We start from the raw sequence: 144179 nt of genomic DNA, 5'->3' as shown, positions 1-144179 counted from the left end.
TGATGCATAGTCCACTACCCACTCCTGACCACCAAAATGATGAAAGAATTAAGAGCTATCCATCTAGAAATTTTAGTTTTACATTACCTGTATTACTTTACGGGGTCAAACTATCATTCCACAAATCTACAGGTCCACAGTATTTTCTACCATGGTCTGGTCCAGCCTATTTTCCTCTACAATGGTTCCTTGCAAAAAAACAATCTGGGGGCTGCCCGGTGGCTCAGGCCGTTGGGAGCTCCGTGCTCCTAACGCCGAAGGCTGCCAGTTCGATTCCCATACGGGCCAGTGCCAGATGGCTCAGTAGGTTGGGGCGTGGGCTCTCATCCACAAGTTTGCCGGTTCGACTACTCAACTCCCACAAAGGATGGTGGGCTGCAACCCCTGCAACTAAGATTGAACACGGCATCTTGAGCTGAGCCTCCACTGAGCTTCCAGATGGCTCAGTTGGTTGGAGTGCGACCTCTTAACCACAAGTTTGCCGGTTCGACTCCTGCAAGGGACGGTGTGCTGTATGCCCTGCAACTAACAATGGTAACTGGACCTGGAGCTGAACTGCGCCCTCCACAACTAAGACTGAAAGGACAACAACTTGAAGCTGAACGGCACCCTCCACAACTAAGACTGAAAGGACAACAACTTGACTTGGAAAAAAATCCTGGAAGTACACACTGTTCCCCAATAGTTCCTGTAACCCTTCCCTAATTAAAAAAAAAAAAAAAAATCTTAAAAAAAATATATATCCCATGATTCTTTTATACAAGTAGGAGTCTAGGCGAAAATTTAATGTGCAGCAATTTTTAAAAAATGAGACCTTCCCTTGTGGCCAGGCATGATCAGAAATTTAATAAATTTAACGACCTATATAGAAAAAGCGTACAATGATGGAAAGTGTGATGTAGAGAAGAATGTCTCAAGGATTGGTGACACTTAGGAGATTGCATCAGATAAGCTCTGGTAACAAGGTAGGCAACATAAATACATCTGATGATGCAACAGGGGTTCAGAATGGCTAGTCACTAATATAACAGTAAAATAAATTTCATATATTAAGTTATGTATAAAACCCTACACTTATAAGCCATGTGTTATTTTGTGAATTGAGAGCAAGGTGAATTTGATGCATTATTGAAAAATGAACTCTAATTAGGAATAACAATAACCAAGGCATTAAAGAGCAAGACTCTAGTTTTGGGGAATGTTATGAAGACAGTGAAAATATGAAAAGACGGAGTAAACAGAAAAACTAAAATGTCAGAAAGTGTGGAAATATCACTATGAGGATGACCGTGATGAGCAATCAGCACTTTCAAGTGATTTCATGGTTGTGTTATGAGAGTAGGTCATAGAACAAAATAACTATGCCAGAAGTGAAAAACTAAGGATTTCTGAATTGTGAGAGAAAAATTTTGTCTTCATTTGGTCATTTTGACAATAAAGACACCATAACACTGAGGTGCACCTGCCCTAAAGGAGGGATGAGGTCATCGGGATGAAGCAAAAAGGCTTAAATGATGGGGATGTATGACATAAGCATGGAGGGTGTTACTGTACAGGAAGAAGAGCTCAGAGACAGACAAATTCGGAGGAGAAAGAAACTGGGAATCAAACTTTATTCGCTCATAAAAATCCACTGTATGCCTATTCCTGTTCCTTATTGTGATTGAGGTACTAGGGACACAACGTTATAACAGGCCAATGAGATGTGACTAAGCACACAGGGAAGCACAGACAAAAATAAGATCAAATCCAAGGAGGCACTGAGCTCGGGAATCATGATTAGTACCACCACAGGAAGTGGAGAATATATGGGAGGGAGGAGTAGGCCTCTGAAATTTTCAAATAGGACACAGAAGTGGAGATTTTGAAATGTGATTTCAGAAGTAAGAAGAGCTGATGAGTGCTTAGGGGAAAAATACAAGATGGGTATAGATGGACTGACTGCTGGACAGAAGAGAGCTGCTATAAACAGTGCATCGTAGAAGGACATAGTTAGAAAGTGATGACAAGATAGATCTGAATTCTTCATAGAAACAACACATTTATGAGGAATGTATGTTGCAAGTACCTCTAACTCATTTATCTGCCCCTTCCTAGCTGTTAGAACATGGAAACCAAAACAAATACACATAAATCCCTTTCGTATAAATCCACACCAAATAGAGTTCTGTCGTAGGGTGGAGAGATGGGGCACGATGCCAGTTTTCATATAAATTACTTTTGCAGCTTTCTATGCTATCACCCTTTTCATAAATCAGTTGTCATTAGAGCACGCAGCTGTTTCTGGGCTCTGTACTGTGTTTCAAAGGTCTATAATTAACCCCATGCCAGTAGTATCCCATACCAGTTACAGCAGATTCACAATATAGTATTAGCATCTGTTAGAAAAGATCCTACGTCATCCTGTTCTTCAAGTATGTTTATCCACATGGGCGAACACTCAGAATTTTAAAGTCGTATTCCATTCTATGAAGATGTTATTAGTATATTCTTTTATTTCTGTTTTATTTCGTGCTGTGCAAAGATTTTCAAAATTTCCACATTTGTGCAGCTGTATTTCTACAGCTGTGCGTTGTGCTCTATGACTTCTTATAAAATCTTTCTCTCTTTTTTCCAACATAGGACAGCTACTCTATGCATTTTATTTAATTCTTTTTATTCCACGAAGCATGTTTTGGCTTTTACTTAATTTATACCATTATAGCTTTCCAATTTTTCAAGTGATATTTTAAAAAAAACAAAAAACTTCTGTTCTGCTTAAGTCTTCTCAAAATTCCTTGTTGTTGAAACTTTCCATTAAGCAATGCTATACCCATCCCCCAAAAGTTGTATGCATGAAAGATTTAATTCACCAGGTTTGGGGTTTTCTCATCCTGCATATTTCAAAATGATTGTTCTCTCACCACCTCTTGGGGGATAACTGGTAAGCCCAGGGAATGTCCTGCCTGATAAGAGTGTGTTTACACACCTGGGGGCTGGGGCCACACCAGATAGTTCAGGCTAACCCTGGGATTTATGGTTGGGGCCTTGGGCCTCACTGGAGTAAATAGGTCAATCACCTAGGTGCTCAGGCCCTACATGACCAACCCCCAGTAAAAACCCTGTACACCAAAGCTCGGGTAAATTTCTCTTCTTGCCATATTTCACTTGTGCTGCCATACATCGCTGCTGGCAGAATTAAGCACTTTCCATAGAACTCTATCGGGAGAAGAAAACAAGAAGTCTGTTTTGGATACCGCCCTCCGTGACTTTTACTTTTGCTGATATTATCTGTATCTTTTTGCTATAATAAACTGTAAGGTTTAATACAGCAATTTGTTGAGTTCCTACAGACCTCTTGACAGGTTCATACATACATTTCATACTTTTATAATAATAATTTTGAGGTACTCCTTCATGTAACAGATTTTTCAAAAATATATACGCATATTTCATTTACACATGGGGTATTTTTCTCTCATACTGTCTATAATTGCTAGTGTTATTAAATTATGTTAAATTAACGTTGCAAAGTTAATAGTTTGCTTCTAACCCAAAATTTATGTTTTGTTACTCCATTAACACTTCAGAGAAGGTTTACACTATATATTCAGAGTAGAGCTTAAAAAACCCTTATCAATATATATTAGACTCATGTCAAAAAATATGTTTAATATCTAGAGCAGGGGTCAACAAACTTTGTATGTGCAGCATCTGATGGTGAATATTTCAGTAACTGCATGCCACATAACCTCAGGCACAACTATTCAACCATTTTGTTGTACCAAAAAAGCAGCCATAACAAATACGCAAACAATTAACTATGTTCCATAAAAAACTATTATTTACAAAAACAGGCAGCTAGCTGGATTTAGGTCAAGGAACATAATTTACCAACTCCTGTTCTAGAATCTTAGTTATTGTCCACCATATCTTGTATGAAATCAGAGTGGTATATATAGGTCTATTATATCTAATGTTTGCTGTTTCTCTTCATGTGTCTTGCAGTTTTTATGGATTTTAATGATAAATTAATTGGCACACAGGTATCTACAGCCTCTACATCTCCTTTTCAAATTATCTTCATAGCTTTATCAAAGTGTCCTTTTGATTACTGTATGAATCTTAATCTGAATCGAAACTATATGCAATACTTATATAAATTAAGCCTGAATGGTTTTATGTGTATTCTCTGCATATTACGCATTTCATATTTTAAACATTCAAAATTATTTTCAAGTATGTCTCTTTCTTATAATCTCATACCATTTTCTCTTAATAAGTGACTTTAACACATTGACACTGATATGACACTTACATCTATCTTACTTTATGATGTGCTATTTACATGTTAATAGTCATATGTTTTTTAAACAAAAACTCTTCAGTGATAGGTCTGTTTTCTTTGTATTATCATGGTGTTTCCCTTCTAATAATGACAAAGGTTGTATTTTTGCATTTATAGTAGCACATTTAGAGGAGTTACATTTCTAATTTATAAATCTTCCATAATTCGTATTTATTAATTATGTAGTACGTAGTTTTTCCAACTACAAAACCACTGATCAAATTAATGTATCACTTCTACCCGTTTTCCCTTACTTTAAACTTCAATTTTAGTTGATATTATAATCTACCCCTATACCTGACTTTATACTAGTTAAATATAAATTGATTGATTTGTCAGGTAGAAATGACATATACTGTGTTACCTATTTGAAAAAATGAAAACAATTACTTCGTACCACTTATGTTACACCTTCCATACCCACATTTTTTGGATCTACTCATTTCTAAACTTCCAAAGGTGCCCTTTGTTTAACTGACTCGATTTTGGATTTAATTTTCAAGAGGTACTCTCTACCTGTATTCCAAAACTCACCTGGATAACTCCCATTTAGAAATTTGTCCTCTAATAAAAATGGGTCTTCTTGTTCCAACTTCAAGATTACTTCTGGTTTTATAAAGCAATACCCTGTAATGGAAAATAATTTAGGAAATGGGTTTACTGCAAGGGCTTGGATGATTCTAAATATGAAAGAAGGTGCAGTTTTAAGAGTGGAACACTAATGATACTCACTTGACTCCTTCTTTGGAAGGTGAAAAACAAAAATATTTTCAGATGCACAAAAAGATCTCCTTAAAACCTGAAATCCCAAGCTCAAATAACATTAAATTCTAATAAACCTCCATGTTTACAGCTACAGTGAGAAAGAGCGATGGAGATCTACAAAAGGTCCCTTCAATCTTTGTATGGTTAGAAATTAGTGGACACAAGTGGTGATACTACCCAGGGGTGGGGAATTACGAGAAAAACGTAGAATGAAAAATCGCCAAAGCACACACAGAAGTAGGAAGTTTTTGTTTCCAGATTGGAAGGGAAATGGGTCCTCAAAGATTACTCATGAGAAACCACAAAGGAGAAAATCAACGGAGACCTGGAACACACAGGGACTGCTTATATTTTCCAAACATCAGAGCTTGGCCATTTTGATTTATTGAGCTTCATAAATGTCATGCCAGGATGGCAAACACGTCCAGCTGCTGCTAAAGAGAAGGCCCACGCGCATCCGTGACCTGGATTCAGGCACAAAATGTACCGTTGGTGTCCTGTCAGTTTTCAGAAGGGAGGCGCTGTCTCCTCTGCCATTGCAAGTGATTGCCATTGCCTCTACTGACACTACCTCCCCGTCTACCATTTTTTTTCCTTTTTTTATTTGGAGACATCTGTTTCAATCTTTTGTTTCTGTTTCCTCTCTGTTTATCTGTCCCGGTTTTGGGTGTTTTCTTAGTGATTCAGAGGATACGAAAAACTTCATTATTCACATATTGGGGCTTTCAGGAGAGAGCCGGGTAGGCACGCAACACAGTCTGAATATAATTTCAAGGAAGGAGCAAGTGGTCCTGGATTTTATTGTGGCATCAGAGAATGGAGCCAGAGTGAGAGTTGCTATGTATAACTAACACGTTATAAGAAGCCAGGATTTGTGTGGTTTAAACAGCCTCATTCATGCCAAGCACAGAACGGGCTGACTTTATGATTATCTTGTCCAGATGTGGAGCAGAGAGAGTGGAGGACATGAAGTTTGTCAGCTGTCAGAGCTAGACATAAAAAATGCAGACAGACTATTTACTATGGAAACCTCAAACGGAATAAGCCCAAATAAATTCCCACCAGGACACAAAATAGTCAGACATCTAAAAACTAAGGAAGAAATTGTGAAAGCAGCAAAACAATAGCAATCTTAACTACAGTGGAATAATAACTGGGACAACTGTCACATCTCACGAGAAACCACGGAGCGTATATGAAAGTGGCACAATATTCAAGTGCTAAAAACTGTTCACCCCTAATTGGATTTGCAGTGAAAATATCCTCAGGATATTTTGTATATCAAGACATTCTCAGATGAAGCAAAATTTAGGCAATTTCTCACCAGTGGGACTACCCTAAAAGAATGGCTACAAAAATTATTTTATAGATTGTAAATGTTAAGGGATCTTAAACTATCTAGAAAAAGAAAAAACAAGAGACGAGATAAATAAAAATATAGACATAGCAGTCCTCTCTTATCTGCGGGAGATACATTCCAGGAACCCCCAGTGGGTGCCTGAACTGCAGACAGTACCGAACTCTATATATACTATGTTTCTTCACATACATACATAAGCATGATAAAGTTTAATTTGTAAATTAGGCACAGTAATAGATTAACAACAATAACTAACAATGAAATAGAACGATTACAACAATATACTGTAATTAAAGTTATGTGAATGTGGTCTCCTGCTCCAGGTAAACTAGCACAAATTACTTTTTCCTCCTCCACAATCAGACAGAAGATTTTCTTATTGCAGATCACAGCAACTTCAGCATATGACTTTTTTTTCTTTAAGTCAAAATGTTTACCTTTGATTTAAAGGAAGTAATTTACAGCTTCTCTTGACATATCTGAATTGCGAGGATTGGGCTTTGGGGCTATTACGAAGTGAAATAATGGTTACTTGCACATAAGCACTTCAATACCCTGACAGTTGATCTCATAACCGAGATGGCTACTCAGTGACTAACGGTAGCATATACAGCATGGAGACACTGCACAAAGGATGGCTTATGTCCCACGTGGAACAGGCCAAGATTTCATCATGCTACTCAGAATAATACACAAGTTAAAACTTATTGTTGTAATTGTTTATTTCTGCAATTTTTGTATGCATGATTTTAGAACCTCGGTTGACCCCGGGTAACTGAAACCATGGAAAGCAAAACCATGGATGAGGGATGACTGTTGCCACGCAGCAGCTTACCCGTCTGTCTCCTCGTACCTGCCTCTAAAGAAAGGAGAGTCTGACACGGATCCTTTCAGGGACTTTGCTTCACCTTTGGGCTTACACCTTATGTCTCCCTGTTTCGCCCCAGAAAGATGGCTGGCTAGTCAATTACAGGTAACATTCCCCATGGGGGGGCCACCCAAGCCAGACACAGCCACGTGGGGACCATCTGGGGAACTCTTGGGGTTGACAGAGGTGGGCACAGCCCCCCACCTTCCCCCAGCTAAGGAGAGCCTCTGTCTCTGTGGCTGCATTCCTTCCCAAAACCTGCAGGGGAAGTGATTCAATGATGTGCTTTCCATATGCGTAAAGGTTTTGTCCCTTCAGGAAGTACACACATCCTGAGACTTACACTTCCGCTGCCTCCAGGCAAGGGTGATTGGTTTGAATCAGTTTCCTATTATAATGTATGGATTCACAGATCTTGAGATTGACAAGCTTTATATCCTTTACTTCACCTAACTAACAAAAGCTATGTGGTGGCCTGATTCGGTGCTCAGCCCTTGAGGCTGGAGTCCCTTGGCCCGGCTTGCACACTATTCTTGGCTGCTGTATTTCTTAACCCTGCGCTGCCCTCCTCACTCCCCACAATTCTTGTTGCGCTGGACACGACAGAGGACTACTATCAATGCAATAGGTATTCCTTCTGTGTTCTAAACTCCTTCATGGTGGAAGCAGCATTATAACTGTCTGATATAGTTATGAGTATGTGGAGAGAAAATGTTTGACAAAGTTACATTATAAATTAGGGAAGGTAAAAGGAGGCACACTTCACTCAAACTAATAAAATGTGAACACTAGCAGCCTGTGATAATTTATATAAAATGGAATTCCTAGGGAAACCACCACAAAGAACTATACATACAAGAAACACCTCAAAAACACTACAGGCAGATCAAAATGGAACTCTAAAATACTTTCAAGGGGCCCACAGGAACGAAAAAAAAAAAAGAAACAGAAGAAAATAATAAACAGCAGACTTAAGCCCTAACATATCTATAATTACGTCAAATGCAAAAGATCTAAAGACAACTTGTAAAACACAATCAGATGGATGTAAAAACAATTCTGACTATATACTGTCTCAAGAAACTCATTTAAAAGTAACAATGTAGGAATGTTTAAAAGTAATAGATCAAAAAAAGATATACCATGTAAACATTAAAAAAAAAAAAGGTGAGGGTCTTATATTACTACTGTGTTTCCCCAAAAATAAAACCTACCCGGACAATCAGTTCTAATGCATCTTTTGGAGTAAAAATTAATATAAGACCCGGTATTATATTATATTATATTGTATATATTACATTACGTTGTATTATATGAGACCCAGTCTTATATTAAATTAAGACCAGGTCTTATTTTAATTTTTGCTCCAAAAGACGCATTAGAGCTGAATGTCTGGCTGGTCTTACTTTCAGGGAAACACGGTATCAGATAAAGGAGACTGCACAGAAAAGAATATTAAGAGAGACAGAGAAAGACAGTACAAAATGATTAAACGAATACTCCACGAAAATCACATAACAGTAAGAAATATGTACATCACAACAACAGAGCTTCTAAACATATGAAGCAAAAACTGAGAACTAAAAAGAGAAATAGATAAATTCATAATTATAATCAGACCCTTCAACATCCCCTTCCAACTACTGATAGAACTAGACAGAAAATAAGCAGATACACAACTTAACAAAACCATCAACCAACATGCTGTCATAGACATGTATAGAAAACTCCACACAGTAACAGCAGAATACACATACTTTTCAAAACTCTATAGAATATGTACCCTAATAGGCAATATCCTAGGCCATTAAAAAAAAAAAAAAAAAGTGTAATAGAAATGAAATAGAGTGTGTTCTCTGGCCAGAATAAAATCAAACTGACAATCATCTACAGAAAGTTACAGAAAAATCTCCAAATACTTGGAAATTAAACAACACATTTCTAAATAACCTTTCAAAGAGGAAGTCTCACGAAAAAAAAATACACTGAATAAAATGAAATGAAAATATGTAGGAGGCTTCTAAAACAATGCTGAAATAAAAATTTATACCACTAAATCCTTATATTAGAAAACAGGGGGCCGGCTCGGTGGCTCAGGTGGTTGGAGCTCCGTGCTCCTAACTCCGAAGGCTGCCAGTTCGATTCCCACATGGGCCACTGGGCTCTCAACCACAAGGTTGCCTGTTCAACTCCTCGAGTCCTGCAAGGGATGGTGGGCTCCGCCCCCTGCAACTAAGATTGAACACGGCACCTTGAGCTGAGCTGCCGCTGAGCTCCTGGAAGGCTAAGTTGGTTGGAATGCGTCCTCTCAAGCACAAGGTTGCCAGTTCAATTCCTTGACTCACACAAGGGATGGTGGGCTCCACCCCCTGCAACAACTAAGATTGAACACGGCACCTTGAGCTGAGCTGCTGCTGAGCTTCCAGATGGCTCAGTTGGTTGGAACACGTCCTCTCAACCACAAGGTTTCTGGATTGACTCCCACAAGGGATGGTGGGCTGTGCCCCCTGCAACTAAGACTGAAAGGACAACAACTTGAAATTGAATGATACTCTCCACAATTAAGATTGAAATGACAACAATTTGACTTGGGGAAAAAAAAAATTCCTGGAAGTACACACTGTTCCACAATAAAGTCCTGTTCCCCTTCCCCAATAAAATCTTTAAAAAAAAAAAAAGGAAACAAAAACAGGAAAACTCTCAAGTCAATCACAGAGATTCCATCTCAGGAAATTAAAAAAGAGCAAAATGAAATCCAAATAAGCAGAAAGAAAGACGATAAACTCCATTCACGATAAAATTATCTAAAAACACTAGGACCACTGAAATTCCTCACCATGATAAAGAACATTTACAAAAAACATATAGGTTCTGGTCAAGATGGAGTAATAGGCATAGGCGGGCTTGCCTTCCCTCGTGACCACATCAAAATTACAACTAAACTATGAAAAAAGCATCACTGAGAATCACCTAAAATCTTGCTGAACTGAAGCTCTACAACTAAGGACATGCAGAAAAAGTCACCTTGAGGCTGGTAGGAGGGGCAGAGATGCACAACAGGCTGGTCCCACACCCGCATGTGACCATTAAAAATTGGGAGGGGTATCTCGGCTCCTGGAGGTCCCAGTCCCATCCCATCCCAGGGGTCCAGTGTCGGGGAGAAAAGTCCCCATAATTTCTGGTTGTGAAAACCAGAAGACTGTGACTGGGTGAGGTAGAGGGCAACTAGAGTCCCAGCGGCCCGTCTTCAAGAGCCCTCTAGGAATCACTTACAGACAGAATCACTGGCCCTGAGCTCCCGTGCTGGGGCAGCAGCTGGAAAGGCGGCAGGGACAGTTATATGCCCTGGGACGGGGGCTGGAGAGGCAGCTTTTTCCTGGACGGAGGAACTGGCAGAAGCCACTGTTTCGTTGCTGAGTCCACCCCTTCCCATATCTGAGTCTCTATACAGCTGGCTAGTACCCTTTGTTCGCCATGCTCTGGTAACTCGAGAACCAGCCCCACCCAACTTTCAGACACATCCAAGTCATTTCCAGTGGCTTTTTCATAGAAACCGTCTGCCTTAGCTCATGGCGCAGACTTTCCTAGGGTCTCTCAAAGGTTTGGGGAACCTACACAAGCAGCGTAAGACTTGAGCGTATCCTGTACGTTTAGGTGATGAGGCTGAAGGCCGCCGGCACAAGATGCAGCCGTCCTTGGTTCGCAGCTTGGCCTCTTGAGCATTCCCAAGCACAGTATGGGCAGCAGCCATCTGCGGATAACTTCATCACTCCTTCCAGGTGTGGCCTCAGGTGTGGCATGTGCTGTGGCTGAACTTGACCACAGTGGGTCTCCTCCAAGGTGGTCCTGTGTTGCGACCAGCACAACACAAGCCGTGGGAAGGCGAGGGAGGTGGCGAGGGTTAAACTATCATAAAGAGACAGAGACTCAAATACAGTTAAATCACAGAGGACCGAGGGACTCGCAGCCTCAAAGGACTGGAGCCCCGAATTGGGTCGTCGTGGGTATTTATTGATTTCTTACAATAAGCATCACAAGATTAAAGGCAGGGTCCGCGAAATTCTCACACACCATAAAAATTCTTCCAATTCCCAGATATTTGTCCCAAAGCAACCGATGCTCATTGTCCCCAGGCGACTAAGGCGGGTGTGTTCAACCCCCTGAGGGAGCAAGTCTCACAAGGTAAAACCTATCCCATGAGCTAAGCAGGAAGAGTGATATCTTATCACTCTAAGAAGTCCTTTGCATAGCAGAGTGCAGGACAATTGGGGCATGCATTAGCAGCTTCCCATAATGGTGAGGAGGAAGGGTATGGCTACCTCCTGACTTTTATTATGTTAACTCATGGGGGTCCCAATGGAGTCCCGTCTGGCTTAAGTCATTCCTTCCATGAGGAATCATTACTCGTCTTTGACTGCAGACCCAGCTTACAAGGACCAAATAGAGAGACTTAGGATAAATGAACTCAACCACAAAGAGGGACAGTCGCGTAAAGTTTTCTTTCCCTAAGGAAAGATTGGAGGGGACAAACGGCTAGGCTGCTGTGTGACCACAGTCCTGGGGTGGCACGCCCAGTGGCCAGCTTTGAAACGAGCTGAAGCATCACCAAGAAGCCACGAAGAACAACACACCCAATGGGTGGATTAGGCAGATACCAAACCCCTGCTGAGGCAGATCCTATTCTGTAGGGACAACCCCTGCACCACAACTGCTCCACTGTAATTCTCAAACCAAAGAGCTCGAGGGTCAGTCCCTCTTACCAAGGTGCAAATAGCAACCTAGTCTCAACTATAAGAGGAGGGTACACACAACCCACACAAGGGACACACCCAGAGTGCATGGCTCAAGTGACCAGAAAACTGTGCACTGAGCCCCAATGCACACCTACTACATAAGGCTACTCTACTAAGACCCAGAGATATAGCAGCCCTACCTAGTACATAGAAACAAACAGACAGGCAGTCAAAATGTGGAGACAAACAACTAAGTCCCACATAGAAGAACAGAACAAAGTTCCAGAAAAAGAACAAAATAAAGACTACCAATCTACCAGACGCAGAGTTCCAAACAATGCTTATAAGAATACTCAATTACCTCAGGGAGAACTTCCACAATGAGATAAGAAACATAAAACTGGAAACACAAAACATGAAAAAGAACCAGTCAAAAATAAAGAATACAATAAGAGAAATGAAGAATACATTAAAGGGAATCACCAGATTAGATAAAGCAGAGGATTGAGGCAGTGAAGTAGAACATAAGTTTCTGTTCTCAATCAGAAGAGCAAAAAGAAAAAAGAATCCAAAAAATTGAGGCGAGTTTAAGGGTCGTCATGGACAACATCAGGCAGAGCAACATTTACATTATAGAGGTACCAGAAGGAGAAGAGAGAAAGGAATTGAAAACCTACTTGAAAAAATAATTATGAAAACTACTCTAACCTGCTAAAGGAAATAGATATGCAAATCAGGAAGCACAGAGAGTCCCAAACAAGATGAACCCAAAGAGGCTAACTACAAGACACATCATAATTAACATGCCAAAAGTTAAAGACAGAGAGAGAATCTTAAAAGCAACAAGAGAATAGCAGTGAGTTATATCAAGGGAATCCCCATAAGACTGTCAGCTGATTTCTCCACAGAAACATTGCAGGCAAGAACAGATTGGAAGAAAATATTCAAAGTGATGAAAATCAAGGAACCACAACCAAGATTATTTACCCAGGGAAGACATCATTTAGAATCAAAGGACAGATAAAGAGCTTCCCAGACAAAAATAAGCTAAAGGATTTCATCACCACCAAACCAGTATTACAAAGAAGCTTAGCGGGACTTTAAGACAAAAAATAAAATCAAAAGCATGCATAGTAAAATGGCAATAACTACATACATACCAAGAATTACTTTCAATGTAAATGGACTAAATGCTCCAATCAAAAAATTGGGGGGGGGGGGGTTGAATAGATAAGAGGAAAAAAAACCCTACATACGCTGCCTACAAGAGACGCACTTCAGATCGAAAGACACACATAGACTGAAAGAAATGGAAAAAGATATTTCATGGAAATGGAAACAAACAAACAAAAAGTGGGGTATCAATACTCACACAAAATAGATTTTAAAACAAAGACTATAACAGGAGACAAAGAAGGACCTAGTAATCCCACTTCTGCATTTATGCAAATAAACCCAAATGCTATTTCGAGGGGACATGCTCATCCATATGTTCACTGTTGTATTATTTACATAAGCCAAGCTAAGAAGGCCACCTGGGTGTCTCTGAATGCATGAATGCATAAAGAAAAACGGGTATACCGTGTTTCCCCGAAAATAAGACCTAACCGGAAAAGTGGCCGTAATGCGTCTTTCTGAGCAAAAATAAATATAAAATCCGGTCTTAGTTTGAGGGAAATATGGTAAAAACAGGAGACACAGCAGCCCTACCTAATACCGTATTTCCCTGAAAATAAGACAGGATATTATATTAATTTTTGCTCCAAAGACCACATTAGGGCTTCTTTTACAATTAGGTCTTATTTTTGGGGAAACACAGCCTAAGCAATGGAATAATATTTAGCTATAAAAAAGAAGAAAATCTTCTCACCTGCGAAAACATGGATGGATCTAGATGGTACTGTGCTGAGTGTTATATGTCAGAGAGCGAAAGACAAGTGTGACATGATTTCACTTACGAGTGGAATCTAAAGATCAAAATAAACAAAGGTAAGAGAAACAAACTCATAGATACAGAGGATATGTCAATGGTTCCCAGAAGGAAGGGCTTGGGAGTGGGTGAAAAGGGGAAGGGATTAACAAGTACAAATTGGTTGTTACACAGTAGTCATCGGGATGTAGGATACAGGATAAAGAGTACAGACAATAATATTGTAATAACTAAGTATGGTTGTCAGATGGGTACTAGATCTATGTGGGTGAGAGATGGGAGGGGGATTAAGGCCAGGGTAAAAAAGGGGAAGGGATAAAGAAATACAAACCGGTAGTTACAAACTAGGCATGGGGATGTAAAGTATAGCATTTATATTAAACAATACAGTAAGAACTATGTATAGTACCAGGTGGTACTAGGCAGGGGGATTACTTCCTAAATTACATAAATGTCTAACCACTATGTGGTATACTAGAAACTAATATAAAACAATATTGAATGTCAACCCTAATGGAAAAATTTTAAAATAAGAATGGTGACTTCATCTTTCCCTCTAAGAGTGACAAGGCAGAGACAACAGTGTCTATTCTCACCACTCTTATTCGATATAGAAATCTTAAAGACGTTACGATAAGTAAAATAAGGCACTTGAAATAAATACTGAATGAATCCACTTATATGTACCTAGAGTAGTCAAATTCACAGACAGAAAGAAGAACAGTAGTTCATAGAGGGGGAGGAAAAAAATGGGGAGTTAGTGTGCAATGGGTAGCTTTAGTTGGGAAGACGAAAAAGTTCTAACGATTAACGGTGGGGAGGCCCACCATTAATCAGAAGTGGACCTCCAACACACATGGAGTATACTGGGGCCATGATGCTGGACTTCCAGCCTCCACAACTGTGAGAAATCAACGTTTGTTTATTAGAAACAAAACCAAAAATCCATAGTGACCTCCAATCCCACATGTTGGTGAGGATGTAGAGCAACCATAACTATTAGACACCGCTAACGGGCATGCACACTGGCACAGGCACTTGGAAACATTGGGCAGGTTCCTATAAAGTGACCATAAGAACAACAATACCATACTTCGGAATATTTACACAAGAGAAATGAAAACAAATGTCCAAACTTGTACTTAAATGGACACTGCAGCTCTATTCCTAGCAGCATAAATAAGGATAACCCTACGTGTCTATCAACTGGTATTAGGATGACAAATTATGGTATACGCATTCAAAGAAACACTACCTGGGAATAAAAAGAATGGTGAGATACACAAAAGCATGCATGAATCTCAAAAGCTAAGTGAAGCAAAGAAATGGGAAGAAATTCTGTGTTCATGAATTGGAAAAATCAACAGAAGTAAAATGGCCGTATTACCCGAAGCAATATACGAATTTAATGTAATCTCCACCAAAATCCCAAAGGCATTTTTTTAAAAAATACAATGAAAAAATCATCAGATTTGTATGAAATCAACAAAGACACTGATTAGCCAATGCAATCCTGAGAAAAAAGAAAAAAGCCACACAGATCACACCCCGACTTCAAATTATATTACAAAGAGACAATAATCAAAACAGCATGTATTGGTAGAAAAACAGACACACATACCAATGGAACAGAAATGGCAGTCCAGAAATAAACTAACATATATATGGGCAAATAATTTTCAACAAAGGAGCCAAAAATACACAAAGGAATAAAGAAAGCCATTTCAATAAATGGTACTGGGAGAACTGGAAAGCCACATGCAAAAGAATTAAAATAGATTGCTATTTGTTGCCATATACCAAGATTCACTCAAAATGGATCAAAGACCTAAATGTAACACCAGAAACAAAAAAGAACATAGACAAATACACGGGTACTATACTTACGGATCTTGGGCTTACAGAGGGTTTTATGAATTTCACTCAAAGGCAAGGGAAGTAAAAGAAAAAATAAATGAATGGAACTATAGCAAACTAAAAAGCTTCTGCAGAGCAAAGGAAAACCATCAACAAAACAAACAGGCAATCAACCAAATGGGAGAAGATATATACAAATAACACCTCTAATAAGGGGCCAATACCCAAAATATATAAAGAACTCAAAGAACTCAATGACAAACAAATAAAACAAATAATTGAAAGAAATATAGGCAAAGGACCCGAACAGACACTCCTGTCAAGAAGACATACAAACAACCAACAGATACATGAATAGAGCTCAACTTCACTAGCTAATAGGGAAATGCAAATGAAAACCACAATGAGCTAACAATTCACACCTCTGAGAATGGCTATTATCAACAAGTCAAATGATAAAAAGTGTTGGAGACCTTGTGTGTGTGTTGGCGGTGGGGAGAACCATCATACAGTGCTGGTGGAAATAAATTGGTACAGCCACTATGGAAAACAGTACGGAGGTACCTCAAAAAATTAAGAGTACAATTACAATGTGACCCAGGAATCTCTCCTCTGAGTATCTACCCAAAAAAATCTGAAAACACTCATCTGTAAAGATATATGTACCCTTAAGTTCATTGCAGCATTATTCATAGTGGCCAAGACACAGAAACAACCAAAGTGTTCGTCAGTAGAAGACTGGATAAAGAAGAGGTAGTACCTATATACAATGGATTACTCGGCCATGACAAAAGACGAAATACTGCCATATGTGAACATGGATGAATATTGAGATTATCATGCTAAGCGAAGTAAGCTGTATGAAAAAAGTCGAGAACCATGTGATTTCAGTCATATGCGGGATATAAAAGTGACAGCAAAAATGAACAGGACAAACAAACAAAAACTGACAGATAGACAACACTATGGTTACCAGAGGGAAAGGTGGGTTAGAAAAGGGAAAAGGGGGGGTCAAATATGTGGTGACAGGAGATTTAACTTTGGGTGGTAAACACACAGTGCAATATACCAATGATGCATTATACACTTGTACACTTGAAACGCGTATCATTTTATTAAGCAATGTAACCACAGTAAATTTAATAAAATTAAAAGAGCTAGGAAAAAGAAGCAAGAAAAAAGAGTAAACACTCTATGATGTACATAAAATTCTAGAAGGGAAAACTACTGCAACAGAAAGTACATCAGTGGTTGACAGGAACCAGGGAGAGGGATGGGAGGGGAAATATAACTGCAAAGAGCTACAAGGAAAGTTTTTGGGGTGACAAAAGTATTTTATATCATTATTTTGGTGGTAGTAATCACCTATAAACATTTCCAAACTCAGCAGATTATACACTGAACATTCCTGACATTTAATTTCTGTTAATTACACCCCAATAAAAGTAATTTCAATATGAAGGAGAGAAGGAAAACAGAATTGCATTCAGAGGGAGTCAGGTGGTCAGGTCTGCTCACCCACGGAGACGAGGTGGCTGTAGATCTCCAGCATCACATCTCTGTAGAGGGCCCTCTGAGCAGGGTCCAGGTGCTGCCACTCCTTCTGGGTGAACTCCACAGTCACGTCCTTGAAGGACACTGAGGCCTGTAACAGCATATTTCTTACTCAATCACAAGGGTTCAGAAACCGGTGACATGGCAAATACCTTTGCAAACTAATTTCTATCAGAATTATTGTTAAGAATTTAAAAGAAAATTTTATAAAGGACGCCTATGATGGCCTATCATTGTCTTACACTGTGAGGGTACTCACATAATTGGAACAAATTCTATTCTCGTGCCCGGATGTATTTGTATTTATTTCTAAATTATATACCACAGACTGTCAGTTACTAGACTAATGATGAGTTTAGTGAATGTTTTTTAGATACAGTTTTATAACTAGGCTTCCTGTCATCTTTTCCTGTGTCCTAGTGGATTGTCCTGAGCACTCTCTAGGGTACACACACCCCGTTGGGAGTTCTCTGCTGGGGTAACAGCGAACCAACAAAGAGACACCGGTAAGCACTGGAGGTCGTAGGCATCATTAGACTGGTCTTTTAGACACAAGGCTCTGCAAAAGCGGAGAAAGTTTTACTTAGGAAAATAGAGGAGACCAATTTAAGGACCTCGACGGCATTATGCAAACTGGAATAAGTCAGACAAGTACCAGATGATCTCTTGAACGAAGGACAAGAACGGACAATTCAGTTTGGGAATTGCTGTAACAATGTTGCTACCCTTGTTGAATTCAGAGGGATTATTCAGTATGAATTTGTACTAACTGGACAAACGGTTAACCAAGTTTACTACTTGGAAGTGCTGAAAAGGCTGCGTGAAAAAGTTAGATGACCTGAACTTTTCGCCAACTCATGGCTGTTGCATTATGACAATGCACAAGCTCACATGGCAGTTTGTGAGAGAATTTTTAGCCCTTCACTGTGTTTAGCCCCTATAACTGTATTGGAACACTCTCCCAATTCACCTGATCTGGCCCCCAGTGACTTCTTTACCGGAAGATAAAGGAAATATTGAAAGGAAGACATTTTGATGACATTCAGGACATCAAGGGTAATATGACAACAGCTCGGCTCGCCATTCCAGAAAAAGAGTTCCAAAATTACTTTGAAGGGTGGACTAGGTGCTGGCATCAGTGCATAGCTTCCCAAGGGGAATACTTCAAAGGTGACTGTAGTGATATTCAGCAATGAGGTATGTAGCACTTTTTCTAGTATGAGTTCACGAACTTAATTGTCAGACCTCATATTGCTGGCAAGTACAAAGAAACAAAAAAACACCTAAGCTCGTACAATAGATGGGTGATTGCCAGAGGCGAAGGACGAGGGGTAGGAGAAATGGGTGAACTGTTTTTGTTTTTGTTTTCAATAAATTTAATTTTAAAAAGAGAGTGATGACTTTTATTAAGGTAAATCAATGGGGAGGAAGAATGGGAAATGAATCTCTGTAAGACAAAGGAACAAAATTTTGATCATTATATTTCTGTACAGCTGTACCTAGAGAAGCTGCAAGAGCAACGGGGAAATGCTAATGCCATGCTGAGGTAAGGGAAAATATACCTTGTTTCCCTGAAAATAAGACCTAGCCGGACAATCAGCTCTAATGCATCTTTTGGAGCAAAAATTAATATCAGACCCAGACTTATTTTACTATAATACAAAACCAGGTCTCATATGTAAGACGGGGTCTCATATTAATTTTTGCTCCAAAAGACACATTAGAGCTTAATGTCTGGCTAGGTCTTATTTTCAGGGAAACACAGTACATACACATGCCCAACTTCCAATGATTCGACTTACACATTCTTTACCATTATGATGCTGTGAGAGTGATACACCTAATTAATTATATGAGATATTCAACACTTTATTACAAAATCCGCTTTGTGTTAGATGATTTTGCCCAACTGGAGGCTAATGTAAATGTTTCGAGCATGATGAACAGAGACCAGGCTATGAAGTTAGGTAGGTTAGCTGTACTAACTCCATTTCTGACTTATGGGATTTTCAAGTTACAAAGGGTTTATCAGGATGTAACCCCATCTTAAGCAGAGGAGCATCTGGATATATGGGGCTCTGCTCCTGGTTCCTGTCACACAGCTCCTAAAACCCTTGAAAATTCCCAGGTGATAAGGGCACCTGAAGCATCTTTTGTTTTAATGAGGTGACTGTGGGTGGGCCCCAGGATGGGCACTGGTCACCAGAAAGACCAAGCCATAATCGGAAGCTTGGAATTTTCAGCCCTGCTTCCCACTTCTCTAGAGAGGAGAGGCTGAAAATAAAGTTAATAATTGATCATGCCTATATGATGAATCCTCTGTAAAAGCCCCAAAAGTACATATTTAGAGAGCCTCTAGATTGGGTTGCTGAACATAACAGTAATGTGTAAGGAGAGGGATGCACCCCAACTCCATGGGAACAAAAGCTGCTGTGCTCAGGACACTCACCCTATGTATCTCTTCATCTGGCTGTTCACTTGTATCCTACACCATGTCCTTTAATATACCGATAATTGCCTTTCCCTCAGTTCTGTGAGCTGCTCTAGCAAATTAATCAAACCCCAGGAGGGGGTCCTGGGAACCTCAGATGTATAGCCCAAGGTCAGAAGCACAGGTGACAACTGGGAAATGCAGTTGGTACCTGCAGTGGAGTGGGAGCAGTGCGGTAGAACTGAGCCCTTTACTGTGGGATCTCATGCTATCTCCAGGCAGATGGTATCAGACGAATTAAACTGTAACATGTTTGGCTGGTGTTGCAGACACTTACTTGGGGGGGAACAAAACCCACACACTTGGTGACCAGAAGCATCAGAAGTAACATATTCTGTGTAAGTAGCAAAGGAGACACACAGAAGGGAAGACTACTGGGTTTCTCTAAATCACCCATGAGCTGAGGTAAAAGAACTAAAGGAAGGGGATGGGCAGAGGGTCACAGTGAGGAAGATGTTCTTCATTTATACTTAAGAGATCTATCAACGTAGAGATGGAACTATACACTGCGCTGTTGGATGCATGACTTTGGAACATAAAAGGGAGGTCTAAAACTGATGTATAGCGTCACTGCAACCACACGCAAAATTAGAGCACATTTTGAAGATACAAAGGTATATTCTAAAACTTTTAGGAAGAGGTAAAGGATTTACACTATCCAATACAATTATGAAAAAGCACAAGTTGGGGAAATGCACAACACCAATTTCAAGACTTACATGAAAGCAACAGTAATCAAGGGAGTATAGTATTAGCAAAAGGACTGACACACATCAACAGAAGAGAATACTGACTCAATAATAGAAACACAAATAACATAAAATCAAATAATTTCCAACACAGGTCCCAAATCAGTTCAGTGGAGAAGGTAATCTTTTCAAGAAATGTTGGAATATCAAACATGCATAAGCAAAAGTAAACAATCTTGATCTATACCTTGCACCATAAAAGTTAATGCTAAAGATCACAAACTGTAATTATAAAACTTACAAAAACAGGACAAAACATCATCGTGACCTTGACTTAGGAAGATTTTTTTACATATGACCAAAAAAGCGTAACTAGTAAAAGAAACAGATTAAAAAATTTGAAAATCCCCTTGATTGATTAAATACTTCTGCTCTTTGAAAGATACATGGCTAGAGAAAAACATAGGAGAGAACAATGATCTTTGATAAATATATTTGGGGGGGCCAGGCCGGTTGCTCATGGGGTTGGAGCTCCATGCTCCTAATGCGGAAGGCTGCCAGTTCAATTCCTGGACTCTCACAGGGATGGTGGGCTCCACCCCCTGCAACTAAGATTGAACGTGGCACCTTGAGCTGAGCTGCCCCCTGAGCTCCCCGATGGCTCAGCTGATTGCAGTGCAGGCTCTCAACCACAAGGTTACCAGTTCCATCCTCCACTCCTGCAAGGAATGGTGGGCTGCGCCCCATGCAACCAACAACGGCAACTGGACCTGGAGCTCAGCTGCACCCTCCACAACTAAGATCGAAAGGACAACAACTTTACTGGAAAAAAGTCCTGGAAGTACACACTGTTCCCCAATGAAATCCTGGTTCCCCTTCCCCAATAAAAATCTTAAAAATAAACAAACAAACAAACAAACAAACAAATAAATACAAACATACTTGGTACTCACAGTATTCACACAACAATCCCCTGTAAAAGACAGGCAATTTTTACGAAATATAGGGGAAGAAAACATTACACAAAGGAAAAAAAAAAAGATGAAAAGAGTCACATTCTTTTCATGAGGCTAATGTAAGTGTAACACCAAAATGAGAGGGAAACACAGGAAAAGGAAATGATTGGCTCACGTAAATGTGCGACAGATGCTTATTTATAAGTACAAGCAGAAAGATCGCAGCCAACTCACCAGCAATTAGGGTATATACAAGAAATCAACAATGAATATTAGAATATTCCTTTTGTTACTCACAGTATTTATAAAGAAAATAAGTTATGTCTGTATTTTAATGGACACACAAAAAGTACTTAATAAAATTCAAAGTACATTCATGACTAAACTGAAATCTCAGCAAACTGGCAATTAGAGGGAATATATGATTCAAAGGTTACCTACCAAAACCGCACATCAAACACCAGAGCTAATGCTGAAACTGTGTATATTTTCCATCCACACTGTCTGTATTTCTATTTCTCTTTTTGAATTGAATATATGGACCCTAATAAGCCTCCTAAATCCATCACAATGCAAAGTGGGAAATGAACAAAGCGCTCACCTGAGATGTATTCATTCTGCTGCTCTGCGGAGAGTGTAGAGAACTGTGGAGGTTCGGCTGGGAGGCCAAAGGAGGAGCGTGCAAGGGCGGTACCAAGTGGTCACGTGGACTAAACCATAGAGCTTTTCATTGACTGAAGTTTTCTATGGTTAAACGACAGCCTAGTTAATTTTCTGAATGATTAACATTAACAACTCGGTTACATTGAAGGACACACAGGATAAGGTATTGCTCTGTAATTGAAATTAACATAAAATACTCAGGCTGCATCACTGAGCTCTTTTCCTATGAACACTGCTTACATCTCCAAGGAGAAAATCCACAGAAAGCCCAGTAGAAGTAATACAGAGGGCTTCAAGGCAAGAAGTTTCATTTTTGTTTTAATTGGGTCACAGTTTCCGTAAGATAGTTTTGGCGACTTCCTGTGAGAAACGGAATTGCACTTGTTTTCCTGCTGGCTCTCTCGCAAACTATGTGTCTCCTGACAACTCACTGAACCTCTGTGGTCCAATTTCTTTAAAGCTTTCAAAGAGTCATAAGTAGATCACCATGGAAACCCTTCATGAGGCATCATTTTTGGGATTCTGTGAGGTCAGGATTAATCAATAATGTCTCATGGGCACGTGTGAGAGCAGCACAGTGTCTGTAAAGAGTGAGGAAAATAGGCAGGGGGGCCACTGAGCAACAGTGGGGACAGAATTTCCACCCGGTGTCTGGCTGCCTCTTACCCCAGACCTCACCCTCACAAGCTCTCCCACAAAGTGGCCTTTCTTGGGAAACACACCCCTGGGCCACCCCAGCTCACCCTCTCTCAAAGCTGACCCAAATCCTCCACTGTCACACCAGTGTGGTGGCTACAGTATGTGGCAATATCTCCAAATCCAGCAGAGGGGCAAGAACTTCTGACCCTGCAAATTTAGGCAGTGCTGCTTCCTGTGTTCTTTTGCTCAGCTCTGAAGCTCTGGTGAGGAGAGTAAGAACAGGGCTGTTCCCTTCCAGGGAACATTCCTGTTCTTGGAGCCTCCCCGATTCCTACATCACAGGAGCTGCTTTGTTCTGAAATGTTTCCCAACATCTCAGACATAGCTCTAGGAAATAAATTCACTTTAGGGCCACAAACCTGAAACTCTTGTAATGCATATAATTTCAGACTTAAACCACAGACAACTGCCAGTGCAGGAAGAGCTAGGAAGCTCTCTCTGTCTGACCTAAGGATTCTAATGAGACACCAGAAATTCTGGAATGCATTTGACAGGGCTGAGTCCATTCGCATTCACTTTCTATTTTATCCCTGGATATTTAGGGACAGATCACTCTGTCAAGTGCTATGAAGGGTGTAATGATGGTTTCAGATAGGTGTGATATTTAGATGAATCCTGAGATTTAAAGCAGACCTGCTCATATCGCTCCACCAACCTGAGCCTCGGTTTCTTTTGGTTTTTTTCTAATGCCATCGGATGGTTATACCGACCTCATAAAGTGATTGTGAGGTTTACATAAGCCACCCAGTGAATAGAAAGAAGTGCCTTCTGAATATAATTGCATTTGTCATTTTCTGACTTGGACATTTGCTTTACAGACGAAAACTTAATCTCACAGAACGCCATTGTTTTCAGATGAGAAACGGGACTCTGACGCAGGTTCCTTCTGTCGCCCCTGCCTACAGGTGACAGAGCTGGACTGTACCTGGTATTTTTAGCTCCAGAGCTCGTCTCTCAGGCAGACTCACCCGCTGCGCTTTCTGGCTCTCACTGTCTCTTTATAAACGCGCTTTCCCCTCCTGCCGCTCAAACTGGGTTTTCTCCCGCCCGGCGGGGCCGGTTACAATGTCCCTGCACCCCGACCCGCACGGAGCACCTGCTCCTGACCGAGCTCACCCTCATCTGCGCCCCGGGAACCCCAAGGGTTGGGGTCCCCAAAACAGGTCCCGGCGGGCTGTACACTGAAGATCCCGCCTGGGGGATTCTCGGGACTTCCTGTTCCCTCCTCCAAAGACACAAGCCTCAGGCGCTTCATGCTTGTCCCAAGGTCGCCCAGATTCCCCATCACCCCCTCCATCTCACTTTAGATGCCAATCCTCGCAGTCGGCGCGGAAAACAGGGTCCAAGAGGTGCTCCCTGCGTAACCAACGACCTTGCGGAAGGAGGGAGGCGGGACTAGAGCTGCACAGGAGCCGACAGACCCTAGAAGACGCGTTCCCAGGGTCCTGCGCGGCCACCAGTTCCATAGAAGACTACATTTCCCATAAAACACTGCTCCCACTCCTTTCTGTGATTTATCACGTTTCTCCATTTTAGAGATAATAGCAAGATGTTGGACTTGACCTTCTCTCCTACCTGGGTTCTTTCAGAATCCAGAAACATTAGGCGTTAAACTTAAAGTTTACCACCAAATACAATCCGTGGTCGTGGAGAAACGCGATTGAATGAGCGATAGCTGCCAAGTCCTTGGTTACAGTTGGGGGAAACTTGAATGTGCAGTGTTACTTTTTTTTTTTTTTTTAATGTATTTTTCCAGGACCCATCAGCTCCAAGTCAAGTAGTTTCAATCTAGTTGTGGAGGGCGCAGGATCCATAGCGAGGACCCAACCAGCAACCTTAGTGTTGTGAGCATCTTGCTCTAACCAACTGAGCTAACCCACCACCCCCACACTTGGTTACTATTAAGTGTAAAAATAATATTGGAAATAACAGAGGAAAACATACTGGCTTTATAAAGGTACGTATAGCAAAATATTGTATAGAGCATATAAAATGTGTTATATATGTGGGATTGAGGTTTGCATAACAAGTTGTTTACTAGTGGGGACAGGACTATGGCCACATATGTTTGAAACTGGTAAGAGTAAAGTAAAAAACATGTTTTTGTGTGAAACTGAGCGTAACAAAATTGAGTGATAAACATATTTACCAAGCAACTTCTGGTTATCAGCTAAGAGGTAAAAAACTCCTGGCAAACAACTTCCGGTTATCACCTAAGAAGTAAACAAGTCCAAGGAAAAGAGGATAAAAGCAGAACTCCAGAGCAATTCTGTGAGCAGTCTGACTGGGCACTTGGCTAAGACCTTCTGCCAGGCTCTGGGTGAGACACTATCTGACGGAGTCATCTGCGACTGGCAACCTGCGATGCTCCGGGACTCCGAAGTCCTTCCTTGCAAGACCAGCTCGCCTCAGACCTGTCGTGGACCCAGTCATCTCTCCAGGATCAGGGACCTTCGCCACCTCAATTGACTCTGGGACTTGGTTTGTTATTAAATTCTATTCTGTATAACCTTGTGTGCTTACCAGAGCATTGGCCTCTGGAGGGACATTGGTTCCCAAATAAAGCTGTGTTACTCACTCTATCTGAACCTGTGTGCCGGGAGTTTGTTCCCCACTTACGCCCGAGTACCACCACGCAGGGAGGTAGGGCCCTGTGGAGGATTAATGTCCCCTTGATTTTCAGAAATAGACTGAAAATGTGATGACGGTCCGTCACAGGCGCTCGCAACATTAAATTGCCGTGGCTGGCGTTTGCATTGGCATATTGGACTTTAAATCAGTGTGGTCACAACTTTCACTTCCCTGGGGACTTCACAGCTGACGCCCAAGTCGCTGCCGTAAATCAGAGTAGTTTGCTGTAAATTGGCATCATCTGCCGTAAATTAGTGCAGTCTGCCATAATCAGTACTGTCCCTTTAAGAACAAAAAGACTTCTGGGGGGTGATTAGCCCAGTTGGTTAAGTGAGTGAGCTGGTAATCCCAAGGCAGCTGGCATGATTCCCACCTGGCTCATTTTGAGATGCACACTGCTTTTAAAACTAAAGAAAGGAAAGTTTTTTCATAAAATCCATCTGCTGCTCGCTGACAGTGGGTAACAACGTATGGCACGTTGGATAGCCAAAATAATACATGAAAGAGCTGAACTGTGTGAGGAAAATTTGAGAAAGAATTTGTTAACAGCTGGAACTGTGAAATGGAAATTTTTGGTTAGGAAAAATAATTGCTTATATTCTTTTGCATCCTAACTTTTATAGCTTATTTTCTGTTTCTTTTAGATACCTCCTCTCTCTCTCTCTCTCTGTCTCTCTCTGTCTTCCGTAGGATTTGGAGCTTAGATAAATCCCTAAAAAAGAAGCTTAGTATTAGGAAACATCCAAATACTGTGCTTAACAAGGAACCATGGTATGAGATGAAGGTAGAAGTCAGGAAACAGCTTCTTGTACAAACCCCGAGGATGTACAGATGGACCTCAAAATCCTAAAAATGTGAATCCTTCAATTTCAAGGGCAGCCACACAGGAAATTCCTGCAATTTTGCTTTAAAGCCTCTCTCAGGTCAATGAGGACAGGAATGAAGGAAAGACAGTGGCCAGGAAAGTTTTGAGCAGATCTGCAGAAAACCTAAATTATAACAACCCGTGGGCCCCAGAGGAAGTCTACCAGGCTAGACCAGTAATAACTAGAAAACAGGTTATAGATTATAACCATGGACAGGGAAAACCACAATACCTAGAGGAAGGAAGAGAATTCACTAGAGCAGAACTCTAAACCATGAGGACTGATTTCTCACAAAAAGATTTGGCAGACACAGAACGACTCCTTCATATTTGGGATAAAGGAACAAACACTATCATGCTTACAAGAACAGAGATGTGGCAAATATCAGCTGTCACTCAGCAATCTTAGTTGAATGAACAGCTCTTGGCCATAACTCAGGCATACCCAGCAGTGATACTGACACTGTGGGATTGGATCGCAGAGGCCTGGTGAGCCACATACCCTACAGTGGACCTAACTTCTCTGGAGGATGGTTTACACTGGAAGGACACAGCCCAAGCCATCAAAGTCACTAGAAAAATGGCAATTCTAGCAATGATATATGACAAAATATTAACACTCCCATGCAGGTTACTGCCTCAAATACAATAAAGAAAGCCATACTCAGAGGAGCCCAGCCACACCTAAAAATGTCATATATGAATTCAACAGCACAGGCAGGGATAATTGAAGACATAGTTAAGGTCTTCAGACTGGCAGAACAACTCCATGGCATTCCAAAATTTGCATTCAATGAACAAATCAGGAATCCTAGAGAGGCTTTATGCCACAGCAACAAAAACCAGGAAACAGGACAAACCAAGGCAGACGTTTAACAGGCCCTGGAATGGCAGATTTTTCCAAAAACCAGGACCCATTATTAATATGTTCAGGGGATAGTCTCCAAGAAATTGGACTCCAAGAAATCAGCAGGTGAATAACTTTTCAGGGAATCCACAGCGGAATTCCAATTTTCAGGGTAATTTCTACAAGAGCCCTAATTTTCAAAATAAGTGTAGGGGAAATACATAACCCTTAAGATGACCTCTCAATAGGAATCCTAGATGGAATCCTAGAGATGACCAACAATCACAGATACAATATTGTTGTGCGGGAGACCCTGCTCGCTGCGCCATTTGTCGTGCGGGGAAGCCTGCAGGGTCTCTGGTCCCGCTCCCCACATAACGCAGGATATGGTGAGGCCAAAAAGGAACACCCACGGAGCCATAGGTAGGGGAGTCATACCACTACGGTCTCACTGGAGGCTGGGTTCACTGGACGTGCGACCTGCTGTCTGTTTTGTCTGCAACCCACCGACGACTCTCTTTCACTCTCCTCCACTCTCCTCGGCTCTCCTTCGTAGCCGCAGCAGTTATATTAGCGGCTAATTGGCTAACTGGCTACAGCTGACGGCCAATCAGCCACAGCTGACGGCCATCTACTACCCGAGCCAGCACCCCTCCACGTGAGGCCAAGAGCCTGTAAACTACTTTCTGGGGCTCTGTCCCCACACTCCACCCCTACAGGTTCTCGCCTCACAATCTAGGTGACAAGCGTCTTCCACGAGGGTCCCTGTGCCATATTAGCCTACTGACACCTACCGACGAAAAGAAACGGTAGTCTTAGGAACCAACAATGGCAAATCCCTTCCATCTGGGAGGATACATGTCAGCTTCTTGTCCGGGGAAAGGAGGGTTGCTGCCACTGGCACCTTTCCCGGTTTGTGGTACCAGACCTTTATGGCAGTGCTTGGGGTCCCTTGCATAGTTTCAACATGTAACAGAACAGGGGACCCCATAATAGGCCATAGTGAGAGCACATAGTTTCCTCACAAAATCATCCCGGTATCAGGACCTTTGTATACTACAGTCACTTGAGGTGGCCACTCAGCCACCACCCCTGGCGTCACTTGCAAATCATGAGTCAAACCAGCCCCCCATGGGGCTATCAGACCCAACCACCGACAGTGGGGGCTTTTGACCTGCCAGGGCCAAGTCCATTGCTGCCGTTCCCCTGCTTTCAAGCATGTCGGTGCTGGCAGCAAAATGTTCCCATTTCTGCCGTAGCCTGGCTTTAACAGAGTCTCACTGGTGGTAACTTGTAATTGAATGGGAGCGGCCGTTCGATGTAGCAGAGCTTCTACTGGTGCGGGCCCTCCCTTCCGTGGTCTCTCATTCAGGACTCTCAGGACGTCCCATAGACACGAGGCCCAGTCACGCATCGTGGGAGGGTGTTTTGACACCCGGAGACCTTGCTTCAAAAGACCATTATAACGTTCAATCATGCCAGCTGCTTGCGGATTATGCAGGTGTGAAACAACCATTGCACGTCCATCCTGGCAGCCCAGCGCTGCACTTCTTGCCCGTAAAATGGGTACCCTGTCACTTTCAATGACTTGGGGCGCCCATAGAGGCGCACAGCCATGTAAGGGCGACCACTGTATGCCGCTAATCCGCGGCGGACAGGGCCAAGCAAACATCAACCCCGTAGCAGTGTCCACTGCTGTAAATGCATATATCGCATTGCGGGCCTTAGGCAGGGGTCCAATGTAATCCACTTGCCAGCGAGTGAGGGGCACCCTCCCTCGCGTAATCTGCTGTGTCTACCAGGGGAGCCTCCGCCTTTGGGGGCTGTCCTGGGCACAGACGGCACAGTCATAGCAGGCATCTGCTATCTCCTGCCATTTCAAAGGCAGGCCCCAGCGTCTGCTCACCTGCCACATGGTTCGGCTTCCAGCGTGCTGTAATTTCTTATGCAGCCAATGGGCCACATCAGTGGCAGGAGCCCGCTCTAACCATCGTACCCGTGCTAGGGCGTCTGCTTCATCATTACCTGGGGACACTAAGGGGGAGTGACCTGTGACATGCATTAAGGTCACCTCCTTTTTCTGCCCTAGGTCCCAGAGGTCCTGCCACATGGCTTGACCCCACAGTGGACGGTGTCCCACCAACCAGTTTTGGTGTTTCCATGTAGGCAGCCACAACGTTAGGCCCCGGAACACCGCCCAGCTGTCAGTGCAAATAACTAGGGGCCCAGGCTCATGGCTGATTACCATCCACACAGCCCGTAATTCAGCCCACTGGCTACTCTGGCCCGTCCCAGTATCAAACCAAATGGTGTCTGTTTTGGGCTGCACACCAATAGCCGTCCAAACAGCTGCAGCCCCTCGGCTAGAACCATCGGTAAACCAGGCATCCTCAGGTACTAGGGACTGTCCTTCTTTATAGGGCGAGGGCTCCAAGTCCTCCCCTCTAGGCAGAGCACTTGGCTCAGCCTGGGCTACAAGCTCCACAGGCCCCAGGACCTGTTGTAGCTCTGTGCTCAAAGGGCTTGAACTAAGGGTGCTACGTTGCTCCAAATAGGCACCCCACTTGGCAAGGGTGGTGGTCTGTGCCACCCCCGTTTTGGGTCCCTGGGTCCACGTACGGACCCACCCCTGGACAGGATACGTTGTTCTAACCAACACGCGTGCCGTTCCTGTGATGGCTTCTGTGGCCACTAGGGCTGCATACACAGCAGCCAGCTGTTTCTCTATTAGGGAGTAGCGGACCTCCGCTCCTTTCCATAATTGGGACCAAAATCCCACTGGCAACCGGAGACGCTCCTGCCGTTGCCAGAGGCCCCATCCGTACCCCTCTTGGGTTACGTGAACATCAAGTTCAAATGGGCAGCCTGGGTCCACTACTTGCAGAGCCTGTGCCTGCTGCACTGCCCGTTTCGTGGCAATGAAGGCTTGCTCTATAGCCTCAGTCCAATCCCATGAGGCCCCCTTTTTTATCATATTGTACAAGGGCCTTGCCATTTGTGCTAAATGGGGTACAAACGCCAATATCCTAGCAGACCCAAATCGTCTGCAGTTGGGAGACCTTGGTCGGCCGAGGAAAGGCTTGTATTTTGTCAATGATTGCCTCAGGTATAACCTTTGTCTTACCCGACCACACAACACCCAAAAACTTGACGGATAAGCCAGGGCCTTGGACCTTTTCCTCATTCACCGCCCAGCCGCGTGACTTCAGGTGGTGGAGAAGAGAGGGAGCTGCTTGCTCTAAATCAGAAAGAGAATCTGAGGTTAACAGAATGTCATCAACATAATGAAACAAGGCCACAGAGGATGGGTGATCCCACTGTGCCAAATCCTGGGCCACAAGCCCGTGGCAGATAGTGGGGCTGTGCAAGTATCCTTGCGGAAGGACTTGAAAAGTCCACTGACGCCCATCCCACGTAAAAGCAAACTGCTCTTGACACTCGGGTGCAATGTCAATGGAGAAAAAAGCATTGGCCAAGTCCACTACATAGTGATATGTCCCTAGGCGGACAGTCAGACGATCCATTAAATCATGAATTGAAGGCACTGCAGCGTGCAAGGGTGGCGTCACCTTATTTAACTCCCTATAGTCCACAGTCATTCGCCAGGTCCCATCTGGCTTCTTGACAGGCCATACTGGGGAGTTAAAGGGACTGTACGTTGGCCTCACAATATGTGCCTTCTCCAATTCCAATATTGTACGACCGATCTCCTCCTGTCCTCCTGTCAGGTGGTACTGTCGCACTGTAACCACGCGCCAGGGCTGTGGCAACGCTTGAGGAGGGTGGTGAGCATGCCCGCGTGTCACCGCTTTCACCACCCGGATCTGGAGACGGAACTCTCCTACCGACGTCTGTAAGCTGAGGCCATGTAGCACGTCCACCCCTAGAATATACTCCGGAACGGGGGAGACATAAACCTTGTAGGTACGAGGAGGGAGCCTTCCTATACCCAGTGGTAAGGAAACGGCTTTCACAGTCACAGTTTTTCCCCCGTAGCCATCAATGCAGACTGCTGGTCCAGGGAACAGTTCTGGGTTCCCATAAACGAGACTGCAGTCAGCACCAGTGTCAACTAGAGCCAAAACCCTCTGTACATTCGAAGGGGACCAATGTATGGACAGTTCCACGTGGGGCCTCCGTCCCTGCTCGTCCCCTCTGACCGGGTACCTTGGCCCCACCCCTAATCAAGCTGCAAGGAGTCGGCCTCAAGCGGCTGCATGAAGTCCTGGAGGGACACGGGTCGCGCTTTGCCAGACTCCTCCTTTATGTTTCTCCGAATTGTTGTTCGGACGCAACTGTTTCAAAGTTCAAGCAGGAGTGCATTGGGTTGCTGGTCTATTTTCTTCCTATCGACCCCTGCTGCCACGAGATCACGCCACATCTGTGCGTGTTACTCTCTGAGGCCCGACCTCGCCCCTTTACCTTTGGTTTGGGCTTCCAGGTCTCAACTGTGCGGACCTCCTGTCTTAACTTCCTTCGCCTCCAGCTCTCAACATCCCCTAGGGTGGCCATGGCAGTTGTAACTTCATGGATCCGTCGCCCTACATACGGTGTAAGAATAGCAACCAAGGATCCAAAAGCACTCGCAGGTGCAGTGTCCAAAACCAGATCTCTCATGCTGGCAGTAAAAAGCTCGTCATCTGGGCCCTGCATGTTGAGGTTAAAAATAGCATGTCTCATACCCATTTCACGGATTATTTGCGTAAGTTCTGTATATGACTGCCATTGACTCACAGTGTCTGGCAGCTTGCCAGCCTGTTCCCATACGGTGCGTACCGCAGCCGTGAGCCACGCCATTAGAGAATGGTTGCCCTGGTTGTTGGCCAACCTATGGCAGTTTTGTAACCTTTGTCGCAGGGATGGATGCACTGTCACGAAGGCTAGCTTTTCCATCTTGCCTGGGGAGCAGAGAATGTTGTCTGCTCCCTCATCCCATAAATGTAACAGCCAAGCCGAGACTGGCTCTCCAGGGCGCTGTCTGTACCGCCTCCCCAGCTCCTGCAACTCAGTGGGAGTGTATGGGGTGTAGGTAGTGAACTCAGTCACAGCTGGGTTGCCGGCAGCAACGCCCCCGGGGCCCAAAGGTTGCTCACGTTTTACCCTTTGCTTCAAGATTGGCCGGGCTTGGGGGTTGGGAGCTACATTGTCTCCACTTGCTTCCTCCGCCTCTGCCTCAGAGTCTCCACTGTGGGGCCCCTGTTCTAACAGGCGGACCCGGGCTTCCAGCGCTTCCAACCGGGACACCTGGTCAGGCACCCGGGCCACTTCATTAAGCCCATTTTCCGTGTTGAGACTCAAGGCCTTGAGGAACATCCAGCCCATGAGGCCGGCTGTAGCCTTCTCCTCCTCTGGCAACTGCTCAGCCAGAGCCTGCAGGGCCCTCTCCACACTGGCCGGAGAGCGGTCCATGTCCTCCCACCCCCCCTTGGGGGTCCAACTCCTGAGAACAGTGGCCACCGGACACCACACACTGTGTGGGGGCCATACATCCTCCTGCCCAGAGTCAGACGCCATTCCTACCTGGTCGGAATCTTGCTCACCGTGCCAGGTGTCTGAGTGGGTGGAGGCCTCGATGTAAGATGTCCACAGCCCTCGGAGCCTACAGCAGCAGCCCACCAAAAAGCCGGTAATGCCTGATATGGCCAACAGGGCGGCATGCCATCCGGAGGCTCGAGAGGACCACCAATTCACCGAGGGGTCACGTCTCTCCCAGGCAGACTGTGCTCCCCCTCTCTGGCGCGGCTCCTCATGGCTTCCTGAGACTGCGTTTTCACACGCACAAACTGCTCTACCATCCCTCGGAGAGCCTTGGCCGGCGCCATACCCTGCTCGCTGCGCCATTTGTCATGCGGGGAGGCCTGCAGGGTCTCTGGTCCCGCTCCCCACATAACGCAGGATATGGTGAGGCCAAAAAGGAACACCCACGGAGCCATAGGTAGGGGAGTCATACCACTACGGTCTCACTGGAGGCTGGGTTCACTGGACGTGCGACCTGCTGTCCGTTTTGTCTGCAACCCACCGACGACTCTCTTTCACTCTCCTCCACTCTCCTCGGCTCTCCTTCGTAGCCGCAGCAGTTATATTAGCGGCTAATTGGCTAACTGGCTACAGCTGACGGTCAATCAGCCACAGCTGATGGCCATCTACTACCCGAGCCAGCACTCCTCCACGTGAGGCCGAGAGCCTGTAAACTACTTTCTGGGGCTCTGTCCCCACAAATATACTCAAAATTTCTTTTAAAAAAACTGGTAAACCCCCGGGTGGACACAGCTAACATCCATGGTCAACCCAGGGATAATAGACCTTATATAAAGTTATATATAGAATTTTTTGCACGCCCTCAGGCGGTAGAATTCTTCCTTGATACAGGCTCACGGGTTACTCTGTTGAAGCAAACAGATAGCAGGAATTTGGGGACATTCCCATCCTGCAATATTGAAGGGCTTGAGGATACACTCTCCAAAGCCTATAAAATTCCTATCATTATACATAATTATGATAGGTACCCAATTAACTCCTATGCCTACATAGGACAAAATTTAGAAAAACATCCTAGGGATGGACATTTTACCTACTTTATTTTCTTTCTTTATTCCACTTAAAACCTTAAAAAAGCATGTAGTTGGCTTCAAGTGTGACTTAGCATCTGTCCAGATTGATCCAGTAAAACTACCAAAACCTGTTGGACAATGCTTTACTACCCTCTTAAGGTGGGACATAGGGAAATTACTGCTAAAATTCAGGAAATGGTGACTGAGGTCATAATGTCTAAAGGCCGCTCTCACAGGTTTAATAGCCCAGTATGGCTGGTTTTAAAACAAAATAGGCAATGCAGATTAACTATTGACTACAGGAATATTAATAAAATGAGTTCCAAAATGCCAGGGTCATTGCCTGACTCTGAGAAGGTAATTCATAAAATTACCCAGAGAAACAGCAAATTTTATGTGACAATTGACATGTCAGATATGTTCTTTGACATTCCGATTACAGAGGACAGCAAGGAATATACCACATTTACATGGGAAGGTGCACAATATCAATTCAATAGGTTACCACAGGGATACTTGAATAATCCAGACATTGCACATTCCATTTTGGCATCACACAATTGACAACTCCAAGTACTCTTCTTTTATGTCCTACATTGATGATATCATTAAGATGCGTGATGAGGAACACATATTGGAACAGGAAAAACAAAAATTGATACAGGACTTGAGATCAAAAGGATTAACGAGGAAAAGACCTCAGGTCCCGCAACAAATGTTAAATTTTTCGGCATAATACAGAATTCACAAGGCAGACAAGTACCATAACCAGCAACTGACAACATTAAAGCTCTAACAGCACCCAAGGATAAGGTACCGGCTCAGAGGCTGATAGGCTTGTTTGGCTATTGGAGACAGCACTTTCCTTATATGGGAGCGTTGCTGGCACCATTGTACAAAATAACTAGGAAGGCAGAAAATTTCGTTTGGAACTCAGAACAGGAAAAAGCTTTTCAGTAGTTAAAAGACTATGTTATCACCATTCAAACCCTAGTATATCCAGCACAAGGTGAAGACTTGCACTTGGAACTAGCACAGAGAGGAGATCATGGCACATGATCTCTATGGACCGGAAAAAAGGGTGATAAACTGTTCAAATCATGTGATTTCTGGACCAAGCGATTTCCATGCTCTCCTAATAAATATACTGAATTTGAGCAATCAGTCTGGCTCTTATATGAGGCTTTAAAATCAACTGAGCCTCTCACAGGCAACACCATGCTCACTGTTCGAACCACAGTACCTGTTCTACACTGGACTAAGCTGACGCCAGAAGAAACAATGGGCATCCCATGTGACCAGCAGTTGCTAGCCTGGAAATGGTATATCCAAGGCGGGGATATTGCCACAAAAGGGCAACCTAGTCTTCTCACAGAGGAGATTCACAAGGCAGAGAAAGACTTGATAGACTTGCCGGACCCTGATCTGATGAGCAAATCCATGTCCCAATAGGAAAATGGGGCTCATCCTGGTCTCCTGTCTTACAGAATGTCTGGTTCATGGACGGCTGAGCCATGGTAACTAAGGTCGTGACTGTATGGACAGCAGCGGCTTTCAGGCCGGAGGACGGGGTCATTCTCAAGGAACAAGGTGAGAGCAATTCTGCTCAACATGCAGAGCTCATAGCTGTGGTGTTGCAGTGAGACACTCAGTACAGGAAAAGCAACCTACGGTCAGAATTTTCACTGACAAGTGGGCAGTTGCTAATGGAATTACAATTTGGTCACAAAGATGGAAAAATATTTCAAAATTAATGGCAGAGAAGTCTGGTCCAGGGATTACTGGAAAGACCTAAGCCTATTGGCTGAACAGATTAAAATCTTAGTCACACATGGATCAGCACATAGAAAGGGAGAAACACCAGAAGAATACTATAATAACATTGCAGACTTTCTCACCAAAGAATCAGAGGTAAGGGTAGAATCTAAGGACTCACTATCGAGGCCAAAGAGACAAATCAAATTTCCCATTAAATCTCAGGACTATCATACAACTGGAGCATTTAAGGTTCCAACGAACCGGACAAAACACAATCCTTAGACTCCAAAACACATCCACATAGATGACAGAGGGAGCGTAAGCCTCCAGGTCATCTAAAGGGCTATATCACTCATGCAACACCACTTACAGAACAAAAACCTATTATAGTTGGTGATACTCTTAAATAGATCCATAATAACTTAGGGCATTTAGGAACACATTCCCTTTGTAATTGGCTGACTAAAAGAGGTTTACAATTTCTATGGCAACTCATTAAGCATATGATTTCTACATGCGTTGACTAGAAAACATTTAGTGACAGATATAGCTATAAAAAACCACCTGATACTACATCTATACACACTTTTAATTTTCTTTGTCGAATTGATTTTAATTGGAACATTAACACATTCATACACCCAAAAATATGCATGTACCTTGGTGGATAAATTCTCTGGCATCGGAGTTGCATTAGCCTGTCACAACCCACATTGAGGGCAGCCCAAGGAGCAATTCTTCGATGGTGTTGTTTCTATGGACCACCTAAGATAATTGAAAGTGATCAAGGATCACATTTTACCTCCACAGCAACTAACAAACTGGCACAACTTTTAGAAATCCAACAGCAATATCATTTGCCTTATAATCCCACTGCTTCCGGCAATATTGAAAGATTCAATGGACTTTTAAAAAGGGAACTAGGGGCCGGCCCGGTGGCTCAGGCGGTTAGAGCTCCATGCTCCTAACTCCAAAGGCTGCCGGTTCGCTTCCCACATGGGCCAGTGGGCTCTCAACCACAAGGTTGTCAGTTCAATTCCTCGAGTCCCACAAGGGATGGTGGGCTGTGCCCCCTGCAAGTAGCAACAGCAACTGGACCTGGAGCTGAGCTGCGCCCTCCACAACTAAGATTGGAAGGACAACAACTTGACTTGGAAAAAAGTCCTGGAAGTACACACTGTTCCCCAATAAAGTCATGTTTCCCTTCCCCAATAAAATCTTTAAAAAAAAAAAAGGAACTAAAATTGTTAGAGCAACATTCTTCTTTTCATTGGCACTGGATGTTGCATATTTCCATTTAAATCAAAGGGAAAACTTGGTCATGAGCCACCTTACTCTTACCTAAATTGCTCACCAAATATTGTCAATTTTCCAATTGACAACAAATCTTGTAAATTTCCTTATAAAGTCACCACTAAGGATCATAAAAATAAACTCTCCCCACAGGATATAATCACTGATGGAGGAGGGAGTACTTATTGGACTTCCGGAGGACATGGACAGTTACAGCTCCACAAAGCCAACCAAATCTCCCCAAACTTTTAAGTATTCTTGCTACTTTTTACTACCTATTTTCTTAGTACTTACACTTGTTGAATTTGTTTACATTATTCTTATTTATCTCTGTGCTCCAACATGACTTCACTTGGCAGTACTACCAACACTTATTTTCACTATTTTATATATTACCTTTTTCCTTTGTGAATATACCTACCAGCGGGGATGGCGTGTGTCTCAAATAAACCCTTTGGGCAAACCCCCAAACCATTATCAGGTCATGGGGCCCCAGGAGGGTATATCCCTCCTGTATAATTTAGGACATAGGCTATGCAATAGAGACTGCTGCATATGCACTTATATAGCAGTAAGGTTACCTAACAGACAAAATAGGGCAATGGAATTTGAGAAAGTAAAACAACCAGCTTTTTAGTCTTTGGCATGCTTAGTGAAACATTCTCCACTGTAGAATGCCTGGATACGTGGATTACACTTACAGAAAATATGAAGAACAGATAATGTCGTGTCCTGTCCGACAAGAGCTGTGGGAAGCGAGAAGGGTGGCACAGGGTTAAAAAAGACAGTAGCCAAGAGTAGAAGCAAGCGGGGCCAAGGTACTCAAGTCTCAAGGACTGAGCCCCGAATTGGGCCAACGCATAGCTTTTATTGGTTAACAATTGAAGATGTTAATCTCAAAATCTGTGAATTACGTGCCTGCTGGCTGTCTTTCCGAAAGTCCCCACTGTGTTCCAGCTTGTACTTTTGCTTTCACACATGCACAACCCCAGGGAATCCACTGAAGGCAAGGGACCGATATGATTTCATCAGGTCTCAGTTTGCTGAGACATCCCCTCAAGGAAGCTTTTCTGATATCCCTCCATCCGGGCCTCAGTTTGCTGAGACACTCCCTTGTGAAGTCCTGGGAAGAGTGCGGGGGAGTAAACGGTTTGCCAGCTGTAAGGCAACAAGATAACATGGTACAAATATAATCTACAGATTGCTTTGAATTTTAGAAAATCATTTAACCTAGTCTCACTACAAACTATTATCATTAGACAACTATTAGACACCTTTACAGAGACACAGAAATAGTTAATTAGAAGGATTCAATTTTTTAACACGCATAGGAATGCCAAAACTAGACCATGAATCGGACCTTTAGAACCAAAATATTGGACAGAAGAAGAAATTATAGCTAGGATTCTGAGAAACTGCATTTTGAGTAGAAGAACAAATAATAGGGAAATTAGAAGGGGATTACAGGAATTACAAATCAGACCCTAATTAACTTTACCCCTGTCACAGATGATTTCGCCTTGCAGATTCACTTGCATAGTTTTCAGCTTTGTTTATTTGATCCTAATCTAGACAGCCATGTGTTTTACCGGACACTACACCATTTGTGGGACTAGAAATTGCTTTCAGGATAACATCACTGCAGGGGCTGACTGTAAAAAGTTTACCAATTATACCTTGTGTTTTCTGGAAACATTGTGGCTCTAGATAGGAACTGCAAGAAGATGCTTCTTGGATACATAGATTTGATCTTCTCATGCCTGTAAGGAATGGGACCTTAATGCAAGAACATAAGGACTTACTGATACAAATTTGTTCAAGCATACAGCTTTTGGTTAGACATCAAACTGAATATGGAAATATAGGATTTGCTTGGCTTTTAGTATATATGGTACATTGTATTCGTCAGTTGCTTTATAAGCATCAGAGAGAATATAACCCTGAAATTTTGCTTGCTAGACCTGAATTACCTACTCCTAGACATGATGCAGTTCCACTTTTGGAACACATGCTTTCAGAAACTTCTCCTATCCACCCTCCTTATACTCGCAGGTATAGACCTTATTATTAATACAATCTCTGCTACAACTCTTACTGAAGCTCCAACTCCCATGACATCATTACCACCTGCTAGAGCGACATATAGGACACCCACAGGTGCCACTCTCCTTCCATCACCAGGATTAGAGGAACACATTCCTGAATATATTATACACAATTCTTCTAGGCTTTTGAGTACATTTTTAAATGGAGGAGCACGAACTCTACAATGGCTCAAGGTTCGATCCTTTTGCTGTCTGTACCAGACACAGGACAGATGCATGCAGGTTATATTGCAAAGACTGCAGACAGCCAGGGGATGGAGGGAATTTACACAACAAACACCACAAAGACAAGATGTCCAAACTTGCAAGGATACACTGATAGGATGTACACAATTGGCTTATTGTACATTAAGTCAGGATTTTAATAATATAACATCTCTTTTTTTCAGTTTACTTACATTACAAGACCTAGAGGATGCAGAAACTTTTAAAATTCACAAAGGCTCCATACAATATAATGACACACCTTTTGGCATGGACATTGATACCACCCGAATTAACCATATAGTCTCAGCCCTAATTCTACATGCTTCCAACTAATACTGGAATCTTACAATATAATCTATAACTTTTGGTAGGTACCTGGAGAAGAGCAAGAGGATGTTTATGATGAGTAGCATGATGAGGAGTATGAGCCGAGCAGTAACATCACATCTACTAACGTACTACACCTAACAGGAGTGCTACCTCTACAGCGAACCCATCCGTCCTCAATCTAATCTATTGTCCTTTCCTCTTCTCGCCTAGCAAAACACTTATAACAGGAAGATTTGGATACCCACTTTCCTACAATATTACTTCCATAGACAAAGATGGTAGAATCTGGTATACATATAAACTGACAGATTTTCCAAATTTCCCAGTCTTTGGAAATTTTTGTGTCCATAAATGTGTGGAAAATTCACTATTTAATATTTTGTATAGCTCTTTGGACAAATTTTTTTCTCCTTCAAAATTTTTTAATAGACCCAAAACTACCCTTTCACCAGCAGAAATGCATTGGATCACTCATCCACCAGTTACAATTCTTACATCCACATTAGTTAATCTTAATAGGCTATTGGAATACCCTCAGAGAGATTTGGACCAGGAAATAATAGAAGCATGCCCAAAACTGGAACACATTTGTGTAACTGGATACAGAGCTAATTACACTACAATACCCCTGAAGAACAGTACTTGGTCAAAAACTCAAAAACTTTTTGTTTGCTTCCCTGTAAACGCAACTATCACACAGAGAACTTGGAACCATGTAGGTACAGAAACACAATCTCATGCTATACTGTTCATATCTAATACAGGTAGAAGCTTAAGGATCAACATATCTTCTTGTATTATATGTAAAAATGGAACCAACCCTTGTCAGAACATGGTTTATCTTATGCTTAATCACTCTAACCCTGCATTATGGCACAAGCTTCTAAATACAACCAGGGTATATCCACTTAGGAACTTTACATATATTAATGATACATCAGACATGGAGGGATAAATCTTTATAGGAAAAGCCAACTTTATATGGCTTAATGTAACTTTGAAAACATACAAAGCCATTGGTTGGGAGAAGTATGTCCTTTGGACACCTTTCCTTACGGCTACTGCCCCAGTACGGAAGCTGCCTTTTAACCTCACAGATTGTCGCTGCCCTTTACAACAGCCTTATAAAGAAAAAGTTCAAATACCGTTTTTTTTTTTTTTGCAGGCACACAGCGGGATAGCCATAAGCCAGCTATTGAAAAAAAACAATTGGCTACTGCATTTTCCTTTCCCGCTCACACAAGCCAGAGATGGTAACAGCTATGTGGCACTATTCACTCATAGCTGCAGGCCCATATTTTCCCTTAGGGACTAAAAGCTAAGAATATTGCTGTCATTTGGACAGATTTATTATGCAATACTTCCTTTTCCTATAGCATTACTAAAGATAATCACACAAATGTCAGGGTAATGTCTATTACTGGATCTGCTTGAGCAGATATTCTTCAGAGACAGTCTCCTACTTTGCTTTTGTCAACCCCACGCCTTTTCAGATCTTCTTTTTTATTTTCCACCCAATGTTTCTACACACCTCCAAGGACGCTCACCTGAGAAAGTGGGAAACCTTGGGAGGTTCTTTAGCAATTTGCCAAGAGTAAATGCGCTACTAGATCCTTATTCTTTTCAAATGTTGCTTCCAATGAAAAGCAGCTGGAAGTATGCTACCTTTGTTTCTCACATACTACTTGTAGGAATAAGAAACACCACCTTAATCAATACTGAACAGACCTTTATCTAGCAATAGTGACATGGAAGAAATGCCATGTTCCTGAATATATACCAGGACCATGTATTTATAGAGAGAGGTTGCTTCAATGCAACACAGTGCCTGAGAACTGAACATTATAAACCAGAATGGACATCAGGTTTGGTTAAACCACCTCCAGTAATCAGTACTACATTCTGACCATTACCTATTATGTTGCAGCCTAAACGCCTGCTATACAGACCTACACCTAGAAGGGTACACATTACCTTTAATTTAGATGATTTCAGGGTGGCATATCTACTCCCTGAATGTAAGGCATACACAGATCCTAGATATCATATGACAGTTAATTTAGGCATGATGAAACCATTGGATGACTTTAAAGTTAGGAAACCATTACAGGTACTGTTAGCAGCTGGACTGATTACTAATTTCCTCATTGCTGGAGTACAAGAAGCTGAGATACAGGAGATAAGAGGGAAACTATTGGAGGAACAAGTAACCAGACAACATTTTTTCAAACAAACTCAGGACATTGTACATGAACTTTCTTCTTCTATAGGTGAAATTAATTCTTTGTTACATACACATGACACACTTATCCATGCACTTAGGAAAACTCAATAACCACAACGAGAACAACATGAGCAGTTAGAACAAAATTTCTTCTTTCTTAGATCCCGATATTTAGAAAACCAGCTAGGAGGACGCTGTGATAAAATGTACACTTTGCTGTAGCTTGCTTATGCTGACATTCAGAGACTCCTTAATTTTGGTTGTCATGCAGGGTCTCTGGTCCCGCTCCCCGCACCAGAACGTAGGATATGGTGAGGCCACAAAGGAACACCGATGGAGCCATAGATAAGGGAGTCTTACCATTATATTCTCGCTGGCAGCTGGGTTGGAGACACAGGAAGCAGGAACCACATGCTGCCCAATCTGCCATCCGCTTCTCTGCCAGCCAACCAACCATCCAACCAACCAACATAGCCACAGCAGTTACACCAGTGGCTAATGGCTAACTGGTAACAGCTGATGGCCAACTAGTCACAGCTGATGGTCACCTACTACCCGAGCCAGCACCTTTCCATGTGAGGCCAAGAGCTTGGAAACTGCTCTCTGGGATCTGTCCCCACTATAATATTGCATCTACTAATTCTTGGAGCACTTCTTCTCTGTTAGAAATGGATTATTCCAGGCCATCTGGCTGTGCGGCCAATAGTGAATGTCAGATCAATCTAATAGAACAAATAGATACAGCGTCAGTACTTTTCTATGAAACTTATGCTACACCCGTCACAATTCAGAGATAAACCTTCATTCCCTTTGAAAGACACTTTTATCTACAAGGCTGTTACCTTTCTAGAGATCTTGTTCATCCTTTCACTTCATCTATTTACTTCACTATGCAACCTGTGGAAGTTACGTTTTCCGATATTCCTATGGTATAAATTGAAACCCCAACACTTGTAAAGAGCTTGGGTGATGGCTCATGGATTTCGTGTACACGCAACAAATCTCAGTTATTCTATTTTAATCGTACAGCCATGTCAAATAACATTTTAACCTTTACAGCTTGCATTCATGTTTTGAATGTTACTAATATTGCTTTTAATGGTCATAGTTACATGACCTCTACTAATACACATTTATCATACCGCTTCCTTCTACCCACAGATACTAACAAATCAATTCCTTGGATTAATTCCACCACAGTCAAGGAAGCTATTCATCAAAATTTGGACGTACTAAAGACCACTCATGATGACACCATTGAACACCTCCATGCATAGGAGGCACATACAACCAAAATACAGTCATTGGTTTATACCATGAATGCAGGGTTACCTAAGGAATGCATGGCCACTGAATTAAGTACACCCTGTTCCTTTTGGGGACTCATTAAGAGATCCCTGTGCCTACACACTTGTTCTGGCTCCTGGAGCACATATAATCCTCTATCGTTGGAAATGTTTGGAGTGGACTTAAAGAAATTTTGCTTTTTATGGTATGTATTGATTTTGGATGGTATTTGCTGAAATACGTAATGAATGCTATCTGCTCCCCCGACCCACAAGCGCAGCAGCCAAGGCAGCGGCTCACCAGGGCATTGCTGGCACTGCTTCCCCAAGTCTCGCAACTCCGTGGGAGTACAGGGAGTGTAAGTTGTGAACTCAGTCACTGCTGGGCTGCCAGCAGGAATGCCCCCAAGGCCCAAAGTTGTTCTTGTTTTACCTTTTGCTGCATAAGGGACAAAACGCAGGGGTGTGGGACGTCTTCAGCCTCCCCAGTGTCCTCTGTCGGGAACTCCGGGGAGGTGTTTGCGGCAGAACCCCCATGCGGAGCTCCTCCTCCCGCTGTTGGACTCCAGTTTCTAGCGCTTCCTCCTGAGACAGCAGGTCCCGCACCCAGGCTACTTCAGTAAGTACTTCCTCCTTGGTGCCACGCAATGCAGTGAGGAACATGCAGCCCACACGGCCAGCAGCGACTCTCGTGGTACCTGCTCAGTTAAAACCTGCAGGGCCCTATGTATGCTGGCTGGAGAACCATGAACGTCCTCCCACCCCTCCACGGGGGCCCAGCTCCTGAGAACAGCGGCCACTGGGCACCACACACTGTGTGGGGACCACATGTTCTCCTATCCAGACTCTCTTACCTGGCCGGGACCCTTCTCGCTGCGCCAGGTGTCTGAGTGGGTTGAGCCCCGGGGATAAGGTGTCTGAGTCCCAGGGAGCCGGAAGAAGATGCATGGAGCCGAAGGCAAAGTACACATACTTTATTTACAGGGTTCAACAGCCTGCCTCACAGCAGACCAGCTGAGCAGTCGCCCCTAAAACAGCTGGACCTTTTTATATCCCACCAACACAAAGGTGGCTCACAGCCAAAAGTGCTTACATAAGGATATTCACATTTACATGTTAGAATGGACTGTGCCTGCGCAGCATCCTACCTGTTGGACTGACGGGCCAGTCAGGGTCAGCAGATAGCTGGGGGAGGGGCGCATGACCAACTCTACTTTCCCACAACAGTTCAGAAGTTCAGCAGATGAAAATTGCCACAGAGGCCATGGCATGATATTGGGAGGCTAATAGAGAGGCCCCCAGAGGGCCTCTACATGGGGTATTACAATGATATATATCCAGTTCTCAGAATAATATAGGATGGGTCTGATCAATGATTAACCTCTGCAATTTTGTGTGGTATGAGGTAGAAACTTGAAAGTTTTCTGAGTAGTCTGTAGGATGGAATCAGAAGCTTTGAGGGCAGGGACCCTCGGGTTTGCCATCGCAGAACTGAGAGTGTGAGGTGGTGAACGGCGAAACTGTAAAATTCCCAGGCTTAGGAAATCGTGGTGGGGTCCTAAAGGCTGAATGTCAATATGTGGAGTATGTAAAAAGAATTGGAGTTTGAAGATCATATTGCAATTTTGGGTCCTGCCATACGGGATATGAAAATATGCAGAGAGCTTCCTAGTAACACAGAGAGAGAGTGTCTTAATTCTGTTTGTGTATAAAGAGGTCCTAACTAAGGCTTTTCCTTGGTATGGAGAGAGGCAGGGAAGCTCTGTTGTACCTGGGATAAGAGCTGGTAGGCTGGAGTCAGTAGACGTTTGAGACAGTGAGTCCAAGAAACATGCAAAGTGAGACGCACCACCATCTGAACCAATTTCTTTGCGCACACAGGATAAGCCCTTCCTCGGGGTGAGAGAAAATCTACATGATCCAACAAATGTGGGTACAGGTAGAATTGGACCTTTTAAAGATCTGGAGTGCTATTTGGGGGATAGTGAGAATGTTTTCCCTGGGTATTAGTGACCTTTGAAGAGTTATTAAGGGGAGAGAAGTAGTAGAAGGCAGAATAAGTATATATTAAGAGTGAGAAGAATAGCTCTAGCCGGGAGTGGGAAGTAAACCCTTATTCACTGGTTAAGGGCTATGGAAAGGAGCCGACAGAGGATAAGAGGCCAGAAGAGTGGGTTGTTTAAAATAGTAGGATTAATTATTGCTTATCTGCTTGCTTTCTAAAGAGAAGCTTAAGTCCTTCTGTTGGCTCACAAGAATAGGTGTCCAGGGTGCCTTCAGGTATTGTTGTTTCTGGAGTCTTGCTCAGGAGCAAGCTTTATCCGAAATACAGGTGTATCCAGGAAGGGTGTACAGGGGTTTCACTGACATAAGTATTGTTAGGAGGACCTGATGGGCCCAGCCAGATGGATGGAAGAGGTTTATACTGTTGAGAAGTAATTTAAGAAAGACTCAGTTTCCAGGGTTAACTTTTGGATGTTTGGATCCCATTAGGGAAGAGTCCGGAGCTGGGAGAAGGGTGTTAGCATGAGAATGAATTTCTTTCAGGGCCTGACCTAAAGAGGAGACATATGTGGCTAAAGCATTAAATTCAGGATCTGGTAGCAGGTCTGTTGATAAGAAAGGCCTCCCGTAGAGAAGTTCGAAGAGACCTAGGCGAATGTCCAAGCGAGGACTTATCTTGAGCGTAAGGGGCGCTAGAGGTAAAAGCTGGGTCCAGGATGACTGGAGTTCCTGGGTGAGCTTAGTGAGGTGTCTCTTGACAAGCAGGGTAGCTCTCTCCACCTTGGACTGGGGCTGCCAGGCAGAGTGTAGGTTACCACCTACACTGAAAGGCTTCCCAGACCTGATGAGTAATTTAAGACACAAAAGCAGGTCCATCACTGTCTGTGAGGAGCAAAGCAGGCCAAATCCAGGAATTATCTCCTGCAGTAGGGACTGGCTGACCTCTGAGGCCTTTTCAGTCTCACTAGGGAAGGCCTTTACCCACTAGGAAAAGGTGTCAATAAAAACTGGGAGGTAATGATAGATACCCTTTGCAGGGGACACATGAGGAAAGTCTGTTTGCCAATCCTCCCTGGGTACTGCCGTCTCCTTTAAACCGGATTTAAGAGCGGAAGGGGCCTAAGGTGTCCTTCTGGATTAGCCTTGAGGCAAGTGGGGCACATCTTAGAAATGTTTTGGATGTGTGAGGATGTTGTGCCCTACGAAGTGGCACAGAACAATCTCAGGTAAGGCCTTAGCACCTACATGAGGAGAAGGATGTTCATTGTAGAGAAGCTTCCATTGAGAGGCCCGGGGAATGGGGAGTTTTCCTTGGGGATCTGAAAACCATCCCTGAGGGTTAGGCGTGTACCAACACCCCCACCCCTCTGCAGGCTGTTGTTCTTCCTTAGGGGTATAGACAGGTTGGGAAGTAGGTTTATGGGTAAAAAGTGACAAAGCCTGTGAAGAAACTCTAAGGAATTAGCTTGAGGGTGGTCTAGAAGAGTGACCGGCTCCCCTGTTCCGACATTATAACCCTCTCTACTAAGAGCAGCTGACGTAGCCATAGGGTTAGTAAGATTTTTTCCTGAGATGTCTCATCTGTCCCTGATTGTTGGCCCTGACAGTGGATGACAGCAACTTTAGTAGGGGTCTGGGCTGCCTCAAGTTACTGTAAAATCTCTTCTTTGTGCTTTATGGGGCTATTCTGGGTGGTTACAAAGCCCCTTTCTTGCCAGATGGCAGCACGAGCATGTAAAACATGATGGGCATACTTTGAGTCAGTATAAATGGTGACTCTTAGGTCTTTACCTAGGAGTAAGGCTCCGGTTAATGCGATCAATTTGTCCTTCTGAGCAGAAGTATGGATAGGTGAACCCCCATCCCTATTATGGTGGTGGAAGAAACAACAGCATGTCCTTGGGACACCACGCAACTCCCATCTGTGAACCAGATTTCACCAGGGTCTGAAAAGGTAGCATCTTCTAAATCCTCCCGAGCAGATGGGAATAATTCAGAACTTCGAGGCTCTTGTGTTGGGGCGGGGAGGAGAGATCCGGCACAAGGTAGAGGGTTTAAGGTATTGCAGGGCTTGATGGTTAAGTCCAGGGAGACTAAACACAAGGTTTGGTATTGGGCAAGACGGTTGTTTGACAGCCAGTGTGATGCCTTAGAGTTGAGGACATCTATGGCCTGGTGTGGGGTAAACACAGTTAGTGGATGATTAAAGGTGAGCTTCTGAGCCTGCTTTAATAGTGAGGCTAAACCGCAAGAACTCTGAGGCAGAAGGGTCAGCCTTTTGCACCTAAGTCTAAGGACTTAGAGAGATAAGCAGCAGACCTGGAATCTGAGCCTAGGTTCTGCACAAGGGGCCCTGGGGCACTTCCCCTCCTCACAGAGATACAGAGTGAGAAGGGCTGGGGCAGATCTGGTAGAGCTAAGGCAGGGGCTTCAGTTAGAGCCTCTGAAGGGCACAGAATGTGCACTCGAGCTCTTCATTCCAGTCTAAGGGCTCTTGCTCCAGATCCTTAAGAGGCTTTGCTAGGGCCAGAACTGAGGAATCCAGATGCAGTGGTATCCAGCCATGCCTAAGAAAACGCCTCTTGGTGGTTGGGGGCTCTAGGGAGGTGATGGATTCCTTCCTCTCATTGCTAATCTGTCGTTGCCCAGGTGAAAGAATAAATGCTTAGTAAATTACTTCCTGCTGGGAAATCTCATATTGTGGGGCCCTTACTCCACACTGGGTATCCCAGTTCTATTAGAAAATTTAAAGTTATTGTATGCTGATCTGAACTTCCCTTCTTTGGGCTACAAATAAGAAGGTTATTGACATACTGCAGGATAGTAGCCCTGGGGAGGGAAAGGTACCTAAAATCTCCACATAGAGCCTGGCCAAAAGGGTGAGGACTGTCTGGAAAGCCTTGTGGTAGGAGTGTCCAAGTATATTGCCTATGGACCTGAATGTGGAGTTCCGTGCAAGTGAAATCAAATAAAAACTGAGACTGTGGATCTAGTGATACAAAAGAAGGCATCCGCTAAATCCAGCACAGTGAACCATTCAGTCCCCTGGAGGGGTTAGTTCTAGTAGGTATAATGATCAGGGACAAAAGGATGAATTACAATTACTGCCCCACTGATTATCCTTAGGTCTTGAACTAACCTTACTGGCCAGATGGGTTTTGACCAGTAAAATGAGCATATTGCAAGGTGAATTGAAGGGAATTAAAAGCCCATGCCTGAGGGGCTAGTTGATGGTAGGCTGAGTCCTGAGAAGAGCCTCCCTGTTAACGGGGTATTGGGGCTTACAGCGGAAATAGGTAGGGTCTTTCAGCCTAATCTGCACTGGAGTTAGATGAGACCCTCTGCCAGGAGTTTCCAGATCCCATACAATGGCATTGACCTGTTTTCTGATCCAGGGAGGAACTGTAGACAGGTCGGGGTTAAATGCTTGAGAAGGGAAAATAGGTTGCAGAGCAGCTATTAGAGTAGGGTTAGCAGAGATTTGGAGGGGAGCTTGTAGCTTCTGCATAATATCTCGTCCTAAAAGGGGTATGGGGCAGTGAGGTCTAATTAGAAAGCTATGTGTAAAAGCAAGGGACGCAAAGCAACAAGGTAAATGTAGGGTCTCTCTGCATGTGGTGGGATTGCCTTCACTACCTGTTAGGAGGAGGCTGGACGGAAGTGTAGGGCCGAGGTCATGAATTAGAGCAGAGAATGTGGTTCCCGGATCAAGTAGATAACATTCTTATCTTCCATGCCAAGCGTTACCCTGGGCTCAGCCTCTGTGATGTTGAGCAGCGAAGCCAGGATGAGTCCTGGGGCCTGTTAGTTGAGGTGACAGTCGTCTGACTCATAGTCAATAATGACTGACATTGGTAGTGTGTTGGAGGAGCCGCCCTCTTGGCCTTTTAGGAGTTGAGACAGCCTCCTTCCTTGAGGGTACAAGGGACAGTCCTTCCAGTGTCCTTCCTTTTGCAAAGGGGACATGTGCCAGGGGGTCCCTGTTGGATAGGTGAGGCCAAGGCTTACTCCAGTGTCATTCCTGATGACAGTTGTACCAGGTGTTTGTGTCTGTCTTTGGTGGCCTACCTCCTCCTGGGCCAAAACCTGGGTTAAGTCTGTGAGGGCAGGACACTGGCAAGGGTAGCAGCCATTAATTGAGCCTTTCTCTGACCTTCTTTATCACTCCGGACAATAGACTCCCTTTCCACTACATCCCTATTCTTAAAGAACTTAAAAGCTGTATCTAGACTGGGAGTGGAATCTGGGGACCCAGTTCTAATTTCTGAAGCTTCCTTGATATATGGAGCTGATTACCCAATAAAACACGTGGTGAGTATAGTGGTTCCCTCGTGGCTAGATGGACCTAGGTTAGTGTATTTTTGGAGGGTGGCAGCTAAGCGGGGTTGAAAGAGGGTTGGGTTTTCATCCAGTCCTTGTGTAATTTCCCTCAGTTTCTCATGGTTAACGAGTTTAATAATGCATTTTTTTAATGCCCTTGATGACAGGTGAGCATATGGTCTCATCTAATCCTACCCTTAATAATTCCAATCAGGATTATATTTGGGAATAGCCTCAGCCCCAATCATGTTGTTCTACATCCCGGCCCACTAGCTAGTCTGCCTATCTTTGGGCAAAAGCCAACACAGTTTTTTCTTCTCAAGAAAAGCAAGTGGTAAAAACAATGTAATATCCTACCAAATAAGATCAAAGGCTACGGTTAGGCCCTGGAATTCCTTAATGAACTTACAAGAGTCTTTAGAATAGGTCCCTAATTTTGTCTCTGAGCTAGATCTGCCATAGGGAAAGGGACAAGAACCCTAATTGTACCAGCCTCTCTGTTTGTGATGTCCTGGAGGTACACAAAGAGTCTCTTAAAATGAGCTCCACTACATGTGATGCCTGCAGGACTGGGAGCTGGGGCAGAATAGGGAGGGGGAGCTGGAGAAGAGGTGGAGGGGCAGAGGGATTTGAAGAAGGAGAGGTAGGAAGGGTAGGAGGTGAGTTTCGAGGAGCTCTAGGAGGGACATGCAATAAAAAGAGGGAGAATGAGGAATTTTCATAGGACACATGCAGCATTGTTCTGGAGGTCTGGGTTCCAGCTCAGGGTCATAAAGGCTTGGACTTTGGAAAGTCAGACTATTTGTGAAGGAGCCTACAGAAAACATCTAGTTGCATGAGGATATTATACTTCAGAGTGTCATTAGTCGGCTTGACCTCCTGATCATCTAGTTTATGCATTTCCCTGAAACTAAGACCTAGCCGGACCACCACCTCTAATGCATCTTTTGGAGCAAAAATTAATATAAGACCTGGTATTATATATGATATATGATATGATATAAGACCTGGTCTTATATGAAAATAAGACCGGGTCTCATATTAATTTTTGCTCCAAAAGACACATTAGAGGTGATGGTCCGGCTAGGTCTTATTTTCGGGGAAACACGGTACTGAGGCAAGGCAGTATTGCAAAAGAATTTTGTCCTTTTTGAGAGAGACGTCAAATTTGGTCCAATTCTTGAGAAGACAGCCAAGAGGTGAGTCAAGAGGGACAGAGGAGGAGCCAGCCATGGTGCTAGGCAAGGTGGTCTCATTATGGCCGGACTAGATCAAGGGACGTCCCCCAAGTTTCTCCGAAGGAGTCTCTGACTCAGGAGTTGTGTAATTGACGCAGTTCTTACTTCGTACTCTGGAGAAAGAAATGACCATTAATTGTGAGGGCGCGGAGGGTCATGGACCCAGCTGGTGGAATTCCTGGCACCCCACAGCCATCACAAGGCCTATCACTTATCAACCAAAGGCCTGTTGACCCATGGAGGTGGCAATGAAGGTCCAGAGAAGCTAAAGAAAAATGGGGAGCGAGGCACCCAAAAGAACTACAGGGAGTGGCCAGAGGAAAGGGAGTTTGTGCGTCTTTGACTTGCGTGCATGTCCGATGAATGCGTCTTTGTCTTGCCCCTGGTGGGACCTAGTTGTAGTCCCGGACTGTTACCAGATTATCCTGTCATGGAAAATTCTTTAAAGTGGTGGACGCCTTGGAGGAATTTATGTGTCCATCCCATACCCACTAAGAGTGCGGCCAAGGAGACTCACCTATCCTGAGATATAGATACGAGCCTCACACAAGGTCTGCCGATGGGATTCCCCAACCAACACAGATTGGACTTACGATTCCCCCAGAAAGTAACCCCGGCTGGAAATATCAATTTCCAACCCTCAAAGGAGGAGATCCACAAGAGGGTCTGAAGGGGGCGGGGGGTAAGGAGGACGAGTCCAATTCGGGTTCAGCACCAAAACGTACTGGTGTTGAAATAACACCTGGTTGTTCACACAAGGTAAAAAGGATTCACAAGACTCAGAAAAGTAGGAAAGCAAAGAGTTTTATTGAACGTTGGGCAGAGAGAGAATGCCTACGGCAGTGTCTAAAGGAGACAGCTGCCCTCCAGGTAATGGAATGTAAGGGTTTTACATTTATTTATGATGACCCAGGGGCCGGTTATCTTGCAGTTGTTCACAGTTGTGGCTGGCCCCTTCTGAGAACTATTGCACAATTGGTTTCCTCCAATAATTGTCCAGGTGTTTACAAGTCTACAAGGGTAGAGTTTGCTGGGAAATCAGAACTTAAGTGGTTAATCTTTAAAACTCCCAGACTCATTTTCACTAACTTTTTCTGACTCATCAATCTTTAGGCTTATTCCTGTTAGCTCCTATACTCATTCTTATTAGCTCTTGTTTTGACTCATCACTTACCTTAGTTCCTTCCTATCCCACAGATAATATGAGAGGCCAAACACTCACTAAAATGTTACTGCTTCCTTTTCTCCCTTTATTTCTGCCTGGAAATACAGAGGTTACTGAAAAAATGTATACATATTTTAAGAAAGGAAAAAACTGTACTAAAATTGTAATACTCAATATGTACTAACAAAAGATGAATACAAGTCACGTCACATTTGACTTCTGCAATTACAAGAGGTACTCAAAATGGTTCCATCAGCGTCATGACACTTCTGATTGTGGGGAACTAGTGCTTGAGCAATGCTGACCAGTGTCCACCCCCAATAGAATTCAACATGGGGCATCATCTTTAATCTGACTTTGCAGGATAAAACATGGAACTGGTGATACACAAGTCAACGCCCAGCAATGGTATGAGATGTGGAAGAGTACTTTTTCCTTGGGAAGGTATTGCAGTATATATATGATTAGGAACTTCTCAAAAACCTCTGGGGAATTGCTGGAGCTACAACCAACTAGCCAAAAAGGAAAAATCTATAAAGTTCCTTACATGACTTATATTACACAACAGAATTGCTCTTCACCATCTAGCTAAACAAGGTAGGGGTTGCTCTAGTGTTAATAACTCCTTTTATACTTGGATAAAACACCTCTGGTGAAATAGAGACAGAACTAGATAAAATATGGGCACAAGTCAAGTGATTAAATACAGGGCCCACTGACACCTCACAGTTCTTTATACCTTCAACTGACTGCCCTCAGGTATTGCTTCATTGATCAGGTCTATTCTTCAAATTGGACTCATCATTTTGCTTGTTATTATATGAATATTTGCTGTTCTAAAACTTTGTTTTGCACAACTCAATGTTATAAAGAAACCACTCTGACAATGGTCACTCAATGTTTTGGCATGATCACTAAGGCCTCCAACACTTTATAGGAAAAACCTCAAGAAATTACTGAAGATGTTTGCCCTTAAAAATAACGGTAAGACTTCCTTTGTTTTGGCACAATTGCTCAAGTGTGGCCTGAGGCTCTGAAGGAAAAATAAAACCATGTTCCCTATATGTGGGACAGAAAACACTGAGAAGGAATCTTCCTAGCAAGGAGAGAACATCAATGCTTTTAATAAGTGACAAGTGTGCTTTTCAATGACTGATCAGTGAGGCTTTCAAGAAAAGGCCTCAATCAAGGGTGAGAAATATAAAAAGTAACATAAACGGAGCCACTTTAAAATGGAGTTGGAGCTGCCATCCCAGATGAAGTACCTTGCCCACCTTATTCCTCAAATCTTTGGAATGTTAAACCTGGGGGAAAAAACCTTTGCATTGGGCCAAAAGCAGCATTTCAGCATAAGAAGATAGCAGATATTACGACTACTGGCTGAATTTTTTTTTTAATTTTAATTTTTTCTATTGGGAAATATTGGGGAACAGTGTGTTTTTGCAGGGCCCATCAGCTCCAAGTCAAGTCGTCCTGCAGTCTAGTTGTGGAGGGTACAGCTCACCTCCAAGTCTAGTTGTCATATTCAATCTTAGTTATACGGGACACAGCCTACCATCCATCCCATGCGGGAAATTGAATCGGCAACCATGTTGTTAAGAGATCGCACTCTAACCAAGTGAGACATCCAGGCACCCCTCTGGCAGCTCATTGTCTTCAATGTAGTTGTGGAGGGTGCAGCTCACTGGCCCACATGTGAATCAAACTGGCAACCCTGTTAAGAGCTTGTGCTCTAACCAACTGAGCCATCCGGCCACCCTGAAATTTTAAAAGTCTTTAGAATTAGCACCATTATGGGCTGAAAATTAAAAATATACTTTAGAATTAACATCACAATGTTGGCTTGTAGGCCCATGTAGAAATTCCTTCCTTCTATTCATGTAATTGTTCTTCTTCCCTTTCTCATCTATACCCCTTGTTTTGCCTCTAATCAAAACCCTATCCTGGGTGGCTGGTTAGCTCAGTTGGTTAGAGTGCAGTGCTCTTAACAACAAGGATGCTGGTTCGATCCCCACTGTGAGCTGCGCTCTCCACAACTAGATTGAGACAACTACTTGACTTGGAGCTGATGGGTCCTGGAAAAACACTTAAATAAATAAAAGTAAAAAACAACAACAACAAAAAATCCCTATCCTGTTTCTGTCTAAATCAGTCCTTCACTAATAGCTATTCATTTGGATCTCAAATAAATGCTCATTGCCGCTCCCTTTGGTCTTTTACTTTTAGTTTAATAATGAATAGATTTTGCAAACAATTCAAAGAATTACTCCAATAATTCATCAATAAAACCTCTAAGGCCGTATGTCAGTTTTTATTGGGAGAGGCACATGGCGATGGGAAAGGAGAAATGTTGGAATCAACTGGGCAATTTTCTCATTGTTCCTCTTTTCCCTTTAGGTTACATAATATATAGAAACATGTGTCAAAGCAGCAAGCTTCTGAATTCCTGAGCCAAGGGACACGGTGGAATTTCACACCCTTTTTAACTCATTAACTGATTTAACTCAAATTGCTCACTCTCTTAAGGGCTTTCACAAACTCCCAGATGGAATTCACAGGAACTCCCCAATTCCTCCAGTCAGGGTGCAAGGCTTAGTTCTTGCCTCTCCTCATGCTTTATGGTTAAAGAGCTCCTTGAGCTTTGCTTGTATTTTGTCCTGAAAGCAATTGTGCCCACACCCAGATTTCCCATTTCTCATTACCCCACAGTGTTGGAGCAGACACCAGTGTCACTACCTTAGAATGCCCTATCCAGAAAGGCCCTGCCACAAAGCAGGTGTACAGGTGGCTTTCACTTGAAAACACTGTGACCAACCAGAGGTCTCTGTAGCTGCCTCCCAGGGAACTCCGCTTCTGGGCAAAATCTCCAAATGCTCTCGACAGAATTGACAGACTACCCACAGTCAAGACTGAAAGATTCCTGAAAACCGCTCCACAGAATTCATCAATATCCTATAAATAAAGAGGCCCTCCAAGGCATCAGGCACATAATAAAAAATTATTAGGCTCAGGGCCTCATTATCTCCTGTACAGATCCATAAGGCAGGGAGGAGAAAGGACCATTCATGTTTAAGGCTCAGATAACATTCTCTGGTGGACGAAGTGGGGTTGGGGAGTGTCCTCTGGACATGTGCCAGCAAAGAGGAAAAGTGGGAAAGGTCTGGGTCCTATGTCACTAGCACTCTGCCTCTGGGTTTCCCAGGAATGAATCTCAGCCAGTTGGTTCAGTCGGTTCTACCTTGTGAATACCTGCCTGAGATGAAATGAAATGCTATTCCAACCACAATTTTTAAAACTTTACTTAAGGGGACATAATATTCTAAATATTTTGGCAAACACTTAACATTTTCCGAAATATGAAGAAAGGATTTGTTCTATAATGCAAACTATTACAATAGCAGATTAAACATTCTCATGATCAGAAATAAAAAGATGGCTTGGTAAAAGAAAAAGGTATCAGAAAAATTAATATTGGACACAGAAGCCAATCTGAATGAACATCAGCTGGTTTTATCTCAGATGATTTGACCATCAAAACAAAATAAAACTAGTAACGCTACTTAAGGATCATAACCTACTGTTTTCAACAAAAATCTGAGTCTACACAAACATAAATTTAAAATTCTGGAAAAAGGGAAACTGTTGCATACTATGATGAGGACAGGAGGAATACTGGGAAAAGTAGCATGATTTTGCCACTATGGTAAAATTGATTTGGGCAATGACCAGAAATAAATGCTAAAATTTGTGAAAATAGAGATTTCTAAGTCATACAGAGGTATAGCCTAAATGTATCTCATACAAATACTTAATGACTTTTTCCCGAAGACACACGGAAAATACCACATTAACCAAACAATCCAATTTATTGTCACTATTCATGTGACCAGTTAACAGTATGTGCGTCCTGGTATAATGTACCAGGAAATCCTCAAAAGTTCTTTTGTATTGCTAGAAAAGGTACACAACCTAAATGTAATAATAAGAAAACACCAAACAAATCCTGTTATTTACATGAGTAATAAAAGAGCTATGGTTAATAGCTACTGATCATTCAGGATACTATCAGGGATTCCATGTGACTCTTGTAATACATACCCATTTGTCACTTTCACCAAGGTCACAGTCAGACTGTGCTTCCCCGACAATAAGAATTAGCCGGACCATCAGCTCTAATTGTCTTTTGGAGCAAATATTAATATAATTATTATAGTAAAATAAGACCAGGTGTTAATATTAATTTTTGCTCCACAAGATGCATTACAGCTGATTATCTGGTCTGGTCTTATTTTCAGGGAAACAGTAGCTTGTGATAGCTGAGGGATGTCAAAGACGGGTCAGGAACAGGTAAATCGAAACCTGTAACAGCTCAGCAGAGCACAAGTTTTTTCTTCCTTGTCAAAGTCACACTGTCAGAGAAGGAAAACTATTCTACACACTAATTTTTGAACCCTGACTCCTTCCATGTGCTACTCTTCCCTCATCATTGTAGGGAAAAGAAACAACACACAATATATAGGATGAAAATGTTTTAATGGGAGTTGTTTAAGCACTGATAGTCCTATTTCACTACCGAAACTTTGCTGATAGTACCGCATTAAGATAAAAGAGTGGTTGGGAAAGTTAGACTAGTCATGGGCCTAAGGACAAAAGGAAATGGTTATTGGTGAATATGTAGTATTCAGGATAGGGGTCTCTTTTTATTAGTTTTATTATTTATAGACATATTGAGGATTGACTTCTGACAGGATTTCCCAATCCATTGGCTTCATAAGATTGCTTTAATCTGCTGGATACATTATGAGGTCTCTACTGCTCTATGCATTTTTTCCTGTACTTAGGAGGGTGGCTTTTGCTTGAAGTTATCACACATTTATCACATTCTACATTTTCTTCATTGTGTAAATTCTCTACCCCATGAGATTCCATCTCTGACAGAAAGCTTTCACATTTTCATTACACAGTCAGTATTTCTTCACAGTGCAAGTTTGTTGACGGGTGAGTTTATAGAGAATATTTCCTATATTCATTACCTGCACAATGTTTCTTTCCTCAGATAATTCTCTGATGTCCAGTAAGGACTAAACTTAACTTTAGTGGCTGAAAGACTGTATATATACATTTCAAGGGTTTCCTTCCAGTGTAAGAACTTGCTAAAAACTGAATTTTTGTGTCCTACCCAAATTCATCTGTTGAAATCTTATCCCCAAGGTGCTGGGATTTGGAGGTGGAGGCCTTTGGAGGTGAACGAAGTCATTAGGCCAGAGCCCTTATTAAAGAGGCTCCAAAGAGATCCGAGGTCCCTTCTACCATGTGCGCTCATTACAAGAAGACAGCCATCTACAAACCAGGAAGTGAAGCCTCACCAGACACCAAATCTACCACCCCCTTGATTTGGAACTGCCACTTTCCAGAACTGTGGAAAAGCAATGTTTGTTATTTTAGCCAATCAGTCTATGGTATTTTGTAACAATAGCCTGAACGGACTAACACAGTTCTCTTATGTCTAGTGAGGAGCTTCCTGAGGAACTTCCATGTTCATCAGCTTAATAAATTTCAGCTCCTCTGAGTTCTGCAATCTTTTCTTGACCCTGACTTATAACTTCCACTACATTCATCATCTTTATGATTTCACCCCTGTGAGTTCTCTGATGTTCTCAAAGTGAATTCTGGCCGAAAGCATTCCAAATTCCATAACATTTACAGGGCTTTACATTTGTGTGAGTTCTCTTAGGTAATACAAGATTTGATGTTCAGATGAAAATTTTTCTATATTCATTACAATCATGTCAAACTCCCAATGAGTTTTCTGATGTTCTCTAAGGTTTGACTTCCAGTCAACCTCAGTTGACTTCCCTACTTCTATAGTTATAAGGTTTCTACCTGGTATGATCAAGTAGATTAAAATATGGCAGGCCAAATTATGCCAGTTTGGGAAAAGGAGTCTTATGAGCGAAAACAACTGAAAAACAGTAGACAGAAACACCTTTTCACTCCACCTCCATGTGACATGGTATAAGTTTCTGTTCATAAAGGTGTTCCCTATCACCTCTGTGTATAAGCAAGAGCAGACAACTCGTATCATTGGAGATGGCATCAACTAATATCTGCATAAACAAATCTTAATGAAATAACACTCTTCTCTTATTGGTTTCCCCAAATATTGACCTTCCTACAACTTACCACCTATAGAAGCTCTAAGCCATTTTTCTGTCTGGACGCTTGTTTGCAAATGCATTGTCCTTTTGTTAAAATGGCATATGAGCCTCCAGGTCTGTTCACCTCCTTGGAGTTTCTATTTATTTGATGCTCTCCATACGCATATGAAATAAACCAGTTTCTCCTGCTAATGTCTTCCAATTTGCAAGGATTCAGCGACTGAACTTAACAGAATACAAGCAAAAGTTACATTACCTCCCCTTGGCTTTTTACATCTGACAACTCTATGAAGATTTTCCTACATTACCACCTTCATAGGATTTTTCACCTTTGTGAGTTTCCTGACATTTTCATAGCTGAGAGTCACTGTTGAAAGTGTGTAAATCACTACATTTCCCTGTGAGAATTGTCTCATAAGTTCAATTTTAAGTGTTAATTGGAAACAAAAGCTTTTCTACATCAGTTACATTTGTAGCATTTTTCCCTCTATGCAGTCTCTAATGTACTATGAAGGCTGATTTCCAAAGAAAAAATTTCCCACATTTCATACATTCACAGAGTTTTTCCCCTTCATGAATTCTCTGATGTCCTTTGAGGTATGACATGAAAATACACTATTCCAGATTCACAGGGTTTCTCTCCTGTGATGAGTGCTCTGATGTTTTCCAAGATGTGACTTTCGGCTGAAAGCTTTCCACATTTGTTACATTCATAGGGTTTCTCTCCTGTGTGAATTCTCTCATGACTTCTAAGGCATGATCTCCGGCTGAAAGTTTTTCCACAGTCAATACATGCATATGGTTTTTCCCCTGTGTGAATTCTCTGATGTTCTCTGAGCCGTGATAAGGAGATGAAAGCTCTCCCACATTCATTACATTCATAGGGTTTCTCCCCTGTGTGAATTCCTTCATGATTTTTAAGGCATGATTGGTGGCGGAAAGTTTTTCCACACTCATTACACTCATATGGTTTCTCCCGTGTGAGTTCTCTGATGTAGTACAGGTTTGTGTTACGTGCGAAAGTTTTCCCACATTCAGTACATTCATAGGGTTTCAACCCTTTGTGAATTCTCTGATGTTCTCTGAGCCGTGATGAGGAGATGAAAGCTCTCCCACATTCATTACATTCATAGGGTTTCTCCCCTGTGTGAATTCCTTCATGATTTTTAAGGCATGATTGGTGGCGGAAAGTTTTTCCACACTCATTACACTCATATGGTTTCTCCCGTGTGAGTTCTCTGATGTAGTACAGGTTTGTGTTACGTGCGAAAGTTTTCCCACATTCAGTACATTCATAGGGTTTCAACCCTTTGTGAATTCTCTGATGTTCTCTGAGGCGAGATGAGGAGGCGAAAGCTTTCCAACATTCATTACATTGATAGGGTTTCTCCCCTGTGTGAGTGCTCTGATGTCTTACAAGGCTTGATGTATTGCTGTAAGTTTTATAACAGTGAGGACATTGATAGGGTTTCTCCCCTCTGTGAATTCTCTGAGGATTTATAAGGTTTGACATCTTCCTGAAAGTTTTTCCACATTCATTAAATTACATTTATAAGGTTTCTCCCCTGTGTGAGTTCTCTGATGTACTACAAGGCCTGTTTTGTGTGTGAAAGTTTTCCCACATTCAGTACATTCATAGGGTTTCTCCCCTGTGTGAGTTCTCTGATGATTTATAAGGTTTGACATCTTACTGAAAGTTTTTCTACATTCAGTACATTCATAGGGTCTTTCCCGTGTGTGAGTTCTCTGATGATTTCCAAAGCTTGACTTCTGGGTATAAATTTTATCACATTTCTTAAATTGATAGGGTTTCTCCCTTGTGTGCATTTTTGGATGTACAATTAGGGAAATTTTCCAGGAAAATGCTGTCCCACATTCATTACATTCATAAATTTTCTTACCTGTGTGACTTCTGTGATGTAAAACGAGCGATGACCTCCTACAGAAGAATTTTTGACATTCATTACACTCAGAGTGTTGTTCCCTCCTGTGAGTTCCCTGCTGCATACGAAAGGCTGACTGAGAACTGAAAGTTTCCTCACGTGTCTTATCATCAGACGATAGCTCTATTGTTTGAGTTTCCTGTTGTACATTAATGGCTGAATTGTAGTTGAAATTTTTACCACTCAAGTGGTTGCATTCCTGTGTGAGTTGTCTGACATTCTCTGAAATGTGCTTTTTGATCAAAAGGTTTCTCTCTTGTATCAGTTCTCTGAAGTTGAGCAACCCTCCTGAAACTCGTCCACGTTTTATTACATTTATCTTCATGAAATTCACAGTGACTCTTCTTTATGTGAATACTTGAGAAACAAGGGCCCATTTATCACATAGGTTTCTTCCAAATTCATAATAAGCTCTCTCTTTTGTGTAAGCACAGTTCCATGTAATGAACGCAGCCTTATCATGCAGAACATTACCATGCTCATTACATTCAAAAGACTGCCTCAAAGTAAGTTCCTCCACACAACTAAAAGTTTGCACATTTTGATTGTAATCGAAAGACTTTTCTCCATGGTTAGTTCTCTCATTTCTAGTATTGGAATGAGAGGCACTAAATTCAGCAGTCTTCTTTTTTGAGTCATTACGAGGAGCCAATGGGTAGAGATTCAAGTATGTAGTCCCCACAGTATCACCTGTAGGGAGTCTTTTTCCTGAAGGAGCAATGTCTGTGTCCAGATTACATGGTTTTCCTGAAACTTTCTCTTGCTCTGCAGTCAATGGTCTGTTGGTGGTGAATGAAACTTGACATAAATACTTGTCTTGGTTTTCCTGGCTCTTCTCAAAAAGATCAAATTGGCAGTCTTCTAAAAATGAGAAAGTTAAAAAATTCCTTATGAAATTTAACATATTTTTAATGTAGAAAGCCATGTAGACATTTGCCCTACTACACATTTCACAATTTTATTTCTTGCTTAGTTATCCAGCACTGTGGTAATTTCAAGTATATATTAACTATATTCTCTTTCCTTGGGAGGCAGGTGGCTTGCTGTAAGGGGGAAAAAGGGAAAACAACTTGGAGGTCACTATCATACAGGAACAGAATGATGAACTGGGAACATAAGAGTTTTAAGAAAGTTGGGTCCTCCGGACAAAAAACAAATCAGAGAACGGTATGAATTCAAGAACAACCAAAAAAAAAAAAGTCATGGTTGTTTTTAAGGGATCCAGCAGAGAAAGGGTTTGGATTAAGGAGATTATCAGTATCTAGGTTCTTAAACTATCAAATGGAGATTAAAATGGTTGGATACTCATCAGTCTACACCCTACCTTTTGGAGATTCCCCTTTTTCATTCTACATATCAATAACAAAGAAAGTTTATAACAGAACAAATTTCCTCAAATTTAAAGAAACAGTTCTAAAACCCAAGCTCTGATTCTCATGGATGTCATTCTTGAGAACACAAATGCCCAAGAGGAAGTGTAAAAGTAAGTGGTGAAAAGTCATGTTTTCACTGGGATGGGATTCATTGTTGTATAGAGCCTCTGGTACTTTCGTTTTTATTGCTGTTGTTGAAAAGTAAACTATTTTTTACCAGAATATCCTATATATCGTGTTTTCAATACACTCACTTATGTTCTTAAAAGCAGTTATTCCCATGTCCCATGTTTAACTCTGCTTTCTATACACTTTTTTTTTTTTAATTTATTGGGATGACAATTGTTAGTAAAATTACATAGATTTCAGGTGTACACTTTTCAACATACCTGGTTTCTATCGATTGTGAAAACCTTAAGGATCACATGTTTCTACCTCCTCCCATAAATTTTGGAAACATCCTTTAAGTTTAGCTATCATTAAAAAAAACATTGTGTGTATTTGACTATTTGACCCTACTGCTACCCATACGCTATGGAAGCATGTCAGGCTTAGTTAAACACCTAAGATGATGCATAGCCACCCACCTCCCAACCCAAAAAGATGAAAGAATTAAGAGATATTTTTCTAGAAAATTTAGTTTTACATTACCTATATTACTTTATGTGTTCAAACTATCATTCGACAAATCTACAAGTCCACAGTATTTTCTACAATAGTCTGGCCAGCCTATTTTCCTGTGCAATAGTTCGTTTCAAATAAAATATCTGATACTCACATTCTTTCCTGACTTCCCTGTATATCCACTTTGCAATACTCATACTTTACTTTAGATATCCTTCACTATTTACACACTCAAATTAAAATATTACCTAACCATAAACCTAAAATTCCACTTACAGGATACATATGCTGAAAATCCCAAAACACTGATGAAAGTAATTGAAGAAGATCTAAATAAATGGAGAAACACAGTATGTCATGAATTGAAAGACTCAATCTAGGCAAGATGTCAATTACCAAAATTATTCTACAGATTTAATGCAAAACCAAAATTCCAGTAAATTTTTTTTTATAGACAAGCTTGTTCTCAACTTTATGTGAATAGGCAAAGACACCATAAGAGCTATAACAATTTTGGAAAAGACGTATAAAGTTTACCTTATATTAAGCCTTATTAAGTAACTATAATCATCCAGACAGTATAGTATTGAAAGAGAAATAAAAATATAGATCAATGAAACAAAAAAGAGAACCAAAAAACTGATCAACACAGAGCCAAATGATTTCTGACAAAGGTGTAAAAGCAATTCAATCCTAGAATAATCTTTCCAACAAATGGTGCTCAAGAATTAGCCCACCATGGATAAAATAATGAATGTTGGCCTATACCCATCGTGTACAAATATTAATGCAAGATGTATCATGGCTTTAGATGTACAGCATAAATCTATAAAAATCTGAAAGAAAAAAACATATGGAGACCTGGGGCCAGACAAGGAGGTTTTAGCAATAAGAAGAAAACCATACATTTTTAGAAACATATTAAATTGGATGTCATCAAAATTAAAAATATTTGTGTAATAAAAGACATTGATAAGAGTATGAAAAGCTGGCTACAGACTCACAGATAAAACGGTCAAAATACAGAACAGGTATTTCCATCAAGATGATATACATACAGCAAATAAGTCCATGAAAAGTCATCCACCATTATTAGCCATCAGGAAATGCAAATTACAGTGCAATAAGACACCTGCACAACAATTAGAACAGCCAAAAATAGATATAATAACAAATGCTGATAATGTTGAAAAAAAAATGGATCTCTCACACTGATGGTAGAAATGGAAAATAGCACAGCCTCTCTGGAAAATTAGTGGCAATTTCTCTTAAAACTAAACATGTACATACCACATGAACATTGAATTGAATCCTTTCAGTGCTTTATACCAGAGAAACGTATATACAACTATACATAGCAGCTTTATTTGCAATAGGAAGATACTAGAAACAAACCAAGTATCCTTCAGTGTGTCCATCCATAATCACTGATAACAGGCAATAATTTGGATAACCTCAACGGTATTATGGTTTGTAAAAAAAAGTGAATCTCAAAAGATTATGATATGTGATTCCATTTACTTAACTTTCTTGAAAGGACAAAACTATAGAAATGAAGAGCAGACTAGTGGTGGCCAAGGGACACAAATGACCCCTAGGGAGAATGACGGTGGGTAAGTATAAAGACAGAAAGTAGCACAGAGTTCTGTTATGCTAATGTAACAGTTCTTTATCTTAACTTTGGTGGTACTTACATAAAACTATTTATGGGATAAAGCTGCATAAAGCTATACGCTTCCCCACACATGTACACACAAAGACACAAATGAATACAAGTGAAAACAATAGTAAAGACTGAAGGAGGTCAGTAGTCACCCAATTAACAATAATGTACTAATACCAATTTCTGGGTTTTGATACTCTACTACAACTGCTAAGATGTCACCATTGGAGAAACATGGTAAAAGGGGACACAAATTCTTTGTGTTATTTTTGTGACTTCTTTTGAGTCTATTTTATTTGAATGAAAAGTAAAAGAAATATTAAATCAGGTTTCTTTGATGTATTACTTTTATAAGAACTCCAGGAAAAGATAGAAAAATCAGAACAGATGTTCACCTTGCCTTACATTATATTCGTACATATAAAGTATATTTACCAAAATGGTCAGTAAACTCATCGTATATGTTTTCCTGTTCAGAGCACTGGTAGTACTTTGCAAATTATTTAGCAACAAAATTATAGTATTGTCAATTATCATTTCAGTTATTATCTAAAATGTTTACGTAGCCAAAAGCCTACTTCAGTATTTAAACCTCTAGTATCTTTTAGGTCAGTCACGTTCAACTGGGGATGTATTACAGACTTACTGATGGAGTTTTATAAAATGACATTTCTCTAAGCCCTACTGCTGACTCACAGAATCTGTCCACTTGATATTCTTGTATATTAATGGGAATATTTTTGGTCTATTATTACTCAGGGTAAGTACGATGTCAACAATTTCCCTCTAAAAATGTTGTTCATGCATTTTGATGAATCGAACATTCACTGACTTCTTTGAAAATCAGATTTGATGTCCTTAAAGATATTATGCCTAAAACTTTTCTTTACCAGTGGGTTTATTGTATTTTTCTCTCAAGGAAACAGTCAAATTTTCTTGTCACTGCATTATTCTTATTATGAACCCACAGATGACTTTTCGTATTTGAAAATTATTACTTACAATTATTAACCACAACCATGACAATTAAGACATCTACACATGGTGTTTAATTCTGATGCTTGCCTGAAATCTCTGCTGAAAGTTGGGCCAGAGTTCTCATCAACAAAGAACAATCTCAAACCCTCAGGTAAAGAAGGTGTATGATTTCAGACTGCTGACATTTCAATGAAAAGATTCTAACAAACATGCTTTTGAGCTAACATCATTTGGAAAACTTTCAGGTCATTAAGGTGCAGTGTCAGAATTTTTTCAGTCAGGAAGGAGATGATTTCATGACGCTGGCAACCCAAGATCCACCAGAACAATAATTAATTACATGTAACTGAATAATTAATTACCTGTTATTATACATAATTGATGGGGGAACAGAAAATTGCCTTGGGCATTGGCATTTGGGATAGTGCTTTCAGAGTGAATCAATATGAAATACCTCTCATCTACCTGGCTTTGGAGTTAATACACAATTATAGAGTACTTATTTATATTATATACCAGAGAAAGGATGAATTACACAGACGACATTCTTTTTAGTGGATTTCCAGGAGGGGAAAAGGGCTCCTTCAAGAACTGTATTTTATGTGGAATAGACTGTGAAAAGTCTCATCTTCTTGTGAAAAAGCCATGAAGTGGACGGGAGATTTACAAAAAGGAAATTAAAGTAAACTAAAATATCCCATGATTATTTTATATAAGTGGGAATCTTGGCCAAAATTTAACGTGTAGTAATTAAAAACAAAAATAAGAGCACTTCCCTGTGGCCAGGAATGCTCAGAAATTTAATGAATTTAAGAACACAGAAAAAGCATACAATGATGGAAAGTGTGATGTAGGGAAGAATGTCACAAGGATTGGTGACACTTAGAAGAGTGGATCATATGAGGTCTGGCAACAAGGTAGGCAACATAAATACATCTGATGATACAACAGGGGTTCATATTGGACAGTCACTAAGAACAGTAATTTAAATTTCATATATTAAGTTACATGTAACCCTACATTTTTAAGCCATACGTTATTTTGTGAATCCAGAGCAAGGTGAATTGGATGCATTATGGAAAAATGAACTCTAATTAGGAATACGAATAACCAAGGCATTAAAGAGCAAGATTCTAGTTTTGGGGAATGTTATTAGACTGTGAGAATATGAAAAGACTGAGTACAAAGGAAAATTAAAATGTCAGAGTGTTGAAAGATCAGTATGAAGATGACCGAGATGAGCAATCAGCAGTTTCAAGTGATTTCATGGTTGTGTTATGAGAGTAGGTAGCAGAACAAAATAACTATGCAAGAAGTGGAAAAATAAGGATTTCTGAGTTGTGAGAGAAAAACTTTGTCTTCATTTGGTCAGTTTGAGAATAAAGACACCATAACACTGAGGTACAACTACCCTCAGGATGAGGCAAAAAGGCTTGAATTAGGGCCGGCCCGGTGGCTCAGGTGGTTAGAGCTCCATGCTCCTAACTCCGAAGGCTGCTGGTTCGATTCCCACATGGGCCAGTGGGCTCTCAACCACAAGGTTGTCAGTTCAATTCTGCAAGTCCCACAAGGGATGGTGGGCAGCGCCCCCTGCAACTAAGATTGAACACGGCACCTTGAGCTGAGCTGCCTCCCAGATGGAGCGCATCCTCTCAACCACAAGGTTGCCGGTTCAACTACCGCAAAGGATGGTGGGCTGTGCCCCCGCAACTAGAAAACCGCAACTGGACCTGGAGCTGAGCTGCACCATCCACAACTAAGACTGAAAGGACAACAACTTGACTTGGAAAAAAGTCCTGGAAGTACACACTGTTCCCCAATAAAGTCCTGTTCCCCTTAAAAAAAAAAAAAAGGCTTGAATTAAGGGGATGGAGGACACAAGTATGGAGGGAGTTGCTGGACAGAAAGAGCAGATAGAGAGGACAGAGCTCAGAGAAAAATTAGGAGAAGAAAGAGACTAGGAAACAAAACTTATTCACTCAAATATCCATTGTATGCCTATTCCTATTCCTTGTTGTGACTGAGGTACTAGGGATACAAGGTTATACCAGGCCAATGAAATGTGAATAACCATTCAGGGAAGCAGAGACAAAAGTACAATCAAATCCAAGGAGGGACTGAGCTCGGGAATCATGATTAGCACCACCACGGGAAGCAAACAACGTATGGGAGGGAGTATAGGCCTCTGAAGTTTTCAAATAGGACACACAAATGGAGATTTTGAAATATGATTTCAAAAGTAAGAAGACCTGAGGACGGCTTAGGAGAAAAATAAAACAAGGGCATAGATGGACTGACTGCTGGAGAAGACAGACACTATAAATAGGACGTCGTAGAAGGACATAGTTAGGAAGTGATGACAAGATCCGAATTCTTCATAGAAACAACACATTTGTGAGGAATATACGTAGCAAGCACCTCCCACTAATTATTCTGTCCCTTCCTAGTTGGTGGAACATGGAAACCAAAACAAATACACATAAATCCCTTCCGTATAAATCCACGCCATATTGATTTTTGTGGTAGGGTATGGGACATGACAGGTTTCATAGAAATGGCTTTTGCAGCTTTCTTCATTGTCACCCTGTTCATAAATCAGTTGTCATTAGAGCATGCAGTTGTTTCTGGGCTCTGTACTCTGTTTCAATGGTCTATAATTATCCCTATGCAACTACCATTTTGTACGAGTTACAGCAGATTCACAATATATCTTTAGAATCTGTTAGAAGAGATCCTACACCATACTGTTCTTCAAGTATGTTTATCCACATGGGTGAAAATTAGAGTATTAAAGTAGTATCCAATCTATGAACATGATATATCCATTTACTTCAGTTTTATTTCATGTTGCTCAACATTTTTCAAAATTTCAGTATTTGTGCTGCTAAATATCTAGTATATTTGCATTGTAACTTCTTATATAATGCTTTCTCTCATTTTCCCAGCCTACGATAGCTACTGTATGCATTTTACTTAATTCTTTGGATTTCAAGAACCATGTTTTGGCTTTTACTTAATTTATACCATTAGAGCCTTCCAATTAATCAGTGATATTTTTTAAAAAAATAACTTCTGTTTTGGTTAAGTGTTCTCAAAATTCCTTGTTCTTCCAACTTTCCATTAAGCAATGTTGTACCCATTCCCCAAAAGCTGTGTATAGGAAAGCATTAACTCAGCAGGTTTGGGATGTTCATATTCCAAAGAACATCCTGCACATTCCAAAGAAATGACTAACCTCTGACCAACTCCTGGGGGGCAATTTGTAAGCCCAGGAAACATCCTGCCTGATGAGAGTGTCTTTACATACTTGGGGGCCTGGGCCACACCAAACAATTCAGGTTCACACTGGGCTTTATGCTTGGGGCGTTGGGCCTCACTCGAGGGGCTACAAGCTGAGTAAATAATGTGAGTAACACAGATGCTCCGGCCCTACATGACAGACCCCCAATAAATACCTTAGACAACAAAGTTGGGTAAATTTCTCTGCTTGACAATACTTCATGTGTGCTGTCATACATCACTGCTGGCAGAATTAAGCACTTTCCATACAATTCCACCGAGAGAAGAAAATCAGTTTGTATCAAGTCTCTCTTGGATTCTGCCATCTGTGACTTTTACTTTTGCTGATTTTATCTGTACCCTTTTGGTATAATAAACTGTAAGTGTTAACACAGAAGCTTTGCTGAGTTCCTAGAGACTTCTGGACACGGGTTCACAAATACATTTTATACTTTTATAATAATAACTTTGAAGTACCCCTTCATCAAATAGATTTTTCAAAAGTATATATGTATTTTTAATTTACAGATGGGGTATTTTTTTCTCATAGTGTCGATAATTTCTACTTTTATTAACTATGTTAAATTAACTTTGCAAACTTAACGAAGTTTTCTTTGAACCAAAATATATTTATGTTTTGTTACTCCATTAACACTTCAAAGAAGGTTTATATGATATTTTCAGAGTACAGAGCTTAAAAAACCCTTGTCAATATGTATTAGATTCATGTCATAAAATGCTATTAATAGCTAGAGCAGGGATCAACAAACTTTACATAAAATACAGCATATGATGGGGAATATTTCTGTGATTACAGGCCATATAATCTCAGGCACAACTATTCAGCCATTTTGTTGTTCCAAAAAACAAGCCATAAAAATTTCGCAAACAAATAACTATGTTTCAAAAAAACTGTTATTTACAAAAACAGGCAGCTAGCTGGATTCAGGTCAAGGTACATAATGTACCAACTCATGTTCTAGAATCTCAGTTGTTGTCCACCATATCTTGTATGAAATCAGGGTAGTATATATAGGTCTATTATGTCTACTCCTTGCTGTTTCTCCTCGTATATGTTGCAGTTTTTAATGCATTTTCATGATAAATTAACTGGCACACAGGTATCTGCAGGCTCTGCATCTCCTTTTTAAATTATTTTCTTTAGCTTTATTAATGTGTCCTTTGGATTACTGTATGAATCTTAATCTGAATCAAAATCTTATGCAATATTTATATAAATTAAGCCTGAATGATTTTATGTATATTGTCTTAATATTAAATGTTCCATATTTTAAACTTTCCAAATTATTTTTAGGTATGTCTCTTTGATATAATCTCATACCATTTTCTCTTCACTTGATCTTAGCCAAAAGGCCGAGAAGTGACTCTATTTTCTTTTAATAAGTGACTTTAACCCATTGACATTGATGTGCCAGTCACAACTATCTTACTTTATCATATGCTATTTACATGTTAATGTTCACATAGTTGTTTTTTTTAATATATAAACCCTTTTCAGTGATAGCCTTGTTTTCTTTGTATTATTAACTGTGTTTTCCTTATAATAATGAGAAAGGTTCTATTTTTGCATTTAAATTGGTACATTTATATTAGTTATATTTATCATTTATAAATCTTCCATAATTCCTAATTACTAATTAGGCAGTATCTAATGATTTCCAACTACACAACCACCAACCAAATCAGTATATATCTCTTCTCTCTCTTTTCCCTGCCTTAAACTTCCTTTTTAGTTGCTATTGTAATATTCCTCTATATTTAACTTTATACTGGTTAAATGTAAATTGATTGTTTGATTTGTTAGGTATCAGTGATATACTGTTGCCTAGTTTGAAAGATGAAAATATGAAAACAATTACATTGTATCACTGTTATACCCTGCAAACTCACATTTTATTGGATCTACTCATTTGTAAACTTTGAAAAAGAACTCACTATCAGTGATCCCATTTTCAATTACATTTTCCAGGGATACCTACCACCAGTATTCTAAAACTTACCTGGATAACTCCCAATTAAAAATTTGTCCTCTGCTAACAATGGGTCTTCTTGTTCCAACTTGAAGATCACTTCAGGTTCTATAGAGCAATACCCTGTAAAATGGAACATAATTTAGGACATGGGTTCACTGCAAGGGCTTTGATGATTCTGAATGTGAAAGAAGGAGCAGCTATAAGAGTGGCACAGTAATGTAACTCACTTGACTGCTTATTTGGGGAGGCTAAAAACAAAAATACATTCTGATGCTCAAAAAGATCTCTTTACACCCCTAAATCCCAAGCCGAAGTAACATAAATTCTAATGAAAGTACATATTTATTAGTTACAGTGAGAGAGACAGCTATGGAGATCTACATAAAGGTCCTGTGAATCTTTGAGTGGATACTAATTTGACACATGTAAAGAAACTACCTAGGCGTGGGAAATTACCAGAAAAAAACAGAATGCGCACACACGGAAGCACCACACAGAAGTGGGAAGTTTGTATTTCCAGAGTGGAGAAGCAAAAAGATCCTCAGTAAGACTCCTCATCAGAAAAAGTGGGGTGATATAATCTAATTACTCAAAGAAAAGGACTATCAGCCAAGAATCCTGGAAAATGATCTTTCAAAGATAAAGGCCAAATAAAAATATTTCCAGATGAACAAAAATTGAGAGATGTTTCTTGCTAAAACACCCACCTTACAAGATACACTAAAGAAAGTTCTCTTGACTGATTTAAAAAGTAACCGTATAAAACAATGACTACAGGTGTGCAATGTTCGCTTTCTAACACACAGAAGTAATTTTTATATTTCCCAATAAAATCATAAAAGAGGTAGGTGGGAGTCAAGATATACTATACTAAGAAAATAACACCAAACAATACACAGTAACAAATGAAAAACAGAAATTAACAATATATTAACATGTATTACAACAATTAACATACAACAATACCAAAAAGGGAAAGGGCAGGGGAGAAGAGAGCTACATAGCAGTAAACTGTATATATGTCTCCAAAGCTAAGTTAATATAAATTTGATATAGATTCTGGTAACTTCAGGTGTATATAGTGAATCCTAAAGAAACAACTAAAGAAATAAACTCTAAAAAATATTGTGAAAAATCATTAAAGAAACTAAAATGTTATATTAAAAAATATTCACATACTACAAAACACTAGTAGAGAAATCAAGAACATTTCATGACACATGTAGAAAACAAAATGTAAAATGGCAGACAAATACCCATATATATAAATGATAATATTAAATGGAAAAAACGAAACAATTCAGAGATAAAGCAGAAATTGTCAGACTAGATTTCAAAAACGAAAAACAAGATCCAACTACATCCAACTACATGCTGCCTAAGGAGATACACATTACATTCAAACAAAGATGTTGAAAGTAAAGACAAGGGAAAAAGATATTTCACGCAAACAACAACATAGGAAAGCTATACTAATATCAAAGAAAATACATTTTAAATTCAAAAATGTTATTAGTGATAGAGATATTTACAATGACAAAAAGGTAAATCCATCAAGAAGATGTTATATCAATTATAAACATACACACATGCAACAACTGAGACCAAAAACACATAAAGTTGAAACTGACCAGTGAAAGGAAAAAAATACAACTAAACAACAACAGTTGGAGACTTCACCATCACTCTTTCAATAATGAATAGAGTAACTATATAGGAAATACATGATTGGAACAGAACTATAAACCAACTACACCTAACAGACATATGGATAGCACATTCCACGGAACATGAGCACAATTTACATCATTCTAAAATGCACATAAAACATTCTCAAGGACATACCATGTCCGAAGTCACAAAACACACCTGAAAAAACTTAAGAGTATAGAAATAACACAAAGTATCTTTTCTGACCACAATAGAATGAAATCAGAAAACAGTAATATAAAGAAATTTTGGAAATTCACAAATATGTAAAAATTGAACATCTGTCTCCTAAATAACTAAGGACCAAAGAGAAAATTACAAGGAAAATTGAAAATACTTTTTGATGATCGAAAGTGAAGGCAGAAGATTCCAAAACTTATGGGATGCAGCAAAAACAGTATTTAGAAGGAAATTGATAGCCATAAAAAAACTGTACAGTTGACTCTTGAACAATGCAGGTACAACAGGCCAACCACATGCAGTTGAAAATCGACACGTAAGTATTGACTCCCCAAAACTTGAGTTAAACTCAGTATCCATGGGGAGTTGGTTCCAGGACGACCCCATCTCACGGACACTAACATCCACAGCTGATATAAAATAACATAAAACAATGCATCCCGTCTGCCCTCCGCATCCATGGACTGCTAACCAGATTGAAAATACTGTTTTCAATCTACAGTTGGTTGAATCTGTAAATGCAAAACCCAGGGATGTGCAGGGCCGATTGTAGATTAATGAAACAAAATCCATGTATAAGTGGACCCATGTTGCTGAAGGGTCAAGTGTATTAAGAAAGAAGATCTCAAATCAACAACCTAACCCTCACATCTTCATGCAAAGGAAAACAAGGGCAAAGTCAATCTAACCCAAACACAAGGAAACAAACAATAAAGACTGGATTAGAAATTCATGAAAGAAAGGTACAAAATCAAAGTAACCACAGTTGGTTCTTTGAAAATATCAGCAAAACTGACAAATCTTTACCTAGATTAACCAGAGAATAAAGGGAGAACGCAAATTATTCAAATCAGTAATGAAGGAGATGACATTGCTATTGACTATAAAGAAATAAAAAATGAGTATAAAGGAATATTATGAACTATTGTACAGCGATATATTAGATAACTTAATAAAAGGGAAAATTCCTGGAAAGACACAGACTATAGAAACTATGTCAAGAAGAACTAGAAACTCTAAATAGAGTTATCACAAGAGATTGAATCAGTAACCAAAACACTACCCACAAAGAAAAGTCCAATACCATATGGCTTTATGGCTGAATTCTACCAAACATTTAAAGAACCAATAATACCAATTCTTTACAAACTCTTCCAAATGACAGAAAAGGGAATACTTCCTATCTCATTGAATGAGGCCATCATTACCCTGATGCCAAAACCAGATAAAGACATCACAAAAAAACTACATCCCAATATCTCTTACGAATACAGATGCAAAAATCCCCATCAAAATACTAGCAAACTGAATCTAGAAACACATTCACTGTATTATACACCATGACCAAGTAAGACTTATCCCAAGTATGCAAGGCTGGTGTAACATCCAAAAATCCAGCAATGTCATTCACCGTATCAATAGATTACAAACCACACGATCATCTTCATAGACAGAAAAAGCATTATGACAAAACTCAACACTCTTTCATGATAAAAATGCTGAACAAACTAAGAACAGAATGGAACTTCTTCAATCTGATAACGGGTATCTAAGAAAACCCCACAGCTAGCATCATACTGCATGATCAGATGCTGGAGATTTCCCCATAAGATTAGAATATTAGATTAGAGTGAATATTCGGATATTTACTCTCGACAAATCTATTCACTATTGTACTGTAAGTTCTAGCTAGGTCAATTAGGCAACAGAAAGAAAAGTTATCCAGATTAGAAACAAAGAAATCAAACAATATTCACAAATGAAAATATCTTACGTAGCAAGAATTCGAAGAAGGGCTGTTAGAAGTGAAACATCAATAATGGAGTCAGACTCCATTACAATTCACCTATGATGTTTGATGACAGAAAGATGCCATGTTTCACTGAACTGGATTTGAACTCATGAACTAACATGGCACTCTACAAGGACTGCAACCTGAGGTTGTGAAGAAAGTGAAAGTTGTTTGTTCAAGAGCCCAGTGCTGTGCACTTTGAGAAGTGACATTAAGTCCTTTGGTCATCATCAATTACAATCTAGCGCTTCAAAGGAGATCTGGAGTCTCTTCATGTCGGCTTATATTATGGCTTTAGTATGGCCAGACTCATGTGTAACCGTGATTTATATGTTTGGGTATCGGGGAGGCAAGATGTCCAGAGTCTTTCCCCCAAAGGGGACTAAACTGGAGAGGAAATTGTCATTGTCATTGGATGAACCACACAGTCAGTTCATTGGCAATAGCTGAAATGTCTGTAAAACGGTGCAGATGGGACCAATATTGGTTAGCGCATCCTCAAATAGCAAGATGAGTGCTTGAAGTTTGGCCAGTTGTACTATCTTGGGTCCAGTCTTGATCACAGAAATCCCAGGTAAAGGAGGAAAAGAAGCAGTTCTCCAGGGAGATCCGTTACGAGTCACAGTGGCACTGCCATCCGCAAAATGAGGGAACTCCTTCTGCTGTTCGTTCAGTTGATCCCAAGAGGTTCCCTAGGGGGTCAAGAGGTCTGGAATAAGGATGACCTCCTCCAGCACTGCACCATCTACCCATGGACTGAGCACAGGGCAGGCCAGGCCCCTTCCTGCTGCATGTGGGATGTGCCAGAGAGCTCGTGTGTATCTGTCTTGTAAACACCACTTGCACTTCAGCCAGGAGGTCTCACTGGCCATCCCGAGGTTGACGGACACTGCTTCTAGGACACAAAGCACACCGTTCAGCTCGGTACTGAAAGTCAGAGTCAGGACATGTATCTATTTCCAGGAAAGGCAAGCGTGCAGTCCACAATGCTGCTCCAATGGCATGTCACATGATAATGGGGGCACTTTCCTGCATCGGAGGCTCATGGGCATTTTATGTGAAGCATGGGTGGTCCAGAAAGTCCAAGAGGCATGAGAAGAGGTTGCTAAAGCCTCTACAGTAAGAGTCTCTTAGGGATAAAAGTGCCTCTTACATAATAATTTAGGCAGATTATACAGCGTTTGGTTGTAGGAAACACCATTCAAAGTGGATGATTTGTGACTAATATTATAAAATTTTTTAAAAGGAATATGTTGTCACCAAAAACCAAAGGAAGAAAAAAAAACTACAGGTATTGGTAACGTTGAGGATATGGAGAGTGCTAAGAGCTATTTCATGAATGTCAGAAATACAGCAGTCCCTCAACTGACGAAATAATTCTCAGGAATTTAACTGAGGAGGTGCGGCTTTGTACTAAGGATGGGACAATAGCTCATTACGTTTTGTGAGCTCTTTTATGAGTATCTGTATGTCGAGAATGACTATGTCAAATGTGTCTCCTCAGAGGAGCACGTCATCAATGTAATGATCACATCTGTGCTCCTGAAGCAAGTTGGATGTGATTAAGAACTGCATGCAGGGCGGCCAGTTAGCTCAGTTGGTTAGAGGGTAAGCTCTTAACAACAAGGTGTCCGGTTCGATTCCCACATGAAATGGTGGGCTGCGCCCCTTGGAACTACACTGAAAACCATGACTGGACTTGACTTGGAGCTGAGCTGCGCCCTCCACAACTAGATTGAAGGACAACGACTTGGAGCTGATTGGTCCTTAAAAAAACACACATTGTTACCCAATAAAACTTAAAAAAAAAAAAAAAAAAGAAAGAAACAAAGACCTCGCCTGTAAAGACTGTGTGCAACGGCCATAACTGAGTTCCATTTGTCAAGCTAATGAAGCGTAAGTGTCAGACATGTAATTTCATTACCTTTCTTGGGTCACTAGGTCCATGATGCACTACAATGGGTGCTGTGTCACCACAGTGAGGTTGGTTAAGGCAATCATTCCAATGGTTCAGGTGAAGCATAACTATTTGTCCTCTATACAACACCTGCCCCTATAAGAAGTATCTTGTTCAAATTTACAGGAATTCCCAGATGTAACTGTAATTTGAGCACCAGTATTGATTAAGGCCAAGAAGGATTGCCATTTTGCCAATCAGTGTATCTCAGCAGATGTTAGCTAAGAATATGCTGTAGACGTGCAAAAGAACTTGCTGCCATCTTTTCTTTTTTCGATGAGCATATTTTGGAATTCCAATGGGGTCAATTTGCAGACATCTGTTTCAATTTTTTGTTTCCTCCCTCTGTAACTATCCATGTTTGGGGTGTTTTTTTATGAGGACACAAAAAAGTTTGTTACTCACAGACTGAGGCTTTCAGGAGAAAGCCGGGTAGGTACCTAATGCAGTCTGAAAATAGTTTGAAGGACGGAGCAAGTGGTCTTGGATTTTACTGGGGTCAGAGGATGGAGCCAGAGTGAGAGTTGCTGTGTATACCTGACAAGTTATAGTAAGTCAGGATCTGTGTGATTTAAATGGCCTCATTCATGCCAAGCATGGAAGGGACAGACTTAATCATTATCTTGCCCAGATGTGGAGTACAGAGGATTAAGGACATGAGGTTTGTGAGCTGTCAGAGCTAGACATCAAAAATGTAGACAGAGGGGCCGGCCCGGTGGCTCAGGCGGTTGGAGCTCCATGCTCCTGACTCCGAAGGCTGCCGGTTCGATTCCCACATGGGCCAGTGGGCTCTCAACCACAAGGCTGCCAGTTCAACTCCTCGAGTCCCGCAAGGGATGGTGGGCAGCGCCCCCTGCAACTAAAATTGAACACAGCACCTTGAGCTGAGCTGCCACTGAGCTCCCAGATGGCTCAGTTGGTTGGAGCGCATCCTCTCAACCACAAGGTTGCTGGTTCGACTCCCGCAAGGGATGGTGGGCTGTGCCCCCTGTAACTAGCAACGGCAACTGGACCTGGAGCTGAGCTGTGCCCTCCACAACTAAGACTGAAAGAACAACAAGTTGAAGCTGAACAGCACCCTCCACAACTGAGATTAAAAGGACAACAACTTGACTTGAAAAAAAAAAAAAAGAAGACATTGTTAAGAAAATAAGAGCAAGCAACAGATAGGCAGAAAACTTCGCAAAGTGTTTGTCTAATAATGCTCTTGTACTTAGATTATATAAAGAACTCTGTCAAGTCAATGTAACTATTTAAAAAAAAAAACAGTTTCTTAAAAACTGGGGTCTAGGGTGGCTCAGGCAGCTGGAGCTCCGTGCTCCTAATTCTGAAGGCTGCCGGTTCGATTCCCACGTGGGCCAGTGGGCTCTCAACCACAAGGTTGCTGGTTCAACTCCTCGAGTCCTGCAAGGGATGGTAGGCAGGGTCCCCTGCAACTAAGACTGAACCCGGCACATTGAGCTGAGCTGCCTCCCGGATGGCTCAGTTGGTTAGAGCACATCCTCTCAACCACAAGGTTGCTGGTTCAACTCCTCGAGTCCCACAAGGGATGGTGGGCTGCGCCGCCTGCAACTAACAACGGCAACTGGACCTGGAGCTGAGCTGCGCCCTCCACAACTAGCACTGAAAGGACAACAACTTGAAGCTGACCGACACCCTCCACAACTAAGATCGAAAGGACAACAACTTGACTTGGAAAAAAGTCCTGGAAGTACACACTATTCCCCAATAAAGTCCTGTTTCCCTTCCCCAATAAAATCTTCAAAAAAAACCCAATCAAACAAAAAAACCTGGGGTCTAATATATGGTGATGGAAAGAGAACTTACTCTGGATGGTGAACACACAATGTGAGATACAGATAATGTATTACAGAATTGTACCCCTGAAATCTATGTAACTTCACTAACAATTGTCACCCCAATAAACTTCAATTTAAAGGAAAAAAATGGGCTAAATATTTGAACAGATTTCAAGAAACAAAATCCATGCATGGACAAAAAGTACCTGAAAAGATGTTCAACTTCATTAGTCATCAGGAAAATACAAATTAAAACCCAGTAAGATACAAAAACATCTACTAGAATCTTTCAAAAAAAAAATAGTTTAGTCATGCTCCAATATAAAAAATGTTAAAGCACAAAGATATTTAATATGCAGTTATGTGATATGTAAAATGTATTTGCCAGCTGTTTATTATATAAATTCCAGTTCTTTGTGCACATCCAGAAAATTCATTACGGCACAAAGTTATAGGAAAAAAAATGAAAGCACTACTGGTTAAAAGTCACATGTAAATTGAAAACAACATTTATTGGGCTTCAAAAATATGGAAATGTAGAAAGGAATAGACTAAAACAAAAAATGATTTCTACTCCCACAATTTTAAGTGGTCTCTTCATCTTGTTTTAAATATCTAGTTTATGACTATAAAAAACAAAACAAAAACAAAAACAAAGTAACGGCCACCATGGGAGCACACAGTGAGAGGCTGGCAGCCTGCAACCCAGAAGTGGGTCTCCACCAGACATGGAGTCTACTCCATGATCCTGGACTTCCAGCCTCCACAACTGTGAGAAATCTACGTTTGTTGTTTGTTAAAAACAAAAACAAAAAACCATAATGACCTCCATTCCCACATGTTGGTGAGAATGTAGAGCAACCATAACTATCAGACACTGCTAACGGGCATGCACACTGGCAAAGCCACTTGGAAACATCAAGCAGGTTCCTATAAAGTGACCATAAGAACAAAATAATACCATACTTCGGAATATTTACACAAGAGAAATGAAAAGAAAGGTCTGAACAAAACTTGTACTTAAATGGACACTGCAGCTCTATCCCTAACAGCACAAATAAGGAAAATCCTACGTGTTTATCAACTGGTATATCAATGACAAATTGTGGTGCATACATTCAAAGAAATACTACCTGGGAATAAAAAGAATGGTGAGATACACAAAAGCACACATGAATCTCAAAAGCAAAGTGAAACAAAGAAATGGAGAGAAATTCTGTGTTCTTCAATTGGAAGACTTAATACAGTTAAAATGGCCATATTATCCAAAGTAATACATGGATTCAATGCAATCTCCATAAAAATCCCAATGGCATTTTTTTTAAAGAAACAGAACAAAGAAAAATCATCAGATTTGTATGGAACCACAAAAGATCCTGATTAGCCAAAGCAAACCGGAGAAAAAGGAACAAAGCTGGAGGGTTCATAACCTCTCAATTCAAATTATACAACAAAGAGACAATAATCAAAACAGCATGATATTGGCAGAAAAACAGACACACAGATCAATGTAACAGAAATGAGAGCCCACAAATAAACCCACATATATACAGGCAAATAATTTTCAACAAGGAGCCAAAAACATAGCATGGAGCAAAGAAAGCCTATTCAATAAATTGTGCTGGGAAAATTGGAAAACCACATGCAAAAGGAAATTAGATTGCTATTCGTCACCATACACCAAAACTCACTCAGCATGGATCAAAGACCTAAATATAAGACCGGAAACAATAAAACATGGAGAAGAACCCATAGGTATTAAACTCACAGACCTTGGTCTCACAGCGGATTTTATGAATTTGATCTCAAAGGCAAGGGAAGTTAAAGCAAAAATAAATGAATGGGCAGGGTGGATGGATGGCTCAGTTGGGTAGAGCGCAGGCTCTGAACAAGAGGATTGCCAGTTCAATTCCCACATGGGCCAGCGAGCTGCGCCCTCCACAACTAGATTGAAAACAACGAGCTGCCACTGAGCTTCTAGAGGGGCAGCCAAATGGCTCAGTTGGTTAGAGCGTGAGCTCTCAACAACAAGGTTGCCGGTTCAATTCCCGCATGGGATGGTGGGTTGCGCTCCCTGCATCTAAAGATTGAAAACCACAATGACTGGACTTGGAGCTCAGCTGCCCCCTCCAAAACTAGATTGAAGGACATCGATTTGGAGCTAATGGGCCCTGTAGAAAAACACTGTTCCCCAATAAAAAACAAAATAAAATAAATTAAAAAATAAAGTAAATAATGAATGAATGAATGGGACTATATCAAACAAAAAATCTTTTGAACAGCAAAAGAAACTATCAATAAAACAAAGAGGCAACCAACAGAATCGGAAAAGATATTTATAAAAAAGCCTATGATAAGGGGCCAATATCCAAAATATATAAAGAACTCATATAACTCAACGACAATGACAAAAACTAAACAATCCAATGAAAAAATGGGCAGAGGACCAGGACAGATACTCATTCCAAGAAGACATGTAAATGGCCACCAGATATATGAAAAGATGCTCAACTTCACTAGCTATTAGGGAACGGCAAATCAAAACAAAAGTGCAATACCACCTCACACCTGTGAGAATGGCTATTATCATTAAGAGAAGTAATAAGAAGTGTTGGAGAGGTTGTGGGGGGAAAAGGAACCCTCATACACTGCCTGTGGTAATGTAAATTGGTACAGCCACTATGGAAAACAGTATGGCGGTTCCTCAAAATATTAAGAATACAATTACTACCATGTTACCCAGCAATCTCTCTTCTCAGTATCTACCCAAAAATATCTGAAAACATTTATCTGTAAAGATTTATGTACCCTTATGTTCATTGCAGCATTATTCACAATGGCAAAGACATGGAAACAACCAAAGTGTCTTTTGATAGATGGCTGGATAAAGAAGACGTAGTACCTAGGTATATACAATGAATTATTCACCATGCCAAAAGATGAAATACTGCCATTTGCGAACATGGATGGAACTTGAGATTATCATGCTAAGTGAAGTAAGTTAAATGAAAAGTCGAGAAATATATGATTCCACTCATATGTGGAATATAAAACAAAAGCAAAAAACGAGTAAGACAAAGAAACAAAAATTCATAGACAACAATATGGTGGTTACCAAAGGGAAAGGCGTGTTAGAAAGGATAAATAGGGCCACATATATGATGATGGAAGGAGATTTGACATTGCATGGTGAACACACAATGCAATATACAAATGACGTATTATAGACTTGTACACTTGAAACCTGTATCACTTTATTAACCAATGTCACTTCAACAATTTAATAAAATTTAAAAAAGAGCTAAGTACAGTGTTTCCCTGAAAGTAAGACCTAGCCAGACAATCAACTCTAATGCGTCTTTTGGAGTAAAAATTAATATAAGACCTGGTCTTATTTTACTATAAGCCCAGGTATAATATAATATAATATAATATGATATGATATCGGGTATAATATAATACCGAGTCTTATATTAATTTTTGCTCCAAAAGACACATTAGAGCTGATTGTCCAGCTAGGTCTTATTTTCGGGGAAACACATTAAAAGAATCAAGAATAAAGAGTAAATAATGCACGATATAGAGTAGTACCTCGTTTTCCGAACGTCTTTGTGAACAAACATTTTGGTTTACAAATGTCATAAACCTAGAAGTAAATACTTTGGTTTTTGAACACGCCTCGGAAGTTGAACATGTCACGCGGCTTCCGCTGAGTGCAAGATCCTGAGGCCTAGCTTTTGGCAGTTTTCGAACGTTTCAGAACTCGAACGGTCTTCTGGAATGGATTACGTTAGAGAACTGAGGTACCAATGTATGTAAATTTCTAGAAAGGCAAAACTAATATGACTAAGGAGCCAGGGAGAGGGAAGGTGAGAGAAAAATGACTGCAAAGAGATACAAGGAAACTTTTTGGGGTGACAAAAGTATTTTATATCATTATTTTTTGATGGTGGTGATCACCTATAGGCATTTTCCGAAACTCATCAAATTATACACTGAAAATTATTGACTTTTACTTTATATTAATTACACCCCAAAACAATAATTTCAATACGAACAAGGAGAGAGAGAAAAAAACTTGAATCCCGAAGGGAGTGAGATGGTCAGGTCTGCTCACCCACGGAGACGAGGTGGCTGTAGATCTCCAGCATCACATCTCTGTAGAGGGCCCGCTGAGCAGGGCCCAGGTGCTGCCACTCCTCCTGGGTGAACTCCACAGTCACGTCCTTGAAGGACACTGAGGCCTGTAACAGCACATTTCTTACTCAATCACAAGGGTTCAGAAACAGATGACATGGCAAATACTAGATTTTTTTTATTGGGGAAGGGGAACAGTGTGTATTTCCATGACTTTATTGGAGAACAGTGTGTTTTTCCCAGGACCCATCAGCTCCAAGTCAAGTTGTTGTCCTTCAATCTTAGTTGGGGGGGGGGCACACCTCACTGGCCCATATGGGAATAGAACCGGCATCCCCCTTGCTCAGTGATCATGCTCTAACCAAGTGAGCCATCTGGCCATCCCGGCAAATACATTTGAAAATTAATTTCTATCAGGTTTACTGTTGAGAATTTAAAACAATTTGTTATAAAGGAAGCCTATGGGCTAGCCCAGTGGCTCAGGCGTTTGGAGCTCCGTGCTTCTAACGCCAAAGGCTGCCAGTTCGATTCCCACATGGGCCAGTGGGCTCTCAACCACAGGTTGCTGGTTGGACTCCTAAACTGCCGCAAGGGATGGTGGGCTGCGCCCCCTGCAACTAACAACGGCAACTGGACCTGGAGTTGAGATGTGCCCTCATAACTACAATCGAAAGGACAACAACTTGACTTAGAAAAAATCCTGGAACTACACACTGTTCCCCAATAAAGTCCTGTTCCTCTTCCCCAACAACAACAACAACAACTATATATATATGTGTGTGTGTGTATATATATATATATATATATATATATATATATATACACATACATACATACATATATATATATGTATATATATATAAAGGAAGCTTATGATGGTCCTGTCATTGTCTTACACTGTGATCATTGTCTTACACTGAGAGAGTACTCACATAATTGGCACAAATAGTACTCTTATGCACAGACGTTTGCATTTATTTCTAAGTTATATACCACAGACTGTCAGTTAATATACTAATGATTAAGTTAAGTGATTGTTTTTTAGATATAGCTTTATAACTAGGCATCCTGTCATCTTTTCCCGTGTCCTAGTGAACTGTCCTGAGCACTCTCTAGGGTACACACATCCCCTTGGAGTTCTGCTGGGGTAACAGGGAACCAACGAAGAGTCACCAGTAAGCAATGGAGGTCGTACATATCATCAGATTGGTCTTTCAGACGCGATGCTGTGCAAGAGTGGAGAAAGTTTTACTTAGCAAAGTAGAGGAGACCAATTTAAGGATGTGGAGGGCAATAAGCAAAGTAAAATAAGTCAGACAAATACCGGATGATCTCTAGTACAAAAGACAAACAATTAAGTTCGCGAACTTGTTGCAACAATGGTGCTAACTTTTTCAGATATCAGAGCGATTATTCACTATGAATTTGTGACAACAAGACAAACAGTTAACCAAGTTTACTACTGGAAGTGCTGAAAAGGCTACATGAACAAGTTAGACGACTTGAACTTTTCACCAACAATTCATGGCTCTTGTTATCACGACAAGGCACCAGCTCCCCTACAGACACCAGCACTGTCTGTAGGGGAGTTTTTAGCCAGTAAACAAATAACTATTGGAACACCCTCTCTAGTCACCTGATCTGTCCCCCAATGACCTCTTTCTTTATCCAAAGATAAAGGAAATATTGAAAGGAAGACATTTTGGTGACATTCAGGACGTGAAAGCTCTGATGGTCATTCCAGGAAAAAGAGTCCCAAAATTACTTTGAAGGATGAACTAGATGAATGTCTTAGGTGCAAAGTTTCCCAATGGGAGTACTTTAAAGTTGACCACAGTGATATTCAGCAATGAGGTATGTAGCACTTTTTCTAGGATGAATTCGCGAACTTAATTGTCAGAGGTGTACCAGTGGAAAGTACAAAAAAAACCCAGAAAAAACACCTAAGTTCATACTGACAAGACTGGTTGTTGCCAGAGGTGAAGGATGAGGGGTGGGAGAAATGGGTGAACTGTTTTGTTTTTGTAGTCTAAATAAATCAAATTTTTAAAAGAGAGAGCGATGACTTTTATTAACGTTAATCAATGGGAAGGAAGAATGGAAAACAGATCCCTTTAAGAGGAAGGAACAAAATTTTGATCATTACATTTCTGTACTGCTATACCTAGAGAAGCCCCATGAGCAACTGGGTAAATGCTGATGCAACTGAGATAGGGAAAAATATATATACAGATGGCCCGACTTCTCATGATTCAACTTACACATATTTTCACCATTATAATGCTGTGAAAATGATACACCTAATAAATTACATGAGATATTCAACTCTTTATTACAAAATCGTCTCTGTGTTAGATGAGTTTGCCTAACTGGAGGCTAATGTAACTGTTCTGAGCACGATGAAGGGAGACTAAGCTAAGCTATGACGGTTGGTAGGTTAGCGGTACTAACTCCATTTCTGACCTACGGTATTTTCAACTTACAATGGGTTTATCAGGATATAATCCCGTCATAGGCAGAGGGGCATCTGAATATATGGGTGTCTGCCCCTGGTTCCCGGCACATAAAAGGGGGGTCTAAAACTGATGTATACAGTCATTTCAATCACACAATATCAGAGCACATTTTGAAGATAGCAAGGTAGATTCTAACACTTTTTGGAAGAGGTAAAGGATTTACACTATTCAAAACAACAATGAAAACGAACGAGGAAGGGAGATTCACAATACTGATTTCAAGACTTATTTCAGACGATCTGAAGAGACATTTCTCCAAAGAGGACATACAAATGGCAAATAGACATATGAAAAAATGCTCAACATCACTAATCATCAGAGAAATGCAAATCAAAACCACAATGAGATATCACCTCACCCCAGTCAGAATGGCTATCATCAACAAGACAAATAGTAACAAGTGGTGGAGAGGCTGTGGAGAAAAAGGAACCCTCATACACTGTTGGTGGGAATGCAGATTGCTGCAGCCATTATGGAAGGAAGTGTGGAGGTTCCTCAAAAAATTACGAATAGAATACCATATGACCCAGCAATCCCTCTCCTGGGTATCTACCCAAAAAATCTGAAAACATTTATACATAAAGACACGTGTGCTCCAATGTTCACTGCAGCTTTATTTACAGTGGCCAAGACATGGAAACAAACAAAATGTCCTTCGATAGATGAATGGATAAAGAAGTTGTGGTATATATACACAATGGAATACTATTCGGCGGTAAGAAAAGATGACATAGGAACATTTGTGACAACATGGATGGATCTTGAGAGTATAATGCTAAGCGAAATAAGTCAGATAGAAAAAGCAGAGAACCATATGATTTCACTGATATGTGAAAACAACAAAAACAACAAAAGAACAAGACAAACAAATGAGAAACAAAAACTCATAGACACAGACAATAGTTTAGTGGTTACTAGAGGGTAAGGGGGGTGGGGGTGGGAGATGAGGGTAAAGGGGATCAAATACATGGTGATGGAAGGAGAACTGACTGTAGGTGGTGAACATACAATGGGATTTATAGATGATGTAATACAGAATTGTACACCTGAAATCTATGTAATTTTACTAACAACTGTCATCCCAATAAATTTTTAAAAAAAGACTAATTTTACAGCAACAATAATGAAGACAGTATAGTATTAGCAAAACGACTGACAAACATCAACAGAAGAGAATACTGACGAGAAACAGACCCACAAATAATGAAGAATCAAATGATTCCTAACAAAGGTGCCAAAGCAATTCCATGGAGAAGATAATATTCTTTTCAACATATTTTATTGGTATTATCAAATATACATCAACAAAAATAAGTCATCTTGATCTATGCCTTGCACCATAAAAGTTAACTCAAAATGATCACAGGCCCTACTATATAACTTACAAAAACAGGAGAGAAAATCTTTGTGACCTTGTTTCAGGAAGATTTTTTTTTTTCATATGACCGAAAAATCATAAAAGATGAAAATTTTGAAAACTTGATTGATTAAACACTTCTACTCTTTGAAAGATACATGGTGAGAGAAAAACAGGAGAGAAATATAATCTTTAACAAATGGGTTTTATACTCAAAATCGTCACACAAAAATCCTCCTGCAAATAACAGGGAATTTTTCTCATATACAATACAGGGGAAAAAATATTACACAAAGAAAAACAAAGCATGAAAGTGTCACTTTCTTATGAGGCTAACATAACCACACCACCAAAATTGGATAGGAACACGGGAAAAGGAAATGATAGGCTCACCTAACTTGTGATACAGATACTTATTATAAGTACAAGCTGAAAGATCCCAGCCAACTCATCAGCAAGTAGGGTGTATATGGGAAATCAACAATGAATTAATACTAGAAAATTCATTTTGCTACTCACAATACTTATTGATTACAGGAAATAAACTGTCTTTATTTTAATAGATACACAAGAAGTACTTAACATAATTCAATGCACATTCACGACTAAACTGAAATCTCAGCAAATTGTCAATTACATGGAATATACGAATCAAAGATTATCTACCAAGAGCCACTGCAAACATCAGAGCTAATGCTAAAACTGTGTATTTTCTCTCAAGACTGGCTTTATTTCTACTTCTCTTTTGCATTGAATATATGGACACTTATGAACCTCATAAATCCATCACAATGCAAAGTGGGAAATGAACAAAGTGCTCACCTGAGATGTGTTCATTCTGCTGCTCTGGGGAGACTGTAGAGAACTGGGGAGGTTCGACTGGGAGGCCAAAGAAGGACCGTGCAGGGGTAGCACCATCTGTCCACATGAGACGGGAAGTGGACACCTCGACTAAACCGTACAGTTTTTCACTGACTCAACTTCTCTCTGGTTAAAAAACAATGTACTTGATTTTCTGAATGATTAACATAAACAACTTAGTTACATTAAAGTACGTACAGGATAAGGCACTGCTCTTTCACTAATATTTACATAAAATACTCAGGCTGCATCATTTAACTCTTTTCCAATTAACACTGTTTACATCTCCAAGGAGAAAATCCTCAGAAAGCCCAGTAAAAGGAGTATAGAGGGTTTGAGGGCAAGAATATTTCAGTTTAGTTTTAACTGGATCATATTTTCTCAAATGGTCCTTTTCGTAAGATATTTTTGCTGACTTACCTGTGAGAAAGTGAACTGCAGTTGTTTTCCTCCTGGTTCTGTCACAAACTGATTGTCCCTTGACAAATCACTGAACTTCTTGGTCCGATATCTTTAAAGCTTTGAAGAGTCAGTAGTAGATCACCATGGAAACCCTTCAGGAGCCTTGTTTTGGGATTCTATGAGTTCAGGATAAGTCAATAATGTCACATGGGCATCTACGAGAGTAGCACAATGTTGTAAAGAGTGAAGAGCCAGGACGCCATTAAGCAACAAATGGGGACAGAATTTCCACCTGGTGTCTGGTTGCCCATTACCTCAACCTCACCCTCACAAGCTCTCCGACAAAGTGGCCAACCCTGGGCAGCATACCCCAGGGCCACCCCAGACTCAAAGATGACCCAAATCCTCCACTGTCACAGCTCAGTGTGGTGGCTACAGTATGTGGCAGTATCTCCAAATCCGGATAGAAGGATGAAGAACTTCTGACTGCAAATTTAGGCCATGCTGCTTCCTGTGTTCTTTTGCCTCAGCTCTGAAGCTCTCCTGAGGAGAGTAAAGAACAGGGCTGTTCTCTTCCAGGGAACACTCCTGTTCCTGGAGACCTCCTGATTCCTCCATTACAGGAAATGTTTCCCAAAATCTCAGACCTGCCTCTGGGAAACAAATTCACGTAAGGGCGACAAACCTGACACGCTTGGAATGCCTAAAATTTCAGATATAAAACACAAACAACCTGCCAGTGCAGAAAGACCTAGGAGCCTCTGTCTGACCTAAGGATTCTGATGAGACACCAGAAATTCCGGAATACATCTGACGGTGCCGAGAGTCCATTCACATTCACTTCCAGTTTTACCCACACGTATGTAAGCACAGGTCACTCTCTTAAGTGCTGTGAACGGTGTAATGATGGTTTTAGGTAGGTGTGGTATTTAGATATATCCTGAGATTCAAAGCACATCTGCTCCTAATTCGGAGCTCCATCATCCCGAGCTTGTGAGCTGAGCAATACGCTCCACCAACCTCGGCCTCGGTTGCTTTCTTTTATTCTAATGCAGATGGTTATGCCTACCTCATATACTGGATGTGAGGTTTACAAAAGCCACCCAGTGAAGAGAAAGACCTAAGTACCTTCTGAATATAATGGCAATTGACACTTACTCAGTTGGTTATTTGCTTTATAAGCGAGAACTTCTCTCTCAAAACGCAATTATTTTTCAATGAGAAATCGGACTGAGGCAGGTTCCTTCTGTCGTCCCTGCCTACAGGTGACAGAGCTGGACTTTACCTGGTAGATTTAGCCCCAGAGCGCCTCTCTCACCACAGACTCACCGCCCGTGCTTTCTGGCTCTCACGGTCTCATTATAACCGCACTTTCCCCTCCTGCTGCTAAAACTGGGTTTTCCCTGGGCGGAGGCTGGCGGGCCCCGCACAAGGTCCCCGGACCCGGCCGGCACCGGGCACCTGCTCCTGACCAGGCTCAGTCCCATCTGCGCCCCCGGAACCGGAAGGACAGGGGTCCCCCCAACAGGTACCCGCGGGCTCTGCACTGAAGACCCTGGGGGGGGGGGGGGGGATTCCCGTGACCTCCCATCCCCTCCTCCACAGACACAAGTCCCCACGCGCTTCAAGCTGGTCTTCAGGTCGCCCAGATTCCCCATCGACCCCGCATTCTCACTTTAGACGCAAAACCTCGGTGCCCCCGCAGAAGACGAGACTCGCCAGATTCTCACCGCGACCAAGAACCGAGCGGAAGCAGGGAGGCGGGACTAGAACTGTAGAAGAGCGGAGGGAGCCTAGAAGACCCGTTCCCAGGGCACGGAGCGGCCGCCAGTTCCGTAGACTACATTTCCCATAGAACACCCTTCTCGCGCCTTTTCCCGATTTAGCAACGTTTCTCCTTTTTTAGATGTTTGTGAGATGTTGCCCTTGACCTTTTCTCTTGCTTGGGTTGTCTCAGAATCCCCAAACATTAAGGGTTAAACTTAAAGTTTACTGCCAAATATAATGCATGGTCCTCGATATAAATCGGGATAGAACAACAGTTGCTAAAGACGTTGGTTACAAATTGCGAACCTTGAATGTGCACTGGGTTACTCTTAAGTGTAAAAATAATAGTGAAATAACAGAGGAAAACATACTGGTTTTATAAAGGCACGTATAGTAAGTATTTATGATTGAAATTATATCTTTGTAAATTTATTTCACAAATTTTTCAGGAAAATCAAATAGACGACATATGTATGGCAAAATTATAAGATTTTTACATAGAAGAGATGGGTGTAGATAAATGGGTATTGTATGGTTTTCTCAATGCTTGAAAACTGTGCAATACAAAGTGAAAAAGGGGGGGGAGGGAATATGTATACTACCTCTATCACTGTACCTTTTAAATTCAAAGCTGCCATGGGAGTTTAAGGTTCATAAAGGTATCTCTTGGGAATAAGGCTGTGACATGGGAATAAAATAATTAAAAATGGAGCACAGCAATACTAAAGAAAGAAGATTTTTCTCACCTTCACCAAACTCTAGCTAGGATTCTCTAAGCCTGCTTCTCGAATAGGACTATCAACTTTGGCCTATAAAGATTTCAACAAAATGCAATTTCTAACAACTCAAGGACTCATCCCTAGGATGACATTAAGCCCCCTTAAAGTGCCTGCCCGAGACCATCTGATCAGCCAAATTATTTGTTTGTTAAAGGTGTTACCGGAGGGCCAAGTCCAGGTTCTTGGCATCTCGAGCAAAGAGTTGAACGAGATACAGAGGTAAAGTAGTGAAAAAGCAGTTTATTGGAAGACGTAGTACACTTCAAAGAAATATTAGCAGATCGGAGCAGTAGAGATGGCTCAAGGGCTCAAGGTGGCATTAGAAAAAGTTCCAAAGAGTGTGGAGGGGGCCAAGCAAAAGAAGAGGCTCAAAAAAGGGCCTGACTGATGAGGACTTGGAGTTTTTATCCTTTTTTCTCTAGAATGGGCTGTTTCTTTCTGGATGTGTCACCACTTGATTGACAAGTGTGATTGACAAGAGGCTATTACCTCATCTTTTTAGACTGCACATGTTCTTTCCCAGAATTCAGTCTGTTATAATGCACTTCCAGGCATATGTATGATATTATAATGATGATATACGGTAATGAGGCCCAGGAGAAATGAAGGTCGTTGTGGCCTTTACTGCGCAGGTGTGAATGACTGGTTTAATCCAGTTGGGTATTTTGTACCCATTTGTTCCCTCATAGAAGTAGGTAATTACAGTGAGAAGGGAAAGTTTTGGACAGAGAGGGGAGGTCTTTCTGGCAATTGCATTCGGTGTGTGATGTTAGACCAATGCCTATCTCTAACTTCCTGCCTTGTTTTCTCCTTGAGAGACATGATCCCCATAAAATCTCTATGGGAAGTTGAGGGACAGGAGTCCTTTTCTTCTCTTTCTGCTTCCTGCTGGGCAGGGGCATAGAACTATCCCTACCTATTGGGGGATCAGATAGGAACTCTCACCGTAGCTGGTCTTAGATGAGAGGGAGGGGTCTCAAGATCTGCCTGGAAGACCATGTTGGCTTCTCTGGTTGTGACTGGCAATCTTGCTGGGGTATCCTCTGTATCCCAAAGGCCCCTAAATGAGGAAAAACAGATTTTAATAAATCCATTAGCTCTATAGAGCCTGTGGCCATTCCACCAGTCATTCAGGTTGTGTCAATTGTCCAGGAGCTGGGCCCAGAATCGGTTGGAAAGAACATTAGGCTTCAATGATTACAATCAACAAGTATACTGGCCTGAGGGAATGTTAAAAAATATGTGGTCTCTGGGACAGAATTGTCCAAGAGTTAGGTCCGGAATGGCTTGGGGGATGTTGGGAAGTCACAGGCTTTTAAGTAATCTGAAGCAGGGGTGAGAGACATTTGGTGATTCAGGCTGGGAGCAATCTGTAGTCTAGGATTCAGAAACTGATTAGAAGAGTAATCAAAACCAGGGGCTAAGGAGCTAAGAAACCAGGTAAAAGGAGACGAAATTTCTACAGTTTAGTGAGGGGGCTCTCCCATATCAAAGCAAACACCTGAAGTTAGTGCACCTGTCTCCCTGTCTCTATGAGAGAGTAGGAGCTTAATGTGTATAACTGCCAGTTTGCAAACCGAGATGGATTTTACATGGACCTATTCCCCCTTCCTGCTTTTTGTACTTTTTCACTTCCCTCGCTCTACTGAGCCCCAGTTCACCCACTCTCTATTCCCTCACTCTCCCATTTAAACTCCCAGTCACCTCTGTACAAATCGAAGTGGAGTTCAGTTCACGCTGGACTCTTTTCTCTATTGCAATTGTATATTACCAATTAAAATTTATTTTCCCCACTTTGTGTCATTTTTGTTTATCTTTGACAAAAAAAAGAATAGTATCTATCAGCAGCACAGCTTACCTCAGGAAAGATAAAAAAGCTAATAACTGTTTCAATGTTGAGGTTTTTCCTCATTGGCAGCCCCCCCCCCAAGAGCTCAATCTCCCCCTTATTGGAGATGTCCCCGGCAAGCTCCCCCTAAGAGCTCTGCCCCCTCCTCTTCCCATACCTTATCAGAGATGACTCCTACAGGCACCATAGTTAGAAGCCTCCCTGTCAAAACAAAGTTGAGGGATCACAGCTGCTAGGGACGGATCTCCCTGGCACCCCAGCCAGATTTCCCCCCCTCAACCCGGAGGCCTAAGCATATAAAAGTAAAGCCCCTGACCCCAGTCAGTGCTCAGTTCTTTGGGAAATATCCCACTGGGCCCACTAGTGTAATAACGCTGAGTTCTCCTTGCCCTCTGGGTGCCGCTTGTGTCTCTCGGTCCACGCCATTTTTGCAACATCAACATTACACAATACAGGAAAATATACACAACCCAATATAAGAAAATAGTTACCATGCAAGTGGGTCACATCCCAGAGATGATCCCATTTAAACCCAATATGAGCATCTTCTAGTCCTATTACCAAATAGGGCTGTGGTCATATTATTGTAGAAACTTCTGTTTACTAAATTACATCTAATGAGCATATTTTTGGTAAATATTTTATAGCATCAGTTATTTCTTATGACTGATGGGTTTTTATATTGGATCTTACACCCAGAGAGAAGAAAAAGAATGGAATCATCAAGAAGTTAGTGAAGAGCCGGCCTGGTGGCTCAGGCGGTTGGAGCTCCATGCTCCTAACTCCAAAAGCTACCGGCACGATTCCTACATGGGCCAGTAGGCTCTCAACCACAAGGTTGCTGGTTCGACTCCCACAAGGGATGGTGAGCTGCGCCCCCTACAACTAGCAACGGCAACTGGACCTGGAGCTGAGCTGAGTCCTCCACAACTAAGACTGAAAGGACAACAACTTGAAGCTGAATGGCACTCTTCACAACTAAGATTGAAAGGACAACAACTTGGAAAAAAAAGAATCCTGGAAAAATACACACTGTTCCCCAATAAAGTCCTGTTCCCCTTCCCCAATAAAAAAAAACTGTGATAAAATATACATAACATAAAATTTACCATTTTAACCATTTTCAGGTGTACAGTTCAGCGGTGTTAAGTACTTTCATTCATATTGTTGTGCAACCATCACCACTACCCATATCTAGAACTTTTTCCATATCGAAAACTGAAACTCTGTACCCATGGAATAATGACAGCCATTTCCCTCTACTCCAGTCCCTTGCAACTACTGTTCTACTTTCTGTCTCTTTGAATCTGACTACTCAAGGTACCTCCTATAAGGGGAATCATACAAAACTTGTCCTTCTGTGTTGGTCTTATTTCAAATCGCATAAAATCTTCAGGGTTCATGCATATTGTAACATGAGTCAAAATTGTCCTTTTTTTGATAAGGCTGCACAATATTCCATTTGTATTATATATTACATTTTGTTTATCCATTCATCTGTCAGTGGGCATTTGGGTTAGTTCCACCTTTTGGCTATTGTGAATAATGTTGCTATGAACCTGTGTGTACAAATATCTGTTCAAGTTCTTTATTTTGATTTTTTGCATATATACTCAGAAATAGAATTACTCTATTAAATGGTAATTATATGTTTACTTTTTGGAGGAACTGCCATACCGTTATTCACAGGGGCTGCACTATTTTACATTCCCATCAGCAAGGCACAAAGGTTCTAGATTCTCGCCAGTGTTACCAACACTTGTGTGTTTTGATGATAAATCAATGTGAAGTGGTATGTCTTTGCAGTTTGATTTGCATTTTCCTAATTAGTAGTGTTGAGCATCTTTTTCATGTGCTTCTTGGTTATCTTGTATCTTCTTTTGAGAAATGTCTATTCAATTCATTCGTTGTCTTGAATTGGGTTGTTCATTTTTTATTTTTGAGATTTAGTGGTTCTATATACACTGGATATTAATCCCTTATCAGATATGAGACTTGCAAATATTTTTTCCTATTCTCTGTGTTGTCTTTACTCTGCTGATAGTGTCCTTTGATGCACAAAAGTTTTACATTTTCAAGAAGTTCAATTTGTCTTCTTTTTTCCTGTGCTTTTGATGTCATATCCAAGAAGTCATTGCCAAATCGAATGTTTATAAAGTTTTGTCCCTATAAATCTAAGATATTTATAGTTTCAATGCTTACATTTTTATTTTTGATTCATTTTGAGTTAATTTTTGTATATTAGTGGAATAAGTGTAAGAAAGGAATCCAATTTCATTCTTTTGCATATGGATATCCAGTTTCCCAGCATCATTTCTTGAAAAGATTGTCATTTCCCCCATTGAATAATTTTGATACTTTTATTAAAGTCATTTAACCATATAAATAAAGGTTTATTTCTTGGCTCTCTGTTCCACTCCATGGTCTATATGTTTGTCTGTATGCCAGTACCACACTATTTGATTACTGCAGCTTTGTAGTAAATTTTGAAAACAGGAAGCATGAGTACTCCAACTTTATTCTTCCTTTTCATGATTGTTTTGGCGATTCATTGCCCCTTGATATTGACAACTAAACAATAATATTGACCAGGTATTCCGTCACCAAAAAGGTTTCATTCTGGAAAAGGAAAAAGAAAAAGGGAAAATGGCTGCAACCCAAGACATGCAGACCTGGCAAGCCACGAGCATGTTCTGGCTTGTGTGCTGAGATGGAGGGTATTTAAGGCAGGGAGACAGGAAGTTAGAAATATAGAGTTTTAATGAGAAGAAAGTTAGAAACATAGAGTTCAAGTAGGTGTTCTCATGAACTTCCATGAGCCCAAATCCTCCCATAGACCTTCCTGCCTGATCAGTTTCCTAAAGTTCCAGTTCATTTTTATCAACATCCCATATAAATTTTAGGGTAGTGTTTTCAATTTCTACAAAAAAAAAAAAGTTGTTGGGATTTTCATGGAAATTGCATTGAACCTGTAGATCTCTTTGGGAAGTATTCACACATGAACAATAGTGCATCTTCCAATCCAGGGGATGCATATTTGTCGTCTTTAATTTCTTTGAGCAATGTTTTATAGTGTTCAATGTATATATCTTTAACTTCCTTGGTTTGTTCTTTTTGATGCTATTGTAAATGGAATTATTTTCTGGATTTCCTTTTCAGAATGTTCATTGTGAGTTTACACAAATACAATTCATAAGTATTTGTTAATATTGTAATCTGCAACTTTGTTTAAATCTTTTATTGCCTCTAAACTTTTGTGTGTGTGTGTGTGTGTGTGTGTGTGTGTGTGTGTGTATTCCTTAAGTTTTTCTATATATAGTATCATATTATCAGTAAATATAGTTTTACTTTCTCCTTTCCAATTTGGATGCTCTTTATTTCTTTTTCTTGCTTAATTGCACTGCCTGGAATTTCCAGTAGAGTGTTTAATAACAGTGGCAAAAGCAGACATCCTTGTCTTATTCCTGCCTATAGGGGAAAAGCTTTCATCCTTTTGACCATTGAGTATAATATAAGCTGTAGGTTTTTCATAAATGCTCTTTATAAGTGTTGAGAAAGACACTTTAATTTCTAGTTTGCTGAATGTTTTTATCATGAAAGGATGTTGAATTTTGTCAAATGTTTTTTCTGTGTCAGTTGAGATAATCATGTGGTTTCTTGTCTTCATTTTGTTAATGAGACATATAACACTGATGAATTTTCTTTTCTTGAACCACCCTTGCATTCCTAAGATAAATTCTATTTGGTCATGGTGTGCAATCCTCTTAATATGCTGTTAAATTTGCTAGTATTTTGTTGAGGATTTTTGAATCTATATTCATAAGGGATGTTGGACTATAGTTTTCTTTTTTTGAAGTGTCTTTGTCTGGCTTTGGTATCAGGGTAAGCCTAGCCTCACAAATGAATTAGGAAGTATTCCATTTTCTATTATTTGGAAGCATTTGTGAAGGATTTGAATTAATTCTCCTTTAAATGGTTAGTGGAATTCTCCAGGGAAGCCAGCTGATCCTGGACTTTTCTTTGTCAGTTTTTTTTAAACAGATGATTCAATTGTTTTACTTGTTATAGGTCTGGTCTGATTTCTATTTCTTCTGAGTCAGTTTTAATAATTTGTATGTTCCTAAAAATTTGTCAATTTCATCTACGTTATCTAATTTGTTGGTAAACATTTGTTCACAGCATGCCCTTATAATCCTTTTTATTTCTGTGAGTTTGATAATAATGTTCCTGCAGTCATTCCAATACTAGTTATTTGCATCTTCTTTTTTTCTTAGTCTAACTAATGCTGGTCTATTTTGCTGATCTTTTCAAAGTACCAATTTTGTTTTCATTGATTCTCTCTTCTTGTTTGTCTATTCTCTATTTCATCTAACTTCACTCTAATATTTATTATTCCCTTTCTTCTGCTAGCTTTGGGTTTAGTCTGCTCTTAATCTAGTTCTTTAAAATGTAAAGTTACATTATTGATTTGAGATCTTTTTTTTAAGTAGTCATTTACAGCTACAAATTTTCTGCTGAGCACTGCTTTCATTGCATTCCATCAGTTTTTGTATCTTTTGTTTTCTTTCATCTCAAAATATTTTCTAATTTACCTTGTGATTTGCCCTTTGACCCACTGGTTATTTAAAAGTGTGTTGTTTGATTTTGACTATTTACTTTTCAGTATCCTTAGATAGCTGCTGTATACATTCTCTTGAGAATTAATAGCTTCATTCTTCTTTGAAACTGGAACCTCCTTCTTCCTTTGGAAAGGGAAAGAATCTAGAAATTTTTCTGTATACAATGGAGGACTGTAAGTAGATGGGCCAAAATCCAAGAAGCAGGAAGGAACCAAGTACACTGAGTAACATCATGAAATAGAAAACCATGGTGCTGGAGAAAAAGTAATAGTTAACTGGGGGAAGGGGAGAACCCTTTTCCGAAGACACATGACTAGAGTTTGATGAGTCAGAAAAAGAGTTAATAAGAACGAGTCTGGGAGCTAACAGAAATAGGCTTAACAATTAATCACATAGCTCCCCAGATAGCATGACACCTGCAGACTGACAAACACCAGGACAATTTTCAGCAGAAGCCAACCAAGACAATAACTCTCAGAAGGGGCAGCCACAACAGTAAACAACTGCAAGATGACTAGCCCCCTGCGTCTGGCATAAAAAAAATATAAAACCCCTACATTCCTTCACCTGGGGGCAGCCATCTTCTTTAGACACTACCATGGGCATTCTCTCTGCCAACCTTCAACAAAACTTTTCTTGTTTTCCTACTATTCTGAGTCTTGTGAATACTTAAACATTCTGCAAACAACGAGGGGTATTCTACAGCAATACATTTTGGTGCCAAAACCCAGGAGTTTGACTCTACCTTCTTCTCTCCCCCACCAGGGGTTTTCCCCAGTGGGTCTCCAGAGCCTCACGCAGATACCCTCTCTTGAGGGTTGGAAATTGACATTTCCAGGCGGGGGCTACTTTCCGGTGGAATCCAAAGTTTGACCTCCCTGTTGGTTGGCAAATCCCATTGCTAGACCTGGTGTGAGGCTCCTTTCTATTTCTCAGGGGACAGGCGAGTCACATTGGCCGCACTGTTAGTGGACATGGGACATACATATAAAGGCCCTTGGGCAACTGCCCCTTGAAAGAAGCCTCCCAGGACAGGATAATATGGGAGCAGTCCGGGACTCTAGATCTAGGTCCCGCCAGGTACAAGTCAAAGACCAGCTCGTTGGATAGGCACACAAGTCAAAGGCACATAGTCTCCCTCCCCACTGGCCACTCCCTATAGTTCTTTTAGTTGACTTGCTCTCCATATAAATTCTTCCTCTGTAACTTTGTCCCCACCTCCACAGGTTAGCAGGCCTTCGGTCGGTAAGTGATACACCTTGAGACATCGGTGGGGCACTGGGAATTCCATGAGCTGGGTCCACGATTCTCAACGTTAGGTGTGCTGGGGACGCCCTCACAAATATCAGTCATTTATTTTCTCTCCTTCCCTGGAGTATGCAGAAATGAGCATGCTAATTCCGTAACTCCTGATCCAGAGACTGTTCCTTCAGAGGATCTTGGGGAGCGCTCCTCAATCTCCTACTCTGGCTATCACAAGACCACCATCCCTGGCACCATGGGTCTCTCCTCCTCTGTCCCTCTAGACAACCCTCTTGGCTGTCTTCTTATGAATTAGACTAAATTCAACCTCTCATCTCTCAGAAAAAAACCTTTTGCCAACTCTCAGTCATTTTCAAAATCTTGCAGATAGTGTGAAGTATAAACACATTGACTACTACTGCCTGAGGTTAAGGTAACTGAAGGGGGGAAAAAAAGGAGGCACTTTTAAAAAACACAAGTGGCGGGCCTTCCCGGTGGTTTAGGAGGTTGGAACTCCGTGCTTCTAACTCGGAAGGCTGCCGGTTCGATTCCCACATGGGCCAGTGGGCTCTCAACCACAAGGTGCCAGTTCGATTCCTCAACTCCTGCAAGGGATGATGGGCAGAGCCTCCTGCAACTAAGGTTGAACATGGCACCTTGAGCTGAGCTGCCGTTGAGCTCCCAGATGGCTCAGTTAGTTGGAGCCCGTCCTCTCAACCACAAGGTTGCCAGTTCGATTCCTCAACTCCTGCAAGGGATGATGGGCAGAGCCTCCTGCAACTAACAGTGAACAGGGCACCTGGAGCTGAGCTCCCGGATGGCTCAGTTGGTTGGAACGCCTCCTCTCAACCACAAGTTTGCCGGTTCAACTCCCGCAAGGAATGGGGGGCTGGGCCCCCTGCAACTAGCCACGGCAACTGGACCTGGAGCTGAGCTGCGCCCTCCACAACTAAGACTGAAAGGACAACAACTTGAAGCTGAACGGCACCCTCCACAACTAAGATTGAAAGGACAACTTGACTTGGGGAAAAAACAAAAGTCCTGGAAGTACACACTGTTCCCCAATAAAGTCCTGTTCCCCTTCCCCAACAAAAAAAAATTAATAAACACAAGTGGCTATTCTTTGAAGCAGAACTCCACCCTTTTATTCCAGCCTCTTTGAAACTGTCCTATTAAGGGCAATTAAAAGATCTTTAAAAACAAAAGGGCCGGCCCGATGGCTCAGGTGATTAGAGCTCCAGTCTCCTAACTCCGAAGGCTGCCAGTTCGATTCCCACATGGGCCAGTGGGCACTCAACCTCAAGGTTGCTGGTTCAACTCCTTGAGTCCTGCAAGGGATGGTAGGCTCCGCCCCCTGCAACTAAGATTGAACACAGCACCTTGAGCTGAGCTGCCTCCCAGATGGCTCAGTTGGTTGGAGCATGGGCTCTCAACCACAAGGTTGCCAGTTCAATTCCTCAACTCCCACAAGGGATGGTGGGCAGTGCCCACTGCAACTAGAAACGGCAACTGGACCTGGAGCTGAGCTGCACCCTCCACAACTAAGATCGAAAGGACAACAACTTGACTTGGAAAAAAGTCCCGGAAGTACACACTGTTCCCCAATAAAGTCCTGATCCCCTTCCCCAATAAAATCATTAAAAAAATAAAAAGATCTTAGGTCCTTTTTGCAGCTGTTAGTAGTTCTGTTTATGTGTATGAGCTCTGATATCTACGCTTGTCTGTGTTCTATATGTAGTGTTTTTGCCTCTGGATAGTATTACCAGTTTATAATGTTTAATTGGCTTAAAATAAAATTTTAAACATTGATATAAATTTAAATAATGAAAACTGACCCAAGTACCTTACAGGATCATGTGATCTAAGAAAATATTTGATACTAAGGCTGGTTTCACTTTGGTTAAATAGATATGTCTTTTAAAGTTATTAACATTAAATATGGTATCTTTTGTTCTACTTGAGTTTGCAAGAATAAATTTGAATATCAAAAGTAAGCTGGTAAAAAATTAGAGTTAAGTTTTCCCTCTCTGGTAAGTAAGACAAATCTTGTTAGACTATTGATCTGCTACTAATATTATTAAAAGGAGTTTTTCCTAAAAAGCAAAGATATATGTGTTATCAGAATAATTTCTATATTTTATAGTATCTTAATTAGGTCTTTGGCTACTCAAGAAAACTAAATCTAAGAACTAAGTTTTGCTACTGCTAGGGTTAATGTGCCCATCTCAGTGTCAGATAGAAGCCCGTGTAAAGAATGATTTAACTGTTTTTACCAAAAACTTGGATAAGTTTAGGGTGAATTCATTAAGCTTGGCCTAATATTTTTCCTAACCTATCAGGATATTATAATAGCTCTGGCCAACTGTTATATTACTGATAAAGAGGTTCAGATCCTAAAAGAAGGACAGGGAATTTGTTACGTCTTTTACAACGGGACAGGGAAAAAGAAGTAAAAAGAAACAATGAGGCCAGAGATAGGCCAGACTTTTGACTGCAGTTACAGACAGCCCAAGGCCAAAGCCACCTCAAGGCCACCCCGACAGCCCCAGAAGAGGAACACCAGATAAAGGAGACTGCTTTGGATGTGAAAGCCCAGACCACTGGAGTAAGCTAATGCTCCAAAAGTAGCCATGTCCCCTGTGCAAACTAAAAGGGCACTGGAGGAGGGACTGTCCCTTGCTCCAAAGGGAGCAGGAACCAACTCCTTCTCCACAAGTGGCTATAATTGATTAATGGGCCTGAGGGTCCCAGCAGCTCCCAGAAAAAAAGAGGCTACTATCATCACAGGGATAGAACTGTGAGTAAATTTGATGTAGCAGGTAAGCCTGATACTTTCCTGATTTAGTAGCCACTCTCTCTGTCTTAACCACTCACTCTGGATCTATTTCCTCTGAAACCTGCTCAGTTGCAGGAATAAACAGGGACCTAGATTTGGGCTTGTATTCAGCCTATTTCTTATCAGTGGCCTGCACCTTGGAGGAAAAGTAAAATGAGCCAATCAGACTTTAAAAAAAATATATGAAGAAACTTTCGTCAGGACATCTCTAAGCCCCGGCTTTAATTGCTGCTGATTATTGTAGATTCTAACCTCAATTCTGTTATTTCCTACTGTCATGCAGGGCAGCCGGCGGGGTTTCTAGTCCCGCTCCCCACATAAGAACACAGGACACGGTGAGGCCAAAAAGAAACACCCACGGAGCCATAGACCGGGGAGTCATACCACTGTATTCTTGCTGGCAGCTGGGTTAGAGACACAGGAAGCAGGAGCCACACTGTCCACAACCTGCCGTGCACTTCTCTCTGCCAACCAACCTCACTTGCTAGCTGCAATCCACCTCTCTGCGATCCACAATCCACACTCCGCCACTTGCTAGCTCAGCCACGGTCTTCTGACTATCCCCCATTTTTCTGCTAGCATAGCCACGGCAGTTATATTAGTGGCCAATGGCTCACTGGTTGCAGCTAACGGCCAACTAGCCACAGCTGATAGCCAGCCATCCAATCACAGTTGATGGTCATTTACTATCTGAGCCAGCACCTTTCCACGTGAGGCCGAGAGCCTGGAAACTGCACTCCTGGCTCTGTCCCCACACCTACATTATTAACTTGGGAGAGGTTCAGCAGGCACTCAAGAAAGATAGGGGCTGGCATCTCCCACAGGCTGGCTCCTCTACCCATTATAGCCTTGTGTGGGGACAGAGCCAGGAGTGCAGTTTCCAGGCTGTTGGCCTCACGTGGAAAGTTGCTGGCTCAGGTGGTAAATGGCCATCAACTGTGATTGGATGGCCATCAGCTGTGGCTAGTTGGCCATCAGCTGTAACCAGTGAGCCATTGGGCACTAATATAACTGCTATGGCTATGCTAGCAGCAAATGGGGGCTACCAAAAAGATGGTGGCTGGCAAGCGCAGAGTCGAGGAGAGTCAAGGAGGGTTGAGTCAGTTGGTTGGCAGAAAAGCAGACAGCAGGTTGCATGTCGTGTGAATCCAGCCTCCGGTGAGACTATAGTGGTATGACTCCCTACCTATGGCTCCGTGAGTGTTCCTTTTTGGCCTCATCATATCCTGTGTTCTTGTGTGGGGAGCGGGAGCTGAGACCCCGCATGACACCCTGCAGACACCCTGTAAAACCAAGGCACCACAAATTATTAAACACCTAGAAAAGAAGGGTCGCCAACAGACCAGTTAACTCCTAAATAGTTGGGACCTTATACAGTTCTCCCAAGCAGACCAACTGGTGATGGGGAGCAGAAAGTCAGTAGCTGGGTCCCCTTCCCTCCAGTCAAACCTGTTTCATTTAAGTCTCCAAAGGACTCCACTAGAAAGGAAGACTGTTATACCTGTTTCTGTGAACCTATTGAAGATCTTAAGCTCCTCTTCAAGCAAGATTCATAATTACTAATAACTAACCAAGACTCCTGGAGCTGCTCTTTATTACTTTTGTCTTAAGAGTTCTTGTGTTCCTCTTTACTTGCACCCCAACTGAGATCGCCTTTCCACTCTTGGGGATTGTACTTATAGTCCCTTCTCTCACCTTTACTGGTTCCCCTTCTCATTATTCTTGGGTAACTTCCATTTAGACCATGCCTCTTTGACCTTCTGGTTAAATTTGTCTCTTCCAGAATCTATTAAATTACAGATGATTCCAGCCCGCATCCTCACAAGTGGCCTAGAAACTACCCTCAGCCCCAAAGGTCAGAGCTCCAACTCCCAGTTCAGTCCAATCCCTAGATGAAACTGCCCAGATTTTCCAAAGCCCAGTCACTCTGCTATATCTGATTGGCAGTCTCTTAGGTAGGGAAAGCTCTACACCCCTGCCCAGCTCTTAAGTACCTACAAAAGACAGATCTTCATTCCAATTTCCAAAGATTTTACATTGTTGATTAGAGATGGGAGAATGATAAGACAAGTGTGAGGGCAGAGCCCCAGAAAGTAGTTTCCAGGCTCTCAGCCTCACATAGACAGGTGCTGGCTCAGGTAGTAAATGGCCATCAACTGTGATTGGATGGCCATCAGCTGTGGCCAGTTGGCGGTCAGCTGTAACCAGTGAGCCATTGGCCACTAATATAACTGCTGTGGCTACGCTAGAAAAGAGAAAAAAGAATCGGGGCTAGCAAGAAGATGGTGGCTGGGCTGGCAAGCGTGGATGGCGGTTTGCGGACAGTGTGGATCCAGCCTCCAGTGAGAGTATAGTGCCGCCAGAGAAAATATAGTGGTATGACTCCCCTACCTATGGCTCCGTGGGTATTCCTTTTTGGCCTCGCCGTATCCTGCATTCTTATGTGGGGAGCAGGAGCAGAGACCCCACAGGCCTCCCTGCACGACACAAGTAAAGAGTTAACAGGAGTGAGCTTGTGACCTAGCAGGAATGAGCTTAAAAATTAACCACTGGGCTCTGAATCCCCTGACTAGCACTTCACCTGCAAGCTGACAAGCATCTTATACCCATCATAGATGAGAACAGAACAGTTCCCCAGGGGAGGCCAACTGCAACGGCAACCCTCTACAAGCTAACAAATACCCATCATAGATGGGAACAAAACAGTTCCCAGAAGTAGCAAGCTGAAAAGCATCCTGCATCATGGATGGGAACTAGACAGTTCCCATAAGAAGCCAATTGTAACAGCAGCCCCTCTGCAAGCTAACAAGCACCCTACATCCTGCATAAAAATATATAAAACCCCAGCTAAGCAGAAACCCACTGCAGCTGTCTCTGTCAGACTCTACCCTGGCAAACTCCTTTTCCAAGTATTTCTCTTCCAAACAGAAACCCATGGCAACTTTCTATTCTTGATTCTACCCCCAGTCACTCTTCTGCCAGTGCTTCTCTCCTTTCTAAACAGAAATCCGCCGCAGCCATTTTCTCTAGACCCTGCCATGGGCTTTCTTACTGTTCATTTTTCAATACACCTTTTTTTGCTTTCCTTCTTTTCTGAGTTGCATGAATCCTTTCGTGTTCTGTGAATGATCAGGGATATTCTACAGCAACACAGAGATTATTGCTTCAGAGGATCTTGGGGGATGCCCCTCTATCTCCTAGTCCGGCTATTACAAGACCACCATCCCAACCACCAAGGGCGGCTCCTCCTCTGTCCCTCTCATCTCCCCTCTTGGCTGTCTTATTAAGAATTGGACCAAATTCAACCTCTCCTCTCTCAAAAAGAACAAAGAGCTTTTCTTTTGCAATACTGCCTGGCCTCTATATAAACTAGCCAATCAGGAGGTCAGGCCGACTAATGACACTCAGACTACAATAGTCATGCAACTAGATCTTTTCTGTAGGCACCTTCACAGATGGTCTGACCTTCCAATGTCCAAACCTTTATGGCCCTGAGCCAGAACCCAGACCTCCTGAAACAATGCTGCATGTGTGTGGGGGCAGAGCCCCAGAAAGTAGTTTACAGGCTCTCGGCCTCACGTGGAGGAGTGCTGGCTCGGGTAGTAGATGGCCGTCAGCTGTGGCTGATTGGCCGTCAGCTGTAGCCAGTTAGCCAATTAGCCGCTAATATAACTGCTGCGGCTACGGAGGGAGAGAGAGAAGAATGGGGGCTAGCAAGAAGATGGCGGCTGGGCTGGCAAGTGTGGATGGCGGTTTGCAGACAGTGTGGATCCAGCCTCCAGTGAGAGTATAGTGCCACCAGAGGGAATATAGTGGTATGACTCCCCTACCTATGTCTCCGTGGGTGTTCCTTTTTGGCCTCACCATATCCTGCGTTCTTGTATGGGGAGCAGGACCAGAGACCCCGCGGGTCTCTCTGCATGACAAATGGCGCAGCGAGCAGGGTATGGTGCCGGCCAAAGCTCTCCAAAAGATGGTGGAGCAGGTTGTGCATGTGAACACCAGTCTGAGGAAGACCAGGAGGAGCAGCTGCCGGAGAGCTGGACCCCCGTGGAGGGGTGGGAGGACATGGACGGTTCTCCCACCAGCACAGGAAAAGCCATGCAGCTGCTGGAGAGATGGAGCCCCGCGGAGAGGTGGAAAGATGTGGACGGTTCCCCAACCAGCACAGGCCGGAGAAAGCGAAGGTCGTTGCAGCCCTGTGGGCCGGGGAAGTTCCTGCTCAGGCAGCCCGGATGCAGGACTTATAGTCCCAGGAGGTAACGCTTGCTGAGTCCTCCGTGGGAGATGAGGGTGAGGTCAAGGTTGTCCCTCACCCCCAGGACAGCCCTGGTGAATGACTATGGACTATGGGGAATTGCCTTCCATCCCTAATTTAATGGACCGCTTGACTGTTTGTTTGGGAACTGTTGTTAGTGGAACTGGGGGATATTTGCTTTTGTCTCTTGACTGGCCGCCATTGAGAATATGTAAGCACCTTGATTGTGAGTCGCTGTTGTTCCAGCAGGGTACCCTGAGAGGCACAGAGAGAGTGGCAGTGCCCTGAGAGCCCTGGCTGAGTCCAGGAAGTCTGGCTGAGCCCTGAAGATACCCTGGCTGTGCCCAGGAAGTCGGGCTGTTCCCAGAGAGAGTGGCAGTGCCCTGAGAGCCCTGGCTGTGTCCAGGAAGTGTGGCTGTGCCCACAGAGAGTGGCAGTGCCCTGAGAAACCCTGGCTGTGTCCGGGAAGACAGGTGGTACCCTAAAAAGTCCAGGAAGTCTGGCCGTGCCCAGAAGTACTGGTGGTGACCTGAGAAACCCTGGCTGTGCCCAGAGAGCCTGGCTATGTCCAGGATATTGCATTCACCTCCAGGCTCCTCGCACAGGGCCCCTCGCGGAAGACGCTTGTCGCGTAGATTGTGAGGCGAGAGCCTGTATGGGTGGAGTGTGGGGGCAGAGCCCCAGAAAGTAGTTTACAGGCTCTCGGCCTCACGTGGAGGAGTGCTGGCTCGGGTAGTAGATGACCGTCAGCTGTGGCTGATTGGCCGTCAGCTGTAGCCAGTTAGCCAATTAGCCACTAATATAACTGCTGCGGCTACGGAGGGAGAGAGAGAGAGAGAGAATGGGGGCTAGCAAGAAGATGGCGGCTGGGCTGGCAAGTGTGGATGGCGGTTTGCAGACAGTGTGGATCCAGCCTCCAGTGAGAGTATAGTGCCGCCAGAGAGAATATAGTGGTATGACTCCCCTACCTATGGCTCCGTGGGTGTTCCTTTTTGGCCTCACCATATCCTGCGTTCTTGTATGGGGAGCGGGAGCAGAGACCCCCCCCCCCCCCCGGGTCCCCCGCACGACAAATGGCGCAGCGAGCAGGGTCTCCCGCATGACAATGTGTCTTGTGAAATTTCCTCAGTTTCTTCCTCCAGATCTTTTAGACGACCCCCCTTTTATCCCAGTCCCTCCTAGACCTCCTAAAAACCCACTTCCTGGAGTAGCCACTTAGCTCAATTGGTTAGAGCATGGTGCTGATAACACCAAGGTTGCTGGTTCGATCCCTGCATGGGCCACTGTGAGCTGTTCCCTTATTAAAAAAACAAAAAAAAAAAACCCACCTCCTACCTCTTCTTCCTCAAACTCCACTGCCCCTTCCACCTCTTCTCCAGCTCCCGCTCCCTATTCTACGCCAGCTTCGAGTCCCACGGGCACCACACGTAGTGGACCTATTAATAATTTTAGGGCCGACTCTGTCGAGTGCACACGAGAGTTGTGGGGAGCGCGAAGAGGGTGGTGCAGGGTTAAGAAAAGACAGTAGCCATGAATAGAGTGTAAGTGGGGCCAAGGAACTCCCAGCCTCAAAGGATGGAGCTTGCCTAATCAGGCCTATGCATTAGCTTTTATTAGGTGGGGAAGTAAAGGAGATAAAGTTTGTCAATCTCAAGATCTGTGAATTCCATACACCATAATCAGAAACTGATTCAAGCCAAGCACACTTGCCTGCAGGCAGCTTTACTGTCAGTCTCAGGATGTATGTAGTTCCCCAAGGGACAAAACCTATATGCATATGAATAGATGGAGAACACAACATTGAATCTCTTCCCTTGCAGGTTTTGGGAAGGAATGCAGCCACAGAGGCTGAGGCTCTCCTTAGCCGGTGGAAGGTGGGGGGCTGTGCCCACCTCTATGAACCCGGTGAGTTCTCCAGTGGGTCCCCACTTGACTGCATCTGGCTTAGGTTGCTTTCCACATGGAAACTCGTACCCATCTTTGACTGTCCAGTCATCTTTGGGGCCAAACAGAGAGATATCAGGAGTAAGCACAAAGGTGAAGCAAAGTCCCTGAAAAGATCCGTCTCACAGACTCTCCTTTCTTTAGGGGCAAGTACATAGAGACAGACTGGTAGGCTGCTGCGTAGCAACAGACTCCATGTTATACCCCTAGAAGGTCACAAACAGAGAGACCTGTACAATTAGTGTTCATGTCTCTTTCCCCATGGCAGATCTAGCTCAGACAGAGATAAAAGTGGGGAGCTATTCTGAAGACCCTTCTAAGTTCATTAAGGAATTCCATGGTCTAACCATGGCCTTTGACCTTACTTGGCAGGATATTCACATCATTTTAACCACCTGCTGCTCCTTAGAAGAAAAAACCATGTCTGGGCTCTTGCCCAAAGATACGCAAATGAGCTACCTACTCAGAATCCAGGACAATACAGGGTTGGGGCCGAGGGTATTCCTGATCATAATCCTGATTGTGAATCAAGCTGGCTAACAGGGCAGGATTAGATGAGATCATATGGTCACCTGTCTTTTCGGGGGCATAATAAAAGGCATTATTAAACTAGTTAACTATGAGAAACTGAGGGAAACTACTCAAAGTTCGTATGAAAACGTGGCCCTCTTTCAATCCAGCTTCACTGCACCCTCTGAAAATATACTAACTTAGATCCATCTAGCCCCAAGGGCATCACTATCCTTGCCACACATTTTATTGGACCATCAGCCCCAGATATCAGAAGAAAACTTTAGAAACTAGAACTAGGTACCCAACTCTGCTCCCAGTCCTTCTAGATATGGCCTTTAAGGTCTTTAACAATACATATGAACTAAAGAGGGAATCTAGGGTATGGAGGGATAAAGAAAAAGATCAGAGAAGGGCTCAATTAATGGCTGCTACCCTTCCTAGCACCCTGCCCTCACAGACTTAGCCAGGTTTGGGCCCACAAGGAGGGAGGCCACCAAAAACGGGCCCAAATACCTGCTACAAGTGTCATCAGGAATGACACTGGACTAAGGCTTGTCTCACCTAGCCAAGGGGAGGATCCCTGGCCCACGACCCCTTTGTAAAAATGAAGGACCCTGGAAGAAGGACTGTCTCCTCTCCCCTAGAGGAAGGAGGCCATCCTGACTCCTCAGAGGCTAGAAGTGCGGCTACTCCAACCAGCTGTCAATGTCAGTCATTGTTGACTGTGAGCCAGACGACTGTCACCTCGACTAACGGGCCTGGGATTCATCCAGGCTCCAGTACTCAACATCACAGAGGCTGAGCCCAGGGTAACGCTTGATGTAGCAGGTAAGAATGTTGTCTCTCTTCTTGATAAAAATGCCACATTCTCTGCTCTAATTCATCACCTCCAGCCTCCTCTTAACAGGTGTTGAATGCAATCCCACCACTGGCAGACAGACCCAACCTTTACATTGTTGCTTTGGGTCCCTTGCTTTTACACATAGCTTTCTAATTAGACCCCACTGCCCCATACCCCTTTTAGGATGAGGGATTATGCAGAAGCTATAAACTTCCCTCCAAATCTCTCCTAACCCTACTCTAACAGCTGCTCTGCAGCCTATTTTCCTTCTCAAGCATTTAACCCCAACCTCTTTATAATCCCTCCGTGGATCAAAAAACAAGTCAACCCCATTGTCTGGGATCAGGAAACTCCCAGCAGAGTGTTCCATCTAATTCCAGTACAGATTGGGCTGAAGGACCCTACCTATTTTCCTGGTAAGTCCCAATACCCCATTAACAGGGAGGATCTTCTTGGGCTTCAGCCAACCACCAAAATGTTCCTCTGGCATGGGTTTTTAATTCCCTTTAATTCACCTTGCAATGCTCCCATTTTCCTGGTCAAAAAGCCATCTGGGCAATACTGGTTGGTTAAAAACCTACAGGTTATCAATAAAGCAGTAATTGCAATTCATTCTTTAGTTCCTAAACTTTATACCCTACTAGAACTAATCTCTCCAGGGACTGAACGGTTAATTGTGCTGGATTTAAAGGATGTCTTCTTTTATATTCTGCTAGATCTACAGTCTCAGCTTTTATTCTATTTCACTTGCACGGACCACCACACTCAGGTCCACAGCCAATATACTTGGACTCTCCACCACAAGGCTTTCCAGACAGTTCTCACCCTTTTGGCACGGATCTATTGGGAGATTTTAGTGACATTTCCCTCCCCAGGGCTACTATCCTGCAATATGTTGATAATCTCCTTATTTGTAGCCCAGGGAAGGAAAATTCAGATCAGCATACAGTAACAACTTTAAATTTTCTAACAGAATGGGAATACCGAATAAAGGCCCCAAAGGTTCAGATTTCCCAGCAGCAAGTAACTACTCAGGATTTATTCTTTCACCTGGGCAACGACAGATTAGCAATGACAGGAAGGAATCCATCACCTCCCTAGAGCCCCCAACCACCAAGAGGCATTTTCTTAGGCATGGCTGGCTACCACTGCATCTGGATTCCTCAGTTCTGGCCCTAGCAAAGCCTCTTAAGGATCTGGAGCAAGAGCCCTTAGACTGGAATGAAGAAAGAGCTCCAGTGCACATTCTATGCCCTTCAGAGGCTCTAACTGAAGCCCCTGCCTTAGCTCTACCAGATCTGTCCCAGCCCTTCTCACTCTGCATCTCTGTGAGGAGGGGAAGTGCCCCACGGCTCCTTGTGCAGAACCTAGGCTCAGATTCCAGGCCTGCTGCTTATCTCGCTAGAGGCTGGACCCAGGAGCAAAAGGCTGACCCTTCTGCCTCAGAGTTCTTGCGGTTTAGCCTCTCTATTAAAGCAGGCTCAGAAGCTCACCTTTAATCATCCACTAACTGTGTTTACCCCACACCAGGCCATAGACGTCCTTAACTCCAAGGCATCTACTGGCTGTCAAACAACCGGCTTACCCAATACCAAACCTTGTGTTTAGTCTCCCTGGACTTCGAAGTTCTGAATTATTCCCATCAGCTCAGGAGGATTTAGAAGATACTCCCTTTTCAGACCCTAGTGAAATCTGGTCTACAGATGGGAGTTGTGTGGTGTCCCAAGGGCATGGTCTTGTTTCTTCTACCACCGTAATAGGGATGGGGGCTCACCTACCCATACTTCTGCTCAGAAGGATGAATTAATAGCATTAACCAGAGCCTTACTCCTAGGTAAAGACCTAAGAGTCACCATTTATACTGACTCAAAGTATGTCCGTCATGTTTTACATGCTCGTGCTGCCATCTGGCGAGAAAGGGGCTTTGTAACCACCCAGAATAGCCTCATAAAGCACAAAGAAGAGATATTACAGTAACTTGTGGCAGTCCAGGCCCCTACTAAAGTTGCTGTCATCCACTGTCAGGGCCACCAATCAGGGACAGATGAGACATCTCAGGAAGTAATTCCACTAACCCTATGGCTAAGTCAGCTGCTCTTAGTAGAGACGGTTATAATGTCAGAACAGGGGAGCCGGTCACTCTTCTAGACCACCCTCAAGCTAATTCCTTAGAGTTTCTTCACAGGCTCTGTCCCTTTTTACCCATAAACCTACTTCCCAACCTGTCTATACCCCTAAGGAAAATCAACAAGTAGCAGGGGGCTGGGGCTGGCAGTGGCGGTAAACCCCTATCCCTCAGGGATGGCTTGCGGATCCCCAAGGAAAACTCCCCATTCCCCGAGACTCTCAATGGAAGCTTCTCTACAATTTCCATCATTCTCCTCATGTAGGTGCCAAGGCCTTACCTGAGATTGTTCAGTGCCACCTCATAGGGCACAATATCCTCTCCCACATCCAAAACATTTCTAAGACGTGCCCCATTTGCCTCAAGTCTAATCCAGAAGCACACCTTAGGCCCCTTCCGCTCGTAGAGCCGGTTCAAAGGAGATGGCAGTGTCCGGGGAGGATTGGCAAACAGACTTTCCTCATGTGCCCTCTGCAAAGGGTATCTATCATTACCTTTGTTGGGAGTTTTTGTTGACAACTTTTCATTGCGGCTAGAGGCCTTCCCTAGTGAGACCAAAAAGGAGGTCACCTAAACCCTACTCCTGGAGATAATTCCTGGATTTGGCCTGCTTTTCTCCTCATAGGCTGATATCGGATCTGCTTTTGTGTCTCAAATTACTCAGCAGGTCTGTGAAGCCCTTCAGATTACTTACCACCTACACTCTCCCTGGCAGCCCCAGTCCAGGGTAAGGTGCAGAGAGCTACCCTGCTTGTCAAGCGACACCTCACTAAGCTCACCCAGGAACTCCAGTCATCCCGTACCCAGCTTTTATCTCTAGTGCTCCTTACGCTCAGGATAAGTCCTCGCTTGGACAGTCACCTGAGCCTCTTCCAACTTCTCTATGGGAGGCCTTTCTTATCAACAGACCTGCTGCCAGATCCTGAATTTAATGCTTTAGCCACATATGTCTCCTCTTTAGGTCAAGCCCTCAAAGAAATTAATTCTTATGCTAACACCCTTCTCCCAGCTCCGGACTCTTCCCTAATGGGATCCAAACATCCAAAAGTTAACCCTGGACACTGGGTCTTTCTTAAAATACTTCCCAACAGTATAAACCTCTTCCATCCATCTGGCTGGGCCCATCAGGTCCTCCTGACAATGATTATGTCAGTGAAACCCCTGGACACCCTTCCTGGGTACACTTGTATCTCAGATAAAGCTTGCTTCTGAGCCAGACTCTATCCAAGAAATGACAGCATCTGAAGGCACCCAGGACACCTATTCTTGTGAGCCAACAGAAGGACTTAAGGTTCTCTTTAAAAAGCAAGCAGATAAGCAATAATTAATCCTACTATTTTAAACTACCCACTCTTCTGGCCTCTTATTCTCTGTCGGCTCCTTTTCATAGCCCTTAACCAGTGCCTATGGGCTTACTTCCCCCTCCTGGGTAAAACTATTCTTTCTCACTCTTGAGATATACTTAATCTGGCTTCTACTACTTCTGGCCCCTTAATAGCTCCTTAAAGGTCACTAATACCCAGGGGAAACATTCTCACTATGCCCCAAATAGCACTTCAGATCTTAAAATGGCCCAATTCTACTTATACCCATAATTGTTGGATCATGTAGACTTTCTCCTCCCCAAGGAGGGCTTATCCTGCGTGTGCAAAGGAATTGGTTCTGATGGAGGTGCCTCTCAGTTGGCCTGTTACTTGGACTCACTCTCCCAAGGGTTTACTGACTCCAGCCTACCAGTTGTTCAACAGGTACAACAGAGCTTCCCTGCCTCTCTCCGTACTAAGGAAAAGCCTTATTTAGGACCCCTCTATACACAAACAGAATTAAGAGATTTTCCTCCTCTCTGTAATACTAGGAAACCCTCTGCATATTCTGATATCCCAGATGGCGACACCCAAAATTACAATATGACTTTCAAACTCCAATTCCTTTCTACATACTACACATGTTGACATTCAGCCTTCAGGACCTCACCACAATTTCCTAAGCCTGGGAATTTTACAGCTAGTCCATTCACCACCTCAGGCTCTCAGTTCTGCAACAGCAGACCCTAGGGTCCCTGCCCTCAAAGCTTCTGATTCCATCCTACAGACTACTCAGGACACTTTCAACTTTCTACTTCATACCACACAAGATTGCAGGAGTTAATCATTGGTCAGACCCATCCTATATTTTGCTGGGAACCAGATACATATAATTGTAATACCCCATGCTTAGAGCCCCCTGGGAGCCACTCTATTAGCCTCTCAATATCATGCCATGGCCTCTGTGGCAACTGTCACTGGCTCAACCTCTGAACTACTATTTCAGTTTTCTGTACATGCGTATCTCTACTTCCCAGGGGCTTTCTTCATCTGCGGGCCAGTTGCTTATCGATGCTTACCTGCTAATTGGACAGAAACATGCACTATTGGCTTTCTAGTGCGATATTCACTTAGCTAATGGAGATCAGCCCCTACCTGTCCCTATAATGGCCCTTGTATTTGAAACATCCCAAGCCAAACAAGCGATCCAGTAATTCCCATTCTCACTGGGTTGGTAATTGCTGCTGGGCCAGCAACTGGAACTGCATGATTTATTACTACTTCCAAAGCCTATCACGAGTTGTCAGAGGAAATAACTGAAGGCTTAGAATGGCTAGCCACAGTCCTAAGTAACTTACAGGACAAAATTAATTCTCTAGCAGTGGGTGTGCTACAGAACCACCAAGGATTAGATATGCTCACAGCTGTCCAAGGTAGTGTCTGTGTAATGTTACAAGAGGAATGTTGTTTCTGGGTAAGTAAGACCAGGGAGGTTCAAGAAAACAGAAAAACTAACAGATCAGCGCTCTAAATTCAGGGAGAAAGTGGTCCAGGGGTGGACAACATGGGCTAGCACTTGGTGTTGGGCCTCCTGCCTTCTGCTTATTGCAGGCCCTTTTATTTCTTTTAATTCTAATCTTCAGCCCCTGCATCCTTAATCTACTGACCAAGTTTCTTTTCTCTCGCTTACAGGCCTTCAAACAGTAACCCCTCCTCCACGACCAGACTATACTCATGCAGGGTGTCCAGCCTACACAAGGAGCTCTAAAACTGATACAGGAGAGCCTCTTCACTATAGGAATTTTTAGTCTCCTTTTCCCTAGTTTCTTAGTTCTCTGGTCCCTGCTCTTAATCATTTTTTAAATCAGTTTCTTGGTCTTAAACTGGGGATTGCTCCTAGACTATATAGTGGAGTGACTCTCAACCCCTGCTTCAGATAACTACTCAGGAGCCTGTGACATAAGCTTGTTGATTGTAATCATTGTAGCCCAGCATTCTTTCCATTCCGGACCCAACTCCTGGGTAAACACCACCTGAATAACTAGTTAAAGCCCCATGAAGCTAAAATGGACTTTCACACAGCATTAGTAGCTCTAAGTCCTGCTTCTTTGGCCAGCACTTTTAATTTATTAACCAAAATCTACATCTCCTCATCTAGGGGCCATTGGGATACAAATGATGACCCAGCAAGGCTTTCAGTACACCCCAAGCAAGGAGAAAAAAGCAGTCTTCCAAGCAGATCTCGAGACCCCTTCCTCCCATCTAAGATCAGATAGGGTGAGAGTCCCGTGAATCCCCGATAGGTAGGGACAATGACCACATTCAGCAGGAAGCAGATAGAAGAGCAGACCTCCTGTCCCTCAACTTCCCATAGAGATTTATGGGGATCACGCATCTTAGGGGAAATGAGCCAGGCAGTTAGAGATAGGAATGGGGTCTCCAGACATTCCTGACTGTTCAACATGGCCCACGGAGAGCAACCACCCAAAAACCTACACTTTATGCCCCAATTTTTCCCTTATCTACCATAACCATTAACCACTATAAAGGCATTTGAAGGCACAAACTACCTAACGATATTAGACACCTATGCAGTAAAGGCTACAACAACCTTCATCTCACCTTAGCCTCATTATACTATCATTATAATATCATGCATATGCCCAGAAGTTCATTAATATCACTATAACAGACTGAATTCTGGGAAGGAACATGCACAGTCTAAAAAATGAGGTAATAACCTCTTGTCAATCACAGGTGCCAATCAAGTGGCCCCACACCTAGAGGGGAGTAGCTCATTCTAGAGAAAAAATAAAAACTCCAAGTCCTCGCCAGTTGGCACCTTTTGAGCCATACTTTTGCTCAGGCCTACTCCTATCCTTTTAGAGTGTACTTTCTCTTCTAATAATGACACCTTTTGAGCCACTTGGTTGCTCAGGCCATCTCCTGTCTCTTTGGAGTGCACTTTCGCTTCTAATAAGCTGCTCTTTCACCACTGTATTTCTGTGTCTTATTCAATTCTTTGCTCAAGATGCCAAGAACCTGGACACTGCGCTGAGAAGGGCCTGTTTTCTGATAACAAAACTACACACAGTCCCATAAATCAGGGCTCTGACTCCCAGCCCGAGGTCCCCATCTCAGTCCAGTCTCTAAATGAGACTGCCCAGATTTTCCGAGGCCACATCGCTCTACCATCCTTGACCGGCAATTTCAGAGCCCCTACCTGGCTCTGAAGTAGCTGTGGAAGATGGACCCTCATCCCAGTTCCCAAAGATTTTCATTGCCGATCAGACATGGGGGAAAGATGAGTCAGAAAATGAGTTCCTAAGAATGAGTCTGGGAGCTAACAGGAAGAAGCCTAAAGATTAACTGATGAGTCAGAAAGAGTTAATAAGAATAAGTCTGGGAACTAACAGGAATAGGTTTAAAGATTAACCACTTAGATCTGAGTCCCTGGCTAACACTACACCTGCAGACTGACAAACACCAGGACAATTTTCAGCGGAAGCCAACAGTGACAATAGTTCTCAGAAGGGGACAGCCACAACAGTAAAGAACTGCAAGATGACTAGCCCCCTGCATTCAGCATAAAAAATAAAACCCCTACATTCCCTCACGTGGGGGCAGCCATCTTCTTTAGACACTGCCACGGGCATTCTCTCTGCCCAACCTTCAATAAAACTTTCCTTCCTTTCCTACTTTTCTGAGTCTTGTGAAATCTTTCACATTCTACAAATGACCAGGGATATTCTACACCAACACAGAGTTGAATTTTGAGGATGAACTAAGTGGATACCAAGAAGTAAAAGGAAAGGGAACTGTATGTTCAAAGTCATGGGAAGTATGAGCTAAGGTGTTTGTGTAAAATTATTATCACAGGTATAGAAGCCATGGGGTGGGACTCACAATCACTCCCTCGGGGGTAAGACCTTCACAATGAAGCTTTCAGAGGACAGAGCTTATACTTTCAGATCCAGAACACAAGGGAACTCAGGCAGAAATGTGAACCCTAAAATCCTATAGCCCAAGAACCTTGTCAACCTGGCCTATCTCCTCTACATTGTCTACCTCCTCATTTTGGGTTTTTATGGAGGCTTTATTACATAGGTATGGTTGATTAAATCATTGGCCACTGGTGATTGATACAACCACCAGCTCCTCTCTCCTTCATGGAAATCGGGGTGAAACTGAAAGTCCCACTCCAGTGTTCATGGTTGGTTCCCCTGGCAACCAGCCCCCCATACTTAAGTGCTTTCCAAAAGTCGCCTCATTAACATAAACTCAGTTGTGGTGGAAAGAGGCTTGTTATGAATAACAAGATATCCATTTCACCTTTATGGCTGTTAAGAGATTTCAGGAACTGAGGACAAGAGAGTAAATATTATAACAAAAGATGCTCCCATTGCTCTTATTGCTCAGGAAATTCCACAGTTTTAGAGCTGTGAGCTATGAGCCAGGAACCAAATACCAAATATGTATTTCTTATAAAACACAATATTGCAACCTGGGAGCATTTTCTTACCTGACTTGCAAAATAGCCTTTAATTCAAGGTCTCTGCTGGAGAATCTGAACACACACACACACACACACACACACACACACACACAGACATCTGTACACTCATATATAACTAAATATACAGAGGGTGCCAAAAAATGTATATACATTTTTAAGAAAGGAAAAAAACTATGTGAAAATTGTTATACAATGAGTGACACTAGCATTCATTTGATTAATGCCACCTTTCAAGTGAATGTCATACTACACATTATAACCGTAATTCAATTCAACTTTGAAAAGTATTACATAGATAATATCTCTTAAAATGTGTAAATTTTTTGGCACCCAGTGTATATATACATATACATATATAAACACATATATAACTTGTTTGTTGATTTCTGTGTACAGAAAAATGTGAGGAAAGAAGCACACCAAATTAGCCAAAATAGTCCTGTGGAATGGTTTGGGAGAGGAGAGGGATGAACTTACTTTTTTTACTCTTTCTTTCTTTCTCTCTCTCTCTCTCTCTCTCTCTCTCTCTCTCTCTCTCTCTTTCTTTCTTTCTGCAGTGATCATGTATTAAATCTGAAATGTAAAAAATAAAATTAAAATAGCAGGGGAAGTTGTTGGAGCATGCCCTCACACTCCCCCAACTACCCACAGGAACTTATTTAGAACAGTTGGCACAGAGTAAATGCCAAGAAATACCCGTCAAATGAAGAAAGAAAAAACTAAGAAGGGATAATAAAAGAAACTCTGTCTCCAAGCCCCAATGCCAACACTGCAGGAGCATGTGTCCTCCCTCTCCTTTTGTTTTATTCTTTCACCTCTGCCTCTTCCTTAAAAAATAAAAACAAAAAAAAATTGCAGAGACTAGCAAATGGCTTTGAAAATGCCACCTTCTAACTATGGAAACTTGAAAAAGGTATGTACACCCTTATGTTTATTACAGCATTATTTACACTAGCCAAGATATGGAAGCAACAGAGGTCTCTATCAGTATGTAAATAGATAAAGAAGATGTGATGCGCGCGCGCACACACACACACACACACACACAGGAATATTATTCAGCAATGTAAAAGAATGAAATTGAAACTAGAGGGCAACAAAGTCCGGGGCTCACGCTACCTGCACCACTCAGCCAGTAGACGGACACAGGAGTTGGGCTATAGGATAAGAGTTCATTGTCAGAACACTGGTGATCTGAGGAGGCAGCAGGTTAACACCTTCAAAGACTGCCTTAACATTCTCAGACCAGCTCGGAGTATTTAAGGGAAAGTCTGGGCATTCCTCCAGAGGCTACATGATGGTTCCGGGGGATCTGTTTTGCTTTATGGAGGCTTCCCGCTAGCAATATGGCCAGTGTCCTCAGCAATACAGGAACAATGTTGGGAGTAACCTGGAAAGAATGCTAGGCCATAGAGATTGTGATCAATAAGGATAAGGGTGTTAAGAATAAGTTTCAGGGTAATTTTCTAAAGCAGGGAACTGGGACAGGGCATTCCAAGCTCAAGCCGCAGGAGGGTGATCTATTACTAAGCTATAGGTCAAGGTAAGGTGAAGCTGGGGATGTGGGGGTCCCAGCCGGGTCCTGCTTCAATTCCCCCTGTCTTCTATTCATTTTCTTTCTATAAAATGAGTGTGGTTACAAGGGTCGGGGACGATGACAGTTCTTAGCTTCTTCCTGCTGAGAGTGGGCATCGTTTCTTGCTAATCTTTCATAGCAGGGAGGGGGCTGCTTATGGCAGTTAGACAGGCTATGGTCCCTACCTCTTATATTGGACCACGGTGGGCACAAGTAAAGAGGAAAACTAAGCCCAAAATAAGGCCCAAAAGAAAGGCAATAATGAGCAGCTCCAGCAGTACTTAGCAGCCTTGGGAGATTGACTTGTTTGTCTGCTTGAAGAGGAGCTTAAAGTCTTCAATTGGCTCATGGGAACAGGAGTGACAGTCTTCCTTCTGGAGGAGTCCTGTGGGGACTTAATGAAACAGGTTTGATTCAAGGGAAGTGGACCCAGTCACTGACTCTTTGAAGCCCAACAACAGTTGGGGTGCTTGGAAAAACTGCAAAGGGTCCCTTCCATTTAGGAGCTAACTGGTCTGTCAGGGACATCTCCCCCTCTAGGCTCCTAACAGTACCTGGGTTCCCTGGAATTCCAGGGCAACAATGTGTAGAGGGGTCTGCCTGGGGGAGGTCCCCCATATTTCCTAAGTGCCTTCAGAAACTCTTCCAAGTTAACAACATAGGAAATAACAGAATTGAGGTCAGAATCCAAAGCAATGGACAACAATTAGAGCCAGGGCTTAGAGGTTTCCTGACAAAAATTTTCCAGAGTCCTTTTCAAGTCTGATTTGCTCATTTTACATTTCCTCTAAGGTATAGGCTGATAATAAGATACCAGCTTGAGTATGAGCCCAAATTTAGGGGCTTTACTTATCCATACAACCAAGAAGCTTTCATAGGAAATAGGTCCAGAGTGAGCAGATAAGACAAAATAAATGGCTCCCATACCAATCAGGAAATTAACAGGCTTACCTGCCACATCAAGGGTTACCCACTGTTCCTCCTCTGTGATGAGAACAGCCTCTTTCGCCTGTGGAGCCTCCGGGAGCTTCAGGTCTGACAGTCAATTATAGCTATTTGTGGGGTAGGAGTTGGTCCCGGCTCTTTTCAGAACAGGGGACAATCTCTCCTCCAGTGCCCTTTTAGTTGGCATAGGGGGCACAGCTGTTTTGGAGGATTAGGACACTCCTTACTCCAGTGGTCTGGGCTTCCACATCCAAAGCAGGCTCCTTTACCTGTGTTCCTCTTCTGGGGCTGCTGGGGTGGCCCTGGCCTTGGCCTCTTAACTTTGCAGCCAAAAATCTGGCCTGTCTCTGGTCTCGACTCCAGTTTTGTATTGATTTATAATTACCCCTGGTTGTATGCAGAACGTAAAAGAATTCATGAGACTCCAAAAAGTAGGAAAGCAAGAAAAGGTTTATTGAAAGTCGGATAACGAGGATGCCCATGGTTGTGTCTAGAGGAGACAGGGGCCATAGGTTTCTGTTTGGAAGAGAAATGCTGGCAAAAGGAGTTTGCCAGGCCATCCGATAGGGACAGCTGCGGTGGGTTTCTGTTTAGCTGGGGTTTTATATTTTCCTATGCAGAATGTAAGGTGCTTGTCAGATTGCACCTTGGGGCTGCTGTTACAATTGGCCTTCTCTGGGAACCATCTTGTTTCCATCCATGATGGATGCAGGGTGCTTGTCAGCTTGCAGGGGGCTTCTTCCAGGTACCATTGTTTTCCCATCTATGATGGGTGTTTGTTAGCTTGCAGAGGGTTGCCATTGCAGTTGGCTTCCCCTGGGAACTGTTCTCTTCCCATCTATGATAGATGTCAGCTTGTAGGTGCAGTGCCAGCCAAGGGATTCAGAGCCAAGAGGTTAATTTTTAAGCTTATTCCTGCTACTCACAATCTCGCTTCTGTTACTTCTTTGCCTGTCTCATCCTGCTAGCTCACAAGGTCGCTTCTGTTAACTCTTTAATGTCTCATCAAGTCTCACTGTTCCTTTTTTCCCCTCGTTTTTCCTGTCTCAGTTGTTAAAGACATTTAGATAAATTTTCTGGCCTTCCTTAGGATCTGAGTCTTCTTGTCAAAATGTAACAGCAAGTGAGAATTATTATAACACCTCACTAGGTTAGGAAAAGCATCAGTCCAACCTCAATGAATTTACCCTAAACTTATCCAAAGTTTTGGTAAAAACAGTTAAATCATTCTTTACATTAGCCTGTATCTGATATAAGAAACCCACATGAACTCTAGCAGTCCTGAAATATAGAAGTTTATGTAATTATTAACAAAACTTGGTTCTTACTATTGTGGAGATTTAGTTTTCTTGAGTAACCAAGAACCTGATTAAGACAATATAAAACATAGAAATTATTCTAATGACACATATAATCTTTGCTTTTGGGGCAGAAAACTTTTTTATAATATTAGTAGCAGACCAATAGTCTAACAAACTTTGTCTTACTTAGCAAACAGAGAAAACTTAACTTTAATTTTTTACCAGCTTACTTTTGATATTTAAATTTCCTTAATTAATCATATTTGGTTTAACTACATATAAAATTCTTTCAAGATTTTCATTCATAAACCTTCTATAACTCTTCTAGTCCCTCTTAGTTTGTCACCTCTCACTCATTTAGAAATAACCATCTTTAGGACAAACTACTTTCTTTCAGTTTCTTCAAAAATGTATTTCCATACCTTATAGGTACCTTCCTTATACACACGTTATTTTCTTTCATATTAATTAGAATCCATAACCTTCAGAACCTTAATTTCTACTGATAACTAAAAAGTAAGTAACTAATATTTCCATTAGCAAATGTATAAATATACTTTGCAATCTTTACAAGCAGAGGTTTTTGTTGGAAAAATATCTATAATTTTTTTAGAATTATATTTTCAATAAACTACAAAATATATTTATTAACAGATATTAATGCATTTTTTGGCTTTCCTGTAACAAAAGACCAAAAGTAGGTGAACACAGATCTATCTAATAATTAATATTTCAGCATTTCATTATTTTGAAATACCATATTTTGCCATGTATAATGGGCACTTTTTTGTCCAACTTCATGAGTGAAAAATAAGGATGTGCATTATATATGGTTAACACTAATTCTGTATCTATATAAATGTTTTTAATTCTTTTGTTTATGCTGATGAGTTAAAAGTGTACCTCTAGAAATCAATAACAATATCCATATGCAAAATAATACCCTGGAATACGATAATCAGTTTTGTTGAACTTATGACAAATTTGCAATGAAAGTAATTTCGGCCAAAGATTCAATGAAATGAAATGAAGAGCAACATATTGTCCACAGAGTGACTCTGACTTGATAAGATAGGTGATTCCGACTTTATTACTACAGGATGAACAGTTAGGATGAACAGTGTGACATTTCTCTTCTTACACTTTATTTTTGTTTTTAATTTATAGGGGTGACAATTGTTAGTAAAATTACATAGATTTCAGGTGTACGTACACTTTATTTTTTATTTTTTTTTTAGATTTTATTGGGGAAGGGGAACAGGACTTTATTGGGGAACAGTGTGTACTTCCAGGACTGTTTTCCAAGTCAAGTTGTTGTCCTTTCAATCTTAGTTGTGGAGGGTGCTTTCAGCTCCAGGTCCAGTTGCCATTGTTAGTTTCAGGAGGCACAGCCCATCATCCCTTGTGTGAGTCGAACCGGCAACCTTGTAGTTGAGAGCCTATGTTGCCACTCCAACCCACTGAGCCAACTGAGCCATCTGGCACTGGCCCATGTGGGAATTGACCTGGCAGACTTCGGCGTTAAGAGCACCGAGCTCCAACCACCTGAGCCACCGGGCCGGCCCTCTTTGTACACTTTAGATGGGAGCTAGCAATCTACAGGTAACTGATAATTTTACAAATATTATTGGAAAATCCTTTGGAAAACTAAAACGAAAGATTTTTTCCCCTGAAAATTTGGGCCAAAAACGTGGATGCACATTATACACAGGAGCACATTATACACAGGAGCACATTGTATACAGCAAAGTATGGTACCTAGATATTTAATAATTTTTGCTATTTAACACAACTTAGCAAAACTAAAAGCTTAAGTTACCAACAGATGCTGGGAAATTACGTCCAAACATCCATATTGTCAGGACGGTTTTTTCCTGCGGGCACAACTAGGAGCTCCATCCCCCTCCTCCGATACTAATTGGAGCTGTCTCCAATGGGCCCGGCAAGCCCTGCTAAGAGCTCCATGCCCTTATCAGAGCTATCTCCTGCGGGCACTATGGTTAGAGGCCTCCCTGTCAAAACAGTGTTGAGCGATCACAGCTGCTAGGGACGGACCTCCCAGGCACCCTAGCCAGATTTCAATCCAACCCGGAGGCCTAACCCTATAAAACAAAGCGCCTGACCCCAGTAAGTGCTCAGTGTTTGGGAACAATCCTGCTGAACTCATGGGCGTAATAAAGCTGTGTTCTCCCTGATCTCTGAGTGCCGCTTGAGTCTCTTGGTCCTCGTCATTTTCCCCCAATATTTGGTGCATTGGCTGGGAAACCCAATCGCGCTGGCCCCTTGTGCCACCGGTGTGGGGTGAGAGGCGGGCTGTGGAGCGACGGGAGGCCCGAGAAGGGTGTAGGCGTGCCCCGCCGATTTTGGTGGACCTCGGACCGGGCTTCCCCAGGCAGCCGCAGCCTGCGCCTCCCCAGCTGGACCCACTGAGAGGGACCAGGGACGACCAGTCGGATCCTCCCATCAGACCAGGTAAGCCTCGAGGCCATTGTCCGAGTCAGTCCTGTCCTGTGTGACAGAAGGGGAGTCTGATCACCTCCCGGTAGGTTCTTATAACCTACCAGTCAGGGACACCCATGGGAGGGTGTCAACCCAGTGTGTGCATGACTGATTGTGTGCCTGAATGTTTGCTTCCATAGCCTTGTCTATGGAAACCTGAGTATGCTTTGCCCTGATTCTCATGGAGTGTCATTTAGCATAACGGTGATTCTCTCCACGGAGTGGCCTGTTCTGTTAATTGTTCTGTACATTGTAGCCAATATGCAACTAAGTTCCCAGGAGGGACGCCAGCAGGGCAGCTCCTGAGTAAATCCCCCTCCCCACCGTCTGCGACATCGTACACTATGGGAGGGAAGCAAAGTAAGCCTGCAGTCCTAGACTGCATGTTAAAGAATTTTAGAAAGGGTTTTTGGCAGAGATTATGGAGTCTGCATGACCCCAGGAAAAATTAAGAACCCTCTGTGAGTTAGAATAGCCCACTTTTAAAGTCAGTTGACAGCAGAGGGAACCCTAGACCTGGCTGTCGTCCAGCACGTTTATATTGTAGTGACCGGCAATCCTGGTTACCCAGATTAGTAGCCATACATTGACTCCTGGTTGGAAATTGCCAGGACCCTTCCACCTTGGGTACTGTTCTGCTCTAGTAAAAAGGGACAGTGTAGGATTCTCGTAACCCAGGCTCTGAAAGAAACTCCTAACGCCCCTCTGACAAAGCCCATTCACCAAGAGGACACAAGAAAACTCCACTGAATGTTTGAGGACAGACGTCTGAGTACCAGAAAAACATTTTGGGAAGCTGCGATCCACTGTGTTTGGGAAGCGCAGAGCAGAGGCGCCCCTCCCTGAGAGGCAGGCGTGGGTGGCACAAGCTGGAAGCACAAGGCTCCAAGGGAGTGCGTCTGGAGCAATACTGTCCCTTTCTTTTGCCTTTTCAACACCGAGAGCGTTTCTGCGGTGGAAGCTCAGCGGGCCTCGGGGTGGAGGGAGAAACCCAAGAACCTTAAAGCAGCGACCAGGGCGCTGCTCCCAGGGCACTCTGGGCTCCCTGCTCCCTGCTTGGCCGCTTCTGAGGAAGCCCACGGGCTTCCCCCCTGCTGCAGTGCCCCGCGCGCTCTCGTGCTGTGAACCTAGGTGAAACCATGGCCCGACTGCAGCCACTAGCAGGCTCATCCCCAGCTCAGCTTGGGGACCCGGGAGCACCCCCAGTGGCCACCCCAGCTGCCCCCGCGCTGGGCGAGCGCAGCCTGGACCTTGCCCAGTCCCCAAACTACAGAGAAACCAATTTTGTTTGGGTAATGCGAGAGAGAAAAGGAAATAGGGAGAGACACAGGAAAAAGGCTTCATAAAACTCAGAGACTTACTTGGAAGAGCCCCAGCTTTAGGCTTACCTGATACGGAAAAACCTTTCTGCCTGTTTATCCATAAAAAAGACAAAACTGCATTAGGACTCCTTCTGGAAAATCCTCGCATAAGCCTCCAGACTGTTCAAGCCTTAACAGCCTCGGAGGTTCTGGAGGAAAAGGCACTCTCTGCCGAGTAGTCAGCCCAACGAGCCAAACTCTGGGCTCTCATACGGGCACCGCAGCTTTCAAGAGACAAAAAGGCCAATATTTACACAGACTCCAAGTACACTTTTGCCACCGTGCACATACATAGGGCCATCTGTAAAGGATGTAGCCTCCTCACATCTGAAGGGAAGACCATCAAAAAGAGGCAAAATCCTACAGCTATTGGAAGTTGCTTCAGCACCCCAGCGCTTAGCCACCATCCACTGCTGAGGGCACCAGAAAGGGAACAATAAGCCAGCTGCTGACAACTGCCTCGCTGACCAAGCTGCGAGAGCAGCCACCCAGTACACAGATGCAGCCATCAATGCTTCCACCACCCCAGCCTCTCCAAGCCCTACCTACACTGCAGCAGAAGACAGATGGACACAGAATAAGGAAGCCACCTGGCGTCCTCAGGGTTGGTGGATACTGCGTGATGGCCACTTGTTTATCTCGGCCGCCCTCGCTCCCCTCATCATTTCAGAACATCACTCTACTTCCCACCTAGGGAAGACTGGACTTAAAAAGCTGCTAGCCAAAAAAACTTCTATACAGCCAGACTCACAGCCTTATGCCGCTCTATCACGGAGCGCTGTGCTACCTGTGCTGAGCACAATCCCAAGACCGGACCAACCCCACCGCCTTGGGTCCGACGAACGGGATCTGCCCCTTTTGAGGATATCAAGGTAGACTTCACAGAAATGACCCCTCACCGATGAACAAAATACCTTCTTGTCCTAGTCTGTACCTTCTCGGGCTGGGTGGAAGCCTTTCCTACCCGAACTGAAAAGCCGGAGAAGTCACCAAAGTTCTCCTCCATGAAATCATCCCATGGTATGGACTTCCCCTCACCATTCATAGTGACAACGGACCAGCCTTTGTCTCAGACGTGCTACAGACTCTGGCCTCGGCCCTCAATGTCTCCTAGAAGCTTCACACGGCCTACCGGCCTCAGAGTTCAGGGAAAGTAGAGAGCATGAACCGTACCCTCAAAGAAACATTGTCTAAGCTATGCCAAGAAACCTCCCTGGGATGGCCGGATCGACTCCCCTTAGCCGTCCTCCGCTCTCGGTGTACTCCTCAAAAGGATGGTTTTCCCCTGTTTAAAATTCTCTATGGCCGGCCTCCCCCATTGCTATCATCCATCCCAGGCAGCCTCAGAGTAGTAGGTAACTCCCAGGTCAGCTTATTGCGCTAGGAAAGATCCTTACGAGCCTGCACTCACATCTACTAGAAAGAACTCCTGACTCGTTAGGGACCCCCATCCATCCCCACCGTCCAGGTGACAGGGTCTGGGTCAAAGACTGGAAGCGTGAGCCCCTCCGCCCAATATAGACGGGCCCACACCCAGTAATCCTTGTCACCTCCACTGCCCTTAAGGTCTCCAGAATCACACCGTGGATTCACCACTCCTGCGTCAAGTGAGCAGAGTCGGACCAGCCTGCCTGGACTTCTCATCCAGTGCCCGATGAGCCACTGAAAACCATACTTAAGAAGACCACCTAAATAACAGTTCTCATTTGTACCCCCTTAACCATTGTCGCCTTCTGCCTGCTGACCCTTCCGGCCTCTCTTTTGCTCATCTCTGCGACCCCGCCTGATTGGACCCCCACCCAGCAGGGTCTCCTCCTGTCTGGATTTCTGTTATGGGTTTCTCCTCTGCTCGTGCTCGTGCTAAGTAGGTCTGTCTGCTGGACCTACTTAGCCCAGGCCGGGTCCTCCAATGGCAGTGGAGTCCAGGGCACTGCCCTCCGCGACATTGCGGCGGCGGGGATTGCTGCAATGTCTCGGGCTGCTCCGCCCCAGCCCCACTGCCGTGGCCTCGGCCTGACTTCTCTCCGCAGGGCCACACTCCCGGATGCCCAGGACCTTGCCCGGCAGCTCATTGCCTCCATTGTCTCCGGCCCGGTGGGCGTCCCCTGGCTCTTGCCTCGAACTTGGCCTGTTACCTGCCCCCTGGCCTCTCCCAGGCTCCCGACCCCCGCTGCCAGAGCTTTTCTGCACCTTTGCCCCTCTGCATTCCTCCCAGCATATTTCTCTTCTGTGACAGAGGCTACCCATACAGGTGTCAGGATGCACATCACGGTGGAGGTGGCTGCGTCCTCATTTTCATTCTCCTTCTGCCGCAGTTTTTGCTGACTCTGAATTCCAGTCGCGGGTCTTTCTTTCCCTTCACACCCGTCGGGCGGCTTTCATCCCTTTCCTCAGAGGTGCTGGCATCTTTACAAGGGTCGCCGCTGGTGCCTCCGGCCTTGAGGCTTCCATCGACTTTTACTACAAACTTTCTCAAGAAATCAATGATGACATGGAGCAGATTGCAGACTCGCTCACCTCACTCCAGACCCGACTCTCCAGCCTGGCGGCAGTCGCCCTCCTGAACCGGGGAGTCCTGGACCTGCTCACGGCCGAAAAGTGCGGGACCTGTCTCTTCCTCCAAGAAGAATGTTGTTGCTACATGGCCAGTCTGGGATCATGGCCACCAGGGTCCGTGAGCTCCGGGGATCGCGTAGAGAACAGCCACGAGGAGCTCGCCTCCTGGGGGTTTGGCTCTCAGTCCCGGACTTCCTGGCTCCCCCTTGCTCTCCATTTTCCTCCTTGCTGCCACCAGCCCGTGCATCTTCGCTGCCCTTGTCTGCTTCGTCGAAGGTGCCGTCTCCTGTCTGACCACCGCCCACGTCCTTGCCCTGCGGGGCTGTCGCCCTCTCAGTTTAGATGATGATCTTCAGGGTTCCCCTTCCGATCATCAACGGGGGAGAATATGTCGGGACGGTTTTTTCCTGCAGGCACGGCTAGGAGCTCCATCCCCCTCCTCCGATACTAATCGGAGCTGTCTCCAATGGGCCCGGCAAGCCCCCGCTAAGAGCTCCATGCCCTTATCAGAGCTGTGTCCCGCGGGCACTATGTTTAGAGGCCTCCCTGTCAAAACAATGTTGAGCGATCACAGCTTCTAGGGACGGACCTCCCCGGCACCCTAGCCAGATTTCCCCCCAACCCAGAGGCCTAACCCTATAAAACAAAGCGCCCGACCCCAATAAGTGCTTAGTGTTTGGGAACAAACCCGCTGAGCTCGCGGCGTATTAAAGCTGTGTTCTCCCTGATCTCTGCGTGTTGCTTGAGTCTCTCGGTCCTCGTCATTTTCCCCCAACAATATCATATAATTGTATCTGAAAAGTTTCATCTAAAACCTTATATTAGTTAACATTTTATTTGTTCTTAACTCTATTAGATTTCAAAGTTAATTATTACCTAAGCTATTTTCTTGACAAATTTTGTAAAAGAGATAACATAAATTTATTTTTGTAAGATAAAAGATACCATATTTAATGTTAATAACTTTAAAAAGCATGTCTATTTAACTAAAAATTAAACTAGCTTTAGTATCAAATATTTTCTTAGATCATGTGGTCCTGAAAAGTACTTGAGTTAGTTTTTATTATTTATTTCTAATTTATGTAAGTGCTTAATCTTTTTTTCTTTAAAATCAAATATTTGATTGTTGTCCAATCAAATATCATAAACTGGTTATACCACCCAAAGGCAAAACCACTACATTATATACAAAACACAGACAAGCACAGACAACAGAGGTCATATATATATAAACAGAACTATTAACAATTGCAGAAAGGACCTAAGATTTTTTTTAAAAATAAATTTTATTGGGGAATATTGGGGGACACTGTGTTTCTCCAGGGCCCATCAGCTCCAAGTCACTGTCCTTCAATCTAGTTTTGGAGGGCGCAGCTCAGCTCCAAGTCCAGCCACCGTTTTCAATCTTTAGTTGCAGGAGGCACAGCCCACCATCCTGTGTGGGAACTGAACTGGAAACCTTCTTTTTGAGAGCTTGTGCTCTAACCAACTGAGCCTAAGATCTTATAATTGCCCCTACAATTTCAAAGAGGAGTTGGGGGGTGGGGTCTGGCTTGAGAATCAGCCGCTTAGTTTTTAAAAGTGTCTTTTTTTTTTTTTTTCTTTAGTTACCTCAGCTTCAGGCAGCAGCAGTGTTTACATTTCAGGCATCTTTTCAGGTTAGCTGCAAGATCTTGAAAGTTACTGAGAGTTAGAAAAACTCAAGACCTCCACTTTTGCCAAGTTTCTGAACATACAGTTCGTGTCCAATTATAAGTGGATTAGGAGACTGTTGGATTCCCCTTTTCTCTGAACCATCAGTTTAGTTTCCTTCTTTTTAGAGTCTATTATAAAGGCTTATACATAAGGAATTGTATCCCATTTCCCAGACCTCTAACACAACAATTCTAGTTGCAAAGTAGTGTAATAATTCAATGAACTGTTGAGTGACCAGTGCTCTCCAAAATTTAATATATATGTTGGCCAAGCAGTATTGCAATAAAACATTAATTCCTTTTTGGTCAACAGCTCGTAGCTGTAGTTTTGCCAATGACCTAATATTTTCCCAAAAGGCTCCTGGCCAGGATTGAAACCTTAGATCCCATTATTGAGTTGGAACAGATGCAGCTGCTCTTAGTACAGACTTAAACACATAGACACGGAAACAAGTGTCATCAAAGAGTGAGTCCTTCTAGGCGCGATATCCAGGTTCTTGGTGTCTCGAGCAAAGAATTGAATGAGACACAGAAATAAAGTGGTGAAAGAGTAGTTTATTAGAAGACATAGTACACTTCAAAGAAATAGAAGCGGGCCCGAGAAGTAGAGAATGGCTCAAGGGCCACTATTAAAAAGGCTAGTACACTCCAAAGAGTGTGGGGCGGGCTGAGCAAAAGAAGAGGTTCAAAAGGTCAAAAAGGTCCAGGGGCTCAAGGTGGAACAAACGAAGAGGCTCAAAAGGCAACTAGGGCCAGGCTCAAACAGAGCCTGACTGGTGAAAACTTGGAGTTTTTGTCCTTTTTTCTCTAGAATGGGCTGTTCCTTTCGGGGAGTGGAACCACTTGATTGATACCTGTGACTGACAAGAGGCTATTACCTCATCTTTTTAGACTGCGCATGTTCTTTCCCAGAATTCAGCCTGTTATAATGAACTTCCCAGCATATGAATGATATTATAATGATGGTATAATGAGGCCCAGGTGAAATGAAGTTCCTTGTGGCCTTTACTGTGGCCTTTACTGTCAGTGACCAGTTTAATCTACTTGAGTACCTTGTACCCATTTGTTTACAATAAAAAGGTGAAGTTTTGGACAGAGAGGAAGACTCCTGGGCGATAATGGAGAGACCCAATTCCTATCTTTAACTACCTGCGTTGTTTTTCCCTTGAGAGACGTGATCCCCATAAAACCTCTATGGGAAGTTGAGGGATAGGAGCTCTTTTCTTCTGCATCTGCTTCCTGCTGGGCAGGGGAGTAGAGCTGTCCCTACCTATTGGGAGATTCTCACCCTATCTGATCTCAATGAGAGGAAGGGGTCTTGAGATCCACCTTGAAGACCGAGCTGGCTTCTTTGGTTGTGACTGGCAATCTTACTGGGGTAACCTCTGTGGCCCCAAGGCCTCTAAATGAGGAAAGATAGATTTTATAAATCCATTAGCTCTATAGAGCCTGTGGCCATTCAACCAGTCATTTAGGTGGCGTCAATTGTCCAGGAGCCCAGGAGCCGGGCACAGAATAGGTTGGAAAGAACATTAGGCTTCAATGATTACAATCAACAAATATACTGGCCTGGGAGGTCTGGAATGGCTTGGGGGATGCTGGGAAGTCACAGGCTTTTAAGTAGTTATCTGAGAGACATTCTGTAATTCAGGTTAGGAGAAATCTTTAGTCTAGGATTCAGAAACTGATTAGAAGAGTAATCAAAGCCAGGGGCTAAGGAGCTAAGAAACTAGGGGAAAGGAGACTTAAAATTTCTATACTGAGGGGGCTCTCCCATATCACAAGCATTCCCTGGATTATACAGACAAAACCAGAAAAAAAACAGATTCAGATCCAAATACCAGATATAGAAACTAGAACTAGTGAGGTGCCAGATTTGGATGTGACATTGTCTTACTCCATATGTTACTGGAGAGCAAGCCCTTCTTGGTGTGCTGTCCAGGTTCTTGGCATTTCAAGCAAAGAATTGAGTGAGACACAGAAATACAGTGGTGAAAGAGTAGTTTATTGGAAACAAAAGTACACTCCAAAGAGGTGGGAGCGGGCCCAAGAGAAGGGAGTTGCTCGAGGGGCATGACTAACGTGGTTTTTATCCTTTTTCTTTCTACAATGGGCTACTGCTTTCTAATTGTGGGGCTGCTTGATTGATGCCATGTTTCCCCGAAAATAAGACCTAGCTGGACCATCAGCTCTAATGCATCTTTTGGAGCAAAAATTAATATAAGACCCGGTCTCATTTTACTTATAATATAAGACCGGGTATAATATAATACAATACAGTACAATACAATACAATACAATACAATACAATACAATACAATACAATACAATACAATACAATACGGGGTATAATATAATATAATACCAGGTCTTATATTAATTTTTGCTCCAAAAGACGCATTAGAGCTGATGGTCCAGCTAGGTCTTATTTTCGGGGAAACAGGGTACCTATGATTGATAGTGGCTAATGATTATGGTAAACAAGGGCAAGTTTGGGTGGAGAGGGGAGGTCTTTTGGGCAGTTATTTCCCATAGACTATGCTTGATGTGCAGGAGTATTACCTGACATATGTAGGCGTCTTAGAGACCCATTCCTGTCCATAACTGCCTGTCTTATGTCCCCCTTGAGAGACATGATCCCCATAAGTCTCTATGGGAAGTTGAAGGACAGGAGATCTCTTCTTTTGTATCTGCTTCCTGCTGAATGTGATTGTTGTCCTTGCCTATTGGGGATTTAAAGGACTCTCGCCCTATCTGATCTCAGATGAGGGGAAGGAATCTCGAGATCTGTCTGGAGGACCATGTTGACCTCTGTGGTCAGGATGCACTGGAAGTCTTGTTGGGGTATCACTTGTATTCCCAGGGCCCCAAGATGAGGAGAGATAGATTTTAGTTAATAGAGTTAAAAGTATTGGCTCAAGAAGCAGGACTCAAAGCCATTGATTGACACAGGGTGGCTGTGTGATGAAAAACTGTTCAGCTTCATATGAAATCTATGGCCTTCTAGTTTAACCGGTTATTCAGTTATTGTTCACCCGGGAGGTAGGCCTGGAAAGAACGCTGGGCTACAATGTCCATAATCAATAGACATTAATCTCAAGCTTTAAGGTAATTACCTAAAGCAGAGGGTAGGAAATTTCTATGATTCAGGTTAAAAACAATCTATTATTTATGAATAAGAAACTGATTTGAAACATGATTATAACCAGGGGCTACGGAGCCAAAATACTAGGGAAAAGAAAACTTAGAGTTTCAATAGTGAGAAGCCCTTTCGTTTGGCCTATATCACATATACATGGTCCTTTGACCATCAGATAATCAGATAGTGAGCTAAATCCAGAAACCAGATGTGGCCTTAAGACCGCCATATGCCCAAAAACTGAAACCAGACATGGCGGCTTTTACTGTGCAGCAGATGGGCCCTGCGTCCAAGGGGAAAATGTTGCCAATGACAAGCACACTTCCAGAACCAGAGCTAGCTTATAACCAGAGCCCCTTACCGGTGGGAGTATTATCTCTTGCTGCATATTGCGGTCTCACCTATTGGTGTCAATGGGTCAGTGTGACCCCCCCCCCCATGACCCTCAAGGAGGAGCCCCAGATGATGAGTGCAAAATCCTCCAGCTGACACACCGGGGTCACCCCACTTTCCGAACCAGTAACAAGAGGCAGAAAAACAGAGCAAACACTTATTCTATCCCAAGGGAGCAGAAGGGCATCCATGACGGGTGGACTCTGGTGCAAGCCCTACCTTGGAGAGCAAAATTGCTTGGCAGCTGCTTCCAGAGGTCGGTCATGTGCCAAGGAATCTGCCCAATGTCAAGCAGCCCGGGAGACCCTATGCAAGCCAAAAGATTTACTGGAGGAACCGTGAGGCTGTCCCAGCAGAGTCACAAGAAACTGAAAACAAAAGGCAACCAAGTCTGGGGCTTGTGCTGCCTGCGCCGCTCAGCCAATATACCAACACAGGAGTTGGGCTATTGCGAATAAGCATTTATTGTCGGAACACTGGTGGTCTGAGAAGGCAGCAGGTTAATACCTTCAAAAACTGTGTCATCATTCCCATACTGCCTTAGGGTATTTAAGGGAGATATCTGGGCATTCCTCCAGAGGCTACATGCTGGTTCTGGGGGGATCTGTTCTGCTTTATGGAGCCTTCCCTCTAGCAACATGGCTCTCCAGCATTGTCAACAACCTGGAACAATGTTGGGAGTAACCTGGAAAGAATGCTAGGCCATAGAGATTGTGATCAATAAGCATAAGGGTGTTAATCATGAGTTTCAGGGTAATTTTCTAAAACAGGGAACTGGGACAGGGGCCATTCCCGGCTCAAGCCGCAGCGGTAATCTATTATTAAGCTATAGGTCAAGGTAAGGTGAGGCCAGGGATGCGGCGAGGCCTCTAATATGGCAGGTCCCAACAGAGCCCTGCTTCAAAATCTTGCCATTTGCAATGACATGGATAGACCTAGAGAGTATTATGCTACGTGAAACAAGTCAAAGACAAATACCATATGATTTCATTTGTATGTGAAAACTTAAACAACAAAACAAATGAATAAACAAAACAGAAACAGACTCAAAGAGAACAAGCTGGATGGGGCAGGGGAAGTGTGAAAAAAAGAAAATGCAATCTTATCTTTTCGTAGTGATATTAGGAACCACAGTAGTACCAAATAAGTATAGCAATTAGGAAACTACATAATCAGGTAATAGAGAATTATGCAGATGAAAAAAGAGCCAGTATGAGGCAGAAAAGTAACATGAAGGGAGATAAAATAGAGGGCTCTAGGAGAGAAGCATGGTCCTAAGGCTGATAGGAAGATTTAGCTTCAGAAGTCTAGACTGCTATTCTTCTAGTCACTTACCTCAATTGCATCAATTTACTGAAAAGTGATTCGGCCTATTGCTTTCTTTTATCACTACTATTCTTCTTTTTTTTAAATTATAGTTTATTGGGGCAACAATTGTTAGTAAACTTACATAGGTTTCAGGTGTACAATTCTGTTACATCATCTATAAATCCCATTGTGTTCACCACCCAGACAGAGTCAGTTCTCCTTTCATCACCATATATTTGATCCCCTTTACCCTCATCTACCACCACCCTCTCCCTTTACCCTCTGGTAACCACTAAACTATTGTCTGTGTCTATTCAGCTTTCTGCTGAATGTAGCCATTGTCCCTACCTACGGATTCACAGAACTCTCTCCCTATCTGATTGTAAATGAGAGCCAAATTTTTGAGGACATGCCCAGAAGCAATATCTCAAATGATTGAGAAATTGCTCCAGAGAATGGCAGTTTTGCAGTTCTTCTTATGCATTTAGAATCAAAGGAGATTTGAGCAAGTGGCAGGTGAGCAAGTGGCAAAATCAAGGCATTTCAATAGAAAATGTTTCTCTCTGTGGTTGGCCGCAGAACGAGCTGTTAAGGGCGAATGCACCTTATTAGTTGTTTAACATTGGTAGACAAGCCAAAGCTCTGGGCCTGTGGGAAGAAGAGAAACCTGACTAAAGTTTTGTCAGGTGAAATCAGTGGGTAAATTACATAACTGAGGATACTTGGTCAACTGTGATGTATGTATGTTCTTTATGTTTATCCTCTTTGAGATCACTGAGCTTGTTGGATCTTTAGGTTGATGTTTTTCACCAAAATTGGGAAATTTTCAGACATTATTTCCTTGGATATTTTTCCCTCCATTTTTCTCTCTTTCCCCTCTCCTTCTGGGAGATGTATATTTGAACATTTGATATTATCTCACAGATCACATAGGTTTGATACATTTTTGTTCATTGTATTTCTCTCTAGTCTTCAGATTAAATCATGTCTATTGAGTTCTACTTCAAGTTCACTGGACCTTTTTTCTGTGGTCTGCCATTCTGTTGCTTTCATCCAGAGAAGTTTTCATTTTAAACATTCATTTCTTGGATTTCCATTTGATTAATTTTTATAGTTTCCACTTCTCTGCTTAGAGCTTGCGGTTTTTTTACTCAGTGTGGTCTTTTCCTTATGTCCTTAAATGAATTTATAATAGTTTTAAAGCCCTTTATCTGTTAATTCTAACATCTGGGTCATCTTGATTGCTTTTCTTCTTAATGATGGATTAAACTTTTCCTTTTTTACACGTCTCGTAATTTTTTTAGCTTATGCTGGACATTTTGGATGATATTTTGCAAGGAATCTGGATTATGTTGTCATCCTTTAAAGGATGTTGAGTTTTGTTCTGTCAGGCTGTTAAGTGACTGGCAAATCCTTTTGATCTCTTCAGGTTTGGTTTTATTCTTGATTAAGGCAGGCTTATATCTTTTTTGTGTTTCATTCCAGGACAGTGAGGTCTTTTCTCAGTGTGGTCCATATTGCTAAGGTGTGGCCTTTCTGGTTTGCAACTAAATGCCTAAAGTACTGAGTGTTGCGGAAAAGCAGCGAGGACTGAGAGACTCAAGTGGCACGCAGAGATCAGGGAGAACACAGCTTTATTACGCCGGAAGGCTCAACAGGATTGTTCCCAAAGACTGAGCACTTACTGGGGTCGGGAGCTTTGTTTTATAGGGTTAGGCCTCCGGGTTGGGGGGGAAATCTGGCCGAGGTGCCGGGGAGGTCTGTCCCTAGCAGCTGTGATCACTCAACATTGTTTTGACGGGAAGGCCTCTAACTGTGGTGCCCACCAGAGACTGCTCCGATTAGTATCGGAGGAGGAGGGGGATGGAGCTCCTAACGGTTCCCGCAGGAAAAAAACCATCCCAACAAGAGAAGTCTCTCTTTATCTGGATTAGAACCTCAGCTTCTCACAGCGTGACCTTTGATACCTGAGTTCAACTCTCAGCATTGCATCAGCCCCTCTCTACTAATATCATGTTTTGAAAGAACAGTTGAAGCATTTTCTTTGGCAGCATTTGTTTCTACAGTATCTTTGAGAATATTTATCTTTTCTGGACCCCATATTAAGTACAGTGAATTATCCTAGATAAGAATGTTTGGCTTTCAGTTAGCTACAAGCAATGGACATTAGCTTTGAATGTGAATGATTCTAACAGAAAACTGGCGTATATGCAATGAGGTTTTTCTGTAAGGCATATAAAATGCCACACACAAAAAAAAAATCAAATATTTTTGGGAGCAGTGGAGCAAGTTGGCTCAAACTCAATTTAGTTTTTATTATTTTTCGTCTTCTATGAAGTAGCTGAATTATGAATCAGTGATTTTTTTCATTTACAGTATAATTGTTTAAGGCAGTGATAATTGGTAGTTAAAACTGAGATTAAAGACCTTTACAGGTACAGGTATTTAAGGCTTTATTTAGTTCATTTGTTTCTGTTGTTGTTTGTTTATTTGTTTGTTTTTCACATGCATTCTATTTTTTTCAGTTGTGCATCATATCCATTAATATCCTCAGAGTATATCTATATTTCATTTTGTCTCTATAGTTCATTTGTTTAGGTGAATACAGGAAAGGTGACAATACCCATTAGATAAGCATATAGATTTAATACAATTTTATTTAAAATATTATAATAAGACTTGAGAAAACATGTGAAAGTAATAGCACAACAAAAAGACAAGATCATTAAGAATTATTTTGAGTGAAATAATGGATTTTTTTTTTTAATTCACCCTGCCAGACAAATAAATTAAGCTTCAGTAACTTTCTAACTAGTCTACTGTCATCATATGTGGACACTTCCCCTCTATCCCAATGAATTTTTCTTTTACATGGCAGCAAACATGAGTTTTGTGAGTCATTTCAGTGACTTCTCATTGCTATTAAGATCAAGCAGAGCTCTTTAGCAGAGATTACAAGACTGTGTATTCTGGGGCCCCAATTTACCTCTCCAGATTCGTTTCCCATGAGATTACACTTCACTCACCATAGCTCCCACCAAGTGACCTTTTTTGAATCCCTTGTTCTTGTCTTTCTCCACAGAGCATAGGGCATTTATCTTTCTGTTCTCTCTGCCTGGAGAGCTCTTCCTTCCCCGTCTTCATCTGGATAATTCTAATTCTGTAGCTTTCAGGTTATACTTTCTTAGGGAAGACTTCTTTGACCTTCTGGTCAAGGCTACATCCTACCCTTTTGGGCATTTATAGTATCTGAATTCCTTCAAAGTACATGTCCCAGCTGCAGTTCACAAGTTGGGATGGGGCATTTTAAGCTTGTTAATTAATAGTCTCTTCCAAGTCAATGGACTCTTTTAGATAAGAGTCTTTAAGAGAAAATTGTGTATCTTTCAGACTTCATCCCTTTCTCTAAGATGGTATATGGGTATTTAGAATAGCTTAACACATCCTACCCCTTATCCTTGGGGGAGTGGGAGGCAAATGGGGGGGCGGGCAGCTGGGGGACAGTGGGTGAAAGAGATAAAAGAAAGAGGTCTCTGTTTCTGGGGAAGGGGTTAATCTGGCATCTGGAGAGATGGCATCACCAGCAACTATATATATATATATATAAACCTAAGAGAATATGGTCCAGTGTTTCTCCAATCACTTGGGGACCATATTTGTTTTTTTAATCACTGATCACTGCAGTCTCAGTTATCTTGGCTTTATCATTTTTCTGAAAGGGTTTCCCAACTCCTTTTCTTTCCCCCCTAGATTTGCCTCTGATGGTGCCACAGACAGTGATGTCTCCCAACAGCCCAGCTATCTGTCTCCACTGGCACCTCCTGCCTCCGCTGGACCCACAGAAGAACTCTTGGAGGGTCACGAATGAAGTGTCTCCCTGAGATCCCTGCCATGAAACCATGTGCCACTGTTCTGTAGTAAACATTTCTGTGAATTCCTGTGTACCCTCTTTAGCCCTCACATATATAATGGTAACATGTTAAGCTGTTTTCACTGGCTTTTGTATGCTTTTATATTTTAAATTACTTTCTATAAATGAAAAATATGGTCTAAATGTGGGTATGTGGTTTAATGTTGAAATATTGTTAAACTGGGAAGAAATGGGGTCTGAGATTCAAGAGAAAAGACTAAGTCATTCAAGACCCTAAGAAAACCCCCACTCAGAGCCCATGACACAGAAGCAGGAAGCGTTGTTGTTGGGGGGAGCTGGCTATGTTGGGGCTAGAAGAGGGTGTGAATACGTTGGAGGAAGAAGAGGGAGGAGAGTGAGGCTTTAAGATTGGAGTTCTTGTGCGATGAATCAAAGTAAAAGGAGCCAGGCTTTTCCTGGGCTCACAAGCCCCTTTTTCAGGGAGGAGGAGGTCAGTAAAGCAGAGAATAGCCTCACAATTTTGGTGGGAAAGGCCGCTGTCTTCTGGGCCAGTGGCCACTTCCCCAAAGGAATCTCATCTCCCACTAATCTCCTCCAGTGACTATAACCTCCAGTTATACCCACAGGAGTTTAGGCTAGACACAGCACATATAGTTGGTACTTTCTTATAACAGCGAAAGGGGGTCATCCAGTTTCTGGGGTGAGGTCCTTTTAGTTACCTACCCATAATGTGGAATCAGTTAATTAGTGAATGAACAAAAAAATAAATGCCATTGAGTAAATTAAGAGGTGATATAAATACAATTTGAGCAGAAAAGGCCCCAAAAGGAGGTATATGCACCTAGCCTTACTGAGGAAAAAAATCCTGCTGGAGCTCTAACCATGGGATTCTTAAATGGTGAAAAGGGGAGGGAAAAGTTTGAATCTTTGTTGTTGTTGCCATTCACTTATTTAACACAAGCTTACTGATTTCTGTTATGTACCAGATGCTCTTCTAGGACCTGGGGTTTATAACAATGACTAAAATAGATTAAGAAACCATGCATCTTAGATTCCAGTGGAGAAGACAGAACGTAAATTAGTAAAATGCATAGAATGTTAGTTGCTGATGGATACTAAGGGGACAACTAAAAGCAGAGACTGCAATTTTGATAGAATGGTGTGTGACTTATCTACAGCTGCATGACAAATTACCCCCAAAATTAAGAGACTTAAAACAACAATACATTTTATTGCCTTTCACAGTTTCTTTGGGAGCAGGTTAGGTGGGTGTTTCGGGCTCAGTGTCTCTCATGAGACTGCAATCAAGATGTCAGCAGGGTTACAGTCATTTGAGAGAAACCCAGCAAAAGCTGTCCTCTTTATGACTTCTCCTCAGATGTGTGTAGCACCACTTACATATTAGTTCTCTCTTACTGCTTAACGAATCACCCAAGATGATTCATCAAGGTGAACATTTAATAGATTGGTTTCTGTCCAAAACTGATATAGGGCCCAGTGGGAATTGTCTCTGCCCCACCATGTTCCCAGCTGGAAGACTCAAAGCCTGAGCTTCTGAGGTCATCTGAGCCTGAATGAAACTAAAGGACCAGCTTCCATGGAGCTCACTCATGTCTGGCTAGTTGCTTCCTCTCCATGTGAGCTGCTCGGCACACAGGCCTTTCCCTAAGGCTGCTTCAATGCCTTCAACATGGTAGCGAATTCCCCAGAGCAAGTGATCCAAGAAAGTGAGCAAAGCAGAAGCCATCTGCCTTTTTTTTTTTTTTTTTTTTTCAATTTTCCTGGGGAAGGGGAATAGGACTTTACTGGGGAACAGTGTGTACTTCCAGGATTTTTTCCAAGTCAAGTTGTCCTTTCAATCGCAGTTGTGGAGGGCGCAGCTCAGCTCCAGGTCCAGTTGCCGTTGTTAGCTGCAAGGGGCACAGTTCACCATCCCTTGAGGGAGTCAAACTGGCAACCTTGTTGTTGAGAGCCCACTGGCCCATGTGGGAATCGAACCGGCAGCCTTTGGATTTAGGAGCCTGGAGCTCCAACCGCCTGCGCCACCGGGCAGCCCATCTGCCTTTTACATGGTTACTTAAGACATGGTTTAAGCAGTCACATAGTCTCACTTCTGGAATGGGGAATGGGAGAAGAAAGGAAGACAATATTTATATGTTTGTCTTGCCATTTACTCAACACAAACTTACTGATTGCCCATTATGTGCCAGGTTATATTTTAGGTGTACTTGGGAATACAACAGTGGCTGAAACAGACCCAAAAAAGTATCACTTTTTAGTGAAGAAGGCAGAAAATAACTTAGTAAGATATATAATATGTTAGACTGTGACAGGTACTAAGAAGACAGCTAAAATAAGGAGGTTGCAGTATTTGGTAGGGTGACCAGGGAAGGATTCATTGAGAAAAAGAGATGAGTCAAGACCTGAGAAAGATGAGGGAATGTAAACATCTGGACAGGGGCATTCCAGACAGACAGAGCAGACATAAATACAAAGGCTCCAAGAAGTATGCCGAGTATGTTTAAGAAATAGCAAGGATTCCAGGGTTGGCAAAGCACCATTAGTGAGAGGAAGGGGACTAGGGAGAGGTGAGGCCAAAGGTAATAGGGCCCCAACTGTGTAGGCCTAGTAGGTCCAAGGAGTCCTGGCCTCCCCTTGGGGCAGGCAGCAGGAGCAAAGGGTGAGAGCAGCCTCTCCTGAGTAGATGCAAGAGCAGTGGTGAGCAGCGCTGGCCTGGTGGCAAGTGTAGGAGCTGCCGGGGTGAAGCACAGAGAGCGAAGGGCCCTCATCAGTCCCTGTGTCTACCCCTCTCCCTGGTCTGTTCTCGGCACCCAAAGGAGCACTATAAGTATCCTGGGATTCATATGGTCACTTATTTATGATACATTGACCCATTCACTCACTCAGCTTTGCCTACATTCACCTATGTCTACATGCATGTGTGCATATGTTTCAAGCACTCAGGATTTTATTCACTTGTGTATTCATATATTCAACACTTCTTTGTCACTGAGCACTCAATCATTAAAAGGTATTCAAGGTCATTTCTTATTTCTTCAATTACTCAAACTTAATTCATTTTCATTCTAACTTCTGATAAAGTCAGTTCTTCAATGTCACTCAAATTGTACCTGTTCACTTAAGTTTCATTTCAGTATTTTGTTGCAAGAACTACCAAGGAACTCTATGATTTCTTCCATTGCCAAGAACAGAAGGCAGTGGGCAGAACAGGACAGGAGAAAGGAACCCAGAGGTAAAAGTGAGCTGGAACAGATCCTCCTGGCTGGGGCAGTGTCTGGGACACATAATTCCAGACTATATCCCCCTGTATGCTCCACATCATTGGGGTTTTTATTAACTGACTCCAAGGTTTGAGTCAATCAAAAAGAAGACCAAACTGATAACAGCAAACAGCCTAAGTGTGGGCTAGAGATGGCTTGATCTTCCCATGTCAGAAGCTCCCTGCACAGAGATGTATGTAGTCACCATCTGTGCTAGGCTGAATAATGACTCCCCAGACATGTCCACATTTTAACCCTCAGAATCTGTGAATGTTACCTTATGTGTTAAAGGACAATGAACATGTGATTAAGGTAAGGATTTTGAGATGGGGAGATTAAACTGGGTTATCTGGGTGGACTCAGTGTAATTACAAAGGTCTTAGAAGGGAAGGCAGAACACAGTAAACACTAGATTTGAGGATGGAAGCAGCAGTTTATAGTGATGTGTGGAAGGAGTTGTGAGCCAAGGGATGCAAGTGGCCACTCGAAGCTGAAAACACAAGGGAATGGATTCTCCCCTCTGAGCCACCTGAAAGAACCAGCCCTGCTGACACCTTGACTTCAGCCCAGGAAATTGATGTTGAACTTTTGAACTTCAGAACTGTAAGAATAAATTTGTGTTGTTTTAAGCCACTAAATTTACAGTAACTTGTTACAACAGCAACATGACACTCATATACTATCTTTGAGGAAAGACAGAACTCACCAAAACTTCACCAAATGAAAGGAAGCTTGGGGTTAGGGCCTGGGGTTTGATTTAGAGTCCTCAGAGACTCCACACCTACTCCCTCAGCAGAGATGGCAGTGCAGGCACCCCCTGGAGTGTGCAAAAGTGGACTCTGACACTCAAGGTCGGTCGGTTCAAAAAATGCAGCTGCCCTGATTCCCTGATGGGCCCCAACACCTCCGCATGCCAGGATGGATTCCATAGCCCTTTGTTCCTCAGCTCCACAGAGCAAAGATACCTTCATTAATAAAAAAAATAAATTTAAAACAATTTAAGCACTGTTACCTCTGTGTTGACCACAAGAAAGTGCTGTTCCCCCATTCGTGAAGGTGTCTGGTTTCCTACTGAACCCAGTGACAGTTGAAACTTGAGTTGGAACCATCAAAGGGGGATTTGCTAGTCTTTGAGAAAAGGAGAGGGAAATAAATATCTAGTGTCAAATCTCAGTTAATCTGATTTATATGTGAATTTTCTCACCTTTAGCTAACACTTTACCACAAGGAAGACTTTGGTCCTAGTTCTGGGGCTTCCCCCCACAGAATAGATCATGTTTAGCCCCCACCACCCAGAAACTTCTTGCTGGACACCATCTTCTCCCCTCCCCTTCTCAGGAGGGTTTCCTGTCTGAGGATCACACCATTTAAGCATCAGCCCTGAGCACGCTTCCAGCAGCATTTCCCACGGTATGTGAAAAGGACCACTGGTGTATAAACATGGTGAGCCATACTGTGCTGAATAAATATGGTTTCCAAGAGGTATGCAAGTCTATTACTAAGGTTTATAACTAAAACTTGGCCTGGAGTGATTGAGGCACACATGAATGTGTCAGAGTCATGATGTCTAGGAATGAGGACAGACTGTCAGGGACCCTCCAATATGGGGGGAAAACTAAAACAGACTATTTTGCTACCATGTCTGAGGGAAGATTTAGATAATAATGCAGGATTTCCAAAATGGGAATAATTGACAGAACTAAGGAAGTAGGTCTCCTCAAAAGTCCACTTTGAGATTTCCTTCTACTGAAAACAAAATGCAAATGAATTCTATTTATAATGTATTTATTAATTCTATTATAATATATTTATAAGAAAACAGCACCATCTAGAGTACGTCTCGTGTGACTTCATCAAACAAAATTATTTACAAAATATTTATTTGCCAGTTCTTCTAGATAAAAGTTGGCTCTTTACCACATTTGCTTTTTATCTTCTTGTTTAATGAACCAAACTTAACATGAACATGAACACATGAAACTTGATGATAATTCTAATTCATTTTTTCCAATCTGACAGAATAATTCAGATACATTCATCAAAACTTAGGTTTGAAGGCCGGCCTGGTGGCTCAGGCGGTTAGAACTCCATGCTCCTAACTCCGAAGGCTGCCAGTTCGATTCCCACATGGGCCAGTGGACTCTCAACCACAAGGTTGCCAGTTCAATTCCTCGATTCCCGCAAGAGATGGTGGGCTCCGCCCCCTGCAATTAAGATTGAACATGGCACCTTGAGCTGAGCTGCCACTGAGCTCATGGATGGCTCAGTTGGTTGGAGTGCATCCTCTCAACCACAAGGTTGCCGGTTCAACTCCCGCAAGGGATGGTGGGCTGCGCCCCCTGCAACTAACAATGGCAACTGGACCTGGAGCTGAGCTGCGCCCTCCACAACTAAGACTGATAAGACAACAACTTGAAGTTGTGAATGGCACTCTCCACAACTAAGATTGAAAGGACAACTTGACTTGGAAAAAGGTACTGGAAATACACACTGTTCCCCCAATAAAGTCCTGTTCCCCTTCCCCAATAAAATTTTTTTTAAAAAAAGCAAAAAAAAATTAGGTTTGATTTTACTTTGTAGATGTTTCCATTCTGTTTTCAACAACAAGCAAAAGAGATGGTGAGTTGTAAATTCACTTTGTCCTAACATGTATCAGTTATCTTCAGGAAGAAGAACTTGTTTCTAGGTGCAGGTGTTACAGATAACAACATATGTAACTCAATCTCCTTGAGAATTAACTCTAGGCGACCAGTCACCATCATCCACAGAATCAGTATAATTTCTACATTTAGTTACATCACTTTGGGTTATAAGTAGGAAAACAGCACAGAATCAGCTTAAATCAAAGGGAAATTTGTTATCAGGATTCAAAGATGACTCACAGAACCTGGGGGCAAAGATGTAACCCAAGCTCAGTAACCAATTGGAACCAAAAAGACTCAATTGCCCTAAGAAATCTTTCTCCTTCATGGGCTCCGCATGTGTGCTTTGCTGTCTTTCTTAGTGGGCTGGACTTCTGTGCTCCTCAGATAACAGAACAGAACAGAATGTGTCTTCAGAGACGCATTCACATCTACCCTGTTTAGGAGACCAGCCAGACTGAGAGGGAGTGGGAAGACGGAGAGGGGAAGTGAGGAGTGACCGGCCCAATAGGTCAGGTTCCATACAATTGGCATTTTAGGGAATATCTAGTCTAGTAGTGTTTCTCTCTCTCTCTCTCAGTTTATAAGATTACATAAACACGCTTTTATGGCCATTCATGCAATCCATAAGTATATAGAGGAAAACACCAAAATATCCTCATAACTCCACTTCTCTCCACCAGGGATAACCACCAGTAACAGGTTTATACTCTTATGCTTCCAGTTTGTTTTCTATGCACCCATATCTACCTATATATCTATATCTATATATCAGTAGACTTTGAATAAAGCAGGTTACCATCTATAATGTGGTAGGCTTCATCAAATCAATTGAAGGTCTTAACAAAGAGAGAGGTTTCCTGAAGAAGCAATTCTGCCTCAAGACTACAACATAGAAACCCTGCTTGAGTTTCCAGCCTATATATTTCTAACTCAAGACTGCAACATCAACTCATCCTTGAATTTCCAGCCTGTCAGAATGCTCTACAAATTCCACACTCGCCAACCCCCACGTCCTGTTGGTTTTATTTCTCTGGAGAACCCTGACTAATACAAATTTTGTACTGAGAGTGATTTTAGAGGAACAGAACCCTAAGGTTGGGTTTTCTGAATTGGTTCTGGGATTTCTGTAATTGATTCTCTAATTAGATTTAAAGGCACTGGTGACTATTTCCAGCAGTAAAGAGAGTGCTAAGAGTCCATGGCATGATATGGCAATAGAGATAAAATATCACCATTGAATATTCCTAATCAAATACTAAGAGGCAAGATCCTGTATGACCTTGGATTTGATACTGTAGAACATTTTGTCAAACTAATGAATATAATAAGATTGGCTAATTGCACTGGGCAAAGTGGGGAAAGAAAAGAGCTCAGGAATGTGAAATGCCAGCTTGAGTAGTTAATAAATAACTTAGAAGTTTTCTGTGTCTGCCCTGAAAAATCTTTATCTCTTGTGGCTGCAAATCTGAGATTGCTGAAAAACAAACCTAGAGTTTAATCCTGAGATGGCTGAATTATAAGAATAATGGAATTCTCAATCTCACAGGGTGTCTACCATTAAAGTGAAGCACTGATTAGAAAGGAATAGGATCCTGAAAATTGAAATTGGGAGCATACGGGAAGATCCTGATGCAATAGAACATTGACCCTAAATTCTGCTAATTGTCAATAGAAGCAGCCACTCCACCCCAATCTGAGATTAATGCTGAGGAACCTGTAATGGCCTCCTCTGGCCTCCTTTCAGGTAGTAGTTACCTTGCAAGACAATGTTGATTCTCCTCAAGACACACACCCCAACCTTCTTTTTTTTATTTTTTATTGGAGAACATTGGGGAACAGTGTGTTTGGGGAACAGTGTGTTCTTCCAGGATCCATCAGCTCCAAGTCATTGTCCTTCAATCTTTTTGTGGAGGGTGCAGCTAAGCTCCAAGCCCAGTTGCCGTATTCATTCTAGTTGCAGGGGGTGTAGCCCACCATCCCATGTGGGAATCGAACCGGCAACCTTGCTGTTCAGAGCATGCACTCCAACAAACTGAGCCATCGGGCAGCTCAACAGCAGCATTGTCTTCAATCTAGTTGTGGAGGGCACAGCTCACTGACCCATGGGGGAATCGAACCAGCAACCCCATTGTTCAGAGCTTGCGCTCTAATCAACTGAGTCATCCAGCCACTCTCCCACCACATTCTTTGCCTCTAGACTTATAATCGATTGCAAGTCCCAGCAAGCCCCTGAAGGTGAACTATGAAGTGTAACTCATGAGATGGGGCTCTATACTCCAAAAGAACTGCATGATTTTTCCAATTTATCCAGACAGAAATCCAGAAAATGTGTGGGAAGAGATATTAAGAGTGTGAGATAATGGTGGAAGGAACATAAAGTTGGATCAGGCAGAATTTATTGATATGGACCCACCAAGCAAAGATTCTAGATTTAATGTTGCAATTCAAGGGGTTAGGAATGTCTCTAATGGGATGTTCCATTGGTTGGAACAAAAATGTGGCCTACACTAAATGAGATTGAAATGCCAGAACTGCCTTGGTATACTTAGAGAACGGTATCTCAAGGCCTGGGGAGATG

At 42.4% G+C, this 144179-nt stretch overlaps 1 protein-coding gene and 1 long non-coding RNA gene across 5 annotated transcripts in view; both read right to left on the bottom strand.

Moving 5' to 3' along the window:
- Positions 1–24325, bottom strand: part of LOC109439571 (zinc finger protein 510) — a 283485-nt gene extending 259160 nt beyond the window's left edge. The window contains exons 1-4 of the long non-coding RNA XR_012496036.1: positions 24195–24325; positions 22132–22274; positions 17359–17485; positions 4862–4954 (exon numbers count right to left, since the gene is read on the bottom strand). This is a non-coding gene — a long non-coding RNA (zinc finger protein 510). The remainder of the gene's footprint in view (positions 1–4861; positions 4955–17358; positions 17486–22131; positions 22275–24194) is intronic.
- Positions 24326–51339: 27014 nt separating this feature from the next.
- Positions 51340–87614, bottom strand: LOC109439570 (zinc finger protein 37A). 4 transcript variants are annotated; one of them, XM_074330280.1, is made up of 4 exons: positions 85999–86466; positions 81284–81410; positions 69756–69848; positions 62031–62143 (listed from the first exon to the last, which is right to left on the bottom strand). In XM_074330280.1, exons 1-4 carry the CDS (start codon positions 86092–86094, stop codon positions 62046–62048), a joined length of 414 nt encoding a protein of 137 aa, XP_074186381.1. In that variant the 5' UTR covers positions 86095–86466; the 3' UTR covers positions 62031–62045. The 4 variants fall into 4 exon arrangements, with proteins under 4 accessions (XP_074186378.1, XP_074186379.1, XP_074186381.1 ...); XM_074330277.1 differs by lacking the exons at positions 62031–62143; positions 69756–69848 and adding an exon at positions 51340–60678 and having other exon boundaries at positions 85999–86520; XM_074330279.1 differs by lacking the exons at positions 62031–62143; positions 69756–69848 and adding an exon at positions 73690–74305.
- Positions 87615–144179: the final 56565 nt, after the last annotated feature.

Source organism: Rhinolophus sinicus, linkage group LG04 (genome assembly GCF_036562045.2).
Source record: "Rhinolophus sinicus isolate RSC01 linkage group LG04, ASM3656204v1, whole genome shotgun sequence".
NCBI lineage: Eukaryota > Metazoa > Chordata > Mammalia > Chiroptera > Rhinolophidae > Rhinolophus > Rhinolophus sinicus.
Note: the sequence above shows the minus strand (reverse complement) of the source record. Positions and strands in the feature narration are given on the sequence as shown.

Coding starts and splice junctions, on each gene's coding strand:
- LOC109439570 (XM_074330278.1), bottom strand. CDS start 59,387: ATGTCAAACCTTATAAATCCTCAGAGAATTCACAGAGGGGAGAAACCC.